The sequence below is a fragment of the Trematomus bernacchii genome, unplaced genomic scaffold (assembly GCF_902827165.1).
Source record: "Trematomus bernacchii unplaced genomic scaffold, fTreBer1.1, whole genome shotgun sequence".
Taxonomy (NCBI): Eukaryota; Metazoa; Chordata; class Actinopteri; order Perciformes; family Nototheniidae; genus Trematomus; species Trematomus bernacchii.
The window spans coordinates 2,034,150-2,178,328 of NW_022987605.1; the positions used below are offsets into that span (position 1 = coordinate 2,034,150).

Here is a 144,179-nt window from a genome sequence, read left to right on the forward strand (position 1 = left end):
ATAGAGCCCCTCCTCCAACACACACGAACGCACACATGACCAATGAGGGCACGAGATAAGTTTGTGCCCCGATGGAAGGCTGACAGGCAGGTAGGCCATCCAGTTATTTTAGCCGGGCCGGCTAAAATGATTGGTCGTACTTTTTACAGTATTACGGCTTCCACAGATGAAATTTTTTTATGGATTTGTTGTCAAAGCACTTAAGATATTCATTGCTATCGGGATGTTAAGAGCATTCCATGGAATATAACAAAAAGTGTATCTCGAGCCGGTTTCTCAAACTTACCTACCCTACCTTTAATATATGCTTTTAATTAATGTGACAAGTTGGTTAACGGTGGTTAAGTTTAAGAAAAAAATACTTCTTTGAAAAAAAGGTCCAACCTCTTTAACTTGGATGTTAATGTGTAGCCTTAAAACAATAATGTAATGGTGGAAAGGTCAGCTTAATATACTAGGGATCAGAATCTTTGTCAAGCAAATTACATTTTCTGTTGTCAAATTAGCCAAACTTGTATTAAATCTCTCACACACAAAAACAGTTATTCAAGGTCCACTTCTAGCTTTTCCAGGTCTTTGTTGCAGTGGGCAGTTTCCTCCGTTGTCATCAAGAGCTCTATATATAGGACTTAGGTCAGTGATAAGGTTGTATGTGGGGTAAATGACGATTGAACAAACTACATCCACTAAGGAAGACCATGTGATGCGGTTGAAAGAGAAATGTAAAGGGTTCTTTCAGTTAGGATACATTGTCAAACAAGAAGTTCCACATTAGGTCATGTAATACACACCCCAAGAAAAGCAGAACTGGAGTTCAATTTTGTTTGTCAAATGCAAACCCAATACGGCTCTCCAACATGGTAAAACTAATTCATCTCTTGTTGATATATTTGTCTTCAGAATAACAGAAGTTTGTTGCTCATGTGCTTCAAAATAGGGTCGAAAGGGTAGAAATTCCTCATAGGTGTACAAATGTATAAAAGTGGTGGTACTCCAAGTGTAGACTTTCTGGAGTTGAGAGGCAGTGGGCAACATGGACAATGCCTGGTTATGTAACACATTTGAATGAGGCAGCCAGCAGGGTGACAGCCTCTTGGCAAGCATTCTGACACAAAGGGTCTTACATCCATGAAAGGAAAAACCAGTCTGTGCTCAATGACAAAAAGGTGAAATGGATCAATTTAATGATAAACCAAGCAAGATTTCAACAGCTTTTCATTCAGGCTAGTGCCAGAAACACAAAAGACTGATTCCAGAAAAACAGAGTAAAACTAACATTTTTCTTCTCTAATAACTCGAGGGACAAAACTGATGTTTTTGTCCTTGCAGAAGCAACACAAACACTGCACACAGCTTCTTATCAGAGCAAGAGATGAAGAAAAACAAGGATATATCAGATTCTCAGCATTCAATGCTGAGAATAGTGCAGGGGTCAGAAGCTGCAGTATTTAGTCCCCCATTTCAAACTCAATGTCAAAACTGAGAAGCAGGCAAGTAAAGAAAAAACAATTAAAACCCTGGGAGTTTCTGGAAAAACAATCTGAGACAGTTACTACAAAAAGGTCATCTGACAGAACAAAGATACACTTCACATCTCGTTATTACAAAAATATTATTCTTATTCAACTCAAAGCCAACATGAGTAACATGACAGTATACATTTCAGAGTGATGTGTTTACAATGTGTCATGCAACTTCAATATATTAAATCCAATGATAGAGCAGGGTCTGAATTGAACATTTGAAGCGTTGTATTAACTTCCGTCTGGCTATTTGAGCAGTTTATTTGGTTATACAAGAGTTGTGACAAACTATGGGAGCAATGCAGAACGTGCTCGAGAGCAACAGTGTTTTTGTATGCACACAAGGGGCTTTATGTCAACACAAACTTTAAAAACGGGAAAAATAAGTCATTTACTAAAGTTACTCAACTTTACAAATGTAACGAACACAACCTTTCTTTGTTTCAGAGATGCCTTCACAATATCCAGGATCAATAAAAAATAAAGCACTGGTTATACTTTTTTCTGTGGGCGCACATCCACAATGTGCTGCAAGGAAATTCTTGTGGGAGGACGATTCTTCTGTGGCAGGGTTAATTCTGGGGGGGAGGAGGTGGGGGGGCAGGAGGCATGCCAAAGGGAGGCATGCCTGGTACCCCCATCCCCATCATGGTGACAAAGTTGGAAGGGTCCATTGGTGGCGGCGGTGGTGGGGGGGCGTACATCATTCCAGTTGAGCCTGGAGGCGGTGGGGGGGGAGGTGGAGGGGCGCCCGGGGGCAACGGGGGCTGGACGCCTGGGGGAGGCGGCACCATGGAGGGGGTTCCTATGGGTGGGGGGGGCTGGGCTCCGGAGGTTGCTGGCTGCTGGGGCTGCTGCCATGGAGGCAGGGTGCCGGTGCCAGGGCTGGACGTGGTGGTGGTATCTGCAGGGGGGGGGGGAGGGCAAGGGATGGTTAACTCTTTAAAGCCATCAAAATGTTCACTTTGTCATCTCACACTACAACACACACCTCATTAACACTGCATGGCTAAGCACGACTCACTTCTGATACCAGGTCCCATTTTGTTCCCCACTGCAAATAAGACCCTCTCAATGAGGGTGGGACTTCCAGTGAGTCGTACCATGCATTGGAAACTTGGCAACACACAACAAATGATACACTCATTGATCAATTAATATCGTGATATGTGGCTCCATTGTTTATAAGCTATCATGCTCATGTCTGCAGAAAACAGTGAACACTGCATTACTGGACACATGTGAATGCTGATGCCATCTAATTTGGGCAAAGAAGGTTTTTTCAGTCATGTGCAAAAAGATGAGCCAAATAGTATATATAATATCTGAATATTAGAACTGTGTTTGAAGTAGAGAAATATGGAATGGTTTCAATTTCAACGTGGTCTTACTCTGTTGCCAGGGTAGCTGCGTACTTGTTGCCATGCTGCTCGTTGGAGGGGGAGGTGGAGCCTGCTGTTGCCATGGTGGCAGAGGTCCAGAAGGAGGGGGAGGTGGCTGGTTGCTGGGGGGAGGAGGTGGGGGTGGCATCATGCCCATTGGAGGTGGCAGCAGACCTGCAATGAAACCAAAAGACAAACATTTATATCCTAGAATTTTTGTTTATTCTCATTTGAACACAACACACAGACTTTTGTTATCATTTATAAAGATGTTGATATTAAAAGCCAATAGACTTTATTAAAAAGCAGCTCTCCTTTGTGGAATTTCCAGACTGTCCAGGGCTGTGAGTTATGATGTTGTCTCAGGAACATAAGCTACTAAAGTAAAACCCATTTCCTGCCGCCCCTTAACATCATTTACCAACAGTCAGCTCTCTGGAGCTCCATTTTGACTGGATTTATTTCTCTAGAGGAGTCACCTGCGTTATTCAGTCATATAAATCCCATTTGAAGCATAGAGGTGGGTTATTTTTCTCCCAAACCTCAGTAATAGCCACAATAACCTGATATTTAGCTGATTCCTTGTTATCTAAATCTTCCCAGGAGTCATATCTATACTGATTGTGAAATGAGAAAAAAAAGGTAACGCCGTTAGGAGCCATGGAAGCATATCAAATGGTCTGATGTAATGTCAGCCAAAGGTGGTATTCTGTTTTTGAGCCTCTATGCTTTTACGATTTAACTTCCTGGCTGGTAGTGGCTCCTGATTGCAATGTACAAACAACTATCCCCTGATTACTGATTGCTCTTTAAGCATCTTTGATTTCCAAGTGAAGTTCTGATGGAGTAATGACTCTTTGAACCAAGAAGAATAATTCACTGTGACTCCCCTCAGGGAGGCTTGTGGCTTTACTTTGTGGTTCCTGTGGCTGTCCATGTTTTTATTCCCCACATTCCCCTATTGGGTTAATTTCATCCAACTAGAACTTGAGACAAGTTAAAAACTCCCCAACCTCATAAATGTCCACTCTTACCCATGGGATGTCCGTGACCCTGGCCCATGGGAGGCGGGGGAGGCTGCATCCAGGGGGGAGGCATGCCGTTGGGGTTTGGGGGCATTGGGGGGCCTCCCATGCTGGGCATTGGTGGAGGGTAGTGTTGGGGTCCTCCATGGCCACCATGGCCACCATGGCCACCATGGCCTACGTGACCTCCGTGACCTCCGTGACCTCCGTGCATGCCGTGGTAGTTCCTGTTTTCCGACGGACCGGAGTTCATCCAGGGAGGCCGGTTCTGCTGTAAACAAACACAGCAGGTTTAGACACTGTTCTGGAGAAACAGGACTTTGGAACCATGTGTGTTGCCAACTCACCGGTGGTGGCTGGTTGTTGTTTTGCCCTGAGGACCGAGGTCCTCCTCCATGGTTGTTGGAGTGTCCTCCACCTGATGAGGGGACCGGAGCCTCTCCTAGCTCAGCCATCAGGGACAGATACTCCTTGTCCATACGAGCCTTGTCCTGCGCTGACTGGGGAGGCTCTCCACCTGTCGCTCTGTGGGCAGCAAATGAGCTACACAAAGCAAACATTGTTACAAAAAAGTCCTAAAAAACACTTTTTTTTTTTTTGAACATTCCGTTTCCTTGAATTGCTGAACTGATCCTCACCTGGTGTACTTGCAGTCAGAGGAGATGTGGCCTGCTCCACCACACTTGGTACAGAGGGTGGTGTTGGTGATGCTGCGAGGCTCCGAGTTCTGCCAAGGACGGAGGATCCTATAGAAGAACACATTCTGTCTTCAGTGAGGCACTATAGCTAAATTCAGAATAATATACTTTTCACAAATGTTCCTTAACCAGGGCCCATAGTGTGCATAAAGCTCCACCACTGTCTGGCTTGTTGCACTGACCTGTTGTCGTCTTCCCTCAGTGTGCCGTTGAGTCTGGCCAGCTCCCTCAGCTGCATCTTCCGTAGGTCGTTCTGATCCTCAGGCGTCTCAATACCTTGCTTCAGAATGTTGCGTATCTGTGGACACACATTTATTATCATTCATATTTGTCCATATTGAATTCACAGAGCAATATAATGGTGCGGAAACATGGCTGTATAAATCGACCTGGGCCAGCGTTTGAGGCTAAAACGGCCTGACTCTCCAGTATGACAATACAAGAACCATCCAGTTTCTAAGGCCCATAAAGCAAGCACAACAACTTTTAGGAACGATTTAAAAAAAAGGGCTTCTCAAGTGTTTAAAAAAATAAAATAAAAATCATAATCGCTGATTTACAGCCCTATTGTTCTTAATGCTGGTCAATGGGAAAGGTTTTTTTTGGGCCTATTAACGTAAAGTGACAAAGGTTTTATTGTGTAACTGTTTGGCCACTAAGAAAATATACTTAAAGCCTGGATGACGTCCTGGGGGCTTGTGCAGGAATTAGTCCTTAACCAATGAAAGGAGTTAATCTCATTGGATTTTTGTCGAGGGGAACTACACTAACTTCCATCTTGGCCCAAAAAAGACCTTGTCCCTGCACAACACTATAAAGGTCACCCAAGAGCTGTCCATATATGAAACTTCCAATAGAGTATGACGCATCAATACAGTTTAAATCTGACCTGCTCCACAGCTTTCTTGACGTTCTCCATTGTGTTGGCGGTGACCAGGGCGTGCAGAGGCTCATCTTCTCCTGGCAGCATTTGCCCGTCCTTTCGGCCGACCTTCCCCTCCTTCACAGAGCCTTTTCCCCGGATCATGATCTTGGCGCAGCACTCCTTCTCAATGTTTTTCAGTGTATTACCACTGGAAACACAGACAAGGAAAAGGTCACTTCTAACTCTGCTGGCTGTTAACTTACTTGTTTATAGACAATGTCAAATAACTCAACATGATAATAATATTAAGAGTAACTTACCGTGGCCCGATAAGTAGACCAACAAAGTTGATTTCAGGGTATTCATCTTGGGGAATCATCACTTTGTCATTGACTCTAGTGGCTGGAGGTCTGCAGGAAGAAAATACGAAATAAACTATTTTTAAGAGAACAGTGGCAAAAAAAGGGAATAGTGCATACATGTTACATGCTGTTAAGATTACATTTCTTTTTAAGCACACTTGTCTACACAAGTGTGTAGACAAGAGTTGAATTTGAGGCTTCTGATTATTACAGTCATCATTTTAAAAAGATGCGTGGACTAATTGTTAGCCGAGTCAACTGCACCAGACACTCAAAACATGTGCCTTTTAATACGTTATTCATATTAACACAGACTGTGTGTATAGCTAAAAAAAAACCTACTTGTAATCTGCAGGAGGTTTGAAGTCTGGGTTGAGGCCAACCATCTCAGTGATGAGAGAGTGACGCTCCTCCTCAATCTTCTTCCGTGTGCGATACTCGCGTGTGTTTAACCGCTTGCCCTCGCTGTTGTAGATAGGCTCTGGAGAGGGAGACCTGAAAATGGCAGACAAAAGACAAGAAAGACATCATCAATACCTTTCTAGAAGTGGAGTTCTGCTATTAACAATCAAACAGGCTCGCTACAGCTAACTAAAACTCAAATCTTCATTAGGAACTTTGGATCAATGGGTACTGACAATTATAAAACTATGATGAATTCAAAAACATTGGAATTTTGGATCTACTGAGAGAATTCTCAGAAAGACTACGTGACTCATGGCCAGTGCAAGAGCAAACTCAAAAACGAAAAGAAAACTATGTAGGAACTCCGCACTGACATTTTTAAAGGCTAGAGTCCATTCTTTTATACAATTCAGGGTAAAAAGGGGCAACCAAAGATGTATAGTGGTATTTAACCCAGTATACCAGGGGAGCCTCAACCACAAAGAAAAAAAAACAATGACATGGCCATAACTAAACCTGTATACAGGAGTGTTGGCTTACAAGAAAGGAAAGTTGGGAGGTAAGAAAAAGAAACCAAAGCAAAATGTGCAATCCTAAACAGAAACGATGGCTTTGGGAGTTGCTCGGTGTTGGCGTGGCGGAAGAGGTCCGTACCTCCCCTTGGATGCTGAAAACCTGTGTTGCTGCGTTAAGGAGGCTCTGTGCTTGAAAAAGGGTTAGGTTGATGTGGGGTAATTTGGGTTAGAGAAAAGGAATTAAGATTAGATATCCCCCTTTTCCTATGCTCTCCCATCAGAGAGCCACATTTGTGTCCATGTGATGTGAAGAGTGAGAAAAAAAATATTGGTTTTCCTTTTAATGCTTCAAACTTCCAACAGTGACAACCTGAAACACCCCCAGTTGGTTCTGTCACATACGTTTGGGGAATGGTTTATAAGAGAGCGGCAGCTCTGCAATCAGCTTTTTGCTTGCTGTGGAAATGTCTGATTATGAAGAGAAACTCTACAAAGTGAACAGGCAGCAGGGACTCTAGCTAACAAAAAGTCAACTTCACACACTCTTCAGAGCCAAAGCCACATCCTGCGGGATCAGATCCTTATGGAAACTATGTTATAAGCTGGCCTCTGCTTTTGCAGTTTTCTTCCAGACCTAAAGAGTCCAGAGGGAAAACTGGAACATGTCCCTTTACCCCCTGGGTGGAAATGTTTAAAACCACGTTACGGGAAAACCACAGATGACCAGCTACATACAATTAGTTCAATTTAATCCAAACACTATTAATTAATGATATATTATCATGTACGCTACAGGCCATGAGTTCAATTACCACTTGCAAAAAGTTATATAATATCCAGTAAGTAAAAAAAACGGAAAAGGCAATATCAATTTGTGTGAGAGCCACAAAGCCAATTCATCTGAGCTGAATATCAGACTTTGAAGGTAAAAATGATGTAAACGGTATAATCAATAAAAAAAAAATACGTTTTTGTAAAGAGTAAGGTGTTTTGACCCAAACCTGTTTCAGAGGAAAATCTTTAAACATTATGAATTATTATTCATATATTCACACAGCATTCTACATCAGACACATAAAACAAGCAGAGGGTGAAAACATGTTGATTAAATACTAGAAGGCTAACTAGGAAGCAGACAAAACTGTCAAGTTAAATGAGAAATAATCCACTAAAAATGTGTAAATATTCACATTGTATTGGTTCTACTAAGAAATGCCGATTTAAGCTCAGTTAAAATAAATCTCAATTTATATTGACCTATATTCGGTGGGTTGCCAGAGCATTCATACCCCCTAGCTCCCTTATTCATTACAATACTATTTTTTTATTAAATCGATTGTGTTTAATCCAAGATTGAAACTGTGTTTTTTTATTACATCATAATGAAACACTTTATTCCTAAAAATTGGTTTGACTAAAAAATAAATGTAGAAAATGATGGTTCTTTTTACTTCAGTTCAAGAAAACAAGGTTCAATTGAAAAACTCAGAAAAAATTAAAAGTGGACGTTGGAATTTACTTTAGTTTCTGCAGTCGATTGAGCAAAAATATTAGTTCATATAAGTTTGCACTTTAGCCAATCATTAAAGGTGGGGTAGGTAAGTTTGAGAAACCAGCTCGAGATCGCTAGAATTTGAAAATACACAACCGGAGAAAATCTGCCACTTCTTTATAGAGCCCCTCTTCCAACACACACGAACATGACCAATGAGGGCAGAGATAAGTTTGTGCACAGATGGAAGGCTGACAGGCAGGTAGGCAATCCAGTTATTTTAGCCGGGCCGGCTAAAATGATTGGTCGTGCTTTTTACAGTACTACAGCTTCCACAGATGACTTTTTTTTATGGATTTTTTGTCAAAGCACTTAAGATATTCATTGCTATCGGGATGTTAAGAGCATTCCATGGAATATAACAAAAAGTGTATCTCGAGCCGGTTTCTCAAACTTACCTACCCCACCTTTAAGAGTTCATATTTCTTAATCAAAAGTTTAATTCAATTAAAGTGTTCACTGAATTTGATAAATTGAAGAAAAAAATGTAATAGATTGAGTTTCATTTTGATGTAATTGCGAACATGGTCTCATTATTTTTTTTGCAAAAAAATGCATACACCTATATTTATTAATTATCCTATATGTTTAGGCTCTGTGACTATACATCTGCAATCTAATGCTACAATGAGATCTGAGATTTAGGCTAGATAGATAGATAGATAGATATACTGAAAATCAACATCTGTCTTCCAAAAAGTCAAGAAGGTAGAGAAAATGTTACTGTTCATGGGTTTAAACTTTTTCCGACCTGTCCTCAGGGTTAACAGGGATTCCCAGGTCTCCTGTACGCAGTTTACGAGTCTGGTCTTCAATCTGCAGTTGGACTGGAAGAATTCAGGTTAGGAAAGAAAAACAAGGATGGAGAGAAATGTGGTTACCATAACAACATCAGAGAGACAATGCTCTGCACATTAGAGCAATGTCTCATACAATACTGAGGTTAAGACAAATGGTGAGTCTGTTAAATAAAAGGAGATCAAATGAACATCTTGTGAGACTCTCGCACACTTAAGTCCTATCTGAGAACAGCAAAGGAACACATTTGCGAATATGTTCTAGAGATAATTTATATTAGCATAAACCAAACATACTTTTGCTCAGAAAATGATAACGTGGTAACATATCAGTAAATGTCTAGACCATGGTTCCTTATGCCAAATATATGCCAAATATATCAATATCTTTAATATTTCAAACCTAAGCGCACAGGGGCTTCACATTCTGAAATGTCAACACAGGCTTTGGCATTTTAAGGACACGTCAGGTCTAGAATATCACTGATTGGTCTGTTTGTTTTGCATGTTCAACAATAAATAAAAAGGTGATCATAGTCACTCTTTGCACTCCACAGATCTTACAATGAGGGGCAGCAGTGACAGAGGAAATTATTACATTTAGTACGCAATGAAATAAATCAGTCATCCCATGCACATTATGAAGCTGCAATGAAACCCCCCCATACACAGAGATTCACTGGTCCCTGAAACAATTACTTTTGATTATAGAGATGAATACAGGGCCTGTGAATGGTGGATCACAGCAATGTCATCTTAAAACGCTTCCCTTGGATTGTTTAAGGGGGTCTACTGAATGAGCAAAGGAAACGATAAGTGTGACCAACAGAAGGCGGGCACAAATGAATGTCTACATACCAAGGAAGAACAACCATTACCAATGAGTGTACAGAATCAATAACAATGTCAGTTATTGACAAAAAAAGGATTCATCTGCTTCAGAACACCCCGCTGAGGGCATGTGAAGGCAGTATTTTGGTGCCACAGTGCTGCTGGAAGGCATTTGTGGTTAAAAACTTTTTTTTTTTTTTTAAATAATTAGTTTTTTGTTAAGGCCACAATCAGAACAACTGATCCCAATGTGCATGCCCACTAAATCAATTAGATTAAATTATAATTAAAACCGGTTTGATTAAATTGCCATTGAAGCAGCATTGCTCACACTTAGACCAATATAAACAGAAGCACATTTTGTCATGTTAGGACATTATGAGTTACGCCTCCATGCACAGGAACAATACTGATGATGTGTAGGGGATCAGGCAAGACAGTGAGTAGCAACCTGCAGCTCTGGACAGATATCAGCAAGCAGTGGTGTTCAATCATTTATCTCAAACTCTTCTTGCTAATGGGTGCCCAATGGTATGCAAACCATAAGACCACAGAAACATTTTCCACAGCGGAATCATTTTACTTCCAATAAAGAGAAATAACCATAATTAAAACCTTACATCATCAAGTTATAATCATTACTCATTGGAAATGATTGCATTGTCTCAACAGTTGGAGCAAAATTAGACATTTCCCATTTTGTGTAACATATTAATGTCACAGTCAAATGCATTGAAAAATATTACAAGCTTGTAGTTAGTAATGCATGTTGTGGGTGCCTTCAGAGAGCTCTAACTGTTGGGAATTCAGCAAACAGGACATAAATGTAACATTAATACTGGTATGCAGCATGTCAGAAACTTAAATCTCAAACAGATGTAATAGATGAGACATTATGAAACAAACTGCATTAATAGTTACAATATGATACAACCTTAATTATCAAGTTATTTCTGTCTTTATTTAAATAAAATATTTACCTATGTAGGCTCTCTCCTGATCGCGGGTCAGTCCAGGGGGAATAACAGTGGGCATGCCCGGAATGACTGTCTTCTGATCAGGTGTCTCGCTGCTCCAGCGACTCTTCTTCCTGGATTTCTTCAGATTGAAATCTACCAAGAGACACAGGAATTATACGTCTTGACAGTAGCTTCATGCATGAGGTACAGGTTGTAAATCGATCCAAGTGCCACCTTACTTATATATAGAAATAGACTCAGACGTAGCCATGAGAAGCTGGACTAAATAGCAAAGTTAACAATAAAGCCAACTCAGCCATTGACAACGGTTTACATGACTAACATTAGTGTTTTATAAGTTTGGCATGACATGTTTTCGATAAAGCAAGTTGGACAAAAACGTGTACTACTGAGACCTTGTTAATGGGGCAAAATTGTACGTCTTAACATGTCATCAAATGTCTTAAGATGTGTGTATGTATTAGTATTGTATGATTCTGATTAAGGTGTTTAAATTCGTGTTACCATTTAGGTTTCTGAGGGGAAACCGTGTTAAATGTTGATTAGCAAAAAACGTTTGAGATTATACAGCATAAGTAGGGCTGTGCAATTAATCGTATTTTAATCGCAATTACGATTTTGGCCTGCCACAATTACGAAAACAACATAATCGAAAAAAACAATTATTTTGCTTTGCTAGGTTGTGACAGTGCACTGCAACATATTTGATCTAATTTATTTTAGTCTCATTTATTTGTATTTATCATATTTATATATGTTTAGTAGCTTGGGCAAGTGCGCTCCAAAAATATTTGTTGATCTTGTTTATTGGTATTTATTATTTTGATATTATTTATTTAAAATGTATCATTTATTTTATTTATTGTTTTTTCAGTTGAATTATACGTTCAAGGTAATCAACAGTTAAAAATATACTGTTCAAATTATTATTTGTATTTGTTTTAAAGTTCAATAAATGGATTTTTTCAAAGTCAATGAATAATCGTATTTAATAATCGTGATATCAATTATTGACCCAAATAATCGTGATTATGATTTTTGCCATAATCGCACAGCCCTAAGCATAAGTATAACCAAAACATCTCCACAATAAATAAAAAAGGCCACATGATCACACTCAGCCCCGTTCCTAAACACCAATAGGGATGGGTATGGTCACGCCAACCAATAGCATGAAAGCTTGGTCCGATCAGCTTAAAACGTTCAAAACGTTTCCCTGGTCTAAGTTGTAAACATTTGACATATTAACGTGGATGCAAGGCTAATAGTTTAGTCCAATCAGTATTCTATATGCGTCAATAACAAAACAGCGTTAAAACACTGCGTAGCAAGGTAACGTCTCCCTTGCCGTAATGTTACACATGGCGTTACGTTTCTTTATTTACCTTGCGTGTATAATGGATGATCAACAAAAGCTGTTGAATGGGAACATGTTAACACTTGCAAGTGAGCTAAAGTGTTAGCAAATGCACGTAGACGTAAACTATTGTCTTTATTTAGTCATAGTTAGCAGTACTGTCGCGATTTTGCGCCGTGGCTTCATGTTGGGCCTTGTTAAATAGCCACATTAGCTAACAGGCTAGCGGTAACTCATGCCGCATTAAGGAGTTCTAATGCTAGCAGACGTTAGGTGAAGTTACCTGCTTTGGACATTCCGCCTCCCGCAGTTGGTTGCTGTTGGGCCTGGGGCGAAAAACTTGTCACCGGATTGAACTGATGTGGTTGCGGAAAAGCTGCAGTGGGCATGGGTGGTTGAAAAGCTTGTATAGAAGGAAAGGGTGCAGGAGGCCCCGGTGTTGGCATCAACCCGTTCCCCGCACCAGGCCCAGCCTCAAATCCTCGTTTAGCGCCAATACTGGGGTGCAACTTCCCTAAAGGAGTTGCGTTTGCGCCCGTAGCCATTTTCGGTGTCCTCAAATAGCGTAGTCTCCGTCCAACTCCAGTCGACTCAAGTATAAAGTCGTTTAAATTAAGAAAATAACTACCAGTATTGTCTTCAATCCACCTTCACATTACTTTAATCAAAATGGCGCCCAACGGAAAACCACAAAGGATGATCCTATGGACCAAGGAGGATGTGCTGTCGTAAAAATGCAATCCTATTGGCCAGAACAAGCCCCTCCTCTTCGGCCTTGTGAAAAGTCTTATTTGTTACTCTAGTTCTTAAAACGGATTGGTTCTTATGAGTATCGATCCCGTTATGACACTTAACATGAATTATAAATTATTACTACCAAGTATGCACTCGTATTAACTTGTTCTTGAAGGTATTCTCTGCCTTTACATTATTTCATGGCACTTTATTTACAAACACAAGAAATATTGTATATTACAATTGTTGATTAGAACCTGGTATCTTGTAGCAAAGCATGACTGACAGAATATTGGCTTTAGACCTCTAAATAAGCATGCACAGTTAACATCTGAAAGTATCGGGCAATATGAATTCAGTAATGGATATTCAGTCTAATGTTGCAAGACCTTACATCTGACTCTGAATGTGTTGTACATGCACAATAATACCTACTGTATGACATGTCATGTCACCCTAATATAGCATGTCGTTATGTCTTCAAACACGCATTGATAAGGTCAATATGCTGGGAAGGTCATGTGTGGCATTTATTTTCCTTAATTTGTTTCACTAAGCAGAGATCTGTACTAGTACAAAGCCTGTTCCACATACCGTGGGTATCTTGGAGTTATCTGGTTTAACTAACCCTAATCCCGAACATATCCTGCTCCGGAGCAGGTTAGGTGTTCAGCATAAATTACCATGGAGATTAACCCCGGTAAGAAGTGAACCAGCGTTGTTGGACCGAAAACCCAGAGTTAACCCTGAAGTTACCTCGCTAACCCCAAATCTTGCTTCGTAGTACAGGCCTTTGGTTTGACAGATGACTCGGCACAACAAACATACAGTTCAAAGTTTTCAGGCTTTAGAGAAACTGATTTTATTTGTATCCTCTTCATTAGAAATCGAAACAAACAGCATAGACATTTGAGGTCATAGTCATTATGAAACTCAACAACATGTGTTTTAAGTTGCGAAGCCTCATACTTATCACAGCAATTAAAATCTATTATCTATTATCTATAATGAAAGTAATGCACCTACCGATAAAAACATCACAATGCAGATGGATATAAAGTTCAACTTAATTTCACAAAATGTTTGATATAACCCAAATAAAAAAAGTCTAACCATTTTTTTGTGTGCAGGTCTATATTTGGTACAGGTGTGACATTTAAGCCCACAGGTTAAACAACGTAAGTGGGGAAGCATACAGTATTCAATTTTGTTTTCGCATTGCTTCACATATCTAATAACAATGAACTCGCACAAACAGTCAAAGTAAAATGGTAAAATACTAGATTTTGCTGAAAAAAAACAACAAACTCAATTAGTGAAACTAAGGTTCCCTTTAAAACATGCACCATGCACTCATTTCATTTGCTTCTATTAACAGAGTCTAAATAGTGTATAAACATATAGCTACTTTGAGAGGGGCAAAAATGCAGTTCTTCTAGTCTCTTGAATAGACGTCCAACACAAGTTAAATTAACCTAGTATCGGCACTTAGGCTAAGCCGGCACTTAGGCTAAGCCTGAGCTGCACCAAAACCAAAACAAGTAAAAAGGACAATGACAGGTGTCAACAGAGCATTATTTTTACTGCATTTCAAAGTACCTGGAATGAGATCATAGCATGTGAGGGCAGATAACCATCCACATTGGAATCTACTCGTTGACTATTATGGTTTGTAAACTGTATAGTCATCTTACTACTGAAACGCTTTACATACAAAGAGGGCGGATTTTTGCCTTTGATATTACAAATGACAAGTAATGTTTACTTTACATTTTCAGTGATTCCAATGGCACTTAGGCTATCCTACCCACTAAATGTCAGACAGCTCGCACCTGGCTGTATTGGACAAGGATTAGTATGCATATCGTGCCCGATCGGCACCGGGATCCCGCAGATGGTCATAGGTAGAACTTCTTGGTAGGGCGGGGACCGGAGAAAGGCGTGAACGCTCATATGCATATCCACCTGCCTCGACAGGGATTCTCCGAATCGGACTCCGGTCACGTGCGTAGTATGCGGAGACTGGGGCTGGTGGATGAGGGAGGGGAGGACACTCGTATGGGTCGAGGCTAGAGGGGGGCAGACGTTCCCGCATTAACGCTGTGGAAGGCGTGGATGGAGCTGGCAACGGGACAGTGCGACGTTCCTCGAAATAACTGCCGCCATAAGAATTGACCCTGTACCTCTCGTAGTAGTCCACAACCCCGTACGGATCCCTTTCGTCGTAAGGCGACCGCCGCATCGGGTAGGGTGGTACCGCGCCATAGACCGAGCCGTTGCTCCTGTATGTCGCCTCACTGCCATACATCCGAGCCATGCTATGTTCAGGAACAGCGCTTATGCCATAATCTGGATGCGGCCCGTATCTCATTGCACTCTCGTAGTCCGAACCCCTTCCGTACCCTGCCATGCTGCTGCTGTGACCAGAACCCCGGGAATAACCATGCACAGGAGCATAGCCGCCAGCATAATCTGGATCGCCACTGAAGTCCGGATAACCCCGATTGTGAGCACGCCCGCCAAATCTCGAAGTATCGTATCCATCAGACTTTGGCTCTGAGCCGTTTCTGTGGTATCCGTTTTGGTCTAGAGGGCATTCTTTGGACCAGTGGCCTTCCTGCCCGCAACGATAACAACCCGATCTGTCTCCCATTCCCGGCGCAGTACGCAGGCGGCTAGTCGAAAGCTTCACGCTCATCAGTTTGCCTTAAAAAGAAAAGACTCAATAAAGACTTATGCCAGCATTTATTTAAAATATATATATTAGACATTTCCTGCCTGGCAAACAAAGTCTCCTAATCCTAGTCAGTCATAAAGCTTGTAAAATATTGTAATTAAAGCTGAAATCCGTAACTTTTCACACATTCTTACCCCCTTGCAATGGCGAAAGGGAACTTTAAAAAAGCATCTTGTTATAATGGAAGGTTAAATGTTAGATTGCTATTTGAATCAGCTAGTGCTAAAACACAGCTCAAAGGATTCTTTCCATGTCTGGGTAGCTAAGAGTGTCCATGTGACAAAGATTTAATCATATGCATGTGCAACCGGAAATCAATGACACCGCGGTCAAACGTGACTTGTGTGCGGAAGCCAAATAAGGGAAAACAGGACCGCACGCTCATCTGTTCTAGTATTCACCCGGCCCTTAATGGGCCTATGCCATTGAGTTTGATTTGTAAAAATACAGATATGCTTTGTTATTCATTACTTGCATTAACATCCAGTAAAGAGGTGATTCTACAAGGCAATCGTAAATTCCAGTAGGTGCCCACGTGTTTTACAACAATCGAGCATTACGGATGCCAGCTTTAAAATAAAAAGCGTGACCATACTTTCTTCAACTTCTCTTCCTTTTTCACTCTTCACTTACCTGTGGGTATGTTCGTAACTTACCTATCAATTCACACATTGAAATATTCTTGATACTACATATATATGGTTAAATCCCCATTAATCCCATCCCAAGAGTTCACCTTTAAAAGCTGTGTTGTCTAAATGATTAATGACTTCCAAGGCATCCTCCATCCGGTCCATGTGAACAAAAGCATAGTTTTTTACTATGTCACACTCTAACACAGAGCCAAACTCTTCAAACTTGGCCCTCAACTCCTGGTTGGTACAGGCAATGTTGCCAACATGTAGTTTAGTGGATCCTCTTGACTTGCCACGGCTCATCTCTACATTCATGGGCTGGCCATTTAGCTCATAATGGTGGAGGTTGCTGATGGCTTCTTCCGCCTCCGCTTTGTCATCCATGTGCACAAAGCCGTAGTTCTTGACAATACTGCATTCTCCAATCTTGCCATATTGGGAGAAGAGAGAGCGAAGTTCTTCCGATGTTGTGTCTGGTGACAAGTTCCCGATGAATATTTTCACCATCGTGGAGCTCCCACGTCACTAAGGGTAAGGGAGAATAAGATATCAAGGTCACTGGTATCACAATTATATTTACTTTGACATTGACCAATTGATTTAACCTAAATCAAATGATAATTAATCATACTAACTAGACCATCACAAGATGAACTTTGACAACAATGAATGCTCAATGGATATATACAGATAATTTTTGTTCGTCAAGACATATTTTGTGGGTCAGTTTTGTTTAACCAATGTTAATGGCATATTATTATATCTATGCTATTAACATTGGTTGCAAAACAAAAGAATATTATGTTAGTAGTAAACGTGCACCGCCTCTATTACTGTACCCAGTGGTGTAAAGTAACTAAGTACATATACTCAAGTTCTTTACTTAAGTACAATTCCGTGTATATTCCATGTGTAACATCTGTGCATCTTCTTATTCCGTTGCTGCCCGGACACATGAATTTAATAAATGTCCATCTTATCTTAACTTATTTTATTTGAGGTACTTTACTCGAGTATCTCCATTTTCCGCTACTTTGTACTGCAACACCACTATACTTCAGAATGTTGTACTTTTACTCCACTACATTTATTTAATACCTTAAGTTACTTTACAGATTTTGATTAATGCTATAAAACATAATCAACACTTAAATAAGACTTTACTTAACACTGGACTAAATTCACAAACTACCCAGCAGTAAATAAAACAATAAAAAAAAGTTCCACCTTTACCAGCTATAATAAACGTATTAATGCATCCATAATTAAAATCAGAACATATTTGTTTATATATCTCGAAATTGGCCATCTGAATAATGAGTTATTTTACTTTTGGTAAATTAAGTATAATACTTTTACTTTAGTAACATTTTGAATACAGGACTTTCAATTGTAACAGAGTATTACTACACTCTGGTACTTTTGCTTTAGATCTTCCACCTCTGACTGTATCCAGTTCTCTTCATATATCCATGGTTCAGGGCCCCAGCTGTGAGTTCAATGCTTTATGAAAAAGTGCATATCCTCAAAAGAAGAATTATTAGTAAATATGTTCGTCTGCAGAACACAGAGTGTGGATTTGCATTGCTTATCTCTTGCTTGTATAGAAAGGCCTACCTTTCTAGCTCTGAAATTACTCCACAAAAGGGACACTACACATCTCTCCCATTCACAGCAAACCGTGTATCTGCAGCTTCTTTCGTTAGCTGCTAATGATGCTAGCCGATTTATAAACATTGTGGCATAAAATGTATTCCGTAGAACGCTAGCTAAATCATCGTATTTGATTTAAATCGTAAGCAAGGCTTTTTAACATGCAGTTTTAACCAAATGTCTTGTCTAAAAACGTGGTAGGTTAAACGTTAGTCCGTAAACTAGCTTAGCGTATCCATACATTTTACAAAACACGCATTTGATACCACTGTTTGGCCTAGCTAGCGTCAGTCCGTGCATTGGACAGTTTTGATTACAAAGAAGCCTTTAGATAACGTTCAATATGTGATGTTTACATTCTTACCGATTTAAAACTGCGATGAGCGTCTCTTCCCTCGGAGAATGAATGACGATTGAACCCTTTACGACTGACTGACGTTAGCAGTTCATGAGCAAGCAAACACCATAGCAGGAGCAGGCAGCTAACTCTGCTAGCACCTTAACCTTCTTAGGAGAGACTATCGTTACAGCGCCAAATGGTACGCCATCATGTTGATATGAGACAGAAACTTTTTTTGTTTTAAATATTGGAGTGAAAATAATAAAAACGCAAACAAGTAAATCACATATCACTAGTATTGTGATAACCCTATAATTCCCTTTATAAATGTAAATAAAAACGGTTTATCTTCTAATACTTGACAGAACAGCCCCTTGTTTAAGAAAAGCAGCCCATAATCAGTTTTATATTAACAATTTTTTTTTAGCCTACCCTCTGAGGGTCCTAAAACCCAGGCTGGTTAACATTCATGTAAATGTTGCATTGTTTTTACTCTGGTCCGACATTAATATACCCAATGGTTGCTACTTAATAACAAGCAATATTTGGACTTTTGAATCCATGCGAGTCAGTATGTGGATTATTAGTCTCTCAAATTGGTATTTCCACTACATACTCAACCTGACAACATTAATTCGGGTTTTAAAGAAAGAACTGAAAGAAATGTCACCAAAAACAGTTTTGGTTTATTCAAAATTATATTCATTTTAGATGTATGCTAGTACGTATACAGCTAGTATGAAAAATACAAACTCCAAAAACCACCAAAACCCACAAATGGCACCTTCCAGAAAACACAAGTGCCTCATCACTCATACAGCCCAAGCCCTGAGTCCTGCCTCACATTTCTCTATCTGGTTATACTAGTATGGACACAAAAAAACATCCATCCCGCATAAAAGTAAGGAGATAACAGACTATTTTGTGTTGGCAAAGTGTGCAACATTACATAGACAGAAAGCATAGACAAAATGTTATGTAGGTGCACATTGCATGACAGCTGACTTTTTTATGGTGTCCCTTGTTATGAAATGTTGACTTCAGATCAACAGACACTTCATTAAGTGTTATCAAATGTGTAAATTATATATTTTTTTGAAATGGATTAAAACTAGATGAAAAATGAAGCTGGAATGTTTGAGATTATCTGCTTACCATAGAAACTAACTCAGTGTCACACTTGGAGTTGTCAGTTGCATGGATATGGATGCTTTTCTCTATTGTGTTCAGTGTGAATCTCAGTAACACAGCACATTTAACAAACACCAATGATCATCATTTAGGTACAAACATTAATCTTTATCCACATCCATATAAGTGACGCAGATCAAGTCTATATATTCCCATTGGCAAGATTCTGTACAACAAGCAACTGATGAAGCATCAGTTAACCCTCATTCCATTCAAAAAAGGTAGGTACATTTTGATATATTAAAAGAAACAAACACTTCTTCTAAATAAGAAACAGGAGCCAAACGTGTACTGGATTTAACAATTCAATTAATGTGAGGAAGAAACACATGTAAGAAAAAAAAGTGGGCTAATTACTGTTAGATACATCATTAATGTCAAATGGTGCAGTCAGTCCTTATTGAAAACAGGTTATGTAAATGTGATTGAAAGGACGATTCATCTGCGGACAACTGGCATCTCAGGCGCCTGGAAGATGCAGACACAATTTCCAATATAATAACCGCAATTCTTATCTTCGAAGCACATCACGCAGACTGATGGAATCACGTAGCTTCGAGAAATGACGGCAGAGGAAAAGTCCTGGAGATCACAAACAGACCTGAAAGAGAGCAAATACCGTTTTTAGACACAGGGTTCAAACTAGGGCATAAAGATGAACCATACTCAAATACAAATTGCTGTGTAGTAAAGAGGTTAAGGCTTTAGTAACTTAAATATATTTAGAGCCGTAGTGTGCACTAGCTTCTGTATTTGTTCAAATAAAAAAATAAAAACAAGATTATTTTTCATTATCCTTATCGTTAAACCTTATTTGACTCCGCCATTATCAGCACCATAGCTTAAAAGGAATCAGTATCTTAAAAACTAAGTTACAAAGCTAATTGTGATCTCAGTGTCCACTGACTGGTAACGTTGTACAGTAAAGTGCGCCTCTGTTCAGAGAACAGAAGTACTGTCATACAATGTCACGTTGCTCACCTTGGCACCCAGGCTTCAGTAAGGCGCATAGCGTGGTGTGTAATGATCCCTGGGTCTGGGGTCAGAGTAGGAGCTTCTGGTGGCCGACACCGGGGACAGCCGTGTTCGCTCGTAGGCGTAACCTGATGGGGAGACCGGCACCCGTCTGATCGGGCTGCGGTCTCGTGCGTAGTATGCTGCAGCCGATGGCGGCAGTGCCCGACGTTCATACGCATCTATACTGGAGGAGAGCTTTGAGAAGGAGGAAGGAGGGGGTGGGGGAGGAGGAGGAATATAGGACATTCGGCGACCCTCAAAATAGCTTGAGCCGTATGGCCGATCTCTGTACTTCTCATAATAGTCGACACTGCTATAGAGGCGGTCGCGGTCATACACTGATGACCTCTCGGCGTAGGAGCTTGGCGCTCTGCTTGCGTACCGCTCCCCCAGCTCAGGGCTGTAGCCGCTGAGCCTACGAGGGGGAGGCGGCAACCCACCCATGTAACTAGAGCGACTATACGCAGAGCCACTCCTGTATTCAGCTGGAGGGGAGGGCATCTCATAGCTGCCCCTGCCATAACTCGGAGGACTGCGTGGGGGGGCCCGGCTGCTGTGACCTCTTGAGCCTTCACCGTGGCTACCGTTCCGACTGACTGGACAATCTTTCGACCAGTGACCATGTTTCCCGCAGACATAGCAGCCGGTATGTTCTCCCATTCCTGGGGCCGTGCGCAGCCGACTGGTGGACAGTTGTACGCTCATCAGCTTGCCTTGTAAGGAGAGAGAAGACACGCATGAGACCGAGGGGTTCTGACACGAAAAAGGCTCTTACCGACTATTAAACACGCTAAATGCATTTTACCGACAATCACTGAGCAAAGCGAAATAACCTTCCGCGCCAGGTGCAGGAGATTTTATGCCAGAGGCTATTCACCAGTAACACTGTCACTGGTTTCACAAAAGACACCGTCAAACTTACAAGGGATTACTTTCAGTCCACATGGTCAATGTTGGAAAAAAAGCCAGTGGATTTTACTTGTCATGAGAGCGGTACAGCGACAGATCAGAATCCAAATTTGTTTTTATAGACAGCAAAGACAACTAGCTCTCCCCTGCCAAAGAGTTCACCTTTGTAGGCCGTGTTGTCCAGCTTACTGATGGCATCCATGGCGTCCTCCATTCGCTCCATGTGAATAAACGCGTAGTCCTTCACTATGTCACACTCCACCACCGTACCAAACTCTTCAAACTTAGCCCGCAGTACAGGGTTGGAAACCCCCTCGCCGAGGTTGCTGACATGTAGTTTGGTGGTGGACTTGGGCCTCCCTTTGCTCATCTCCACATTCATGCGCCAGCCATTCAGTTGTTGCTGGTGGAGGTTTCGAATGGCCTCCTCTGCTTCAGAAACGTTGGACATGTGTACGAAGCCATAGTTTTTGACAACGTCACTTTCTGTGACTTTTCCATACTTCTCGAAGAGTTCTCGGAGCTCCTCGGGTGTAGTGTTGCAGGCAAGATTGCCAATAAACATTTTAACCATGGTGGTAGTTCTGTGTATCCTGGAAGAATTAGAAACATGTGTCAGTTACTTCCGTTTAACCACAATCAATGTAATGTCAACAGGGTTGTCAGCACTAACTCTCTGTCAACAGGAAAGTGATGCACTTAATCAATACACTTGGTTGCCAGTTTCTTAGGTAAATCTAGCAAAAACTAATGCACTAAAATACAACAGACCTGCAATAAATCCTTACTTTATGAAAGTAAATATTTTCATTTTATATTTTTCATTACGATCATTTATTGAATCTTGATCTGATGTTACTTAATCAATTGTTTTATGTTAAATTGCACTGTTGAGGAACCTGCGACCTACGTTTTTCATCATTACATAATTTCACCATAGTTGTGTATATGTTATGACAATAAACCTTTGAATCTTAAAACAAATACGAAATGGTGTGCTCAATTGTATCCAGTGTGCCATCAGATTCTAAAAATCTAAATACAACAATTACCCTTTTTTGTCTTTCTTTGATCTGTAGTTTAGTCTTTTTCAATTTGTACCTAAAACATGTATGATTTGAGGTAACGGGTCAATCGATTGGCATAGGGCTTATTTTAAATAGTCATCATGTAGGTAAATAAGGTTGAACTCTGTTAAAAAAAACTATTGCCGTTTGGTGGTTCAGATGTATATCATGTGACTGACAGGTCTGTGACATTATATGGACAATATTAACTTACATCCTTAATAAACCAAAAAAGGCGACAAACCTACAATATCGAAGAATGTGTGTCAAAGTATCCTATCAATGAGTTCCGTGCTCTTGTATGGCACTGGTGCAAACTATCCAAGCACAGTGGTGGAAAAATTATTCAGATTCTTTACTTGAGTAAATGAACAAATACTACACTGTATAAATACTACATTTCAAGTTCTGCATCGAGAATGGTACTTAAGTAAGTAAGTATGTAAGTATGATTAGGAAAATGTACTTAAAGAATAGGGAGTATCAAGTACTCATTACAATGAAAAAAATATATATGTTAATATTTTTTTAATAAATCTTCACATTTAAGAAGCTATAATTGTGAAATATTTTTTAATAAAAAACTTCTTAGCAAAATTGCTGGCAATTCATTTTCAGTTTACCAACTCATTGTCTTAGTTGCTTAAATATAATATTGGATGGTTTAATCTATACCAAATAATCACATTTTAAAGGTTTTGCATAAGTATTTAGTGTCAAAATCGGAATGTATAAAGTAACTAGTAAATTAATCCGTTAAATTAATGTAGTGGAGTAAAAAGTTCGGCGTTTGGCTTCCGAAATGTGGTAGAGTAGAAGTATAAAGTAGTATAAAATGAAAATACTTGGGTAAAGTACCATAAATGTGTACATACATACACACTGACATACAAACACTTCCGCCTATCTACATACACAACAAGCTCTGAAAGCTCGCGTGTACACTTGTTACACTTGATACAGTATTCGCCTTAAAGAAGGAGTTTTTAAACCTTGCATGCTGCTTTATTATATTTACCAACTGTGGGTAGTTTGATTAAAACGGTAATAAATAAGCCTAACGTCAGCAAACAAGTCGTGCTAACTGGCTAAGCTAGCTTGCTAAAAATAAAGTTATTAAGCTTTATTATTCTTCGCAGAGTATCTAGCATGACGCTACAGCCTGAACTACTCGCTCGGTTTTAACATACTACAGTAGTTATAATGTTCATTGCGCACGTCTTCCATGCTCGTTCATGTATCAGTGTAATGGCGTTCTAATGTTTTGGAAAGGAAGGCGTATGGATTCAGAAAGCTAACCTATTAGCTGAGCTAGCTAACAGCTTACTTGCTAAAGTATGCCTGTTAATTCAGCAGATATCCTTTCAGAACACATATAAAACAACGCTACGATGTCAGGGTTTCAATACCAACTAAAAAAATTAGTTAGTTTAACGTTTCAACCATATATTCTATAACTCACCAATTACACGATGTAACTTAGGCCTCGACCCTAATGAATGAATGAAAAGTGAAATGGCGGCTCGGCTTCTCCCGTCTCCGTCTGTATGCCTCCCTGTCCTGCTCATGGTCCTGCTTCATTACCGCCACCCACCGAGTGGAAGTATGTACTGTAACCGTACATATTATACATAGCCTACTACTACAGAATACAAAATATAATACTTGTTCTATATCTTTGAAAACTGAGTGTCAAATTGAAATTGGGCTTTCTTGTTTAGGATGCAGAGCTGCAACCGAACCAATTAGCATGGCAAGTAGTGGCTCCATTTGTGCCATTGTCCAATCATACAATGCAGTGTGTACAGAAGAAGTAAAGTAAGCCTACTGTAAATAAGTAGTAACGTACTGTACTTAAATACAATTTTGAGGTACTTGTACTCTACTTGAGTATTTCAAGAATGTTTTATATCGTGTTATTTTACTCTGCTACATGTAATACCTTTAGTTACTTTACAGATTTGGATTGATGTGAAATATAATCAACTCTTAAAGAGTGTTGGGTGTAACGCGTTACATACGTAACGGAGTTACAGTAATGTATTACTTTTTGCTGTAACGAAGTAATGTAACGCATTACTAATTAAATGGTGTTTTGTTTTTTAAGAATTTACCAACATCGCGAGACATTCCGACACCAGAGAAAAATTGTGCGGGTAGATTAGTAAGCGGATCTACCGGGGTGGAATGGGGTGGCAACTGCCACCCTAAAAATAGCCTTGCCACCCCAGTTGGCAGCTTTGTTTTGAAAGAAAAGTTGTGACTCATCGGACATTTATAAGAGAAAATCTCTAATGTCCAAGTGCAAGTGAATGCAGCACTCCCCCGGCCCTGATTGGCGGCGATATCATTTGAACGGACACACACACAGAAAAAGTCAATTAAATTAAATCATTGGTAAAATACAAAAAAAGACAAATGTAATATCAACAAAATAAGGTTTAGAAATGAAAGTATCATTAAAATAGAATTGCTTTAATAAAGAACAATAAATAAAAAAAGCAAAGTCATTAAGTAAAAAATAAGCAGGTGAATTATAAAAGTGAATCTAAAATAAAATGTGATAATTCAGACAGATTCATTAATGTATTTATTTTTAGAATAATTTGGTGAATTTATTTATTTATATATATTATTTATTTAATTTATTAAAAAAATTATTGATTTTTTGTATTGACTTTTTAATCATTATTTTTATTTTTGTATTTCTGTTTGTATTTATTTCTGTATTCTCCCCCATGCAGGCTGGTCCCCCTGTATCTAGGGTTGGGAACCGAAACTCGGTTCCAGATGAGAACCGGGGTACCCATAAAAAGTACACCATTTAGGTTCTGCTTAACGGTTCCTAAACGTGGTAGACTAACCCTTTAGTATTGCAAAGAAAGCAGGCGGCGGTAGTGTGTATTCGTCATTCAAAAGAGGCAACCAGAAGACAGACTGCGTGATATACAAACAACAAATAGCGTATGCTACAGTTCGAGCCAAGCAGCACAGGGATGAACTATGCCTATATGTTAACAGTATTGGTGCAGTGCCTTTTCAGTGGGGAAAGATATAGCAAATATGTGTGCCTATCCTGCTATTTGTGTTTATTATTTTAATCACACAGCGTTAAGATGAAATACAAATGTGCCTACATAACTGTCAGTTGCAGCCGTAGCATTATTATTGGTTAAACTAGCCTAACAGTATATTTTTAAAACATTTTAAAATGACCATCTTGAACAGCTACAACATTAAAATACTTCTAGGCAGATTGTGGACAGTAACAAAGTATATTTACTTAAAGAATGAGTATATTATGTATTACTGTATAGGGGTCTAAGTCGGCCCCAAAACAATTGGAATAGTTATGATAAACTTTTAAATCTGTTTTCCAGAACTGTACGCTGACGTGTCGCTCCAGAGAGCTGGAGGGGGAGAGAGAGGATGAGGAGGAGGAGGAAGAGGAGAGAGGGACCCCCCCCTGCTCTCTTATCTCTTTTGCAGAGTTCAACCACGGTGCAATCAAAAACAAGGTGTGTGTGTGTGTGTGTGTGTGTGTGTGTGTGTGTGTGTGTGTGTGTGTGTGTGTGTGTGTGTGTGTGTGTGTGTGTGTGTGTGTGTGTGTGTGTGTGTGTGTGTGTGTGTGTGTGTTGTGTGTGTGTGTGTGTGTGTGTGTGTGTGTGTGGTGTGTGTGTGTGTGTGTGTGTGTGTGTGTGTGTGTGTGTGTGTGTGTGTGTGTGTGTGTGTGTGTGTGTGTGTGTGTGTGTGTGTGTGTGTCAATTCTTTATGCAGAAGACAGTTGAGAACATTTCACCAGTTACAATGGAATATACTTGCAGTTACAGGGAGTAGTAGACATTAGCAATAAGGGAACAGTATCTGACAGAAGGGATGTTTCGTCACAGAGGCATACTTGACATAGTGAGGTGTCAAACAAACAAGAAATTACAATATTTTGCTAATTAGACCAAGCGACTTTTTTCTCTTGGTGATAGAACTGGTTATCAGCTCATCGGTTCATAATCTATTTTAATAAATAAATCCCTGTTTCCCTCTTCTCCCTCTCAGTGTCAGACGGTGAAAGAAGTGTTTGCCCGGCAGCTGATGCAGGTGGAGCGGACTGTCAGGAGACAAAGCAGCTGCTATACTGGAGCTCTACAGCACTCCACTCAGGTAACACACATTATTATTATACATTATGTTCACACATCTCACCTTTTCTCCAAGTATTCCTACCTTTCTTTCCCTGGCAATGTACTCAGGATTTCCTGCAGCAGCAACAAAGGTGTTTTTAGATAACGTATACAAAGAATGAGGCAGTTAGCACTAGCAGAGATGGATATCATGGATGCAAAACTTCACCTGCTGCCCGTCAAATACCATATCGATTTTGAGTTTCTGACTTTCCCTCCATTTTCAAATCACGTCTCTTCACACCCCTGATCACATGACGCATCTTCTGTCCTTATTTATTATATTGTCTTGTTGTTCTCCTGGTTTTTTGTTTTGTGTATCTTGTACGGTGACTTTGAGAGCCTTGAAAGACGTCTATATAAATAAAATGTATAAATATATTTATTCTTCACTGTCGGGTCGCTCATTACTGGATCAGTGAGCTGCAGGAGATACTGATGGGCTGTCAGGAGAGAGAGAGAGGGGGAAGAGAGGAAAAGAGAGCGATATCGGTATCGGCCGATACTGATTCCGGCGATCGGCTCCAAAATTGGCGATCGGAGCATCCCTCATAATTGTATATGATATGTTTTATAATGATTGATCATGAAAGTGTTATCAAAGCTGGTAAAGTTACAGCTAGTTTGAATGACTTTGTATACTACAGAGTAGCTTGTGAATTTACTCCAGGTGGAACTAAAGTCTGATTTAACACTTGATTATATTTCACATCATTCATCCACATCTGTAAAGTAACTAAAGGTATTAAATACATGTAGTGGAGTCAAAGTACACCATTTACCTCTGACTTGTGTTTACTGCCAACCTAAAAGTACCTCAAAAATAGTAATCAATAATATATTGAAAAGTTATTTGGCTGATTGTTTTATATTGGCTCAGCCAGGTTATATGGGATGCCCAGTCTACGTACAGATGGGTCACTCATTTTGAAATATTAAACTTAGTTTTCTTTTCTAACATTTTTAATTTTTCATCCTCATGTAGAATGCTATTATGAAACACACATTTGGTTGTTTATAGCATAAAGAACATCTGATTTAATGTGAGGTAGGGAAATAATCATTTGAGTATAAGTATGTGTATATAAATATGTAATTTACAACAGCTGTAAGATGCTTGAAAAGCTTGAAAATGCACCTTGAAAATGCTTGAAAAGTGCTTGAATTTGACTTTGGAAAAGGTGTAAGAACCCTGTGTAGTGGAAATGCGCCAATAGATGGTCTGCAGGAGGGCCCCCTGCACCCAGAAGACCTCAGTCTCCTCATCAGATACAGTCTGCTCTGTCCCTATACAGAGCAGCAGAGTTGTCTGACTAGTCCAGTTCATTGTTCAGATTAACAGTAAACTGGAGCCCCTCAGGGCCTCTCCTCTACTCCCTGTTCACACACGACTGTGTGGCCACACACAGCTCCAACACCATCGGGAAGTTTGCTGACGACACAACCGTCATCGGCCTGATCACCGACGGCGACGAGACGGTGAACAGAGAGGAGCTCAGAACCCTGACATCTTGCTGCCAGGATAATAACCTCCATCTCAACATCAGCAAAACCAAGGAGCTGATTGTGGATTACAGGAAGCAGCAGGGAGAGGGACACACCCCCATCGCCATCAATGGGACTACGGTGGAGAGAGTCAGCAGCTTCAGGTTCCTCGGGGTCCACATCACTGAGGACCTGACATGGACTCTTCACTGAGGACCTGACATGGACTCTTCACTGAGGACCTGACATGGACTCATCAAACTAACACCATCACCAAAAGAGCTCAACAGCGGCTCTTCTTCCTCCGCAGGTTGAGGAAGTTCAACATGGACTCCAGGATACTCTGCAACTTCTACAGGTGCACCATAGAGAGGATCCTGACCTTCTGGTGCACCATAGAGAGTATCCTGACCTTCTACATGTGCACCATAGAGAGCATCCTGACCTTCTACAGGTGCACCATAGAGAGCATCCTGACCTTCTACAGGTGCACCATAGAGAGGATCCTGACCTTCTACAGGTGCACCATAGAGAGCATCCTGACCTTCTACAGGTGCACCATAGAGAGGGTCCTGACCTTCTACAGGTGCACCATAGAGAGCATCCTGACCTTCTACAGGTGCACCATAGAGAGCATCCTGACCTTCTACAGGTGCACCATAGAGAGCATCCTGACCCTTTACAGGTGCACCATAGAGAGCATCCTGACCTTCTACAGGTGCACCATAGAGAGGGTCCTGACCTTCTACAGGTGCACCATAGAGAGCATCCTGACCTTCTACAGGTGCACCATAGAGAGCATCCTGACCTTCTACAGGTGCACCATAGAGAGCATCCTGACCTTCTACAGGTGCACCATAGAGAGGATCCTGACCTTCTACAGGTGCACCATAGAGAGGATCCTGACCTTCTACAGGTGCACCATAGAGAGGATCCTGACCTTCTACAGGTGCTCCATAGAGAGCATCCTGACCTTTTACAGGTGCACCATAGAGAGGACCCTGACCTTCTACAGGTGCACCATAGAGAGGATCCTGACCTTCTACAGGTGCACCATAGAGAGGATCCTGACCTTCTACAGGTGCTCCATAGAGAGCATCCTGACCTTTTACAGGTGCACCATAGAGAGGACCCTGACCTTCTACAGGTGCACCATAGAGAGGATCCTGACCTTCTACAGGTGCACCATAGAGAGGATCCTGACCTTCTACAGGTGCACCATAGAGAGCATCCTGACCTTCTACAGGTGCACCATAGAGAGCATCCTGACCCTTTACAGGTGCACCATAGAGAGCATCCTGACCTTCTACAGGTGCACCATAGAGAGGGTCCTGACCTTCTACAGGTGCACCATAGAGAGGATCCTGACCTTCTACAGGTGCACCATAGAGAGGATCCTGACCTTCTACAGGTGCTCCATAGAGAGCATCCTGACCTTTTACAGGTGCACCATAGAGAGGACCCTGACCTTCTACAGGTGCACCATAGAGAGGATCCTGACCTTCTACAGGTGCACCATAGAGAGGATCCTGACCTTCTACAGGTGCACCATAGAGAGGATCCTGACCTTCTACAGGTGCTCCATAGAGAGCATCCTGACCTTTTACAGGTGCACCATAGAGAGGACCCTGACCTTCTACAGGTAAAAGATCTCAACCGTAAGACTCTACAGAGGGTGGTGAAAACTGCACAGCACATCACCAGGACGGAGCTGCCATCCACCTCTACTCCCAGCGGATCAGCGGATCAGGAAGAAAGCCCTCAGGATTATCAAAGACCCCCATCACCCCAGCCACAAACTGTTCTGTCTGCTGCTGCCTGGCAGGCGGTACCGCAGCATCAGAACTAAAACCACCAGACTCAGAGACAGTTTCATCCCACAGGCCATAAGACTGCTTAATGCCTGAGCTTGCACTATTTTTATTGTTTTTTTATTTTGTTTTATGTCATGTATATATTTATGTTTTATTGTTGGAGGAACCTGTGACCTAAGATTTTCATTGCACAACTACAGTATACTACTGGGGTACTGCTGTTGACGGACGTGGCCTACCTCAGCTGCAGACATGTTTATTTAGATGTATTATTAGATTATAATCACATGCGCAACCAAAGGGACAAAACTAAAAAACTGACTCCAAAGGATATTAAAACGTTTATTGTGCACATTACAATCCCTCCATACAATATGAGCAAACGGTATTGTTATATACTTAAAATGTATACACAATTACAATAAAAACATCTTTAAAAAACAAATATCCATATGCATATTATGTCCTTCAAGTATCTCTCAGGGAAAGGTGAGTGTTACTTGTACAGTTCCCTTTCCATAAATAACAAATATCATTACACACACAACTCTGATGTAGTGGAATTTACATTTTAATCAAACACGCAGAAGTACACTTTAATTGCATTCAGTTTATATGGCACCTTGTGTGTACATTTAGCCGATGTTTAAGTTTAATTAATAATAAAACAGACGGATAAGGGACAGAGTCACATGTAAAGCAGTGTGTGGCCTCAACTGGCTGCAATGAAAGGACCCTTCATCGTTCTTGGGTAAGTACATGGTTACACACACTGTTTGTAATATTCAATCTGACAATGTAATTATGACTGAAATGTTGTTTCTATTTTTAAGCTAGCTTTAACCAGATCATGTATATTCTTAAAGAGAGCTTCTCTCATATTTTTATAGAAATAGGTAGCTACTTCTGTACTGGCTGATACAATTTGAACACCTCACATATGAATCAACACACCAAACAATGGAAGTGGTCCCTGTTTAAAGTGAGAACAATAATTTACTTCTTTGGCATGATGACATATGCTGCGTTCAGGGCAAATGGGATGGATGGTATAGGGGAGAAGGATTTCCATGTTGACAACCTGGGAGTATTTACGTCATTAAAGCTACTTCTGGTTCTATTAGCCACAAACTTATCATTAAGCATAAACTTAGTTATATTCAAAGTTTTCCAAAAATACAAGTCTCCCTTTCACAAGTATGATTGTGGTGGAGAAATCATGGTGAATAAACTGGAAAAAGGCAACCCACTTCAGCTTCAGTTCAACCAATGGAAATAAGTCTTAACTTCCTTTCCCTTGCATTTTCATGTCATTTATGCAAATCGATATTTCTTTCAGGGGTATTCAGTTTAGTTCATGTAATGGGTTGATATAAGTCTGCAGATGTGCTGTCACAGATGTTATGACCATGTTTTATTACAGTCTGTGGTGCATGATGACATCAGTAGACAGTAGCACACGTATTAGCAGGACTGGAACGCTTCCCTGCGGCAGTCACACTGAGATTAAAGCTGGTAGTATGAATTGTTTTCCAAATGAAAATCTTTTGCACACAAAAGTTATAAACTCACTTAGAAGGTCTCTTTTGTACATGTGTGGCGCAGCGACTTGAAGTCTGAACGGCTAACTGAATTACAAACTGAGATTTTCCCCTCGAGTTGTTGCTGGACACCATTTACACCACTGAGCTTTGAAACTCTCCTCTCCAGTGTCAGTTTGGGAGAAATAGCCTCCCTTTCCTCTCAGTAGCTGCTCTCATGTCCGGTGAGGATGTACAGGTTGCTCAGGGCTGAGGGCTCGTCTGTTGGTGTGCTCTGAAGGATGATGTCCCTGCACAAGGTTAAGAAAAAAAGGAGGACAAATCACAATGCTCATTTAGGAAGCACAAATCACTCACTATCAAAGATGTCCAGATTAGGCTTCTGATTAGCTTATGTTAACAGCATCTACATTTAAAGGCGTTATAAAAATGAATGAATACAAATCCTAAGATGAATGAAGAACACATTCCTTGTCTTACAAACTAAAATTTGAATATGTAAAATCTAGGGAACACAGGGATTTTAGCCTTTGCAGACCATTTACATGCACTAAAAACTATTTAACACAGGAGAAAACCCACAAAACATAATAGGGCCTCTTTTAGACAACAATCCCTAAAGTCAAAAGCACATACAAGCCATAAATATGTGTAAAATCACACAATATCAGACTTCATGTTTTACATTCACATTAAGACAATTACGAAATCAACCTACTGTCACTTCAAGAAAACCGTATTTAAAGAATTAAAAAACGATTTCTTGATCTTCGTGATTCATTGTATCTTAGTTTATATTTTCTTTAACTCGACTACTCCAAGTATTACTGCTGTTGTTTCATCAGTGAAGGATGTTGGTATTGTCACATTCGTGTATCGTCAGTACCTGTTGGTTCCTAGAACTCTGAAAACTCGACTCTCATCTGTAATCTCTTGTGTAACCTGCAGATAAAGATGGAAACACATTTTTATAGACACAAATGTGACAAACACAGCTTAGTCCCAGAAGGCCTTACATCTTAAAGCCAGTCACCTCATTTGAATGAAAACTCCTCCCTTTAAGACCATGCTTCCAGAAAGCCAGCACACTGTCCTGTAGGCAGACTGGGAGAAGATTTCAAGTCACTCATTGGTCAGCTGAAACAGGAAGTGTCACTGACTGTTTTACGCAGGATTGTTTTTACCTAGAGTCTCGATTGGGAAGTCAAAGAGCATCTCAGCTGCCAGCTCTTTGGACGGGAACCCTCGCAGGTTCACTATCTTTACAGTTTCTGCACCACGAGACCAAGAGACAGAACATTAAGAATCGGTATGATGGATTTTGAACGTGTTGAGAGGGAAAGACTTACTTTCTAGCGCGATGAGGACAGTGTCTCTGTCCATCTGGGTGACCTGCACGGCCCCCAGCGCTCCACTGTCTGCAGACACACAGACAAGAGTCAGACTGAGCTTTACAGGGACAGCAGGACAGACTGAGGGGGGTTCATCTCAGTTACTCCTCCATAGTACAAAAGTATTTGAATCAAAATGTACTTTTATTACAAGAAGTAAAAGTACTCATTCCGCACATTGGTCCATTGCAGAATAATATAAAGTATAGAAGAGTACAGAGGACAGAATCATTATAAGATAAATGTACTTCAAGTATCAATAGTAAAAGTACTCATGATGCAGAATGGGTCTTTTCACAGTATTATATTACTATGGTTATCATAGTATCCTTTTTTTCATACATGTAAGAGCATTTGAGTATTGTAGTTTATCAATGTGGACCACATCTAGATACTACATACTGTGTAAATCAGGAGTACTCGACTGCATTATACGTAACTGTGAGTGATAAATAAATGTAGTGGAGTAAAAAGTATGATATTCGTCTCTGAAATGTAGCGGTACAAGTATAAAGTAGCAGTAAATGTAAAGTAAAGTACAAATATTTCAAAAAAGTACACAAGTGCAATACTTGAGTAAATGTACTTAGTTACTTTCCACCACTGACAAGCAGCTGTGGACGGGGGGAGCATCAAAACGTATTTTAGCCATCTAAAATAAATCAGTTTATCTGTATCAAGTATATCTTGTTTAGTACATTTCTACAGTTTTACCTTGCTGTTCCTATGTGTGATTGATCATGTTTGAAATAAGAGTTTACACTATTGTTTTGATTTTATGTCCCCTATTTTCATAAATAAAGTCTATTAATCCACCTATTATTTTGTAACCACTGCTGAAGTCACAAAATGAGAAACAGAAGACACCTCAGATGAGCGTGAACAGCCTTCCTACCTGGAGCTGAAGTGGGCGTGCTGTTCAGCTCGATTATGTCGAACTGCAGCTGCTGGCTGTGCGGCCTCTTCCCGTTGCTACAGTCCCTCACCCCGACACACAGCTGGGGGAACTCATCGGACACCAACACCAGCAGCTCGAATATCTGCAGGGAGTCAGGCAGCTTCATCGCTATGTGCTGCACGGAACACAGAGGAAGAGGAAGGTTAGATGAAGATAGAGAGGAATGGGATTCATTCAAGGTTTTAAAGTGGGACATTTAAAGGTTTAAAGGCTTTATTGTAATAAGCACAGTAGCTACAGTTTAGCTATGGCAGTGGAAATCTTAAGTTCCAGGCTCCTTAAACAATGCAACATCAGCATATATAAGACATATTACCATTTTCTTTTTTAAATAACAATAAAATAGTGCAAGAAGAAACAAAGTAGAACAAAATAGTGTAAGATTATCCTTCAAGACCAATGTGCAATGTAACCCCCCTAACCCTAACACAATCAATTGCAGAGAATGTAGAATAAGATTTATAAAAAATGTTTTGCATTTAAATATTGACTACTAGACCCATTGCATTACATGACATGTTACTTGTTAGACGCTTTTATCCAAAGCGACTTACATACTCAATACTGTGGACAATCCCCACAGGAGCAATTTGGGGTGAAGTGTCTCAGGGACACAACGACATGCTGACTGCAGTGGGGTTTGAACCGGTGCTCCCCTGATCCGAACACCAACGCACAACCCACTGCACCACACGCCTCCCTTATATCAGGCAATCCCTGGAGAAACTATTGGAAAGTGACATTTATTTATAATTATTTGACTGTAAGTACTTAAATTGTCATTTTGAAGTACTTATGCTTTACTTGAGTATTTCCATTTAATTATACTTTGTATTTTTACTCAAAGTTGTACTTACATCTAAAAGGTAAATAACGTAATTTTACTCCACTACATTTATTATTTAATGTTTTATTTATTAAGCTTAAGTGACTTTTCAGATAAAAATGGTTTTGCTACTTTTATTTCAGTAAACGATCTAAATACTTCCTCCACCTCGCATCATAATCCAGTCATTATATATTCATGATTCTGAAATGGGCCTTGAGCATAATGAGTACTTTTACTTTTGGCAATCAAAGTATAATTCGATGTTGATACTTTTGCACTTTTATGTAGTATTGCTGCTTTTACTTAAGTACTTTTCCAACACTGCCTTAGTTGTTCTTTTCAACATATTGCACACAAACGAATGCATAAAGCACTTTCTTGGTCTGAAAGGAGTACAGACCTTGAGATGCATGAACTTCTGCAGCGGCTCGTACCAGAGCAGCAGCACCAGGCCGGAGGGCACCGCCCCGCAGAGGAACGTGCTGTCAGTGTACGGGTTCCTGGCTGAGACAAGGGGGGGGGGGGGGGTCTGTTGGTGTCACTGAATAATCACAGAGAGCATCTGAAGCGTGCGACACTTACCTACACTACACCTCTTGCAGCCTTTAGTGTCGGGGATCTTCACAGATATAGCAAACTTTCTGTAGATTCAGAGAGAAAACACAGTTTAGTACAAGAACAACTTAATACACTGTATCTGTTTATTCCAAATATCTACATATTCAAATACTATTACAGTATACAGAACATATTCTGCTGTGTTTAATTTTGCATTCGGTTTTATCTTGTTTTTTTATATGTATGTTTTTTGTCTTATTCCTGCATTCAATAGCACTGTTATATATTTTATTATTAAATGTTTAAAGCTACCCAGCAGTTTTTAGGGTATTTAAAAAAACTCACCTTTACCAATGTAACAAGTGATTAATGCATTACTGACTATAATCAAATAATTGAATATGATTCTGAGATGGGCCGTACTGCATACCGGGTACTTTGAAGTTTAGCAATGTAAGTATGTTTAATGATTCATATTTTACTTTAAAGGTGGGGTAGGTAAGTTTGAGAAACCGGCTCGAGATACACTTTTTGTTATATTCCATGGAATGCTCTTAACATCCCGATAGCAATGAATATCTGAAGTGCTGACAAAAAATCCATAAAAAAAGTCATCTGTGGAAGCTGTGGTACTGTAAAAAGCACGACCAATCATTTTAGCCGGCCCGGCTAAAATAACTGGATGGCCTACCTGCCTGTCAGCCTTCCATCTGTGCACAAACTTATCTCGTGCCCTCATTGGTCATGTGCGCGTTCGTGTGTGTTGGAGGAGGGGCTCTGTAAGGAAGTGGCAGATTTTCTCCGGTTGTGTATTTTCAAATTCTAGCGATCTCGAGCCGGTTTCTCAAACTTACCTACCCTACCTTTAACTGAGCTTTTTACGCTGTAGTTTTGTTATTTGTTATTTGATTTAACTTTTATTCAAACAGGAAAGTGTCATGAGATTAAAAATCTCTTTTGCAAGAGTCCTGTTCAGAAAATCAGAGTGCATTTTCTTCTGGCCTTTGAATTCAGGTGTAGTAAAAGTCAGCGGTGGTGTCAATAATGATTACTAATACTTCCCCTACAGCTCTATCATTACATCTTAACACAGTGTCACTAATATCCAGGGCTGGGAGGGTTACTTTAAAAATGTATTCCTTTACAATGACTAATTTCCTGTAAAAAAATATGTAATGTGTAATGTGACGATTTTCTGTTACTTTAGGATAATCAGAAATCTGCTCCCCCACACCACTGCCCCCCCACCCTGGACACAAACTGTACATTCAGTAGATGGCAACATTTTATGTTTTTTATTTTCTCTTTATTTATTTGCACTGCATTTTATATTAAGGGAACCCAAAAGGAACAGAAAGTAATCAGGCTACATTAATTTTATATTTTGATACTCAGATTAGGTTACTGATTCCTTTGTTCCCATGTAAATTGTAACAGATTGCATTTTTAAAGTAACCCCCCTAACCCAGCCTGGTCCATGTCCTCCTGCTGGTATACCTGGAGCTGATCCTCTCGGTGAAGCGGCTGGTGTTCAGGGACAGGCTGCTGGTCTTCTTCTGCAGAGTTCCTCTCTGCTCGAACAGGGCCGGCAGGCTGTGGGAGAACAGCTGGGAGGACTTCCCTGCAGGAGACAGACTTTCTTAGAGCGGGGACAACATGTTTCACTGTCCTCTGAGCACAGAGAGAGGAGTTACCTGAGACAGACATCAGCACGTTGTTCATCACGTACAGCCAGGTGCAGCGCTGAGGCAGCATCTGTGGGGGGGAAAACAGACATCGGACCTTTCCTGAGAAATGTCATTCCTGGTCATATCTCCAGTCTGGGTGGCTTGTTGTCTCGTAAGTAGGGCAAGGCAATAGGGGAAAAATCTAATAGCAATATATTTTCTTTAAAACACCTCTCAATATAGTAGGGCTGACTATAGCAGTGTTTTTGAAACTTTTTTGAGCCACGCTACACAGCACACCAACAACCAAAAAATGATATTTGGGGACATTTATAAATGTATGCTCAAGAACTCATCACTTTTTTTCAATTATCTTTCGGCCAATAACTGTTGTAACAATTGACGGTTTTCATGGTTCAAAAACTGACATCCATAGAAAGGTTAGGTCTCATTGTCAGCAGGGGCATCTGCAGATGAATTCCACACCAGATATGTTATGATACTCGCAAGTTAAGCACAATATGAGATGAATAAATCCCGGTTTTTGTAATCTGTTCCTCTATTTTCCTCTATAAGGGAGCTAGCAAGGACACTTGAGTAGATTGACAAGATTCAACTCTTCTAAAGTCCCTAGCTGAGGTCTTTGTGTTCTTTCCTTACCTTCTCTAGTGTATCTTCATGAAGTTCATTCAGGTTCAGTGTGTAGATGCCTTCCTCTGCCCCAAGAATGAGGTACTGATCTAAGAAGGAAAAGTGTTTAAAGGGGGAATTATTTCCATCATTTCATTGATCTTGGTGTTACTTTTACAGTTGCTTTATTGTGTTTGGAAGTACATCCGTTGGAGACACAGGACATGACTGTCTCACCTCTTGTCTTTGGTAAAATCCATGTGACAGCGCAGTGGATTTTAAGAGGACAGCCGTTGAAGACTTTGGAGAAGCAGGCTCCCATCTACAGAACCAGAGAGCAGCTGATCACTGAGGGTCCGACATGTTAATGCTGACACCTCCATTTACTAAATCCATTCTCACCAAAAAAGCATGCATGATTATGACAAGTATTATATCACCAGGCTTGGGGAGTAATGGATTACATGATCAACTGTTTCGCTTATTCCATGGCGAATAATCTAGGGCTGTCAAGTTAAGAGAATATTTGTCATTGTTCAAATGATAATAAACAAACATATAAAGCATATTTGTCCACTCATATGTTGATAAGAGTATTAAAAACTTGAAAAATATCGCTCTAAGGTACATTTAGAACAGATAAAAAATGTGCGATTAATTGGCGATTAATCGCGATTAAATATTTGAATCGACTGACAGCCCTAGAATAATCAAAACAAAAAAAACTTACTTAAGAGTTTTACTCAAGCAGCAGCACTTACAATGGTCTGGATTGTTCGAAGTAAATATGTCGGCACTCATCTTGTTGTCTTTAGTTTGATGGTTTATTGCACTTTTTGTAAATCGCTTTGGATTAAGGCACATGTGTCAAACTCAAGGCCCGGGGGCCAAATCAGGCCCTTGGTGGATTTAATTTCGGCCCGCAGGATAATTTGTAATTACTTTTAGATCTGGCTCGCCGGTATATTGCACGCACACCTTCACTCAATCCTGAGGGTCTCCTCAGCTCAGAGCCTGACCCCAAACATTGATGAACTAGCACCCAAGATGAGATGCCAAGTATCTGGCTTGAACTAGCATCACAGAGCAGCACACTGAGTTGAATGGATGTTTCCTTCTGCACTTTTTTTCTCACGTCAACAGGGCATGTTTGTTTTTCTCTTTGAGGGAAATAGTTTTTTTGAAGCTGTTGTCGGCCTGTGGAAAAATGTAATCATAAGAAATGACTCCGGAAAAGCTGCAGATAGAGCCATAAGAAATGAATGCAACTGATTATTTCATGTTTAATGTTGTTTTTATAGGCAATCATTTAAGCTTTGTTAGTTCCAGGTTTAATATGTGCAATAAGTTAATTTCAATAAGTTTTGCAATAAACATTGAACCAGTCCGGCCCTCGACTAGTACCCATTTTTTTTATTTTGGCCCACTGTGTATTTGAGTTTGACCCCCCTGGATTAAGGTGTCAGCTAAATGCTATGTAATGTAACAGGATTACGTAATCAGGATATGAAAAAAGGGTAACTGTATTCCCTTAGTTACATAAACAAATATGTAATCAGATTACTGTTACATTTCTTTTTTTAAATGGGGATTACTAGCAGGATTACAGTGTATGTTGCTTTCATTGAGACTACTTTCAGGCTTCTTTATTTTAAAAGTAGAAGGTGGATTTATCAAACCAAAAATCTGTAATAACACATGACACATTTCTGATCCTAAATATCTTGGTTTACATTGTTCTGTTGTCTTACATAATACACTTCAACAAAAAACATCTTATTGATATTTATCTTGGATTTGTTGGTATTGCATTTGATATTGAGGTAATCCAAATGTAATAGAAAGAAATCAGGTTACATTACTTTTATAATGAGATACTCAGATTAGGTTAGTGATTACATGTAACTACCAATTGTAAGGGAATACATTTGAAAAGAAACCCTCCCAACCCTGTATATCATGTATTATATATATTACATATCGTTTTTTATTTGAGTATCCTCGTGTGAATCTGTACTGTCCTGTTTTTCACTCTGACTCTGTTGCTGCTTTAAACTCTTGAATTTGTGATGCATAAAGGTCCATCTTATCTTATTAAAAGTTGCACTAGGATATACTACTCCAAATATACCACGCAGTATCTGGACGATGAAGTTTCCAAATATACAGAATACCTGCATTTAGTGGAAACAAAGACATCCAAACATATGTGACAAAACAGTGCAGCGATAAAAAGGTCTTTAAACAGAATGTGTTCCTAGTGCAGCTCGTTTATGCCATGCGAGGAAGCTGATCGTGTTAATCCATTGGTTTTATTTTTGGTCACATGCTGTTAGATTTCACACTTACATGGACTTGAGGGGTAGGAGGAAGTCCATGACAATCAGCCCTCTAGAAAGGTCAAAGGTTACACACACACAAAACATAGGGGATGATAAAAACTGTAAATCAGATGCATTAAAAAATCAAGATCTTGTTTGGTTGCGTGATTTGTCACCATTAGTCACACATGAGGAAGTTATTATGTTAGCAGATCACACAGCTTATTGAGGTGGTCCTACTGATATGGAGTCCACTCACAGCGTCCTCAGTGTTTTTCCGCAGCGTGCTCCACTCTGGGGACAGCTGCGTCTCTTTTCTCGGGGAGGAATCAGTGGAGACTTCCCGATTCTCCCCTTCAGTCGGAGCGCCCCCCCCAGGCAGACACGGGTCACTGCAGCGCTGCCTGATGTCCTGCGTGGCCGAGCACCTGGCCAACACTGGGAACACAGGAGAGGAACAGGAAGTGATGTCAGGGGCTTTGACCCGCCCTGGGAAGGGTCTCACTCGCAGTTAAGATCTCAGACTTTATGAAAACAATCTTGTTTTTCTTAGTTACTGAAAGGTCTATATTTCTTTAGTGGGTTTAAATTTGTAGCAATTTTGCTAAGTCTTTTTTCTGTAATGAGTACTTCTCCTACTCCTAATACTTCAAGTACATTTGCCTAAACTTTTACTACAGAGATTAATAATATTAAGTTTGAATTAAAAAAAATGAGGTTCAACTTAATATTATTGCTTTCAACTAATACAGTAATGTGGAACCTGTTAATATAGTACATTTAATTAAAGTCATGTTTAATTTTTTCTGTGTAGTTGGTTGATTATTTCGATGCAATTCATGCAACGCGCTTTGGGCTGTGTGTGCGTAAGGAGCTCTATGAATGAATAAAGCTGACGTACCTGTGGGGGAGGGGGCGTCAGCAGGGATGGCAGCCTCAGGTCCCAGGGTGCAGCTGGGTCTCAGCGTCAGGTCGCTCTCCTCTGCTCTGGGACTCAGAGAGCTGAAGGCCGGCAGCGAGGCTGTGGAGGGGCCGAACAGACCACTCCTCCTGCCCCCCTGAAACATAGCAGCACAACACATGAAACACTCTGGGGGGGGGGGTCTGTCTGTTTGTCTCACCTTGTGGGACAACTGCATACTGTACACTGATACTACAGTAGGACTGTCCTTTTTAAGAGTTTGTGTCTTTATGATTGAATGTACTTATTGTAAGTGGATTTGGAAGTAACTAAATCCACTTACAATTCAGGTGAATAAATGACATGTAATGTTCAGGTGACTTATTGTGCACTGTACACAGCTTTGTAGGTTTTCAAGTAAACTTATGAATATATATTAAAAGTAAATAATCAATTTCAATTCACCAACTCTGTGATTTAAATCATTTTAGTAAGTAATAGATTACAAATCTTTCCAGGAAATGTCTTAGGAAATGATTTGAAATATTAGAAATGAGTATTCTCATTCATAATAACATGCTAATGTTGCTCAGTCATGTCTCAAACGTCTGTTTCCTTGTTTTCTTCTCCATTGATGTAAACAGGATGTGCCACAAGGATTTATTTCGGGTTCTTTTTATCAGTGATTCTTCACAAACTGTGGATATGCTAATGACGCCGCTGTTTGTTTTATACACTGCTTCAAATTCAAAGCCTTTAGAACATTGATTTCTTTTTTGCTTTGCAGCTGATGGATTTACATTTTAATCAATTATCATATCACGCATCAATTATTAAAATACTGTATATAACTTCATCTCAAATCAGCATTTTGTTGTTGATTGTAATAACTAAGAAATTGCTGTTTTAACCAATATTTTGAATTTAAATTAATCTACTATCCCACGTAATAAAGATGCATTATTGTAATTGTGTGTGATAATGTGTTTCTTTTCTACAACATGATGTAAATTATAATGATTTCTGACAGACAGGACTTTATCAATATTATAGTATATACTGTATGTACTAGTGTGTATAATCTATAGTAGTGTAAGGTCATAATAGTAGTAACTCTAACTGTATGTGAAGTTTAACATTGAAATGAATAGATTCAGTGCCTTCGAGTGACAGAATGATGTTAGTAATGGTGCTCTGATAGTCTGATGGTTAGGGCACAGACCCGCACATATTGTCAGTTTGATTTCCACCAGGGAAAAGTCATTCGTTTTCTCATATGAGACACAAACATAATGGCAGACAGCCCAGGTGGTTTTTGTGTCGAGTCTTTGAGTGAAATGTTTGAGACAAGAAAGCTAGGACCACTTGTTGATGTTATTTTTATGATCTGATGCCCACCAAAAACACTTAGTTTTTATTTCACATTTCAGTTTACTACACTTCCTTCTATTATGTAGCCTAACATTGTAGAATGTTTATATGAAGTAAATCTATAAAATGATAAATATTTTATTTTTAAGTTTTTCTACTGATGTTTTTAGGAATAATACATGTGTTTTAGATGTGTCCATACTCAAACCTTGGATAGAATCAGTACATAGTATGGAATTGGACCACAGTGTAGAGTTAACACTCACATCAGTAGAGGGCGCCCTCCTGATGGTTAAACTCCTGAAAGAAAAGGGAGCAACAATGTTCTGATCAGCCTCCAGTAACCTCATCAAGTCTCTTAATGACATGGAAAAGGTGCATAATGGCAACAAGCCGGACAACAAAGGCATATGCTGAGGATGCTGAGGGGAGGGGAGTAGCAGCAACACAAATCTTAAAGAAAACACCAAAACAAAAGGAGACAAAAAGCCCAAAAAGCAGAGAACAATGGGTTTGTGCTGAATCATATCCACATCATGGAGAATTACAGCAGGACTTTGGGGAGGGGGTTAGCGGAGAGTGAACACAAACCCACTGATGATGCTGAAGAGGTTTGGCATTAGCTCATATTCACATTGAATTATAATCACAGGTTTATTTGAGGTGAATTGATGTGGGATGGGGGGGCGTTAGAGGCTGGAGTTGATGGGCGTGGCCTACCTCAGCTGCAGAGCTTGCTCCACACATTCCAGCAGGCTCCTGCAACAGGAAGACCTGGTGTTTATCTGCCTGAAGGGCCCTAACAATGGGGGGGAAGGAACCAGAGGCCCACTGCCCGCGCTTTCTGGAGCCCAAAAATACTGCCTATATTTGGGCTGAAACTGCTGACAATATTTGCTAAATGTTCTGGTTTATTACAAATCATGTCTGAATTGTGGCCATCACTACTATCAGAAATCCCAGGATGTGGCCAGGATATTAGAATTGAAATGTATTCTAAATGTAGTATTGTGTGGTTAAATCGGTTTTGTAAATGTTCCCCCAAAATGTATGCAAGTATGTCAAAACGGCCAGGCTCTGAAACAACGTTTTTAACAAGGTGTATTACCTACATTTTATTGTATTGTATTAATTAAATATGGCAGCTGTGATCATTTACCTTCAACAACACAACATTCATGGTTAAAATGTCATAAAAACAACAAGAAGTGGCTTAAATAAAAGTTGCTGCAGTCCCTTTGGTTTCTACCAAAAAAATTGTAATCAAGGCATTACAAAAATCTGGTCATCAGTGATTATTTGAGAAGTAACATGTTCATTTAACTGATAGAAAATGTTGCTGACAGCTACACAAATAAGACCCAAGGTATAATAAACCAGAACAATCCTTTTCATACTAAAATAGTCACACCAACAATAATATTGCAAATGAATGAATCCTGCTACTATGTTTGTTACTATTACTACTGCTTTCAATACCAACACATATTACATAACAATCAGCCCATTACATCAGTCTCTTTAATATCCAGATTTGTCAATCAGATTCTCTCTGATTGTGTTCTAGTGTCCAATAATGCCACCAAATCCCTTAAGGTTATTTGTATTTTTTATGCAGAATTGCAGACCATATTACAAACATTTTTTCCAACATTCCGTATAATTATTTGTTTCAGATTTGATACAGATTTTAGAAAATGTTTAGCTAATGACTTTACAGATCAAATGTTATGTTTTTGGCAAGTGCAACAAAGTAAGCTATTGAAATTGAAATGAATAAGGCTCCATACTACAACACAGTATCCAGTGCTCTTACAACAGTACTTTTCTGACTTATCATTGTACTTCTTTAACATTGTCGGACTCAAGATGGATGTTTTCTTTTAAGTATGATAGAGCAGAACTATAGATATCGTCCTTTTTATTCTATTGATTCTTCTTGTTTATTAAAACATGGCTCCTACATTATCCACAATGCAACTTCCCCATCAGCAGTTTGAATGAGATGAAGGTGTGTTATACTAGTACTAGCTAACGTAGCTAGGAGCGTTCAGCCCAGGGAAGTCAAACACATGTCCCGAGGATCTAACCCACAACATGGTCCAATACTGGATGACTTTGCAAAGTTAGAAAATTGCAAAAAATACATCAATCCATATTTTTCAACACATGCACTGCAATTCAAATGTGTTTAATGGGGCTCACACAGTTTGAAAAAACGAAATAAGAACTTGCGAGGACATTTGAGAAGAGCTATGATTAATTAATTGTTTGTTCGATAAGAGAGACATTCTCAGATTTTTTTATCAGATGTTTTGTAAATAATAATTGTGAACTTCTTCAGAAAGTACTAGTTCTTTACACTTAAAGAAAGGAAGTATTGTGGAAGGGTTATTTATAGGTTATTATGCAATGGTTTTACTGGTCTGTCCCACTTGAGATCAAATCGGGCTGTGTGTGAACCCTGAACTAAAATGAGTTCGACAACTCTGCTCTAGCCTGCAGCAGAGATGAAGAGCCACAGAGATCTGGTAAGCTTAACTCTTTCTAACTCAACACCTTCAGATTTATTTCCCTGAAAATCAGGGGAGTTTCCCTTGAACACATACATTTGACTTTTCATGTAGAAATTAAAACATTTCTCAAGCCAGGAAGAAGACTTTGGATTCGGAGGCACTATTGGACAGTGGTGAAAAACATTATCACTGTATTTTGTTGAGAAAGGAGTTCCATTGTTATCATCAGAATAATTCCTTAATGAACATAGAAGCGTGAAAAAGAAGAAGACTTACGGCGAGTTGTCTTCATCTCCAGACAGACTCCAGTCGTCATCATAAGAGCCATGCTGAGGGGGAACAGAGCCCGTTGGTACATGTCATTATGATACAGCACTGTCACAAAAATAGTCTGGAGAAAAAGAGACTTACCAAATCAGGATATGGTTCAGTGACTTTCCTCATCCGAGGCCCGAACTTCACTTGGTCAACTGGAAAGAAAACGTGATAGGAATGAGACGAGAGCCATGTAGTACTCACACAGAACTGTGGCTTATATTAGTGTAAGACAATTCAAAACAAGCCTTGGTGTTCACACAAAATCCAGACCTTTCCATGCGCTATTGATGAGCACTCACCTTTTAAGTGTATTGTTAGCGCTAGCATAGGAGCTACCGACAGGATGCCCTCTGTAACCACACATCACCTACTATAGCGTCCATCATAAGCTAATAAGTATATACTATAAACTACAATAGATGATCACATTGTGACACTCAGTGGTGGAAGAAGTACTTAGATCCTTTACTTAAGTAAAGTAGAAATACATTGGTATCAAAAGTCAAAGTACCCATTATGCACCATGGCTGTTTTTTATGTATTATATTATTATAGAATATTAAATCATTCCTTATTTTAATTATTGACAAATACATGTAGGAGCATTTAAACGTTGTAGTTTGTTTATATTAAGACCATTTCAGATTCTTTGTGCCATTGTCACCAGTGGTGTAAAGTCACTAAGTACATTTACTCAAGTACTGTACTTAAGTACTTTTTTTAAATGACATATTTCAAATTCAACTGCTACAACATTGGTCTGATATGACCATTAGCTTGTGATGGCTAATGTTAACTAATGTTACAACCCTGTACAAAAGTTATATTAACATCTACGGTACAATTTACAGATAACAAATCTAATATATCGTATATACATGTGACATAAACCTTCAAGACAAACCCAAATAAAAGCTAGATAAATAGCCAATCTTGCTTTCTTACACAAGCTAATGCTAGCTAACTGAAATACAGCAAAATGACACAGCAATTTTGTATCATCTCCAGCAGAGAATACATCAGGGCTTTAATGAGACATTAAATCAAAAATGACTTTTATGTCATCATTATTATTACACACACACACTTCTTCTTACAAATATTATAAAGGATTTGGATAAAGATTTTCATGGACATTCATGGTCCCTAGAGGCGGAGACAATGTTCTTTGGAACGTCTACCTCACCATTTTTAAAATGCCCCCTGAAGGTAAAATAAATCCACGTGTATCCAAACAATGTTAAAATGCGTTGTCTGCAAAGGATCGAACTCCCTGTGCACCTTTACTTTAACAACAGCATCAGGTCCAAATATGGTGTCGACAAGCCACTAACAGCCCTTTGAAATAACAGTCAAAACTCAACTTTGGATTTGAATAACCCAAAAGCAGAAAGTTTAGATTTAGGTCAGATTACAACACAGTAATTGTTCTCTTAATCTGCATTCCATGATTGTTTTGCATCACCATTGATTGCTTCCAGGTGTATACACTTCAAGATCCAATCTAATATTTTACCACATATTGGATGATTTAGGATTAAAAAAACATACATATAGACATGTCTACATTCTGTAAATGTTACAGCATAGTTACAGCCTTCTACAGTTGGTTATTCATGTCATTAATTCCATTGCATTTGTATCACCTCTGATGCCCTTACTGAGACGTGATTATCAGGAAGTATCTAGTTGTTGTTTACCACAGAGAAGCTGAGCTCTCAGTGGCAGTGTGACTCTGAAGCAGAGGATTGGAAACTAGAGAACCAGAGAGCGGAAGTTGATCTCTCGTCTCACTCAGCTCTCATTGTGTTTTGGTATGCCTGCCTCGATAAATAGAACTTCTGTCATCATTTAAAATTAGGAACTTGCCTTTAGAAGTCTTTCAAGGTTTTCACAATCAACACTAATGAAATGGTAAATGTTGCTTGTCATTACCAAAAACTAATATGTCTTACTCCATTTCCACCTTCTTAGCAGTCATTGGTTTCACTACAGTATGTTCATTTACTACATTCAGTACAATGTATTGAATGTATAAGACATTCATGGTTTCCAGAGAATGAATCCTATTGACTTTGGTGATCCGCTGTATTCATATAGGATGATGTTTGTGGTTTTGAGAGAAATGTCCGATAGATTGCCAAGTTTGACTACGAATTTTACTTCTTTAAGTATTGTAAAAATATTGAGGATGTCTTTACTTTTCTTCAAGATTTAAATATCCCCAATACCTTGATTTATGAGCAAAAACCTGCAAAACTCATGACATTATGAGCCAAGCTGTACCACATTCCCCTGGCTGTAGACTTTTCTTCATGATTTTAAATAATGCAGAACTGAAACTTTACTGTTTCAATACCTTATTTTGAGAATCATGTTTTTCTACGTAACCCTTCTAAAGTCATTTTACAAAACACACTTAACTTCCCTAAGATTAAATGTCAAAACATGAATGCTTAATCTACACAAAATACAGATTGATTTAATACGATTACATTTGGACACATTTTTTGATGCCAACCTTTTGAAGGCCCAATCCATCAGTAATCTCAGTTTAGTAGCAGTGGTAGCAGCACTAGCCATAACCGTAGCAACAATAGTAGCAGCTTGAGCTTTCAAAGAGCATATTGGTCAAACTGAGGTGCAGGTGATGGATGTGTCTGTGGCTTGTGTGACTATGAATAGCACACTGTATATAAGGGAAGTTGAGGTCAGGTTGATTTACGATCTGGTACTGGGCAGAGTGTGAAGCCAGACAATCACACCAGAAACCTTACGCCACAAGAAGCAGCATGAAGTCATTCAGCAGTGCATAGGAGCCCCACTGTCTGTCACACACACTGGCATGTTCTCAGTGCCATCCTCTGACGCTGCCACCGTCCCACACGTGTGGACGGGTTACAGGACGGGGGCTGCCATCAGCAGGCCCACTGAGGGGCTTTTGTCCTCATTCATATTATGGAGATTACAGCACTGAATACTGGGGGTCATAGCAGACAATGAGGCCACTCTTCAGCAAGCACAACCAACATACAGTATATTTAGACATGCATACAGTTACAAGCACTGCCATGAAGTGATGGTCAGGAACAAACGGTATTACTGTGCAGTTTTAAGACGGACAGTATATGGGTTATATGTCACATGTAAATTATAAAGAGCTGCATGAACGTTATGAATGTTGTGGTGTCTACACCAATCATTTAATTTTTCTCTAATGTGGATGTTCACATAAAATCATTTATATAAAATCAATACAATAAAATAAATTGAGTGACCAGGTTTTGCTTACCTCAGAATCTGTGTCACATGTATGTAAACAATTAGAATCTTGGTGTTTTAATTATTTATGTATCACCATACACGCTGTTTTATGTTTGCTTGTGTGCTGTTTTAGTGATAAAGTATTCATGAAACAGCACCTGATCGGAATGCAGCTCTTTGTGGAAGCTTTTTCAAAACCATACATTGTTTATATCTAATGTTATTTAGAGTTTCTAAGTTGTGTTGCCAATTCCAGAAATATTGCATGTGCTAGCTGGGAAGAACTTTATTATTATAATGTCTTCAGATATGTGTGTTAAATGAACTAACTTAATAAGTCTTCGGTTTCAATAGTTGAAAATGTAGATGTTGCACTGTGGAAATCTGTTTACAAATTTGTACCAAGGGGAAATTAACTTTTAAAAAGACGATTCCAGAATAAAACCAACATTCTGGTTAACGATGAGAATATCTAATATTTGAGTTACATCATTATCTATGAAACATTATTTTTAGATCTGATTAGATATGTAATTTAATTATGGTTTGATCACGGCCACCTTTTTTGTGAATAAATGACCTCCACCTGTCGGGCGAGGCTTTAAATGAACCAGACAATGTTGATTTTGGGACAGATGGCAGAAGGCGTACAGTTTTCCGACCACATTGCTTTGCATTTTGGTGCTTTATTTAGCACATTATGTTGACACTGTATCTTTGACAATTGCCTGATCACAATAGTGATATTTGGATTTATTTGTTATTTTCAGGTAAATCAAGTTTATTGTTTAGTACATTTTAGTCAAGTGGAATAGTGTGGAAAAGGTGTGTAGGAAAACGTCACCTAACCACATGTGGCTTCAGAAAGCTTAAAACCCAGGATTAGCTACTTCACAGGGGGTCCAGATCAGGTCCAGATCCAGGAAATATTTCGCTAACATCAACTCAGCAAATTCAAATTTCCTAGAACAGTGTTGTGTATGGGTGTGTTCTCACATTGTTCCTCAGACAGGGTCCTCTCTACAGGCAGGTGTTTCCCTGCTGACTGGATCTTGTCTGGAGCCACTTCCCCAACCTGTCAACAGATCATTAACATGACACACCAGCAAAAACACGGAGCGCCACTTTCTCTATCATTTCTCTATCATTTCTCTATTGTCTTTCTGTGCTTTCCGTTGTGAGAACAGAAATTGCATTTAGCAGTCACACTGTAATTGCACTATTTAAACTGGCAAATAAATATCAACAGCATCAGTTCTGCCATCTCCTTGTCGTACTGACCTCTAGCTCGTTGTCGTCCATGCTGTGTGTGTGTGTGTTGTGGAGCTCAGGGTTGTTGGCCATGTCCAGCAGCTCAATGACCAGGTTACGGGTCAGAAGCTGTGTCACAAATGGATGCTGGAGGAACAAGAATCAGATTATGGCGATGAACAATAATACAAGAAATGTTTTGATCGAAGAAAATCATGTCATCTTTCTCAAAACTCTTCAACAGACCAGAGAATCAAACGTCCCTGGATACATACGGGTTAAAAATAGGACTTATTGCATTCATTAATAGTGCATTTATGAAGACGGATTGCTAGTTAACTGCCATTGATAAATGACGAGCTATAAAGAGAAAGCTAACCTGCAGCAGTGTCTCGGCGGAGGGCCTTTTACGAGGGTTTTTAATGAGAGCCATCTTCACAAAGCTCTGAAAAGCTGCTGACCTGCGGAGAGCAGAAAAGTGGGAATTAATTGTACAGCGAACAGATATGGATAAGATTCAAGGAATTAAATAATTGCTGTGATTCTAAAAGGAACCCAGACTCACCATTTGGATTTATCCTTTAGTCTGGGAGGCTGGAAGTTGCTCTTGGACATCAACATCAGCGCTCTGAAACATTGTTTTAAATGTCACGGGGCTGGAAAATGTCTTAAGTGTTTACATGCATACTGACTGTCCAAGAATAAAATACACAGTTACATAACACAAGTCTCTTCTGTTAGTCTCTCTGCTTGGAGTCCATTAAATCTGTCTGATTCCATCGGTCTGACTGTCTATTCTTTTTGCTGACTCGCCTCATTGGGTGGAGGTCAAACATGGGCGGTTGGAGCTCAGCCAGCTCGATGGCGGTGATGCCAACAGCCCAGATATCACACAAGTGGTTGTAACCGCCCTTTTTCTCAACTGCTGCCACCTCTGGAGCCATCCTGCACAGAGGAGCAGGAGCAAAGTAGAAAAACATCTGATCTGACACTCATGCACTCAGTATGTATCAGATACTGGCCATTTGATTTGTTGATGCATTTGTCATTATTTTCTTATAAACAGCTGCCGACTATAGTCTATTAAGTGTAGCAAAACAGTGTTTGTGTTAATCGTAATAAGAAACATGTCACCCTGCCTAACTGTGTGGCTTAATTTATTTATTTTTAAATAGTTTTAGGCTTCAATAGAGATCTTTGACACTGAGGAAGAGGATATATAAGACGTTTCATTTACACAAAATACTTGTTCGTAGACTTTTTTTCTTAATTTGGCTATTACCAGTATATTTGTTGACAATATAAAAAAAGGACACCAGTTAAATATGAGAACTGATTTACAACTGATTAATTGATGGAGTTCCTCAGGGCAGCGTCATTGGGCCACTCTAATTGACCTTATACAGTATAGACTGTATCAACAATATTGCATTGCTAGGTGCTGTTACAAAGAGCAAAAATACCCTCTTTCTACCCTTAAATCAATTCATTTTCATTCTAGACCTTGGGAATAGTATGTGTAACAAAATATTGTAATATATATATATATATGTTTTAATAATAAAGAAAAAGTATATTGGCATAGTTGCAGCCCTTTCACTCTGTAAAACTTCTTACAGGTTGAATCTCAGTCTGCACAGTAATGTAAACAAACAGATGCCAAGTGAGTGCTCATCTTACCAGTAGGGCGTTCCTATAAAAGACTTCCTTTTGGCAACGGAAGCGCTGATTTCTGCTGCCACTCCAAAATCAGCTAAAACAGAAGAAACACAGGGTCACACTGGAGCTGAGAGGATATCATCTAATTAAACACACTTGATGAGTGTGACTAGCTTAATGGATATTGCAGATGTGCACAAGTGTGTTTCCAGTACTGACCCAGTTTCACATCTCCTCTCTCGGTCAAAAGGATGTTGGCTCCCTGCAGACAGAACAGACACACAATGAGCTTGTGTTCACATGATTACACTATAATCATGTATGATCACAACTATACGGCAGTGAAAAAGCCTGTACCTTTATGTCTCGATGCATTTTGCCAGTTTCGTGCAGGAAATACAAACCCTGAAAAAGCACAGGATGAAGATTAGCTGTTAGGCAGTTTCAGAAAATTAAGAATAGTTAAGAATAGGACTTTAAGTAATAGTTGCAAGCTTAATTGATTACACAAATCATATTTTAGGATTAGATTCAAGGGGTGGTTGATATAACTGTTAGCCACTTGTGTGATCCAAACATTGTCAAATGCTCAAAAGTGAAGTCACAATTTGTTTAAAAAATATAGATGTAATTATTTTTTACCAACACTGCTCTCACAGAACAGCGTGATGACATTAATGTAGTAGTACTTCTTTTTATTGTATGTATTGAATTTGATTAGTGTGTTCCATTCATGAATTTATTTGTAACTGCTTGTGGCTATAGTTTTACTATTTAGGTGCCTCTAAAGTCAGTGATCAGACATCATTTATTTATACTGATCGTTATATTTGAGCTTTAAAAAAACACAATTTCCTTTAAGTATAACTCAAATACCCTAATCTGACATAGAGAAAATAAAATATCAGAAAATAACATTTCAGACAGCAAGGAAAGCCGAAACAGAACAATGGCATAGAATTTCCAGGAAAGGGAAAATCAAAACCAAGAGTACTGACAATATGAATCCTAATGCAGTGACTGCTCTGTCTTCTCTTATACTCATCAGTCTGTTTAGATAAGGTGGATGAAGAGATATATTCTTGCTTAGTTTTTTAGGTAAGAACCAGAAGCCTCTAATTCAGTTGTTTGTATTGTCTACAACCTGATTATCCAATAAAACGGTGCATTGAGCTGAAGGTCACTCTGACAGACAGTGTGCTGCAGTCTGTTGTTGTGCAGCCAAATCTACCTCTACGGTATATTTAGCCGTCTGGCGAGGTTAAATACTAGTTAGCTCTTCAGTGGCTGGGAAAACACATGAGTCATCCGTCAGCAGAGCATCTTTAGAGTCTTCACAACACAAAAGCAACAAGCTGCCTTTCACACATAAGCCTTACCTGGAGGGTTTCTCTGCACACATAGGCTATCTGTTTGTCCTTTAATGGGCCCGTCACTGGGAAGAGAAGTTTGATTAATAGCTTGTAGACGGGGGAGAACACGAAAGAGCAAGCGGGTACATTTCTAAAAATAGATTCCATCTGGCTTTTCAGAGCTCATTGTGCTTCTTCCACATCTGTTTTACAGGAATTATACTTCTGTCTCCAGAAGATTGGCGGTGATTTGACATTTTGGAAATCCTGTCTGCGGTGTAACCCAGAGGGAAAAGAAACAGCTAAATGTAAGAACTGAATAACAATTGGATTTGGTTTTCATGTTCTTCCCACTGTGCCAACATGGTAGGAATTTGACATTTTCCCCATTCTGTTCATTTTCAGGTTCATATTTCTATGTAGTGTCTCTACTGTGACATGTCTCCATGCTTTATGTTCAAAAAGCGCTTTATTGTTATCATACTGCCTGTGCTGCAGCACCTATTTTCACCCTCTGTCTGAAACCAGAGCCCAGTCTGCTCTGATTGGTTAGCTGACTGGCTCTGTTGTGATTGGTCAACTGCTTAGATTTGTCCCGCCCCTTAATCTATCACCTACAATGTGTTGGAGCACTAGCCAATAGAAGCATGAGTGTTACAAAGGGATGTCACTATGTTCAGGAAGTCAACAAAGGAGTCCAATGGAGGCGTTTCAGGCAGGGGGGGGGGGGGGGGGGGGAGTGTGTGGGAGAGAAACTCCCTCTGGAGGGAACACAGGGATTTTAGCCTTTGCAGACCATTTACATGCACACAAACCGATAGAACACACTACAGGAAAGGCAGAATAAGGCCTGTATAAATAAAGTAGTACTTTAAAAATACATTTAAATTGTATGTAACACTAGAACTACACTCAGAATGCTTAACAATTATGTGTATTTATACCGTGGTACATATCCTGAAGTGACCCCCCTCCGCAGTACTCCATGCAGATCCACAGCTTGGTGTTTCTGGAGAGAGACACACAACTTTTATCTTGGTGTTGGACATGAGCTCTGCTTACTCTCCAGTCTATCAGGGGTTGTGAAAGCCAACATTAAAGCAGTCCGTATAAAATCAGTCACTCCCTAAAATTCCTAAACTAAACACATCGCCCACAAATACATACAGTATCATTCAGAACAATCACTGAGCACTAGAACGAGTGGGAGAGGAATCCAGCAGCAGTGTGGGGAAAATGAAAGTCAAATTCCACATATTCAAGTCCACCAACAATCCCGGGAATCCCTCAGTGGACAGGATGAAGCGAGGTACCTGTGGTAGCTGCCGAAGTAGGACACGATGTTTTTGTGCTTGCACTCCCTCATCATTGTGATCTCCTGCTGGATGGACGTGATGTCATCACCTGAGAGGACCCACAGAGTTTAGTGTCTTTTCTCACAAAACTGTATGGTGATAGGGAAGAATATAGACCTAGTTGTCCTACTAGCTTAGAGTTAAGCTAGTAGGACAACTGGAAGTTATAGCATTGTATTACAGATATGTCTCTCTCTTGTGCTGCAGAAAGCTTGGGGTGGTAACTTTCTACATAAAGTTTGTAACTGTATCCTGAGAATCTAGACAGATAAAACAAACCTCATATTTCATACACTGAACTTTTGTTCCCTCTTACAGTGAATTTGCTTAGTGAGCTGATCTCTTTGCAGACAGTATAGAAAATATTACCACTAACTTTTCAAATGTATGTACGAGCATTTCATCATTGCTTTATGATAGACTTAAAAAAAGGAACTATTCCTTGGTTAATAAATTCAAACTGCAAAGAAACAGAAGGATACTTTGGGAAATGTGAGTAAGATCAAATAAAATAAAATAAACTAATATATGAAATACTGTGTAAAATCAATACTGTTATATGTATAAAAACAAATAGACCTAGCAAAATAATCAATCATTCATCTTAAAGGTAGGGTAGGTAAGAATGGAGAAACCAGCTCGAGTGCGCTAGAATTTGAAAGTATGCAGCCGAAAAGAATCTGCCCCTTCCTTCAGACTTCCTTACAGAGCCCCTCCTCCAACACACACGAACACACAATCATCTGAGCCGGGCCGGCTCAGATGATTGGTCGTGCTTTTTACAGCGCCACGGCTTCCACAGATGACATGTTTTAATGTATTTATTGTCAAAGCATTTAATGTATTCATTGTTATCGGGATGTTAAGAGCATTCCATGGAATATAACAAAAAGTGTTTCTGAAGTGAATTACCTATACCTTTAACATATAATACAATACTGTTAATAATCAATGTTAAAAACATAGTCAAATATACATTTGGAGGTATATCAGAATAAAATAATACAGATACAATCAAAGACATGTCAGCAGCTTGCATTTTCTTTCCTTTTAATCTCTATGATATTATAGTTTACTTGTTCACATTTACATGTAGGCCTAGCTTAGCAAACAGACTGGAAACCAGAGGGAAACTGCTCACCCTGTGTGAGCCTAAGCCTTCTTATGAAAGCGATATTTATCTTCTTTCCTAACTGACATAATTCCAAAAATGGTACTCACAATTACATTCAAATGATACATGAATCAAACACTTATCGTGTGTGACATACCAGGGTCCAGCTTGACAATCTTGATAGCTGCCACTTCAGACGTCCTGATGTTACGAGCCTGAAAGGGAGGACAAATAGATGATTATCTATGCAATCAATAAAAAAGAGTTTATACAAATGTAGCCACCTTCTCCACACCCAAACTGATTTTTTAAATTTCATTTAGGCTACTTTCATTCTTCTTCTCTTTTTAAATATCTTCTTTTTTTAACGCAGTAGGTGGATAGCTGATTTATTAAGTTTTTTCTTATGAATAATGTACTAAACTAAAACAGAATTTGTAAAAGGTATGCTCATTGCATCTAATGTCAAGGTCATCCAAAAGTAGTGGAAAGTAATCAGGTAACATTACTTTTTTATAGTGATTCTACGATTACCTGACTACAATGACTGATTACATTATTTCATTTATTATTTTTACACGTTATTAGTAATTGCAATAGAATATATTTTTAAAGTAACCCTCCCAACCCTGGTTATGAGTAACTTCTTTGGCAAGTATGACTTTTTCCCATGCATAATGTCATTTCACTGAACATCTCTTCTCAAGTCAAATAAGGTAATACTTCAGCTCCTCTGCTCATATAAAGCGGAGTGTGTGTGCGTCACACGTGCACCCTGCAGTGGTTGTGGTTAGGCCTGACTGTATGTTGTGCCTCTCACAGCTGGTATCAAGCTGCTCTATGCCCCGACAAGACATATTGTGTTCTGCACAGAAATGCAAGATGGCTTTACATTTCATCACATACCTATAACTTCAGAGGACATGTCAGATAACACCAGAAAGAAACCGTTAAACCACTAAACCACCTACTAACTAACACCCTGACCATGACTGTGAGCGTACAAAGACACTCTTAGCCACGAACAAACCGTTACTTGCAGTCTTACTCATGTTCAAACTAAATGTGCTTTTATGAATTTACTCATAAATGTTCATTTTTTAACGCATACTTATAAATGTGCACATTTTTGCTAACAACATTTACTCAAGAACACACACTTATCAAGACCTCCGTTGGAATCCTTTGTTTTCTTCCGTAACATAGTAACATCACTATGTTACACTCGCGCTCCAACACATTGTACATGACATGCTAAGGGGCGGGACATCTTCAAGCGAGTCGGCGAGCTATCCAATCAGAGCAGACTGGGCTCTGGTTGTCACAGTAGAGGCGCAACATACTAATATACAGCTGAAATGAGCAGAACCTTGAAAAGAAGCTATAGCTATGATGGTTTGCCAATTAGATGGGGCGTACTTGTGCGAGCAAATCTCAAAAGAAAAGGAGATTTAGGATGAGAAAACTATTTATTTTGAATTACGTTTGACACTTTGGCAATATTGTCTGTGTCATCCATTATTCATGCCAATAAAGCACATTGAATTGAATTGAGTTCGATTACATTGTGCTGTGGCTGCAGCTGCGGCACCTGCCTACTCCATCAAAATAAGAAACCTTGGCATGGACCCAGCTGCTCAGTGTGCTATCTTGATGATGAAGACTTGTAATTAGTTCAGCCTGCTGTCTCACCTTGGCTTTGACCTTGCATTGATTCCAGAGGGAATCAGTACGAATAATACCATTGGCACAAAGACCTCTCTTACAGGCAATTCTAGGCAAGCCCCCTTGCGAGTGAGACTGACAGCAGTATCAATTACTAAGGAGTTATTCTTTGACTTACAATAAAACATGTTTATTGTAAGGGTAAAAGGGTCAAGGAGTCACCAAACACATTGTAATGTATGATCTGGGACCCCTAAAGATCCGTAGAAGAGTTACCGTCTTAATGTTGAGACGTGGTATTGGGCAGATGTTAAATGGATAGTCCAACTGAAGGACTGACTAATCAACCAACATCACCATCGTTAGAAAAGCAACACAAAAATGATCAGATGGCTTATTTTAAGGCCCCAACGTGTAGAGCTTTATTTGCAATCTTTTGATTATTCTGATGGCATTGTTTTTCTAAATAACATATATTTTTATTCGAGTGATAGTAAAGTATTATGGGTTTTTATATCAGTGTCCTTGGTTGGATGCTGTCGGCAGCAGTCTTTGATACTATCATTAAAAGAGGAAAGACAAAATGTTTTGAATCCAATGAAGAGGGGCTATGAGGTCATTCATTTCTCACATAAATCCCACTAAAAGCTCCATTCGATATGAACTATTCAACAAGCTAGCTAAAAATAAAGACAGGGAAATATATCGATATTATGCTCATATTGTGATATGAGACAACATATCGTATTAAATGATAGATATCATCATACAGCTGTATGTCTATCTTTCTGGTTTAAAAGGCTGCGTTACAGTAAAGTGTTGGAATTTCCAAATTTGTATTATACGTTTTTATCCAACAAGTCATTATATCCACACTACTGACAACTATTTAATAAAAAACTCATTGCGAAAATATTTTTTATGAAAGCACCGATAGTCAACCCTACAATATCGTTGAAATATTTATAGAAATATTTGGTTAACCTTCCTTTTGTCCTTTAGACCCGTTTCTAAATATTTTGATGTCACATTAAGAGGGTTATTTCATCTAATGTCCACAAAAATAACACGGATGGTTCCAAACTACATTCCTTGAAAAATGAAGGATTACTAACTCATTGAATTCTGGGAGTTGTATTTAATGTATAGCATCTGTGGTCAACAGGTATCAAAAATGGTTTACGTTCTTCTGATCAACACAGATTTGGGTTTAAGTTATTCTATATGATTTAAAAATATTTAATTCAGGAGGATAAGAATTGCGGTTGACGGGAAGACAACATAACAAAATAAGCCAAACAAAATATCACCCAGTCTCTATCATTTTTCATTGCAGCAACTTCAGATAAGTAAGTTCACTCCATTTTAATGTCATGGGTTTTAAATGTAATTTACCGTTGGACAGTTTCTGAGGAAATGCTCAGGTAGGGCCTCGGCACATTCCGTACAGAGTGCAGAACTTTGTCAAAAATATTCCACAATCCTAACCAGTTCAACCCGTCGGGGGAAATCTGTGACCCACATGTTCTCACAACGCTTCATCAGAGGTGATGGTGGATGTTGTTTAGAAACAGCTATACTGTTCTTTCAACTTCCTCTATTCTTCCAGGGAACATCACTCATCCCCATTCAGCTGAACTGACGTCAGATGGACTGATTCTCAATCTGGGCATCCAAAACAAAGAGGCAGCCACCAATGGGATAAGCAGGTCGCCTGAACACAACCTGTGGCTAGGCTGCTGTCACTTCCTGTTTTCTTTCCTGTTCTAACACGGGCTTCCTGTGACTACAGTAGATAGTTACGTCTCTCAGATGGTTTTTACATAGCCAGGCCTGAAATAACAGCAGTTTAGGGTTTCATGCTAATTTGCAGAGGAAGCTTCACTTCTACTTGTCTGCTGCCATGTTAGAAGCCTTGTGGTGTGACTAAGGCACAGCAGTGATTTGAGCTAAATGTGTAAAGATCCAAACGTGCTACCAATAGCAATGCTAACATGCTGTAATGTTAAGCATGTTAAACAGCAACTTAGCTTGTTAACATGCTAACGTGCTGACTGACGAGATATCAAGGGCTTAACATAACAATTCATCCTTTGGGGAACATACATGTGGGTAAGACATTTCAAAGTAATCCATCCCAAAAACAATTCAACATCATTTGTAGGGCTAGATCAAAAGTCAGAGAATCACGTTTCATGTCCTCCAGGGAACACAAATATATATATATTAGGGCTGTCAAGTTAACGCGTTAATAACGCGTTAACGCAAAAAAAAAATTAACGCCACTAATTATTTTAACGCGATTAACGCATGTGTATTTTTTGTCCTCGGCCGCCGTAGTTTCAGAGCGCATCGAGTGTAAAATACCATCGACAAGCTGATGCTGACAGCCCCGCTCCTGCCGCCCGCTTGTGGCAGACCACACTTCCACGCTCACTGGCAGGCCCGGACTGGCCATCGGGAGGACCGGGAGGGAGTGTGTATGTGTGGCGCGACTCGCGCGAGCGAGGCACACCTTACGTGTTGTTGTTGTTAGCATCTGGTGCTAGCTAGCTGCGCTAACGGATATAAGGAGCTGTTTCAATGACATTTCGCCGACAACTGCGCCGAGCACTTGACTTTATGCAGTGTGACATTGTACGAAAAGTCAGCACGGATAGTACGCGCAACATTATTGCAGCGTCCAGGCAGCTCCCATTCGAGCATATATGCCTTGAGCTGCACATAGCTCAACGATCCATCACAGTACACACACACACACACACACACACACACACACACACACACACACACACACACCACACACACACACACACACACACACACACACACACACACACACACACACACACACACACACACACACACACACACACACACACACACACACACACACACACACACACACACACACACTATGAGAGAGGTTCCAGGTTGAATTGAGGCGAATATTTGTAATGTTCAGAGGTTGTTGTGTTTAATATTCATGAGAATATTTGTCATTGTTCAAATGATAATAAACAAACATATAAAGCATATTTGTCCACTCATATGTTGATAAGAGTATTAAAAACTTGAAAGATATCCCTCTAAGGTACATTTAGAACAGATAAAAAATGTGCGATTAATTTGCGATTAATCGCGATTAACTATGGACAATCATGCGATTAATCGCGATTAAATATTTTAATCGACTGACAGCCCTAATATATATATATATATATATATAGATATATATATATATATAAAAGTTTTATTGAAATACATTCATAAGTTGTATTTGACTCTGGACCAAACCTGTTGCTCTACACAGTGAAACTATGAGATGCACACTTGCCTATGTACTTGTACTAGTACTTGTACTTATAGGAAGGGCACTATATCAACATTGAGAATACAAGAAATCAATATACTTTTCCATTTTCGTTGATGGACAAGAGGAGTCTTTAACCCTACAGACTGGGTGCTGATCTCTGCTAACATTGTCAAATTACAGTGTTTACTTATTTCTAACAACACATACTTTGAATTTGTTTAATATGCAATAGGACAGAGCACACATCTCAAAGTGTCTCACAGAAGCAGCCTGAATGCTTTCTGAACTCTGTACACTTGACTGTGTTGTGGCTTTTGTGGTGAAAAATCCCTCCAAACATGCTGTCAATTATGTGATCAAGTTCACACGTCTACAAAAATCACTTCCTGTAAATCAGACATGAAGACTCGTCAACTCTATGCGATGTGCATGATAATGCGTTTGGACATATAGAGACCATAACGCAGCGTCCACACGGCAACGTGCATTGAAGCTTGCCGGTGGGTGTGTCTGAAACTCGACCAACAACCAATCACATGAATCTCCCGCCCCGGACACACAAGCACGCGGTTTGATTGGCTAGAGCTTGTACTGGCATATGATTTGATTGGCTGACGCTTCCGTCGAAGCTTCAAAAGTTGAACTTTTCTCAACTTTTGAAGCGAGCAACGCGAGCAAAGCGAGCAACGCGAGCAAAGCGAAGCGACGGAACCACAATGCAGTTCGGCAAAGAGTCACCCCATTCAAAGTGAATGGGAAGAAGCGTTGAAGCTTCAGCGCACGCCGCCATGTGGACGGGCCGTAATAGAATACCATGGCTCTCTGAGAAATGTTCACTTGCTCAGCACAAAATCTGCAACCCTACTGCAGTTTGAAATGTTCAGGAGAAGTTTGACCTCAGTACACCGTTTAACCAAGAATTCAAAGATTAAAATGCCATATGGTATCATATCCCTACGGTGATATGTAATGAATGAAAAACTTGGGTCACAGGTTCCTCAACAATACAATTACAAGACATCAAATAATAAAGAAAGAACAATACAAATAGTTTGTGGAAAGTGCCATCATCTCTTCAATATCTCACATCATGAACCCAAATGAGTAACCTAAACAAGTAAACTCATGAACACAGGCTATTGTACATTGTACGTGATAGGCTAAGGGGCGGGCAATCTCTAAGCGATTGACCAATCACAACAGAGGCGGCTAGCTAACCAATCAGAGCAGCCTGGGCTCTGGTTTCAGACAGAGGGTGAAAAGAGGTACTGCAGCACAGGCAGTATGAGAAAAATAAAGAGCTTTTTGAACATTAAAGCATGGAGACATGTCCCAGTAGAGACACTACATACTGATATACATCTGAACATCAGCAGAATAGGGCCCTGTGTCAGGATCACAGTTTCCACCAACATGTAATGTCAATACATGCAGAGATAAACAACAGAAAGGGCAGAGATAGTAGCGTTAGAGACTAAATTCTTCCACTGATGACACATTTACAGTAAAACCCAAGGCTGAATGCACCACGTTCAGGCCAAACTAGGGAGGAATGCCCGGTATTCCAACCAACTTCACGCTAAATAACAGCTTTCAATGCTCTGCGGCAAAAACAGAAAATACTTCTGTCGGAATTGTCCCGTCAGCCTCAGACAGAGACCAGTTGAGGACAGAAACACTCTCCATCTGGACCGGCTGAGGCTGGACATGGATCAAGATTAATAACAGGGTCACACCAGCTGAATGCCTCTGAATAATAGCTGTGTAATGAGAGTGAATGGAAACCCACACAGTCACATGTCCAGAGGTTTCAGTGGGAGTGATAATGTGCTATTGTCTGTCACTGTGTGTAGTTCCCATTCACAGAGAGTGTTACAGTAATGCAGAGATGCTTCATCATACCACGGAGAGTCAGCTGAATACTGCTATACAGGAATGTATGACCGTTTGGATCGACGTTTTCATCTCTAGTTTGTCATCATTTTAGGTGATAAAGACCTGTCAATCAAACAATGATGGCACTTATGTACGTTTTGGAGTTATTAGTTGGAGTTCTTTGTGTGTACTGCTGCGCATGTACATTTAGAGCTGCACCATTCAATATAACCTATGGATGAATGAGATGGCAAAATGTGGGTACAAATACATTTATATTAATTCAGGGATAACACGGGTAATGAACTAAACACAGGCAGGCAATGGGTGAGAACAAAAATATTTTATGAGGAATCAGAATTGAAAATGATTGTGCTGGATTTTTAAACATCTAAATAAGCTAATATACAGTATATAGCTTTTCATCATGGTTTTGGATGCGGGACTTATATTAAAAGTTTGGGTTGGTTAGGGTAAGGGCGAGGATGTTTTTAGCATCTTTTGACTTTTTGTTTTGGTTTAATAGCACACATCTTTGCCGTTTTTGTAAAGTCTATCATTCTTCTCATCAACTTCATTTCCAAAAGCAGTTGTTTTATACTAAAATAACCATGATAAACCCACAGCGAGTCCCAGCAGCTTCTACTGAAGCCAGTCCCCAACTCCGGGGACTTCCGGCCGGGGACTCCGGGTGGCAGTATACACCGTGAAGTGGTTTGCGGCCTGCCAGTAAACCCAAAGCAGAAGAAGACGAAGTGACGTCACCGGCTCATTTGCGTAATCTTCCCTCAGGGAATTTATTCCGGTGTGAACGCGATCTGTACTAAATGCCCTGGGGTAATAAGTGCCGGGGCACTAAGTGCCGGCACTTGGTGTGAACGTGGCTACCACAGGGCACTAAGTACCAATCGCGTTCACACCGGAGTACTTTTCCCTGAGGGAAGATTACGCAAATGAGCCGCTGACGTCACTTCGTCTTCTTCTGCTTTGGGTTTACTGGCAGGCCGCAAACAACTTCGCGGCGTATACTGCCACCCGGAGTCCCCGGCCGGAAGTCCCCGGAGTTGGGGACTGGCTTCAGTAGAAGCTGCTGGGACTCCCTGCAGCTTCTACTGAAGCCTTCCGAGTAAATCGCCAGAACGCCGACACCTCCTCATCTCCACCGCTCCCATGTTTCATTTTGTGTTGCCATAAGTTAGTCTCTTTGCATTTGTGCGCTGGGCGAATGCTAATGCTAATAATACTAATGCGAGGATAATAAAATGGCGGCTCTACAAAACATTTCAGAGTTTTACGGGGTGTGGTTTGCAATCAGAACTGGGGCACTTTTTTCCCCCAGGAAAGTACCATTTCTCAGCAGGCACTAAAAATGGGGGTAAAAGTTCCCGGCACTATGTACTCTTTTTGGTGTGAACGCGACATAAGGGGTACTAACGGAACTAAACGCGAAAAGTACGGGGAAAAGTACTCCGGTGTGAACGCGGCTAATTGCCGGGGCACTAAGTACGGTAAAGTACTTGGTGTGAAAGCGGCTAAATTGGCTTCCAAAATGTATAGTATAAGACAAGTATAAAGTAGTGTAAAAGTAAAATACTCAGGCTCAAATAAAATAGTACAAATGTCTCAATGTGTACTTAAGTACAGTACTTGAGTAATAGTACTTAGTTACTTTCCACCACTGCCTGTCCTCCCTCTGTACGCAGAGGTGCTGCTGCACTGACTGATGTTCAGCCCAGAATATAATGTGCTAGCACACCTGTTAAATAAACCACTGAAAATAAAATAAAAGCAAATTGATTTTTCATTGGAAAGAAAAAGAAACAAAATAAATGTGTCGAGCAGATTTGTCTGCCACATGTTTCTGGTGCTGCGTGTATAAAAAGAAACAATACAAATTCTTGTGTTTCTTCTGCAGGATGCACAAGGCACCGGGGCGGGGGGCAGGATGTTTGCACCCCCAACCTCAAACTGTGACGTGAACACACACAACATGAGCTACTTTACAACTAAATACATACACAGGTTAAATGATAGTATACTTTTGACTGTAAAAGTATACAAAAATAGCTTTCATAACAGTTATGCCTTATATTCAGTATGCTTGATTTGTCCTAACAAGGTCAGATATGACAAATAAAAACAGCAAATCCTCACATTTGAGAATACTTGACATTTTGGTTCAACAGTCAATTACATTTTCAAAAAGTTTTAGATTAATTTAATGTCGATCAGGCAGGTAACTAATTTCAGGTATTTCATTTATAAAATAAGTTATAAACAGACTTCCATGTCTGATTATTTTATTCTTTATATTAATGTAGTACATTTTAAGAAACATACCAATATTGAAAAATTGTGATAAGATATAAATCAATTTTTAGTGTTGATTCCATCCTCTCTAAAAACCTATTTTACACTATAAAGTATGTTGTTTTCCTATAAAGTGAAAATAATGTTGACATTTTTGACATGGAACGATCTGTAGGAGAAACTGCGATTAAACCTTTTGAGAGAGAATAATAAGAATTTAGATCTTGATAAATCTCTTGATATCCTGCCTTGGGTTATGAAAAACCTCCCATATGCAGTGCTGAGATTTATGTATTAAAGTGTTCTCCTGAAACAGTTTCACCTTGATGAGCTCTAGCTGATGACAAAAGTAACTTATTATCTTATCATTTCATCTTCAATTTATCAATTTGTAGTAGGAGAAACACCAATGAAACCCTTTTAGTGAGAATAATAATAATTTAGATCTTGATAAATCTCTTGATGCTTTGGGTTGTGAAAACCCTCCCATACGCAGATATATGCGGGCTTGGTGAGTAACAGATTACATGTTACGTGATTACGTAATCAGGATACCAAAAGAGTTTTCACTTAGAAATTCATTAAAAAATAAGTGATCAGATTACTGATACATTTAAAAAAAAATTGAGATTACTAGCAAGATGACAGAGTTACAATACATTTTGAAACAAAGATAGATATATTATAGGCAGACATACTGAATGAATTTTCTTTATGGTTTATATTTAGGCTTCTTTAATTCTTCTTTATTTTACATACATTTATTTTTTAATGCATTTGATGGAAACCTGATTTATTTAACAAAAATACAGTTTGCTTTTGATTAATTTATTAAGCTTTAACAGCATTTGTAAACTGTAAATACTAAAACATTTTAAATGAAATATCTTGGTTTCTTCTTTTCTAATTGTTACATACACTTAAGTAAAAAGAAGTGAATAAATGTTTTGACTGTTATTTTATTTGCATTGCATGTGATTGAGGTAATCCAAAAGTAACGGAAAGTAATCAGGTAACAGCACTTTTATATTTTGATACTCAGATTCAGTTCCTGATTACATTTATTGACATGAAATTAGTTTGTGTAACGGATTACATTCTGAAGTAGCCCTCCCAGCCCTGGATATCTGACATATTGAGACTTCTGATGCAGTCACCTTGATGACAGGAAGTGTTAGAATCTCTGCTCTAACCTGATGGCAGTCTGTTTGTTCTGCGGTGAAAACACGCGGAACTGTTCTCCTCACTCACCTTGAACACATCTCCATAGGTGCCGCACCCAATCCTGTGAATTAACTCGTAGTCATCCAAAGGGTCCAGGAATGACACCCCTATCCGGTCCATGTTTGGAGGCACCTCTGGGTGCAGTGTGAGAGCCTGGCGGGCTTTCTACTCACACATCACCGCTGTGGTAGTCCGTGGAGAAAGCAGCAGCAGCGGAGGAATACAATGTGAGTGACTGGCTGGCTGGTTGATTGGGACTAATTGGAGGTGAATAATTGCTGGTGTATAGATCCCGCTGGAAGACAGTAGACACGCACTCCGCGGAGGCTGACAGCTACAGGCGTCTGTGTGCAAACAGTCCGTGCTGCTGCAGGAGCAGTATCACGCATGAGCAAAGACTCCACACTGTAAAAAATACAAATGGATGACATCAGTGAGCTAGTGTCAGTCTTTAAGCCTCTGGCAATGCTATTTTCTGCCAAAAATAAAAATAAAAATGTCGGAGTGATAAAACAAACATATTCTTGTTAATTGAAAACCATACCCTACTTTAACATTGTTTTCCATTTTTGAGTCATAGTTTTAACTTTTGTTGAGAATTTTGACTTAAAGGTCCCATGTCATGGCCATTTCTACTGATCATAATTCCATTGTTGAGGTCTACTAGAATAGATTTACATTGTGCAATTTTCCAAACTCACATTGGTTTCTCATACAGCATCTCTGTATAGTATGTGTATTCACTCTCTGTCCTAAACGGCTTGTTGGAGCCCACCCCTCCCTATGAGCCCAGTGTGCTCTGATTGGTCAGCTCGCCCACTCTGTTCTGATGAGTCCACCACCGTTACAGCGGAACATCAGTGATTATGTGTTACAATGGCGTTAGCAACCAGAAAATGACACCAGCAATGACAAACAGATGAGAATGCTGCGTGGGGTCTGGGTGCCGTGTTGGCGGGACGTTGCGGGGCTTGCTACTGGAGCGGACAGTGTGAGCTGGCTTGCTGCGGGGGATCTGCGAGACAGCGAGACACAGCAAAACCCAGCCTGAACCCAGCCCGAGCACACACACACACCTGCAGCCTGGCTGTGAGTCTGCGTTTGTGCTCAGAACGAGCCCAGGCCGAGCCCAGGCCGAGCCCCGCCGCGTCTCGCCGTCTCAGGCTGAGTTCAGGCTGAGTTCAGGCTGAGACGTTACGTCACTATAGCCTACCCAATACGTCACTGTACTTACTACACTATAAGAAGAAAACAATGGAAAAATAAAAATCTCCAAAGAGGCGTTCTGGGGGCAGCATAGACAGGTATTTTCTGTGTAAAGGCCCGGACACACCAATCTGACAACAAAGAACTGACACAGATGGACCCCCGACTGTTGCGTCGCCTCCTGTCTCTGCGTTTTGGCCATGTGTCGCACTGGAACACACCGCAAAGACTTCAGCCGACGGCCAAGAAGCACGTACGAACTGCGCATGCGTGAGTGGCAATAACTCTCCTTACCAGCAGGCGGCGGTAGTGTGTATTCGTCATTCAAAAGAGGCAACAACCGGAAGACAGACTGCGTGATAGCCGAGAGAAAAAGAACAGACTGCGTGATATAAACAAACAAAAAATAGCGTGTGCGTTCCATTTTCACTCTACAGCGAGAAGCTCATGGGGCTTTCCCGAACCTGTGTCGAGAGCTGGAGTTAAAGGAAATCTCAGATTTGCCTTAATAGTTTGTTTGGGTCCCTCACTTCCGTTTCGCTTCTCATGCACTGATTCGCTAGCTGAACAGCCAATCAGAGTGATTTATTTTGCCGACTGCCAATTCAACACGTTTGAATTGTGCCATGAATTACACATATGTTTGTCAATCTTAAAAAATTATTTCCATGTCAAAAAAGTCACAGTTTGTCGTAAAACTGTTGAAATATAAGACAACAAAATACAAAATACGCAACTAGAAAGACTACAAATCCCAGAGTCGCGTAAGTGAGCACGTTAGTTAGCATTACAGCCTTAGCCTTGTCATTTTTATGAGCCTTAACATGAAGTAACATTAAGTAACCCAAAATGTAAAACAGTAAGAGCAGTAGTCATATTTCGTGAACCCTTTGAAGAGTACTGTCACACCGGTGTGATCATTCTATAATACACCGTTTAAGCCCGGATGCACCCAGGGGAGACATGCTAACGCTAACGCTACATTAGCATCGGCGATCTTTTTCTACTTCATGCTATCTGCACAAATGGTTAACATTGAACATTAAAAAGATCAGGCAGTTCAGGGAGAATCGAAGGAAGGCAGGCAGGCAGCTTTGCATGACATTCTTCTGGAAGTGTTTCATTGTGGTGATAGTGATTTTTTGGCAAGACTGTAGTGACGGCCATCTTGGTGACGTGTGTTGTGCGAGACCAGAGATGTAGTTCATAGAGCGGTTTCACACAAAAAAAGTGTTACTTCGCAGTTTTACGGTAACACATTTTTTTTTTTACTTGCAAAATTATCTTTTAAATTGACAAACATCGTATGTGTAATTCGTGGCACAATTCAAACGGGATCGAAAGATAGCTTTTCTCTCGTCATTTGACTTCAATACATAATTTTTCCAAAATAAGGTCCCATGGAGGTCCACCGGAAAGGGAGGGACTTCGCCTCTCTATCGTGTGAGATCAAAAAAGTGTTGTTTTCTAAAAAATATTGACGCAGTATGGCATGATGTTGACATTAAAAGTCGACATTTTGATCTATTAATCAAAATATTTTGAAGTCAACATTTCAAATTAGCTCAATATGTGGATTTTTCACATACTTTGACTTGTTAGGTCAGAACAATTACTTTATTTATGATAATTGTGTTCTAGTAAATGGCTACTAGAGTAGCAAGGTCAAATGATTGACTTTGTATTTCAATTAAATATAGAATAACATCACACATTTTGACTTTGTAGTTATTTATTCAAAAAGTAACTTTTTATCTCGTAATTTTAACTTGGTAACATTTATTTATTTGTGTTGGAAATGTGCTCACTTTATACTTTTAGTTTTGAAACTTATCACATCCATTTTACACATTATAAATCTGTTCTGTGACTTGGATAATAAATAAACAAGTGTATTGTGTGCATATTGATTTTTGACCAAATGAAACTGTAATATTTGCAGGCCTATTGACCTGAGCCTGAACCAGGTTAATCCATGGATGTATTAAAATAACAATGTCAGGCAATCACTGCTAAACTATGACATGAATAGTTTTACTTTGAGTTTTCCCCCCCTTCTTGCATCCAATTTGTCCAATGAAAGCCCAATCCAATCATGTATACTCTTATTTTCTTAAGAATGGCAGGTAATAGATCATTTTTTGATTTCGTGAGACCAAATGAGCAAATATTCTCTGGAGAGATGAACCACTGCTTTTTGACTGAATGAAGCAAAGACATACTACCTCCCACTGCAGAAAAGGTTACAAAAAACCTGTTCGAGATTTTTTACAGTGTAGAGCCTCTTATAGCTCAGTCAACTGTGACCATGTGTTCTTCTTATATATCTAATACACCTCCTCAGATCGCATTACGTTTTATTTTAGTTCTTTATTACTTGCAGATACAAAAACAACAACAACCACAAGTCCTCAAGCATATAGGATGTAGCAGGGTCACCTAATGTGGCTCCTTCTGAACAGTGCATGGTCTTCCTGGTCTTCTCTAATCATTAGAAAAAGGCCTCGCTTAGCTATTCTCAAAACTAAAGGCCACCTACTTTAGAAAGAACAAAGGCAAAGTAAGGCAACAAAGAGCAAGAAAGAAGCTGTCGATAAAGCAGAAGTGGACAATGTTACACAGTAACTATCCTAAATAAATCAATCACTTCCAAGGCTTCAGTCATGGACAGGTTCCTAATGGTACAAGTTGATATTTACACGCCTGTGTGTTGTATTCTAGTCACCCTCCTTACTTTGGCTTCAAAACATCTGCATGTAAGTTAATGATCATTTCATAGTAAGTGCGCAATTGGCTGCCAATCAAAACACAAACTAAGGATGATTGTAAGGAGTGCTTACAATCTATCAAACAAGGCAGAATTTGTTTTTCTGGTCCTAGTAAAATAAAAACAGAATGAAATGTTCACGTCATCAGTTCAAACCTGATATGTGACGCTTAACTCGTGTGCAAGTCAAATATATTGCTGAAAGCGATTGACTGAACTGGACCTCTGGATGAAAACACTGGTAAAAAGTCTCACAAACAAAAGTGAGGTTTATCGGCTGTCTGTTCACAGTTTGTCCTACAGAGTCTCCTCCTCCAACAATCAGCATGTCTAGAGAGACTTGCGCTGGCGCTTCATGAAGGACATGGAGTAGTCCCCGGTGGGGGTGCTCTTCTGCCTCTTCATCTGGACCTGGGACTGGGCGGTGAGCTGCAGCTTGATGGCGCTGGAGTTCACCTTGGCCGCACACAGCAGCCCCTTCATCCCCTTCATCTTCTCACTCTGGAAGGTGACCACAGGCATGGGGGGAGAGGGGGAGGAGGGCGAAGAGTCCGGGCTGGGGGGTTTTCCTTCTGCGTCTACGCCCCGAAGGCCCTGGGAGGAGCGGCGGCGGCCCCCTCCGTCTCCTACCTTCTTGGGCTGGGCTGCTGGGGGTGTTTGTGTTATTAGCTGGCTGGAGGGGGAGGTGGGGGGGGCAGCAGAAGGGCTGGAGCCCTGCTCATCCAGCTTGGACTCCCTCCTGGGGCCCCGCCTGCGGCCCTCCCGGGGGTCGTCGCTGGACATGTCGTCGTCATCATTCTGGGGCTCAGGCTCCTTAGTGATGATCGTCACTCTCTGACGCACCTTTGGGATCAGAGCAAACATTTCAGATATAAGATATGGACACATGCTGTTCATAACCTACAGCATTCATCCGTTTGCATCATTATTTATTACTACAATAAACAGTATTTTATATTTGACTGTACAGTATTTAAATGTCACATTCTGTTCTTGCTTATCTTCTGTTCTATTTGACATGTATGTAATAAACTTAATTGATATAGCACCTTCAGTGCAAGATGCAGCCCAACGTGCTTATAGACAAGATTCATAGAAATAACAATGAGTAATAAAGAGTGAGGAACATAACAAAAAACAAGTTATAAAAAAAGAAAACTGAAAGTTAGATCACAAAACCATAAAACAATAAAAGATGAACAGGGATACCACTAAAAGTACCCCAAATTCAAAAGATAGGTCTTTAAATTGACTTTTGAAACTTCCAGTAGAGTTTGTTGTTCTAAGATCCAATGGGAGGCTGTTCCAGTTATGGGCCATGAAAACAGAGAAAGAAGCCTCACCAGATTTCTTGTGAAATACTTGAGGTACTTCTCCTGGACAGACTCCTGTGTATACTTGGTCAATTACAACATTCCCTGCAATATTTTGCTTATTGTATTTTATTTGACATGTATATAGTTCACCTCATCTGCATTACTCGCACATTGGTTTTGCAACATAATCTTGCACTATTTTATTTCTACTCTGTTTTATGTCATATATATATTATGTTGCATTGTTGGAGGAGCCTGGGATCTACACTGTAGCTACTCTGCGTATATGAAAATAAAGCCTTTGAATCTTTGAATATTGAACTTCAAAGCGATGAGCAGGGTTCCTCACCTGAGATTCAAAGCGGCTCAGAGACTGGACCAGGTAGGTGGCCCAGCCCACATGGAGGACCGGCGTGGGGCTGCCCTCCTCCCATTTGCAGATGCCATCGTAGAAACACAGCAGGTGGGCAAAGCATTCTGGGTCCTGAAGTGCAGAGAAAGCGGCTGCCTGCTTTGGCTGATCCTGAAATCAGAGTAATAACTGTTAGTTATACAGAACACGTTATACAGGATGTGTCACTCAGCACCCATCTTCTCCTGGTGTCAACATGTGATCTTAATGAAACGGAAAAATGTATTGCATTTGAATTTTGACATCAGCCATAACAAATGTTTTGTGTTGCGGACATGTTGACTATGTTTTATATCAAGGACTCTCAAATTGGGGTCCACAGCAATCTGCCATGGGGGACTGTAAAAGGTTGTAAGACTTACTGGTTTAAATTATAGATAGATAGAATTACAACATTTCTTAAACATTTAATAAAATAAACATTAAAAGCTAATATATATATTCTCAGTAGAACGTACATATGATCAGGAGAGTATCTAAGAATACACACTACAAAATATACAGAATAAATTAGAATACTCTCTAATAGACCAAGGACAGAAACATAAACACAGTGTACTAAATACATAAATAAAATGGTGCATAGTAGCTTTAAATTAAAAGTAAAATATATCCTGTGAGGTAGTGTAAATAGGCTACATTATGTATGTACAGTATGTGCACATTTTCCCTTATAATTATGATATTTTTGTTCAGAAAAACATTTCAGTTATCAAAAAATATTTTTAAATGGTTGTATTTTAAATGTGAATGACTTTCTATTCTAGTTCTGTCATTTGACATACCGTAACCAGAGTCAAGATTGTATTTAGCCTTAGTGATGCAGAAATCTCCATTATGCAAACACTACCTATGCTAGGCTGCAAATATCATTATCCAGATCATATGCTAATCTGAGATGGAGGGGTCTTAATCTCAGTTTTTCTCAAGTGAAAACAGACCAGATCAGACATTTTGATCTTCTAGATTGCAGCTTTTGTCTGTGGGGGAATACTTGCCTTGTCAGCTCCGTCTCCCCCCTCTCCCCCTTCCCCGGTGCTCTCTGCAGCAGAAGATGTCTCCTTCAGCAGGGTGGGGATAACGTCATTGGCGATGTCAAAGAACTCCTTGTAGATCTCCTCGTCTTCACGGAAATAGTTATACCTGCGAGAGTGGGTGAGAGGAAATGGATTTTTAAAATAACAACAGGAAGTCAGAATATATCCTGTGAGATCAGACTGAGAATCAGACCATGTGATGTGATTGACCTGTAACAGGGCACACTTCAAAAAAGGAAAAACAGTTAAAACTAAATACGTGAAATTGGTCAACTATACTTGGTCAATATATATATATATATATATATATATATATACCAAGACAATGGTAGGGGAAACACTGTATACGCTTTACAGCATACATTATGAATGTACAGTGCTTATATTCCTTCACAGAACTAAAGAATGCTTTTAAAAAAAGGTTTAATGAGATGATGATCAAAGCTGAATTATATAACATAAAAAGGCCCACAAGCTGAAAACTCAACCCCGGCAGGGGGGTCTGGGGGAATTCTCCCCCAGGAGATTCTTAAAAATACTAAAATATAAACTACGCATTCTGGTACACTCTGAGAAGAAAATAAATAAATCTATTACTACCCGACATATTAATAATATTTGATGCCATTGTTTGTTTTTCACTTTGTTCTGACAGCTTGCTGCTCCTCACAGAGAGAAGAGTAAAGAGGAGAGAGTCTGTGTGAATGACTTTACAAATTGTGGGTAAGGGTAGATAGCTCCCATTGTTCTGTGACCTGTCAATCATCAAACCGGGGGTCATATTTCATTATGTGTTCATTTGTATCTGAAGTTGTACCCATGGATGCATAAAGAATAGTTCTACCGCAAAGTTATTCTCCGTGGGGACTTCCGGCAACAATCTTGATTCTGATCTGAAGTTTTCAAAACCGTTTATGGTCTCCGGTACTTCCAGTCCAACGCCGACTGCATGCACAGCGTTAGAAAATCAGGCCTTCAAAATAAAAGTTAGACTTTTTCCCCCAAAAAACAAACAAACCTCGAACCTCGAAACGGGACCCACCAGTTGAGAACCACTGATTTAGAGGATATAGTTAACAGAGGAAAAATACATCTTTCATTTTCTTTCTCTTCTATTTAGTCATCAATAATGATGTGTTAATGTTCTATATCTCACCCATTTTTCCCATCTATCATCAAAGATAAAAACATGATTTCTAATTCATAGATATTTATTTTACAAAATCGTTAATCTTTTACTCAACTTCTTGCTTTTTGTTTTAGCTACTATTATTACTAGAAATAAGTAATAATCTTTATTATGATTTGATCTGGTGTTTTCTTTACAAAAGGGTTTTTATTAAGAGACAGTTCTTTTATAGATATTTCCCCCGATGCAACTAAACGCTTTACATGACCAAAATATTAAATGATAGTTCGCCTTCGCTCATTTTTAAGTTACATTTTCTTTTTACTTATCTAAAATATTGATTTATAATAGTCAACGTTTATTAAACAGGTTGATTATTTAACGCATTTCAACAGTGCAGACAAGTGAACTTTGAGCATATTTGACCTACAAAGAATCCACTGTTTTTGACACACTGTGTCCCAAGTGAAGAACAATGGGGAGCAGGAAGAAGGAAGCTGAAGTATGGGGGGGGAATGTGTGATGGGTCACTGGAGTTATTTTTAGCCGCGGCTCATGAACAGTGTGTCAAAAGGGAGGAGAGGTTGGATGCTTCCTGTCTCACCACACCCTCTCTGGGATTCTGCCTGCTGGGAGTGACAGAGTGAGAACCACAAGAGTGCTCAATCTGAACCAGAGTGAGAACCACAAGAGTGCTCAATCTGAACCAGTGAGAACCACAAGAGTGCACAATCTGAACCACAAGAGTGCACAATCTGAACCAGAGTGAGAACCACGAGAGTGCTCAATCTGAACCAGTGAGAACCACAAGAGTGCACAATCTGAACCACAAGAGTGCACAATCTGAACCAGAGTGAGAACCACAAGAGTGCACAATCTGAACCAGAGTGAGAACCACAAGAGTGCACAATCTGAACCAGAGTGAGAACCACAAGAGTGCACAATCTGAACCAGAGTGAGAACCACAAGAGTGCTCAATCTGAACCAGAGTGAGAACCACAAGAGTGCTTAATCTGAACCAGTGAGAACCACAAGAGTGCTCAATCTGAACCAGAGTGAGAACCACAAGAGTGCACAATCTGAACCAGAGTGAGAACCACAAGAGTGCTCAATCTGAACCAGAGTGAGAACCACAAGAGTGCTTAATCTGAACCAGTGAGAACCACAAGAGTGCTCAATCTGAACCAGTGAGAAGAACAAGAGTGCTTAATCTGAACCAGTGAGAACCACAAGAGTGCTCAATCTGAACCAGTGAGAACCACAAGAGTGCTTAATCTGAACCAGTGAGAACCACAAGAGTGCTTAATCTGAACCAGAGTGAGAACCACAAGAGGGCACAATCTGAACCAGAGTGAGAACCACAAGAGTGCACAATCTGAACCAGAGTGAGAACCACAAGAGTGCTCAATCTGAACCAGTGAGAACCACAAGAGTGCACAATCTGAACCACAAGAGTGCACAATCTGAACCAGAGTGAGAACCACGAGAGTGCTCAATCTGAACCAGTGAGAACCACAAGAGTGCTCAATCTGAACCAGAGTGAGAACCACAAGAGTGCACAATCTGAACCAGAGTGAGAACCACAAGAGTGCACAATCTGAACCAGAGTGAGAACCACGAGAGTGCTCAATCTGAACCAGTGAGAACCACAAGAGTGCTCAATCTGAACCAGTGAGAACCACAAGAGTGCTCAATCTGAACCAGAGTGAGAACCACAAGAGTGCACAATCTGAACCAGAGTGAGAACCACAAGAGTGCACAATCTGAACCAGAGTGAGAACCACAAGAGTGCACAATCTGAACCAGAGTGAGAACCACGAGAGTGCTCAATTTGAACCAGTGAGAACCACAAGAGTGCTCAATCTGAACCAGAGTGAGAACCACAAGAGTGCTCAATCTGAACCAGAGTGAGAACCACAAGAGTGCTTAATCTGAACCAGTGAGAACCACAAGAGTGCTCAATCTGAACCAGTGAGAACCACAAGAGTGCTTAATCTGAACCAGTAAGAACCACAAGAGTGCTCAATCTGAACCAGTGAGAACCACAAGAGTGCTCAATCTGAACCAGTGAGAACCACAAGAGTGCTTAATCTGAACCAGTGAGAACCACAAGAGTGCTTAATCTGAACCAGTGAGAACCACAAGAGTGCACAATCTGAACCAGTGAGAACCACAAGAGTGCTTAATCTGAACCAGAGTGAGAACCACAAGAGTGCTCAATCTGAACCAGAGTGAGAACCACAAGAGTGCTCAATCTGAACCAGTGAGAACCACAAGAGTGCTCAATCTGAACCAGTGAGAACCACAAGAGTGCTCAATCTGAACCAGAGTGAGAACCACAAGAGTGCACAATCTGAACCAGAGTGAGAACCACAAGAGTGCACAATCTGAACCAGAGTGAGAACCACAAGAGTGCACAATCTGAACCAGAGTGAGAACCACGAGAGTGCTCAATTTGAACCAGTGAGAACCACAAGAGTGCTCAATCTGAACCAGAGTGAGAACCACAAGAGTGCTCAATCTGAACCAGAGTGAGAACCACAAGAGTGCACAATCTGAACCAGAGTGAGAACCACAAGAGTGCACAATCTGAACCAGAGTGAGAACCACAAGAGTGCACAATCTGAACCAGAGTGAGAACCACAAGAGTGCACAATCTGAACCAGAGTGAGAACCACGAGAGTGCTCAATCTGAACCAGTGAGAACCACAAGAGTGCTCAATCTGAACCAGTGAGAACCACAAGAGTGCTTAATCTGAACCAGTGAGAACCACAAGAGTGCTTAATCTGAACCAGTGAGAACCACAAGAGTGCACAATCTGAACCAGTGAGAACCACAAGAGTGCTTAATCTGAACCAGAGTGAGAACCACAAGAGTGCACAATCTGAACCAGAGTGAGAACCACGAGAGTGCTCAATCTGAACCAGTGAGAACCACAAGAGTGCTCAATCTGAACCAGTGAGAACCACAAGAGTGCTCAATCTGAACCAGAGTGAGAACCACAAGAGTGCACAATCTGAACCAGAGTGAGAACCACAAGAGTGCACAATCTGAACCAGAGTGAGAACCACAAGAGTGCACAATCTGAACCAGAGTGAGAACCACGAGAGTGCTCAATTTGAACCAGTGAGAACCACAAGAGTGCTCAATCTGAACCAGAGTGAGAACCACAAGAGTGCTCAATCTGAACCAGAGTGAGAACCACAAGAGTGCACAATCTGAACCAGAGTGAGAACCACAAGAGTGCACAATCTGAACCAGAGTGAGAACCACAAGAGTGCACAATCTGAACCAGAGTGAGAACCACGAGAGTGCTCAATTTGAACCAGTGAGAACCACAAGAGTGCTCAATCTGAACCAGAGTGAGAACCACAAGAGTGCTCAATCTGAACCAGAGTGAGAACCACAAGAGTGCTTAATCTGAACCAGTGAGAACCACAAGAGTGCTCAATCTGAACCAGTGAGAACCACAAGAGTGCTTAATCTGAACCAGTAAGAACCACAAGAGTGCTCAATCTGAACCAGTGAGAACCACAAGAGTGCTCAATCTGAACCAGTGAGAACCACAAGAGTGCTTAATCTGAACCAGTGAGAACCACAAGAGTGCTTAATCTGAACCAGTGAGAACCACAAGAGTGCACCATCTGAACCAGTGAGAACCACAAGAGTGCTTAATCTGAACCAGTGAGAACCACAAGAGTGCTTAATCTGAACCAGTGAGAACCACAAGAGTGCTTAATCTGAACCAGTGAGAACCACAAGAGTGCACAATCTGAACCAGTGAGAACCACAAGAGTGCACAATCTAAACCAGTGAGAACCACAAGAGTGCACAATCTGAACCAGTGAGAACCACAAGAGTGCTTAATCTGAACCAGTGAGAACCACAAGAGTGCACAATCTGAACCAGTGAGAACCACAAGAGTGCACAATCTGAACCAGTGAGAACCACAAGAGTGCACAATCTGAACCAGTGAGAACCACAAGAGTGCACAATCTGAACCAGTGAGAACCACAAGAGTGCACAATCTGAACCAGTGAGAACCACAAGAGTGCACAATCTGAACCAGAGCTCAAACTCATCCCTCACATCACCTAGTTTTGGGAGGAGATGGCTGATAAATGCATTTTTTCCTTTATTTATTTAGTTTCAAGAAGTAATATCCCATCAAGAGGCAAAAAGCTATGCATTGAATGCCACCTTGTGTTCAACTGATGAAACTACAACTAAAGAGGCAGTGCTGATGGATGGCGACCTTATTATCATTTGCAACAATATAGCCCTGCTGTAAACATCAGCATTTCAAACAGATTGCTTAATTCCCCTTTCACAATAAAAGTAGGATAACAACTACATTCAAATTCACCAAATTTTAAAACAAACAATGCCATAAATCTCTCCTCTTTGAAAGTATATTTAGGTGCCCGACCAGATGCACATAAACAGCATCTTGTATTCAGTATGCAATGTTCAAAACAACAGATAGAGCCAGAAATCTAGGTGTAGTCATGGACTCTGACCTGAGTTTCAACAGTCACATTAAAACAGTTACTAAATCAGCCTACTATCACCTAAAGAACATTTCTAGGATTAAAAGACTAATGTCACAGCAGGATTTGGAAAAACTTGTCCATGCTTTTATCTTCTAAATAAAACACTAAGAAAGTGGATCACATCACTCCTGTTCTGAAGTCTTTACACTGGCTTCCTGTTTGTCAAAGAATAGATTTCAAAATATTGTTGCTGGTTTATAAAGCTTTGAATGGTTTAGGCCCAAAATACATGTCTGACCTACTGCTAAATGATGAACCATCCAGAACTCTCAGGTCTTCTGGGACTGGTCAGCTTTCTGTCCTCAGAGTCAGAACTAAACATGGAGAAGCAGCGTTCAGTTATTATGCTCCAAATATCTGGAACAAACTCCCAGAAACCTGCAGGTCCGCTGCAACTCTTACTACTTTTAAATCCAGGCTGAAGACTTTTCTTTTTGCCGCTGCTTTTTAATTGAACTATTCAGTGTTTCCCCCAGGATGGAGTCATAGCAGCGGTGCTAAGGCACGTGGGCCCAGCATGTGAGCGCGTGGAATTTTTTAGTGTGTGCACGTGCGAAGTGCGCCCCGCCAATTTGTTTCTATGTGTCTGCCAGCACAAGAAAGGCTCTTGAGGCCTAGCACCAGGGCCGGTTCTAGCCGATTTGCTGCCCTAGGCGAGATTTTATATATAAAGAATAAATGAAAAATTTCTACAAAAGACAAATGCACTACAAAAACAGAAACTTATTGACATAGGTAATATACGTCAAAATGGCTTCAAATGTATTCAGTATTGTATGAACATGTTTGAATTGGGGGGTGGACGTCACATCCTCTAGGGGGGTCCGGGGGTCTGCCCCCCCGGGAAGATTTTTTTGAACATTTTAAAGTAAAATGCTTCAATCTGGTGCACTTTGAGCACACATTACTAGAGACCTGATCTAGTGGGTACAACTCTAAAACACCGATCTGAAAAAGATCGGTTTACATTTTAATAATCAAATAAGTATATGAACATAACCAATAACCTACCATAGCCAATAACAAATAAATGTAACTTATTTTATTTTTGTTGTTCATTCATATCTTATTTTTAAGACTTTAAAGGATATTTTTGGTTTACTGTCCTATAGTATACATTGGAATGATTTCAAACCTGTTTTTATTTATCCTAATAATTATAAAGGAGTGCCTTGGAAATATGTGTTTACATAATTTGTAAACACATATTTGTTTGAGACCCACTGAGATAACTTAGACTAAAATGAACTATCTAAACACTCAGAGAGTCCTTTACCTCACTGAGCCTCTCAGTCTGACAGGAGAGCTCTCCTCCACCCTGGTTGTAGAAACATCTACTTCTTATATCCGTTAGCGCAGCTAGCACCAGATTCTAATAACAACAGCGCCGGTGCTCTCTCTCTCTCTCTCACGCTCGCACTTTGGCTGTGAGCTGCGGGCGCCTGATAAGCCAACATCCCCCACTTTCATCACTTACAGCGCCCATCATACAGGGCAAATGAAAAGTGTAACCGGGGTGAAAAGGGTGTTACATTTACTTAATTATGAATGTTGTTACATCAAGGCCGAAAATTAGGATGAGCGCCAACGGTCAAAAAGGTTTTTTCCCCTCCCAGAGCTACCAGCGCAGCGCCCCCCAGATCTGGCGCCCTATGCCAAAAATCGGCCCTGCCTAGTACATACAGTGGCAATGTCTCAAGATTTAGCAAACATACACCTTTATTGAACATACAGTAACACAAATACAAATCCACATAACAAACAATCAAAAATGAAAAATGGTCGACACTTATTATTTTTTTTAAAGTTAACATTTTTTATTTTTTTTGGGTACCTGGCTGGCGCCCCCTAGCAGCGGCGCGCATATTTCAGCAGCGGCGCTGCGCCGCCACTATTTGTATATAGGGGAAACACTGCTATTCATATCTTAAACTGCACTGTAACTTGTATTATCTTTGCTTTTATATGAGTGTTTTTAGATATCATTTTATGATATGTTTCTTAATGTCTTTCATTTTTGTAAAGCACTTTGAATTGCCTTGTGTTGAAATGTGCTATATAAATAAACTTGTCTTGCCTTGCCTTACAGGAGGAATATTGTGTTATTATCTGTTTTGTTGTCTTAGGAAACTGCTATTTTAACATTGATAGAATCATGATGATCATGTTTTATCATGCTTTCATTAAGAATTCTGCCTTTTTCGTTATTCCGGTTTGTACTAGTTGTTTTTAGATGTGACGGAGCATAGAGATTGTTCGGTTGTCCATGTTGTTTTGGAACGTGTCACAACATATCCCTCGTCTTTTATCTGCAAACCAGATCTACCTACTATCAGGGTTCATACACTTTTTCACCAATGATTTTCAATGACTTTTCCATGACCTTTACCTCATTTTCCATGACCAAAACAAATGACTCTTTCTCAGCGGTACCACTGAAAATGGTTTATTTTAACATGGAACAGGAAAATAAGGTCTGCATATGAAACATGTTGTGCCTATCTAAAACAAATCAAGTAGTAGGCTTACCAGCTTCTACACGCTAAAGCAACTGTAGTCAGGGATGCAAACTCATCAGGTATGAAAAAGGTCACAAGGATCCGAGCCCCCCGACCCCACCCCACGGAATATCGGCTTTAAAATTAGGAATAACAGAGGATTGTAGCAGTCAGAACAACTAAAGCAGCAGTGTTCATAATAACAGAAACGCTAAAGAGTCACATCTAATAGAAATGTATAAAAGCATTTATTTTAATTGCTTAGTCTTTCTATCTTTATAGCCAGCGGTGTAAAGTAACCAAGTTCATAAACTCAAGTACTATACTTGGGTACAATTTTGAGATACTTGTACTTTACTTAAGTATTTCAATGTTTTGCTACTTTGTACTTTGACTCCACTACAGTTCAGAGGTAAATGGTGTACTTTTACTCCACTACATGTATTTAATACCTTTAGTTACTTTACAGATGTGGATGAATGATGTGAAATCTAATCAAGTGTTAAATCAGACTTTAGTTCCACCTGGAGTAAATCCACAAGCTACCCTGCAGTATACAAAGTCATTCAAACTAGCTGCACCTTTACCAGCTTTGAGAACACTTTCATGATCAATCATTATAAAACACATCATATGTATTATTCTGAAATGGACCAATCTGCACAATGACTACTTTTACTGTCGCTACTTTAAGTACATTTTTTGATGATAATACTTTTGTACTTTTACTTGGGTAACAATTTGATTGCAGGACTTTTACTGTAACAGAGTATTCCTACACTCTGGTACTTCTACTTTAACTCGTACAAGATCTGTGTACATCTACTTTTACTCTAGTACAAGATCTGAGTACTTCTACTTTTACTCTAGTACAATATCTATAGGCTACTTATACGACCTCTGTTTATAGCCTATGAAAAAAACTATTAGAAAACGAAGGCTAAAGCTAACGTTAGCAGATAGTGACAATGTATGCTAGCTAGCTAGCTCAACGATTCCTTAAATAATATTGCGACAGAAAAACTTTTCAGTGCACATCACGCTCTGCCGCTCCGACAGGGAGCTCTGCTCTGAATACCTGAACCGTTCTAACAGCTGTTCACCAGCGGTCCAGTCTGTGCCACAGTGACTCCGCACAGTTACTGTTAACGAACGCACCGTAGGTAATGTAGCTGCTGAAGTTAGACCCTCATCCCGGAGCAGCAGAGTTCAGCCGACAGGCAGGAAGACTCGAGCACACAGCTCGCGCTTCATATATAAAAAAAATAACACCATGCGCGTCATGATGGCAGATTATTTTGGCGATTAGATCAAATGTAAATTATATTTGACGCAACTTTAGTTACATTTCCATGACTTTTCCAAAACTTTGGGAAAAATATTGTTTTCCATAACTTTTCCAGGGCCTGGAATTTGCATTTTGAATTTCCATGACTCTTCCAGGTTTTTAATGACCGTACGAACCCTGTACCATACAAAGAAATTACCTGAATCTTCACAGATTGTAAATTTGACCTCACATCATCATTTGAGCAAGACGCCTATTCATTCTCAGAATTAACCTGGAGTGTATAAGCAGTGGTGACTCACTCTTGCATAACCTGCGCTGCCTCGGACCAGCACTTCAGAGCCTCCCGCACATCCCGGTGTCTGTAGTGGAAGCCAGCCAGGTACATGTAGGGGTAGATGTGCTCGTTGTTGTAGAACTTCTGAGCCGAGCCGACAGCCTGAGAGAGGGAGAGCCCACAAACACAGGAGGAATCACACATCCTGATCTCTGAAGATGGACAATACTCTCTCAATTCTTAGTCATATTTGTGTCAAGTAAAAGCGGAAAAGTATGATGATATTTTTGCATTTATCTTTGAAGGAAACCATTTGAAACCCCATAGTAGTTGGTGATCAGATTTAGTTACTGAGAAGTGGAGCCGACTATCACATGTAGATGTTTTCTAAATGTATAGCTCAACATTTTGGGATGCATTGGAGCCTAAAAAACATTTCCTCACATCCTACAAGGCGTCCTTGTTTTTCTTATTTACCTTGAGGTGGATTTGCAGGGGGCTCTCCTTGTCTGGGATTGGCTCCTGATCTTCAAGGTCTGCCAGAGTGCCCATGGCCATAGGATACCTGGACCACCGACAGGAAAAGGAGGGGGGTGTGGAATTTAGCAAGTTTACACATCGACTCTTCACAGTGTGTAGAAACTGTTAGACTTCAGAGACATTTTGTTCCTGACTAACTTCCCAAACTCTCACCTGTCCAGGTCGCCTCGATCGTACAGCAACCATAAGAGTTTCTGTGTTCAGGGAGAAAGAAAAATAAAGAAATCAGTAAGAGCAACAGAAGTGGTTCATGAAAAAAAGATCTAACAAGTTAGTGAAGGGCAAATAGTGGCCCCTCTATTTACCTGTCCCAGGCCTTCATTAGAAACAGGCTTTACACGACTTGTTTTTATAGAATATGTTAGCATAGTCTAGCTTTTTGTTTTTTATGTTGTTTGTCTAAATAGGGAATATTTATTAGGGGTGAAATATATATCCTTTTTTTTTTGTATGTAATGTTATTAAAGGAAACCTATCATGCTATATTTAAATGATATATTGTAGGGCCATACCTATATAAGGTATATTTATACATTTCTGTTTTCGAAATACCAAACAGATCATGCATTTTAGCCATGCCTCATTTCGCTCTATGTGCTGTTTGCTGTCTACCTGTCTGATTCTGCTGACCACGCCCCCCTGCAGGAGAGGGGAAGACGTGCTCTGATCAGCTGCTGGGCTGTCAGAAGAGGGGGAGAAAAAGAGATCTCCGTCCTCCGTGTTTTATTATATAGAGTCGTTATTCATTTGTTTTAAAGCTCAATAAATAACAAATTGAAGACCTTTGACCGGCACTTTTCTAATTTTGTCCGGAAGATTTAAACTTTAACGGACATCTTGACCGGCGAAAGAAACTGAAACTGAAACTCTGCCGCACGGTCCCCTCGTTCCTTGGAAGAGGCAGAGAGGTGGGTGTTTGTCATCTGCTGGTGGACTAACCGGAGAGAATTACAGTGCTTGCCTCGACGGGGAGGGATTGCATTGAATTAAAGCAGCGGGAGCAAACGCTTGCCTCGGGGAGGGAGAAAGAAAGCCACAGCGGAGAATAAACAGAAGGGTAACCATGGTAACTATGGGCGGGAAGTCTTCTTCGCTGCTTTTGTGGCAGACTACAGCGCCACTTACAGGCCTGGCATATGTACTACAGCGTCTCCAGCGCTTTCGAGCGGCAATGGCCGGCCGTGGCCCAACCCCACATTCCCCTGATAGGTGGAGAGTTGGCCCAATAGCCGTAGCGCCACTTCTGTGACGTCAGTGAAGTGTTCAAATCTGGATCAGTTTTTATCAGATCCGTTGCAGCCCCTTTTTTAGAGATTTGGGTATGGAGGAAAATAGAGAGGGTTGTGTTTTCTGACACTTGGTGAGTTCCCTGGAACACCGGGGACACATATTCATGTATAAAAGACGTACAAAAGTGCATTTTGCATGATAGGTCCCCTTTAAACCCCTACCCATTAAGTATAAATACAATTATACAACAACATTTGACGTGATACGAGTATGATGGAATTAGTGCTATGGAAATGTGCCCTATCCTGAATTCTCTAGGACAAATATTCAGAGTTTATGTCTAAATCCAGGTGTTACAGCTGCATGTTTTTATTATTTCTGAAAAAGCCTTAATTCTGATTAGGGATAACATTTTCCAAACTATACATAATTGAAATTGAGGAATACATAAACATTGAAAATGTAAGATGGCCTGCCGAGATACATTTTATATTGGAATCACTTCACATAAAAAGGTTTAAGAAGAATATGGAAAAGGACAGCCAAACTAAGTTGTTCAAAAGAATTACTACTCAAATGGTCTAATTCAGTATTCTCAAAGAGAAAATAATGGAAATTTCAATTCCTTCATTCCAAGAAGCCAATTCTACAATTTTGGTTGGCTCTCTGATATTAAGGTCACCGCTTCCTCCAGCATCTACTGTGAAAGTGAGAATTGCGGTGTGTTCAGGGAGATTAAAAGAGCAGATATGCATCACCCCACTGCACAGTGCGAGGTGTGTTTCACCTGTTGGAGCTGCAGGAGCTCGGAGCTGTCCGTGTGGAGGTCCAGGGACGGGTTGATGGCACAGACCATGAAGGCCACCTCCATGTTCCTGTCACATTTCATGTAGGAGCCCTTCAGATACAGCCAGCTCTGAGGGGACACACACAGAAGGTTACAGAAAGTTAGTCAGAAATACATTTGTATTACTCGTCTTAATGTTTAAATTTTACCTTTCTTGTATAAATCTATGGGGGGCTACATTCCTCTTTATTTTGATAGCTTAAAGTGGACCCATCATGCTATATTTGAACAATATATTGTAGGGCCATACCTATATAAATATAGTTTTTTTTTCAAAATACCAAACAGATCCTGCATTTTAGCCATGCCTCATTTCGCTCCATTTGCTCTTTCCAGCCCTGTTTTTGCAGGGGGCTGATTCTGTGAGCTGCAGCGGACCACGCCCCCCTGCAGGAGAGGGCTCTGATCAGCTGCTGGGCTGTCAGAAGAGGGGGAGAAAAAGAGATCTCCGTCCTCCGTGTTTTATTATATTATTATATAGAGTCGTTATTCATTTGTTTTACAGCTCAATAAATAACAAAGAAGACCTTTGACCGGCTCTTTTCTAATTTTGTCCGGAAGATTTCAACTTTAACGGACATCTTGACCGGCGAAAAAAAACCTAACTGAAACTCTGCCGCACGGTCCCCTCGTTCCTTGGAAGAGGCGGGTGTTTGTCATCTGCTGGTGGACTAACCGGAGAGAATTACAGTGCTTGCCTCGACGGGGAGGGATTGCATTGAATTACAGCAGCAGGAGCAAACGCTTGCCTCGGGGAGGGAGGAAAAAAAGCCACAGCGGAGAATAAACAGAAGGGCAACCATGGCAACCATGCGTGGGAAGTCTTCTTCGCTGCTTTTGTGGCAGACTACAGCGCCACTTATGGCGCGTTTCCACTACAGCGCGGAGCATGGTTTAAGAGGGCTGTGACGTCAGCGGCCCGTCTTTGGTTGCGTTTCCACTTGGCCTAGTACCGGCCGGCGGGTCCTAATTCACAGTTTTTCTGGCCTCATAAAATCGTGGTTCTAGGGCCAGAGACAACGAGGTTGAGTCGGGCTGAGTATGCTAAACTAGAGAGAGCATCGCTGGCAAGGGGGCTACAACTACAACAAGATGGACATATTTGACCGTGATTTAATTGTAATACACGTTTCAAAATGATGCCGAAGTAACAACATACTGAAACCGGTTAGTAAAAACCATGAATTAATGCTTTGTCAAGTCTGCAGACAGACGGCAGGCGAAAAACCTTTTAAAATGCGTGTTTTCTAAATGGAGATTGGCTAAGCTAACGCAGTATATGCTCCGACCGTCCACACTCACAACAACGGCCTATACAGACATAAATAAAGCAGCGACTGTATTCACCATGACACAGGCAGTCTGTGGTTTGTACTTGTTTAACTTTTGTCTAGTTTCTGAACATATATGAGGAGCTGTGAGCTCTGAGTGCTAACAGCTAACGGCTGTGTTGTTTTTCTGGGGTCCTCTGAAGATCACGTCACGGCTCCGCCTACACTGCGTTACTATAGATACTGCCCCAGTTCCTAAACTGTAATGGAAATGCGCCATAAAGTGAGCCAGTCCTAACGAGGCCCAGCCATACCGAGCGGGGCCGAGCGAGGCCGTGTAGTGGAAACGCGCCATTACAGGCCTGGCATATGTACTACAGCGTCTCCAGCGCTTTCGAGCGGCAATGGCCGGCCGTGGCCCAACCCCACATTCCCCTGATAAGTGGAGAGTTGGCCCAATAGCCGTAGCGCCACCGTCCTGACGTCAGTGAAATGTTCAAATCTGGATCAGTTTTTATCAGATCCGTTGCAGCCCCGTTTTTAGAGATTTGGGTATGGAGGAAAATAGAGAGGGTTGTGTTTTCTGACACTTGGTGAGTTCCCTGGAACACCGGGGACACATATTCATGTATAAAAGACGTACAAAAGTGCATTTTGCATGATAGGTCCCCTTTAAATAAAAAGGAGCAAAAATAATTCCGATGGGACATTAAATTATCAACTTCTCATTCACTTCCTGTTAAAAAAAAAAAACTGATCTGCTACACTGACTGATTACATTACCAAGCGGTTCAAAAATGAGTCACATTGCCTGGGCTTAGACATTAGATAGTTTTGGTGACATAAAACTGAGTCATCAGTGCTAAATACAGCCACTGGGGGAAATTCAAATCAAGTTACTGTAAGCACATACACATACACATTTTACTGAAAATGATGTCATAAACGATCATTTCTTGTTTCATAAGGAATATATATAATAATTACTAGGTGAATTCTGGAATTGAACTTGCTTTGGGATTTTCTTTAACACTTGTGTCGTCTTCCTATCAACTTTTGTCCTTCGGGTTTGAGTATTCATAAAGCATATAGTATAAATAATGACCTGTGTTTCTGAGTTAAAAAAGGAAATAATGTTGAATGATCTTACAAAATTGCCCCCAAAAGAATGAACATGCTATACATTTGAATAAAACCAAAAACCAAATGAAAGTGATAATTATTATTATTAATTTTTTTAAACATAGAATACAAGTGAACATGTATTTTTTCTGGCACTCGCATAAAATAAACCTTTATCCTGAGATGAAAATATTTGGGTCAAATTTGACTCGAAGGAAGGTTAAATGTTTCATCATTATCAGGTAAGAGACAATGATAGACCTCACCTTCTCACTGACTCCTGCTGTGACTGTTTGTCCTCGTCGGTCCTCGTTACCCTTCCCGTGCCAGGTCACCTCGGCCGTTTCTTCCCCGTTTTTGCTAAAAATGACCCAGGCGTGGTCCTCAGACAGCGCCAGGTGGACGTCCTTTAGACCCAGAACCTGGCAGGCTGCCACCACTGCGAAGGCCACACCGGAGCTGTCCAGTTTGGTACCTGTTTCAATAAAAAAAAAAATTATTTTAAGCCTTTAAAAACATCTTCATAAAACAAATGTTTAAGTAATACTTAAGAAGTCATGTCACCAATGTGCAATAATGTAAAAAACTAAAACAAAGACTACAACACCACTGTTGTGCAATAACACTTATGTGCAATATGTACCTAGTTAAAATTATAATAATTACTCTTAGCTTTACAATCTTAATATATAACAATAATCTGTAAGTAACTCAATATATAATTTTACCTCTGTTATCTAGCTTCTACCAGATAACAATTCTACATGTTACATTTTAATTTCAAAAATACTGCTACTACTTTTTTACCGAATGTGTATATTTTGAATTGGAATAATTTGAAACATTATGTGCATGCCTTTTACCTAATAATGTTTTATTTTTGACTCCATCTTCACTTTGGCTGTAACAATGTACATTTCCCTCATGTGTGAATTCTGATTCTGATTCCCACCTGTGATGAGACTGAAGAGAGACTGGATGTGGGCCCGGTCTTTGAAGTAAGAACGACTTAGACTGTTCCAGATCACATCCGACACTTTCTTTACCAGTTCCCTGCTGGACCCTGAACCCGTCCTCCGGTACTGGGAGAGGTCCACCGCTCCACGGATCTGGGCCGTGAAGCGCTCGTACAGTGCAGAGATCATGCCCAGCTCCACAGTGGGGAAGCAGGAGTTGGGACAGTCCGCCTCCAGTGGTTCAAACCGGACCCCTGGCACGTTGATGGGGACGACCCGGTTCACAGCTAGGAAATGCTCGACAAATCCCAGGACCAGGGAAAGAAGGGCGAGGTCTGGCTCTGGCTTGTGGAGCTCAGACTCAAACAGCTGAACCACGCCATCGATGCCCCGCAGGGGGAAGTGCTTCTTCTGGGTTGAGTGCAAACCCATGATGTTCCAAAGTCAGTCCACTCGGATGCTCTCCTCACCTGCAGAACTGAATATGACACAGCTGTTAGTTCAACTCCAGCTCAGCACTGGTCATGGTAGTTTTTAAGCAAACATTAGTCAAATAGTGCATTTATTGGGGACTATTTTCAGTTGTGGCTTAAACCACATTGAGTTTGTATTTGCTGTGTATGTGGGATTGAGTCCAAATAATTAATAGTATGTGCTTTCATGGTAATAAAGGGCCATGTCACACAGTTTAACAGTGTGGCTTATTGATGTGTTAAAAACAGGGCCGGTTTTTGGCATAGGCGACATAGGCGGTCGTCTAGGGTGCCAGATCTGGGCGCTGCGCTGGTAGCTCTGGGAGGGAAAAAAACGTTTTGGACCGTTGGTGCTCATCCTAATTTTTGGCCTTGATGCAACAACATTCATAATTAAGTAAATGTAACACCCGTTTCACCCCGATTACACTTTTCATTTGCCCTGTACGATGGGCGCTGTAAGTGATGAAAATGGGGGATGTTGGCTTATCAGGCGCCCGCAGCTCACAGCCAAAGTGCAGTGAGCGTGGGAGCGAGCGAGGGAGAGAGGGTGCACCAGTACCGGAGCTGTTGTTATTAGCTGGTGAGAGGCTCAGTGAGGTAGATAGTTCACTTTAGTCTAAGTTATCTCAGTGGGTCTCAAACGTTTTGATCACAATTATGTAAACACATATTTCCAAGGCACTCCTTTATAAATATTGGGATAAACAGGTTTGAAATCATTCCAATGTATACTATCGGACAGTAAACCAAAAATATCATTTAAAACTGGAGAGATAAAAAAATATGCATAAATAAATAAATGTTAACTGGTAAAATAAGATATGAATAAACAACAAAAATAAAATAACTTAAATGTATTTGTTATTGGCTATGGTAGATTATTGGTTATGTTCACATACTTATTTGATTATTAAAATGTAAACCGATCTTTTTCATATGGGTGTTTTAGAGTTGTACCCCCTAGATCAGAGGCCTGTACTACGAAGCTGGTTCAACCTAACCTGGATATGTTTGAGTTAGCCGGTTGGCCCAATCCAAAACATACGCGCTCTCGCTAAACTGTACTACGACGCTGGTTATCAAGTGGATCGCTCAAGCCAGCCGTGTCCTATCTAGTTAGGTGCGCGTTCACATGAAAGGGGTGGTATTTGGAGCATTCGACCAATCACAAACATGGACAAGCGTACTGACAGCGCAGCGTCATACTTCCTGAATGAAAAGTGAACTTTAATATTAGACATATGAAGAAGTTAAACTTTAAACATCCATGACTTAAACACTTTATCCAGGATAAAAGCCACATAGCTGCACCTGCAAGGTGAATACAGCTGGTAAAAGAAAAAGCGTTTGAATGCGTACATTAACAGGTTTATGATATCACTGCCCCGTCCAAGACACGAGTGGATCTGACTTTAATTACATTTGACTCAAGTGTTTCGTCAACTTAATGTGTTGCTTAAAACAATACTTCTGCATACAGTATGTGACACTGTGAGTGTTGCACGGCCAGATACGGCTCAAGAAGCTGACTCAGATAAGGAAATATATGATACATTATGATGTGATATGATATGAATGATAATGGGACACATCGACGTCTGCACTCACAGTGCCGCGGACTGTACTTAATGTTACTCTGATCCGGTTACTTATGTTGTGGCAGATATTTAAGTAAGCTTTCTTAACGCTAATGTTATAATAGTCAGATTGCTCTGAAGATGGGAGGGGATATTCTATTAATTTTCACATTCACAGTCAGTTGATTTTTGCCGGCCGTCTTTCCTGCAACGGCAGTTTTTCTGTATTTCCTCTATCCTGTAATATGACTTGATAGCTTTAAACTATGCACACGGAGCTCTGATTGGTCAGCAGGCGGTGCTTTCACTGAGTTGATCTCTTAGCCTGCAACCTAACCTGCCCCGGAGGAGGTTAGCCGCTCAGCATAAGTTACCATGGAGATCTAGCCCGTTTAAAAGAGAACCAGCGTCGTAGGACCGGAAAGCCCGAGTTTTCCCTGAAGTTAGCCGGCTAAGCGAAAATCCAGCTTCTGGTCTCTAGTAATTGTGCGCTCAAAGTTTACCAGGTTGAAGCATTTCACTTTAACATTTTCAAAAAATTCTTCCCGGGGGGGCATACCCCCGGACCCCCCTAGAGGATGTGATGTCCATCCCCCAATTCAAACATGTTCATACAATACTGAATACATTTGAAGCCTTTTTGATGTATATTACCTATGTCAATACGTTTCTGTTTGTAGTGTATTTGTCTTTTGTAGAAATGTTTCATTTATATAGCCTATTCTATTGTGTATTCCTTGGATACTCTAATGATTTGTATCTTTTCTACTGTAAAATCTCGCCTAGGGCAGCAAATTGGCTAGAACCGGCCCGGGTTAAAAATAATAGTTTTTTGACAACAATGGTGTTCTATGGTACAGAGGAACAGGCTAAATACAGGTAATTCAATACTTACATTTCAGACTTTCTATGCAACTGTTGCTTTGCCAGTTATTACTTATAATACTATAACATGTATTCTTAGGAATACGTTAAAAATGCACAAAAGGCTGAAAATACACTACCACAGATCTATAAAAAGGCAATATTGCTGTACAAAATGTAAAAGCCTATTAGTATTTATCAATTATGTTGTCATATCTTATATGAATCTACTATGAACCCTTATCTGCATTTATACACATGCTGTTAATAATGCGAGCAATAATTATGATAATAACAATGTGTTTCTACCTGCTGCAGACACAGAGCTAGACACTGACCCGGGGATGAGCAGCTTTGGTTGCATAATGCTGGTTACATCAACGCAGCTAACATGGGCTATATGGCGCTTTGGTGGGCGGGGCACTCCTACTGCTACAGATGTAGCCACATTCAATTCAAAGCTACAAAAGGATGCTCTTCTACGTTCTTTCTTCCGATTAATGCTTCGAAAGGTCCACGCATGACCAGAAACGCAGTAGTACTGCAGTATTTACTACCGACCAGGAATACTCTGTTACCGATAGATTCATTCATTTGCAAGCCGGGTGTACTGATCCAGGCTAACTAGCTAACTAACTAAGTTAAGTAAACGTTAGCTAACCATTTATGCTTGCTACTACTGTTAGTTTGCTGAATGAATTTCTTGTAAGATAAAGTACACAAATGTACCAAACCAGAAAGCGGGCCACACACTGTGACAAACAGCTCAGGAGCAGCTGGATGAATGACGGCTGTTGTCAGAAGCTGCTAACAAGCTAACGAGCTGCTAGTTAGCTAAACTCACCACTTTTGGATAACGCGTATCGCCTAGGACTCTAGCGAAATACATCATCACAACCTGCCGCAATACTGACTTGCTCTAAACTCTCAGTAACTGATAAATAAACCATGTGTAGGAGATAACATACCCGTATTCTCACCGCCTCATCCACATGTTTTTGTTTGTGTCCCCCTTCTTTTGCCGCGCAGTTCAGTCTGCCTGAAATTCACTTGCAGTGTGTTGCCAGTCTCTACGTTTGCGTAACGGAGTAGATCTTATAACAATATGGCGGACGCTGCCAATCGCGGTCGAACGCTGATAGACCCATCCCTATGGTTGTAGATCTTAAGCACTGCGCACACAGTTTCCCAGCGTGTAGGCTGGGAAATGTAGTTCATAATGTGTTGTTCGTAGACTGCCAGCAGAAGGCGGCATGGAGCCGTCATGTCATATATTGCTACAAAATGGAACAAAGGTAACCATTACATAATGGAAAACAAGCTACAGTAAAATCCACACAATTTGGACTCTTATAAAAGTGTACCCATAGCCGTTAAATCGTTACATCTTCATAATTTAAAAGCAATATAATCAACGTGGTCGTGGACATAGCTGGCTTTGTTACAAATAGCTCATACAAACTAGTTAATGTATTCAACCCATAATTATCCACCTTTATCCCACATTTATTATACACTCATATTTTGGTAGTATTTATTCAAATTCTAATAATGTAGCATCCCAAATCTAAAATAGCTATTGGTCAAAATGTAAAATCCCACATTTGTTCAGAGCAGGTATAACATGGTGTCTGTGTTCAGGAATATTCCTCGTGCTGCCTTCAAGTGCTGTGGGGTATTTATTTATCGTGCGTGAACTTCACAACAAAATTAGATATTTTGTCTAGAACCATGGCAGTTCACTGATACAAAGTTCCTTGAATGTAGGGCGGATGTAGTACAAGTAAATTGGTGGTAATAAAATAATTTGATGGTGTTATGTTATCGTACATTAACGCAGTTGCAACTCATATGTAGGCCTAGCAGGTGACAGTTGACATATAGGAGCCTCAACGGAGACTTTGAACGCGTCTCACCCCGACATGTTTTTTCCCCTCCTCCATAGTCCTCCTTGTTTCCCTCCATCTCTGCTGATCTGTCAGTGCTCGGACGTTGCGTTAAGGTGCAGACCCGAGTCCCGCTCTTGGGGAAATTTAAGGAAAGTCAGACGAAATATACGTCTTTAAAGGACAGTGTACGACAATTAATATCGAGACGACAGACATTTTACCTCCTTTGTGCAGTTGCTTTGAAACTACAGTAAAATGGATCCAATGACTCAGTCCACCCAGATATCATCGTCGCAAGGGATTGCCGATGGACAAAATTCTGCTGCCAAAGAATCAAAACCATCCGGTAAGAAACAGTCTAACGTTAAGTTAGCTAGACTAGTGTCAATTTAAACTTACCCTTAATTATTTTTTAACCATGTGTGTCGTTTAAACGTAAGGCATTAATAATTTCATAGGTCTAACGTAACGTCAATACCATAACGCAATACCTCAATTTAGAACTGAAGGCATTGTATTGTAAACACATTTTATGATATTGGGTCTGTTGTTGGCATGATTGTTTAAGCTTATTTAGCTTTAATGCGAAACACCTGTGGTAGTGAACTTATCCCAACACACGGCTGTCAATCATGCCCCGTAGCTTTGGCCCGCCCCTGGTACACGCGCTTTCTTCTATAGAGGTTATAACGCCGCGCGCAATGTCTATTATAAAAATGTCAGTTTTAAGTCGCTTTGCTAATAAGTGGTGCTTCAGTCCCGTCTATAGCTAGTGTATATAGAGCATGTAGAGCATGAGGCAAGACATTCAACTCAACTGTGTATTCGGCCAGCTAAGCAGCGAAACACATTTCTGGGTCGACACTGGTCCCCACTGAGCAGCTATTTAATCCGACGGAGACTGCGTAACTAGCAGTGCTAATTTAGAAAAACAAAAAAAAGAAATGTTGTTGTGTGTTTTTGCTGTTAGCCGAATTTAAATGTAAATCATACGACGGCGAATATAGTCTTGCGTCATGTTCTACGAGATGGGTATGTTTGTTAATAAGTAAATATACATTACATGACATATTATTTAAGAACAAGGTTTGGGGTGACAAAGCGTTATCGGTGCGTTATGTTGCGATGCTCTGCACTGCAGATGCATTGTTACTGGGCAACTGCCAGTGAAGGGAGCACCTCTTAAAGGCGCATTGCCCTTTTGTGTCTTCATAATAACAGTCCCAGACAATAACAGCATGCCTGAAGAGCGTTGGTACTGTCATCCATATTTGTCTAATTATTATCACTACCTCCAGTTTTTAAGTATTTTTCGATTTTCAGGTTTCACTGCCTAGAAAAGTCTAATTTAAACAAAGTAATAGTTTTGTCGCCCAGGGCCTTATTGACAGGTTATTGTGTTTTAAGGGAGTGGCTGCTTTCCAATCAGTTACTGTGTTTGTGTTGTGTTAAGCTTTCTGATTTAAACACCATGGCTCAATCAGTCACTACCACCAGAGCCATTTGAAAATCCTTCAAAGCCATGTTCTGTTAATCAAAAGGATTGTAGGCTTTGAAGAATTAAAGCACATGGTCATGGGCGTCAACTGGATATGGCAGGGTGTGGCCCACGATGCCTCAATGAGATTCAAGTTTATCACCAAGGACAGGAGAGACAATGTTAAATAAAAGATAACTACAAATCCACTGGGACACATACGGAAGCAAACAATGTCACATCATAAATCATTTAGGACCATCATTTCTTGCCATGCCTACAATCATATGATGTACCGTATGATTATTAGCTTATGACAACAATGACCAAATTATAATTTATTTTATTTAATCTCTCTCAAAAATATTTAAGGATTGTTAACCTTATATATCTATATTATGTTTAAAACATATATGTATAGGTTGTTCTCAAAACGGTGGCATGAACTTCATAAGAGCTAGTTATTTTCTGACAAATTGTAAAGTAGCAAAGATGGCTGTTTCTATATAAATAGTTTGCTGGCAGCCCTGAACTAACTCAGAATGATTAGGGTTGCTTTTTTTGTAACATTCCATGACAGATAACAGAGATTGACTTATGCGAACCTTAGTCATTACAGCCCTGCTGAGTCATCTACAAATGTAGGCTTTGGGCCTAATCTGTCAATGATTTGATAAATGTGCTTAGGCAGACAGACAGTTAAAAGGTACACTGTGTTGCTTTGAGCAGTCACTCCCTCTGATGTCATTGCAGTAATGTACTAGTCACAGGAACAGTTACATTATTTATAGTCAATTCGTTTTGTTGCAATATTACCCAAACAAGGCTAGACACAGGCACAAATCCAGGCCAATGGTTAAGCTTTATTCACCTGTTTATCATATTTTATAAAAAGATCCCTGTTTTCTGATCTGCTCCCGTTTTACTTTGCTGTCCATTTAAAAACAATATTTTTGTCTGTAAATCTAGCACAATGTAAACTACTGCAGCAGTCATTCCCTCAGTACAACATCAGAAATACATGTTCTATCCACTTATTCATAGGGTTTTCTAAACCATAGTTAAGCCCTTCTTTAACCACATGTTTACCAATAAAACCTGGCTTTTAATTTAAAACATCCACAGAAAGGATTGATTTGTAGTTTTTGCTGGTCACATGTGCATGTGTATCCTGAAATGTTGCCTCATAACTTATATGGAAGTATTCTTTCTAGTTTATCATGACATGTTCTTTTGTTCATTGCCCATGCATTATTGCAGTAGTTTCCATAATAATCTACACAGGTCTATCTTTGCCTCAGTGGATGTAACTTCTACAGATGGCCTGGCCCTCCTCTCCAGCTCCTGTCTGTAGCTGAGACTATTCACTTGACTTGCACACTGATGAGTGACAATAGTCACAAAGGAAGTGGCACACTTCAAAATGAGGACCTAATTTCTGAAACCACATTGCATCACATTTTCAGTGGAAGTTAGCCATGGAATCAATCTAGGTATTGCTGCATTATGTGTAATCTCATCTCAAACAGTGAGAAACCATATTACACAAATTGCTGGCCTTTTACAGTAATTCTTAGCACACAGTTTGATAACTGTCGTTACAGGTTCAGCTGCCTCTTTGCTCATATTTTTTTATAGGAATGTTGTAATATGAGCAGACTAACATTTAAATTACTTGAGGCACCAACCCCACCTCTATTTTGATCTACAACCTTTTAAATAATGTTCACTGAAGAGAGAATTTGGTTATTTCCTGTGCTTTGATACTGTTTATAGAAAACTCCCAATTTTTTATCAGAAATCCTTAATTTTTCCATCAACGGAGAAATGTACATTTGATGAGTTACCAGAACTGTAATTGCTGTGGTTCATAGTGTACCAAACCTAGTGGTTTTAATCATTCATCATATCAATGTTGTTTGAAAAACTCATATTTCAGTAAATTGGAAACTATAGGTATTCAATTTAAACTACCTAAAAATGAAGCTCACAAGCAAAGCTTCAAGGAACACAGAGTTCTTTCAGCCTCCTTTCCCTCTCTCTCCATTTGTCTTGCCAGCACGCCCCCACCCCTGCAGGAGCGGACTATATCACTGCAGCCACAGAGGCATCAGAGAGCCCTCAGGGTGGACAGTACAGGGTAGCTAGGGCAGGGAGGAGACCAGCCCTGCACCATCATTTCCACTAGGTTATGAGCTTAAGAAGCCCTAAAGGCACAGTGGCAAAGCTTCCAACTCATGTCTGCCAATGATAGATTTAACACAGGTGAACCGTAGTATTTGGATTGCACACTGTGACTTAATAGGCGCTTTCACACCGGAGTACTTTTCCCAGTATAGTTCCGATAGTTCTTGAAATTTTGCGTTCACACCAAAAACACACCATGAGAACCTTTTCACCCCCTTTTTAGTCCCTGCTAGAGAGCAGGTACTTTCATGGGAGAAAAAGGTTCCCATTTCTGATTGGCTGGGCGGATTGCAAACCACGCCCCGTAAAACTCGGAAAAGTTTTGTGAAGCCGCCATTGTATTTGCTGGCATTAGCATTATCAGCATTAGCATTAGCCCAGCGCACCAACGGAGAGAGACTAACTTATGGCAACACAAAAAAAAACACATGGGAGTGGTGGAGTGATGAGGAGGTGTCGGCGTTCTGGCGATTTACTCGGATTTACTTGGGGACTGGCTTCAGTAGAAGCTGCTGGAACTGCTACCCAGCAGCTTCTACTGAAGCCAGTCCCCAACTCCCGGGACTTCCGGCCGGGGACTTCGGGTAGCAGTATACGCCGTGAAGTTGTTTGCGGCCTGCCAGTAAACCCAAAGCAGAAGAAGAAGAAGTGACGTCAGCGGCTTAATTTGCCTAATCCTCCCTCAGGGGGTGCGTTTCACTTCTCTTATTTTTCATTTCCTCGCTCCTCGGTCTCGGTATCACCGGAAGTTGATTTGTCTGCGCCATCTTGAGTAGCGTCCCAGTGGCCTTATTTGTGCCGGAGGATCGAGGATCGAGGAGTGATAACGGAGGAGCGATAATCGAGGAACTACCAGACCATCCTCCGGTGAAATCCTCAGACACTCGCCCCGCCCCCTTACTGTGTATCGCTCACTGATTGGACGATGCAGCGCATGCACTGATCTGGCTGCTGTCAGACGATCAGCTGTGCGGCGTCATCACAAACGGACGTCGCTTCACGTGACGCTCCGGAGGAAACGGCGTCCCATTGCTCTTAAAACTCATTTCCCTGCTTCTCATGGTTTCCTTGCGTCTCTCCATGCTTCCCTGGTGGGAGGGACTAGTCACAGGGAAACGACCGAAGTGAGATGCACCCAGGGACTTATTCCGGTGTGAACACGATCTGCTCTTTAGTTCATCAGAACTAAGTACTGGGAACTAAGTACTTAGTACTAATGAAGGCAGTCGAACCCTTATCCCAGAGACAAACATTTAACATTTCTACATAGCTTTATTTTTGATGTAACCAATGAATTAGTATATGAAAGGATGATTTTGACAAACTCACAGTAAATGATCAGCAATCCTGCAGTTCCCCTCAGCTCTACAGAGGTTTTTAGCCTCTTTTAGCTCAATGTTTTGGCTGTATGACCCATACTCTCTGATCTCTTTAGCCTCTTTTTCAGCAGCTGCAATCAGCTGTTAGAAATGTGAGAATGACTGTTGTCTATCAACACTAAGTAGACAGACAAGTTGTGGAGCATCTGGCAGCTAAAGAGCCATATGTTTTTTTCTCAATAGTTGGTAGAAACCTATCCTTTAAAGAAGGATTAGTATTTGGATTCATAGAGTGGCAAGAAGTGCAACAAAACAAGAATTCTAGCATTGTACTATATCTTCTAGGATAATAGAGATCTATCTGAAAAGCTTTATAAGGTTATGACATGTCAGATGTTGTGTTTTCATTTTGTTCACTGCCCCCTAAAACATGACTTAAAGGTAGGGTAGGTAAGTTTGAGAAACCGGCTCGAGATACACTTTTTGTTATATTCCATGGAATGCTCTTAACATCCCGATAGCAATGAATATCTGAAGTGCTTTGACAAAAAATCCATAAAAAAATGTCATCTGTGGAAGCCGTAGTACTGTAAAAAGCACGACCAATCATTTTAGCCGGCCCGGCTAAAATAACTGGATGGCCTACCTGCCTGTCAGCCTTCCATCTGTGCACAAACTTATCTCGTGCCCTCATTGGTCATGTGCGCGTTCGTGTGTGTTGGAAGAGGGGCTCTATAAGGAAGTGGCAGATTTTCTCCGGTTGTGTATTTTCAAATTCTAGCAATCTCGAGCCGGTTTCTCAAACTTACCTACCCTACCTTTAATGCAGCTTTAAGTAAAGCAAATGTTTAGTTAAGCAGCCTGAGCTAACACTTTTTATCTGCTCTGGTTATATAGTTGGACATTATTCAGCTTTGATTTTTCTCTCTGCTGTGTTTAAAACACCATCACATGCATTCTTGTTCATTCCTCTTTAGATATATATGTTGTGTTTTTATAACATTTCCACAGCTTAACAGCAGTCATCAGCGTTTTACAAAGATGCCATAAAGTATGTCTTTCCATAATGACATACTTGTGATTTTTGTTAATGTGTGGAACCATGATATTTATGCATGCTTTTAATTTCGAAGGATCTGAACTATCTTATTAGTTTTCATGTTTATGTCTACAGGTATATATAGTTTTCGACCAGTATCTTCTTAATTCAATTCTCACCAATTTGTCCCTAAAAAGAAATGGGGAAGCACAAGAAAGATGTAGACATAGCCCTCATTGTGGTTAAAAGGTGAAGGTGTGGTGTGTTCAGAGAGTATGAATCGGAGAGAAGGAATGCTGCACATCGAGGACACACCAACCCAACCTCCCCAGCCTGTATAAACTCAGATTCAGCGTTACTGAAACAAGACGCTGCACCTCTCTTGGTAAACCTGAAATTCTTACACATCTTCAGTCCTTTCCCATGACAAGACATTTCTCTCCTGGCATCCCCAACCAGTCTGATGGAATGGAGGTTGAGGTGTGAACACTCTTTTTAACCTTGAGGAACTGTTTGCAGGTATTTGGCCCCTTACATTCCAGCCGCCACTTTTTTGGTTTCAGGCTTCCCATAAGGCTTCCCATTGGATTCACGGATTGTCTATCATCAGAGAATGAAAGAGTTTCAACATTAACGTTGGGTAATCCGGTCTGGCTTGCAGTTGGCATTCCAGTTCATCCCAAGGGTGTTGAATGGGGTGTAGGTTAGGGCTCTGTGTAGGCCAGGCCAAACTGGGAACACTATTTCTTTATGGAGCTGACTTTATGCAGGAGGACAGTGTAAGGTAGAAACAGAAGTGGCCAAACGCAAACTGCTGATCCAAAGTTGGTAGAACACTACATCATTGTATGCTGTAGCGTAAAGATTTCCCTCAAGTAAAGGGCCTCTACCAACCATGTAAAAAAGGAACCAAAAAGACGGCGTTCTTGAACAGGGCTGCCCAGTTACTATTTGCTGTATAGTGTACATTAAATCTTGGACCTGTTGGTTTCTGTAGCAACATAAATCCTTGGAGAAGTTCTAAAGACGAAATAGTGTTGTGTGTAGTTAAGTTGCAGGAAGCACTTCTGTTTGCTCATAGCCACACTAAAGCAAAGTGAGAAGGGCTTTTGTCTGCTGCTAAATTCAACTGTCTTGCCTGCATAGCAAATATAAGTGCATGTGTTAAAGTTATTGAAGGTTTACTGTAGTATATAATAAGAGCATATGCATGGGGCTACTTTGTTACCATTAGTATTGTCTGGTCTTTATTTGTAGCTTTTTGTATAGTATGTAGAGTTGATAAGACTGGATAAGTTCACTCTTGTTTTCTCCTAATTGTACTGCCTTTATTTGAATTTGAATGGGTCTGATGGATAGGACTTATTTTCTTCCTCTTCTAGGATGATCATACTTCTGTACTTTTTATTTCCTTTTTCAGATTCCTTTCTTTCCTCTTCGCCTGTATCTCTCATTCAGTCTCCTCAAGGCAAGTGTATGGTTCTCTTACGCTGCTCGCCTGCTCTCTCCCTCCGTCCTGTTCTCTCTCGCTGGCCTGCTGCTGTACTGCGCTACCTCATCCCTCTTTCTAGTGCCCCTCTCCTGCTCGTAATCTTCTATTAAAATAGAACCAACCTAAAAAGAACCTAATAACATGGCGAACTACTGTCCTAACCCCAGCTCCTTTCCTAGCTCAGCCGGTATTTACCCACCCCTCCTCCAACAAAACCTTGTCATGCTACTCCATCTGTTTCCAACACTGCTGACCCTCAATTGCTGGACTAATTGTAAGTTATCAACGCAGCACAGCTCATGTTCTCAAAGACATATGGTATTGGTAATTCTCTTCACCACCCCCAACCCCTGCTGCAACTTGAGATGAAACCTCTCTAGCTCATGCCGCAAATAGAAATCTTGACCTATTGACAGTTTACATTGTTAGTTAATGTTAAAGCTGCAGGCATAGCGATAGTCTGAGCAGCTTCACCTTCAGAGCTTTTACTCATATGAACACGTGGTGCATTTTAAATAATGTGCCTCAGTTTATACATTTGGCATAAATAACTAGCACGCACTAACCCTAATCTAAACGAGTCTTTGTCCGTTTTAGGGTTCAATGCTGCTTGTTCTCGCCCAAACAGAATCTTGACAGGACACAAAAAATTAGACATGGAAGACCATACCTCTGCAGCTGCTAGCAATCTGATCCATTTCCGTCTTTACCGCCTGCTAGTGAGCATTATTTAGGTCAGCAGCACTCACTATAGGTACAAGATAATCCCAAGATTGCCACCTTATTTTAAGAAAGCAGAGAAGTTCAAGTTCACATTGTGCGCACAAGAGCAGAAATCTAAAAATGGATCAGGTTGGTGTCTCCGGAGGTACCAGCTTCCTGCTGCCCTAGTATCCAAGCCCGAGCTCCCCTCAGTCCCAGTAGCAGCCAGGCCCCAGAGGATGAGTGGCACTGGAGGTATCATCCACCGCCCGATGACCTGGGCCTGCCACAGGCGTTGGCAGGCCCAGGTTTCACTTGCCCTCCACCCCTATATCAGCTTATGGCTCTGTGCATGTCTCACATCCTTGCTTAAGCATTAAAAAGTAGGTTTTCTTTGAGCGTTATTTTATTTTTTATTTTCGATTCTTTTTATGCTGTCATTTTCATCAGTTTTAGTAGTCTATACTAGTGTAAACAAACAGTAACCAATAGCTGTGAAAGTAGTGTTTTTTGTTTAGTGATATAGTATAATAGATTGATTAGGGAAGATAACACGAGCCACAAAGTATCCTTAGTCACAGGGTACCATTACAACACTTATGTCTCATGCATCCAAACTATTCACTGAGTGAGGAATGACGGGACGTAACTGCACCCAGTGGAATTTGAACTACTGACTCATCTGTTTCTCAGCAAAAATATCGGACTGAGCTTAAGCATTACATTTTGTTATCAGTAAAGCAATGCTTGGGGTTTCAATGTAAATTCCTTTATTGGTTTGGTGTATACCCCTTTGTTAAGTCTGAGTGATAAGGAGATATATGATTGAAAACCACTTAATTTCAGATAATTTCATCACATATACTGATCCCAAGAATAACATTTCATGTTCAGGGTAAGAGAAGCTTTTTGCTAATTGTAGCAAATGATTTTGGAGCCACATTCACATTACCTCAACTCCAGCTACTGCAGAGAGCAGATTACATAAATCAGACATGGAAGTCCACTGAGGCCTAATTTGGCAGATGGCTCATCACTAGTGGCCCATTACAAATTAAACTTGTTGACAGCTTTTTTTTATAACCATGTTCATAAAGCTACTCCTGAATTATAGTCTCTCTGGAAGTTGATTTTCAAATCAAGTAGCCCTGGCTCTCTCTAGAATCTGTGGATGTGTTCTCAGAGCACGAGCTGTTATGGAATTTGTTTACTAGTACAGAGCCAGAGGACTACAATGCTGCTGGCTAGATGGAAAGTCCATTCATGTGGCCTAGTTTGAACAAGGCATTGTATTGTGGAAAAGGGGAGGTAGCAGTCCAAGACAAAGTGGACCAGTCAGTTGGCCATCAGTGGAAAAGTCTCTGTCTATGCAGTGGCAGGGGAGGGGTTGGGTCATGGGACCATGCTGTCAACACTAATAACATTGCAGGGTTCAATTGAAATAGGAAAAAAAAATACAAAAAATATGTGGATCTGAAAATACTTTATTGAAGTGTGTTTGATAGGTAAAAGTTAAATCAGTTGGAGGTTAATATAGACAATACCCTGTCCTAATGGCGTCATGGCAGGTGACATGAGAGATCATTGGTGTTTGAACAACCATTTGACTGTTGGAAAAGTTGCTTAGAACATCTTTGAATGTCTTTGGAAACATCCAGGTTAGTGGCCACATGGCTGGGGAGGGGGGCCCTGCCATCACAGTGACTGTAAACGTCTCTTCAGCTGTTTGGCTGAGGAAATGATGGTGTTTAGATGACCTGACTAACTGCACTGTGACGGCAATATTGCCTAGCTTTTGGAATTTTATAATTTCGGTATCCGATCCTTACATCATTTTGAGGATGTTATAATACATAGTTTACAATTACTGATTAGGTAGCTTGTCACTGAGCACAGTGAATGCATCTCTGTTTGTGATTGAGACATTTTTGAGATTAGTCCTTTGCCTAATGGCCTGCTTTTTCCACATTAAACTGTATTAAAGTTTTCCATCATTAGTAATATGGTTGTTTACTAGGTCAATCCTTTTTCGCTAATATTTGGACAGCATGGAGATCTGTAGGCAGGTTTGGAAGAAGGAGAATTTCTTAGTAAGTTAACTGTGGTAGTCGGCACATTTTTCAAACTGAAACTTGAACACAAACTATATCCACGGTTTTAAGACCCCACCTGACTTAACCTTTAAAATGTACTACGCTTGGTCTCCTTCCCTCTTCCCACTGCTTATTTTCTATCTAATAGGCATATTTACACACAGAATTGGCACAGAAATAAACTAACTTGAAGCAAGCCTAAAGCTTTATGAAACAAAAAAAACATTAAATATGAATTTCCAATCTGTCAGATGAGGTATTTAACATTGCAGCAGTGCTGCCCACCCTTGTTTTAAGTGGAAAGATACATAGTTTAAAAGCGCATTATAAGTCACATGGTTTTGCATTATAAAAGGAACATGTTGATTATGCAGAAACATTCACCTTTTACGAAGATGATTCTAAAGGAATTCTAATGCATCCTAAAGTAATAAAAGGCCTTGGGGTGTAGGTGCATCTTTCATCCTTCTGATCTTTCGCCTGTTTTTTTTAGATGCCTTTTTTATATCTCAATCACGTTTGTTACTTGTGTAACAGTCCATGGTGTTCTGTGGTGAAGGTGAAAATGATGTCGGCTGTTAAGACTTTTTCAGTTTTGCACTTGCACTTTCTTCTTTGTAACGTTAGCAGTAGTAGCCTAAGTGAGTTTACCTTGAAAAAAGAAATAGCATTTCAAATGACCAATATGTAATCCCACAAATGTGTGGTTTAAATCCCAGCTCAGATTATAGGAGTCTAGAGTTGAGTAGTTAATACCAATTCTATGTTTTAGTCAAATCTATTTTTGAAAACAAATATTAATAAAATGTTTTTAATTTAATCATATAAAACATTACAAAATGTATTTAATGACTGCAATTGTTAAGGAATTCATATACATCAATCACCATATCCACACATGAAGAGATAAGTGTTTTTTTTCTTTTTCTTTTGCTGTTTATCTGATCATTCAGATAATTTAAGTTGCCATACGGACCGGATTGCTTTATTGCAACTTTGAAGTACAAAAGCAGCATGCAAAACATAAAAATCCCATCCATTATATGAATTTCCATGATGCAATGCATGAATGCTTGGGCTGCAACATCAAGACCTCGCTGAATAATATTAGAAGTGCATGAAAGTTTAGTGTGGTGTGATATATGACCCCCCCCCTCCTTTTCTTCTTCGCTGTTCGCTTTTTGCACGCCGATGCAGACAAAAGAGTGGTCCTGGGCTCCGACAAGCCCTGCGAAGGTGTCGCGACATCCCTTCGTTTTCCTTCTCAGCATGGCTCATTCACCCCTAGTAATTACGGGAGTGAACCAGGGCCGCCAGATGGACAACCAGACTCACCAATAAAGACCTCTCCCGTTTCGGAGCGAATAAAGGCACTTGAAGCTCTGGCTGCCAAAAAGAAGGAACCAGATTTTAGAAGTGATGGTGGTTTTTCTCACTTCAGAGACCGCAACTATGAGAAATCTCCCACTGAGACACCCAAATCTCCCACTGAGACACCCAAATCTCCCACTGAGACACCCAAATCTCCCACTGAGACACCCAAATCTCCCACTGAGACCAAAAAATCTCCCTCAGAGGTACACAAATTCTCCACTGAGACCTCTAAATTCTTTACTGAAAATCCAAACTTCTCAACTGAGACACCCAGATCTCCCACTGAGACCCAAAAAGCTCCAACTGAGGTGCACAAATTCTCCACTAAGACCTCCACATTTTTCACTGAAACACCAACATTCTCCAGTGAGACCCCCAAATCTCCCAATGAGACCAACAAATCTTCTACTGGGACCCCAAAATCACCATTTGAGACTCCTCAATTTCCCAATGAGACCAACAAATCTCCCACTGGGACCCCAAAATCACCATTTGAGACCCCCAAATCTCCCAATGAGACCAACAAATCTCCCACTGGGACCCCAAAATCACCATTTGAGACCCCCAAATCTCCCACTGAGACCAACAAATCTCCCACTGGGATCCCAAAATCACCATTTGAGACCCCTCAATTTCCCACTGAGACCCCAAAGTCTCCCACTGAGACTTCAAAGTCTCTCACTGAGAGAACTACGCCAACTGTCCAGAAAAGAGGAGGATCTACTGATCAAGAGTCACCGGAATCTCCCTTTGAAGTGCTTGGAGATTTAAGACAAGTGAATGAATTTGAAGAAACAGAAGAGTGGATGAAGGCTCATTTACCTCCTGTGCCAGACTATGCTGCTGTAGATCTAACTAAAACCACCCTGACTTCAGACATTGTGACGTTGAAGGCAAAGAAAGAAACTGACATAGTTATAGCCAATGCTCCTGCTCCCTTTGCTGGAGTCCCTGATGCTTTCATGGATTCTCCTGCTGAAGCTTCAAAGCTGAAGAATGATTCTAGTGATGCACAGAAGCAGTCATGTGTTGAGGAGTCTGAATTTGATCTAAGCTATTTGCCAACAGCCTACATGTGGGATCAACAGGAAAAATCAGGTGCCCAGGCTTCATCAAAACTTGATTCAGGCCCAGTTCCACCTGCACCTCCTGCAGGCTTTGACTCCCAGTCTCCTCATGTCTCTCCACCAGTTGGCATGGATGCTAAAAATAATGTTTTGGATGACAAGAAGAACATGTGGACCGGAGATCTTGAGCCCCCAGAGGCAAGTGAAGCCGACAGCTCAGGAGATTCAGACGACACAGTCATTGAAGATGGTGTCTCTGTTCCTGCTACTGTTCCTCCTCCATCTTCTCCTCAAGCAGTTTCAAATGATCCTAGCCCTGCTGCAGCAGCCCCGAATCTTCCCACTGATGAAAAGGAGATTCCACCAAAGTCAGAGAGGAAGCTAATGCAGGTGCCAACAATAAATGTCATAGAGACTGACGAGCCAAATTACAGTGATGAGGAGATGGAAATGGAAATGGAGCTTGAAGTGGAGGAAGATGAGGACTATGAGGCTGTAAGAGAACAAGCTAGAGAGGCTCCAAAGACCCCAGAGCCAGAGGATAGTACACATGAACCACCCAAAACACGGCCCTTAGAAACCGAATTCATGGAAGGCTACTCTCCCCCGTCCTCACCTGTGGACTCTGATGCTGAATACTCTCCTAAACACAACATAATCAAACCTCTTCCTGAAACAGTACATCATGAGTCTGCATCAAAACCTGAGGCCCAAACCAATCAAGCTCAAACTGAAAAATCACAGGCCACTTCCAATAAAGAAAATGATGAAGACCCTTTCAAAGTCACAAAAGAAGAAGTGGACTTCCCAGACAACAATGACGAGTGGTCAGATGAAGCACAAGATATCATGGTCAAACCTTGCAAGGCTGATGTTGCTTTCATAGAAACATCCTACAACCAATCCAAGATGGATGAAAAGAGCAACACTGCTGAAAAAGAGGCTCATATGGAAATGGCTTCACTATCTAAAACCAGCTTCATGCAAGATGATATATATGACCGACAATCATTTGATTACGATTATGATGCATCCTCTACCTTGGATGATATTGATGAAAAAGGGTTGAGTGCTAAAGAACGCTTTCTTTCGGATCCTTCTCAAATCAACAATGAACCACTGAATGCAAGCAGTCCAATTCTGGATAATTTCACTTCAGTGAATGATGATGAAGCCTTCCCCAAGCTAGTCGATCAGCAATGTCAAAGAGAATATCCCCAAGATCCATATTCCTCTTTCCAAAGTGAGACACTTGGCAGGATGAATGAGCAGGATTTCAATAAAAAAATGACCACTGACATTGTTACAGATAACATAGAAAATAGCAACTGCCTCCCAGCACAGAAGATTGGATCAAAGCTCCAGCAGGACACTAAAGCAGGTCAACAGGCTCCTGAAACGACAAGCAATCCAGAAAGCAATGACTCAGACAGCTCAGTTTCTGAGCCTACAGATAGCTTTGTTGAGTTCATGCGAGAGTGCCTGAAATCAAGACAGGATGAAGCACAACAGGACGACACGCCCAAAAATGTACCTTCTGAGGACAAGTTCTGCAAAGCTGGTTTGCGTCCTAATCGGTCCCCTCCGACCATGGTGATGGATCTTGAACAAGAACAGCTTACTATCACTGCTCTTAAGGAGCTGGGCAGCAGTCAAGAAGAGGATGTGGCGTCTCTACAGTCAAAGGTTCCGGACCATGGCAAAGCTAACCCCAATGCTGCATCTATTCAGCAGTCTTCCTTTTCCGCCGTTCCTAATCCTTCATGTTCCCAAAGCAACAGTGTGTTTGACAGCACATATTCCAAAGAGGTAGAAGCCATCGACGAATGGGTGGCTGAAGCCTATCATCTTGCTGAGCATGTCGTGACAGCAATACTAACCCACTTATCAGGTAACACCTCTTCTTATGGGCGATAGGCCTGCTGACCTCACACAGTCCCCTCAACAAGACCCCTTTCCTCACTTGCACCTTGAACTGCCTGCTCATTCTAAAAAGAATTGTTGTTTTTATATTTTGTATACATGTAGGAACATGCTTTATACAACAAAAACACTCAAATTGCCAACACAACTCTTTCGTTCCTTCTGTATTGAAAATGTAAGGCACTTTAACAGTTCAAAGTCAAATTTAGCCTGCACAGTAATGCTTAGTTGTAACTACTCGTCTCCTGTCAGCGTTCCTGTCACTAAATACCACCCCTCAATACGACATTGAATATCCACTAGAGGTTCAGGTTAGAAGATTCTAAGATGAGCAGCACACAGTCTTCTCCTCGTAGTACTGGACTGTATTTCTAATTCATTTTACTTATCGGCAAACATACTATGTGCACTAATATCTGTATTTCTGTTAACATCTTCTGACTATATTTGCCAACCAATGTTCGAAGAAATGTAGTTGCTTAGATTGTAAAAGAATAGAGATTGAATTTGTATAACATCTATTTTTCTTTTTTGGGGGGTAAGAGGAAAGGGGAACAAAATTAAAACCTCCAGCAGTTTATTGGTTATTTGTCACTTGTTGCCTATTTTTTTTTATCGAAAACCCTTTAAAGTTTAACAAAGTTTAGCTTCGATAGCATTTTATTTAGTTCAGTTAATCGTGATCACATTCAATCATCAAGTGCCGTGCTTTTAATGACAGCTTGTAAACCTAATGGAGTAAGGTAATTGAAGAAGGTGTTCTCGTGTCAGAATGTCTTATTGCATCATACGAAATAGAATACAGACACAACTCTCTTTGAGGGACACTTTTCAATGTTTAGAGAAGACATCTCTAGTTATGAAATGTATTAAATCATTAGATATCATATTACTGTAAGGTCGCATATTCAAGAATATTTTTTCAAGTTATATATATATATATATGCATCTATAGAACTACAGTACAGAAAACCCTTTGTCTTAAAGGTCATTCAGGGTTATTTTACTTTAATCTAAAACTGTAGAGACTGCAGTTGTCACGGAGATTATAGTATCCAAGCCACAATATAGTGGACACTAAGGCTGCACATGGTCTGGTGATCCCCTCTCCATCTGATCTTTTGACCCTCTCGTCCCCTTTGTCCTTTACAGCTTGGCAGTGGTCCATTGACAGAGAGTCGGTGAGGTTTAAATATGGTGCCCTGGTGTTGGCTTGCAAGAACCTTGAACGTCACGGGGTACAGTCAATTCCCAGTGTCGGGTTTCTGTCCTAATGCGACTTACCAAAGCACACTTGGTGAACACTATGACAGGATGAAAAAGACATGGTACAAAAAAACCAGTTATGAAAAATGATCTCAAATAAAAGTGGTGCATAATTCTTACTTGGTTGTTAAGCATAATGCCATCTTGGGTTAAAAGGTCCATGTAAGGCATTTTTGTCCTCTCGTGTCCAATCCTCCTCTCTTCAATCCAGCCACCCTTTTTCTCAAAAACGATGTCTGAGATTTAACCAACCTATCACCATGTATCACAGATTACTGTGATGGTTCTTACTTTGTTAAAAGTTGACCAGTCACCAAACCAAGGTCAAAGCATTGGTGGGTTATTTTCGAGAGCAACAGCAGCCACTTATGCAGTAACCCCCTTCTCTGCAAACATGATCTTAATTCCACACACATATGCTCAGAGGCTGGTATGCAGACAGTAATCCTAACACATTCAGTAGGGTGTCTACATGTGTTGAATATCTTAACCTAGAGTTGGCACACTAGAGAACAAAGTGCTGGTGCTCTAGCAACCAGAAACTAAGAGGACACTGTGCAGAAGGGCCATAACAGTTCAGCTCATTTTAAGTCTGTGCATTGCTTTTTGTAGATTTTCAGCAGTGCACATAATGTACAGATTCTCTAATTGTGGTATTAATGACTTGGTGTTGAAAAAGACGCACTGTTCTGTATCATGTTCTGTAGAGAAGCCTGTGTTGGTGAATCCTCCCCCTCCAGCCATGAGCTATTTTAGTGTTTCTCTGCAGTGCTGCTCCACAACTTGTCTTATTAGGCAGGGTGAGTTTGTTTAGGTAGGTGTGCCTGTTGTCATGAAGATATGCTAGACATTTTCTGCATTGCCATACAAGCTTTGTGGCAAAATAACAACATTTTTACAAAGTGTCTCAGCCATCTTTCGGTGAACTCCCCACAGTGGTAGCAAAAGGCAATTCTCTTCATTTGTTTTTGGGCTACTTTTAATACCAGACTTGTTGTCAGGGCCTCCAAGATTAGTTTAAAGCAAGCATTCCATTGGTGGTCACATTTGTGTTAATCCTCAGTGTGAAGATTTGTAGAATGGAGGAAAGGCACATGTAAATACTTGACTCAAACTTTGTTATTTGATTCCACACTAAGCTCTCTGACATGATCATGTAGGGTTATTATCTTGTTTTTAGTCAGAAGTGATAACGTCAGTCGGGAAATGAATTGGGGTCACATTTAGAAATGGAGCAAGTTTTGAACAGGCTTAATTGCCTGTTACTTAAAATAATCGTATTGCCGCAGAAGCCATTAGAACAGTTATGTTCTAGCATGGCTTGCCATCACTTGTTTTGGTTTTACCAGCCCAAAACTTTCATTCTCATTCATTTATTCTCAGTAAAAAATCTAAGATGACTTGACTGTACTGTGGCAGACGCAGTTAGCAACTAGCTTCTAGAGAGTTTGGCAGTTTAAGAGACTGGTATTATCTCAGGAGGCGGTGGAGACCAAACCGTAATAAAAAATTGAATGAATTGTGATCCCCTGCTTTCATCAACTTAATTTTACTAGGCAGGTACTTAGAGAATATTTGGTCAACGTGACATGTCTACAGGTTTATAGGGTATATTAGTTCTGAATGTCCACTGATAGGATTAGGTATATACAATATCATTTGCCCAGTTATCTACTACTGCACCCACAGAATAGAAGATGGTTTAGATTTAGATGGCTGTGTTGTTTTATCCAGTCACATAAAACCTTAGCTGTGTACACAATGGATTACAATATTTTTTGCAGAACATCCAGTGTCCTTTAGGTAAAAGTGTGCCAATGGTCTCAAGAGATGCAGTGTGATTACCTGCGTAAGCAAAGCATACTGCAGTTCTTTTAAAATGACAACCAGTATGGTTTGCATACCCATACAAATAATTCCTAAATGTGTTTGTAAGTAAGTCAAACTTTATTCATATAGCACCCTTCTCAACACGGATGTACAAAGTGCTTTACAGTACAGTACAGGACACAATTCAAAGTACAACTATAACATGTAGAATAAAAGGCATAAAACAGCAGGTAACACATAGGATAAAACATAGGATAAAACACCAATGAAAGACAGCTACTATCTCACCTCCTCCGGCGCCCCAAAGGCCTGTCGGAAAAGGTGGGTCTTTAACTGCCCTTTAAGAATCTCTATTGAGACAGAGGGTCTTAGTTTCAGGGGGAGTTTGTTCCAAAGCTTTGGGGCCACCGCCTGAAAGGCACGGTCCCCCTTAGTCTTTAGCCTGGTTCGGGGCACCCTTAGGAGGCCTTGCTCAGAGGACCTCAGGGCCCGGGTTGTGCTGTGAGGGTGGATCAGGTCATTGATGTAGGCGGGGGCTTGGCCATGGACAGCTCTATATGTGAAGACCAATACTTTGAATTGGGTTCTGAGATGGACAGGGAGCCAGGGCAGGGCAGAAAGAATCGGAGTGATGTGGCATTTTTTTTTGGACCGAGTGAGTAATCTGGCTGCAGCATTTTGGACCTGTTGTAACCGGTTTATTGATGTTTTGTTGAGGCAGGAAAAAAGAGCATTGCAGTAATCAAGCCGGGATGAAATAGAGGCATGGATAGCCATCTCCAGTTCTGCGTTGGATAGAACCCCCCTGAGCTTGGCAATGTTCCTGAGATGGAAAAAACAAGTACGGGTCAGGAGTTTTATGTGTTTGTCTAGGAGAGACTGATCGAAAGTTACACCAAGGTTTTTTATGTTTGCCCTAACATTACCACTAAATGAACCCAGGTGGCTTGCTACCTTAGAGGCGATGCTATCAGCCGCTAAGATCAAGACTTTGTAGAGACCTTTTGATACTTTTATATGTTTTAACCGTCACCTGTAATGCCAGTAAACGTTTTTTGGGTTGGTCCAGCCTGTTTCCACTCAGGTTAGTGGTAAGGTGTGTGTGCAGCTTTAAGAGCAGCACAGTGAAAGCAGGCCACTGCACCTCGGCAGCCACTGGGACTCAGCAAAGTAGAGCCAGGGCGACAGACGTGGAGACAGGGAGAGAGGGAGATAATGAGGGCCATCGAGCTCCGGCTGCCTCCCTGTGGGTGCCAGCAGCAAAGCATGCTGGGAGAACACGCAACCCCCTGCAGTGCAGGGTGAGAAAGCCCCACTCATTGTTGCTGTTCGATCAAATCTTCAGGGAAGTCAGCATTGTTTCCCACTTGATCAACGTGCAGTTACATTTCTTTTACAATCTGTTTCCCCGAATGTTGTCAACCTGCAGACTTGATAGAGCACATTTCTGTTGTAATGGAGTAGGTTTAAACGCAGTCTCATTGCAGGCTCAACAGACACAATGAGGAACAATAGAGCTGTCTCTGTTCCTGTGTGAGCCGCACAGCAGTGCTGCTGCTTTCCCTCAGATCCTTGTAAACGGGTTTAACTCTTCATATGCTGAGCATTGTTGCCTTTTTTCATTTTATAAGAGTCCAACATGCCATGTGGTTGTTTTAAATGTCATGCAAAAGAAACATCTGATTCAGACATCTTTATATACAATACCTGAAATGTATTGGTTTAAAACCCCTTCAGATGAACCATTTAGTTTAAGGGGGAACTTTATATGATCAGTTGAACATTTATTAATACAAAAAAAAGAAGACATAAGTGGTATCACAGCCCATTTAACTGTGTCATCATTCTGTTTTGGGTTGGTTGTCGTCATATATAGTAGTGTGTCAAAAGAGTGGGCTCAGCTGGATTAATGATCAAACAAAGAATCTATCTATCACGGTCACACTACAAAAAGTGAAGAAACAAAATTAATTTGGTCATAATCACAAAATTGGTGGTGTTGAAAGAAGATGTAGTGACTACTCGCAGTACTAGTTAGATTATAGTATCTGATCATTACACAGGAGCCGGCAACTTGCTAACTCCGGCCAGTCTTGATATAGCACTCCAAGCTAGATCTGTCATTAAATAGACAATGAGTTACCAGTTTTTTCAAGACTAGTATTTGTATTATCGACTGACTGCAAACCATGTCTCTCTTCTGGAGTCGTTTATTTTATTTCATAGCTTTTCTATTTTGGGCTGTCCAGGCCTCTACCATTTAAGGTCAGATTAGGCAAGTCTGCACTTGTTCAGCATTGACATGCATCAGAGCAACATTTAAGCAGCCCACAATCTTTTTTTTAGACTTAACTTTTTCTGGGAATATGATTTGCAGACAGCTGCAGCACCATTATACCGACATTAGAATGGTATTTTTGAAACATGTATTTTCTGTGAGACAGTACCAACTTTAACTTCTACCTGCTTTAAAATCCCAGCCCAAAGTCGGGATCATGGACATCTGAAGGAATTAGAATTCCCTCTGGTCACTCAGCCTGTTGAGGCCTAACCTACAAATATGTGATCTAAGCTCTCCAAAAACACTTTTTTGGATAACAATAAAAACCCCAACATTTACATTTAATACATTTCTGACTGTACTTGGATTTGGTGTCCTGACAGTGAGATGTGGCCGTGTCAGTTGTCTGTAATGTGTGTGTGAAGGTTCTGCTTAACGTGTGTTCCCATTAAACTAGCTGGAGCACTGGAGCCTGAACTGTCCCTGAGGCATCAGCCACGTGGTTTCTCCCCCCACTTACAAAAGGCTTTTTTAAATGCACTCTTCTTTTTTTTTCTCTCCTTTTTTTTCCACACGCAGAGGGAAGGCGTGGCTGAGAGTGCCAACCCATTCCAGCATTATGTAACCACCTTGTGTAGAGGCTACCCCTTCTGCATGCACGACTTCTCACAGGAAATGCATACAAACATGAAGGGAGCACTTACTCAGTTACCCTCCACTGCCAAATAAGTTTTACGGTGCATATTCATGTTTTATTGGGCCAGAGTTTTTCTTGAGGCCTGGCTACGATACATACATTTCTCCTAATAAAGCAAACCGTTTTAGATAGTTTACTCCCCTTCAATGCCTTAAACAAAAACAAATTCCCACCTACAGGCCAGGGCCTTTTTTTACCTCATCTACAAGACAACAGGATTTCATTTTGTACTGTTTCTTTTATTGTAGGCCATTTCTGAGCATACCAATATCAGACTAACCCCTCCCTCTGACCTCCTCTCTGCAGTGAAGGATCTGATCCACTGGCGAGACCCCAAGAAGTCGGGCGTGGTGTTCGGGCTGTCCCTGCTGATGCTGCTGTCGCTGGCAGCCTTCAGCGTCATCAGCGTGGCTTCCTACCTGCTCCTGGCCCTGCTCTGCGTCACCATCACCTTCCGCATCTACAAGTCTGTGGTGCAGGCCGTGCAGAAGTCCAGCGACGGACACCCCTTCAAGTGAGACTCAAACCTCTTAATTCAATTATACTTTACTTTGACGTTTCTTCTTTGTTACCTGGGAGTCATACTGCCAGAGATGGAGTACTCGAGTCCTGGACTCGGACTCGAGTCGGACTCGAGTGCCGATTTTCGGGACTCGTGACTCGACTCGGACTCCCGCACTGATTGACGCGACTCGGACTTGGACTCGTGAATTCTCGCGCACGATGACTTGGACTCGGACTCGGACTCGTGAATTATCGCGTACGCTGACTTGGACTCGGACTCGGACTCGTGAATTTTTCCCCCCATGATGACTCGGACTCGACTTGTACATTGACGCTCCGACTTGGACTCGGACTCGGACTCGAGCAAGTTTTCTATGGAGTCTGATGTCCTCTATCCTGGCGTGTGCACCGGCTGCGAGGCGAGTTCACGTACTGGGCCCCGCTATTCCAGTCTAAAGATGTCTAGAGACACACCCCGCATCGTGCTGTATGCTTTCACACATTCTGCTTCCACATTGGAAAAGAGCAGCGCAAAATGCTCTATGTGGAAACAATATTGAAGAGAAGGCTCCGTAACACATTACTCTAAACATCGAGTTCAGACATATAGGCTGTCTTGAACACTATCATCAGAGTAACGTGATCTAATCAATACATAAAGATTCAGCCGATAACACGAAAGCATATGGCTACTTAACATGCAGAATGACGTCATTTTGCATGCTAAGTAGCCATGTGCTTTCTGGGGCTAAATCTTTATCAGTAAACCGATTTAACCGGTAAAAGTTCCTTCAAAATAAGAGTCCCGATCTTATTACTATCAAAATAAAAGTGCAAAACGAAAACTTTACCATAGGAAAATATTGGCATACAAATATAATCACTTCTCTAAAAGGTAACTCATTTTAAACATAGTTTATATATAATAATAATAATAATATTAGTAATAAGCTTTATATTTGTATAGCACCTATTACAAGAATTGTAGCCAAACTGGCTTCACAGCAGTTCAATAGACAGATTAGTATAACATGACAGGATAAAAGCAATGTAGAGGAGCAGCTACATTTCAACACATATATCCATGAAGATTAATACATGAAGACTTGTGACTCGGACTTGACTTGGACTCTTCTTAGGTGACTCGGACTTGGACTCGGACTCGAACACAGGTAATGATGACTCGGACTCGGACTTGACTCGGACACTCCTTGGGTGACTCGGACTTGGACTCGGACTCGAACACAGGTAATGATGACTCGGACTCGGACTCGACTCGGACATTCCTTGGGTGACTCGGACTTGGACTCGGACTCGACTACGACTCTCCCTTGGTGACTCGGACTTGGACTCGGACTCGAAGAGTGGTGACTCGAGAGTGACTTGGACTCGTAAATTGGTGACTTGACTACAACACTGCATACTGCCAACATTAAATTAGCACATTGTTAAATGATCAAAGTATAGAGGGTTTCTTTAATGCAGCTCCTGATTCGGAGCATGGGTGACCCCAATCACCTGATGATTACAAAACCTGTCAAGTACTGTTCTATCGATAATTAGGTCTATTATTAGAGTTTTTCTTTTTTTGTATTGGAAAACTTTGTTAGAAAAGCTAGTTCATATGGCATCACCATAGAAACTGTGATTTAAATTTACATTGATTTATTTTGAAATAGTTGTATTCCTTCTTAATGTAACAACACAAGAAAACAGTCAAACTTAACATTTACGGTATAATGAAAGAATCCAACGTCTCATCAGAAGGAATATACCACACACTTCTCTTTACATTACCAAGTGTCAGAATGTGAGAGGTTAGGCATGGCAGCGCCTGATGTAACCTCGGCTTATTTATAGAAACACTTTTATGATGGAGCCATAGCCCAGGCATCATAATGTTCAGAGCGCAACTCCTCTTTAATGTCACGACACTATACGTAGAACTCATTTTAGATTTGAAACCAAATCATTCAGTAAAGGAGAACTTGTTAATGTTGTACTAGTGTGAAAATAGATCAGTTCTGCCATGGAGCAGCTGGAACACGGCTATTTCCCTCTGTAGTAATGAGACGTGGCTGATGGCTGTGACTATTGGTCTTGGTTCACCCACTGCTGCTCGCATTCTCCAAGTCATTCAGCACTCTCTTACTCTGTAGTGTAAACCGTTGTATTAACCATAGATTCTCTGGAACTCAGGTAAAGCATTCCCAATAAAAGCTGTGGCCAAAACAAACTAATAATATATATTTTTGTTTCAAATGCTGGAAGTGTTTTTATCTGGACTATAATGGCTCGCATGGTAAATGTAACTGTTTACAATCTTGTTTACACATAGTTATTTATACCTTGCTTTTTTCAAAATGTATGATTGAAAAGTCTCCCAGAAATGTTTGTGCCCTATGAGTTGTTCTCAGTTCAAATCGTCTGCGCAGAGTTTTATTGACGCTAACTTAAAAGCGCCTGCAAAGGGTGGAAGAAGATCAATTTTATTTTTTAAATGAATTTACAATATCCACTGCGGTTTACTTGAGCAGGACAGAAAACGGGTCTTTTACTAAATATGTGTTTATAATATGCTCTACTTGTACAACAGGGTGTATTAAATTCTTCTGTAAAAGAAGCAGATTTGAAATAAAGACCAACACATCTGCAGATCAGCTGATACGTACCCAACAGTGAAACATGTGTGTAATTCTCATGTTTTGAAACATGTCTTCAGCCTCTCCAGTTTCAAAATGTAATGCCTGACTTCTAAACAGTATGGACTGGAAAATGAGTTGAGGGAGTAAGAAATGTCTCGATTTAACCAAGTAATCATTAAGCCATTGGTCTTGATCAAAAGCCCTATAAGGCTTTTGTTTATGCCACTTAAAAAACAGAAATCCCTATTAGTTTCCTCCTCAAAGCTTTCCACCACGGGCTAGTTATGTTTCCCTGCAGCACTTTCCGCCCGGATACTTAGCCTCATTTCGGCTCACCGTCCCCTCCTCTTCCCTCTCTGCAGAACACTGATAGATAAGGATGTCAGCATCCCCCCTGAGACCTTCCGCAAGCACGTGGACGCCAGTCTGTCCTACATCAACCGAGCCCTGAAGCAGATGAGCCGCCTCTTCCTGGTCGAGGACCTAGTGGACTCCCTAAAGGTGAGCAGCTCTGACCCTCAGCTTTTATCCACTGTCATCATTTTGTTTTCATCATTAGGTCTTTAATGGGATCAAACCCCACTCTGTCCCATGAAGACTCCTCTCCAGGGAACAGCCTTTTTATAGCTCCAATTGGTACTGTCATCAGTCCACTCATAGGCATAATCTGATCTATATCTTTCAAATAAACCCAGTTAGCTATGCTTATTTAGATTGATACATCTGTAGAGAAAACAGATGGCTTGCAACACTACAACTTAAAAGGGTCACATCGTTTATCCAGCCGCCATGAGAGGCATCTGTTTCACTGTGATCTATAAATATGCCTCTAAAAGTGGGAAAACATTTGTTATCAGAGATGTTATGTCATTGCAATTAGAATCCTCAGTTTGATAGACAAAAAGGTCATGCTGCTAAATTATTAAAGGGGCCCTATTATGCTTTTTGGGGTTTTCCTGTAGGCTGTCATGTAGGTTTTTGTGCATTTAAATGGTCTTCAAAGTGTTCCCTCTATTGGACTACTTGTTTACTTCTGTGATATAATGACATCACCATGTAACACTCACGCTTCTATTGGCTAGCGCTCCAACACATTGTACTTGATAGGCTAAGGGGCGGGACATCTATAAGAAGTTAACCAATCACAACAGAGGCGGCCAGCTAACCAATCAGAGCAGACTGGGCTCTGGTTTCAGACAGAGGGTGAAAAGAGGTGCACAGGCAGTATGAGAAAAATAAAGAGCTTTTTGAACATTAAAGCATGGAGACATGTAGAGACACTACACACTGATATGAAGCTGGAAATGATCAGACTAGGGCTCTATTAAAACATTTTAGTCTTCATTTAAGTTGGTTAACATGTTCAGTATGTTGAAAAAAACCTGCCATAGGTTGACTTGAGAAATGATAAACTTGTCCTTTCCTGGCCAGGAGTTTTGTCTTCTCCTGGATGATTAAGGGTGCAGGGTGTCACTCAAATATGTACTACCAAGTTGCCCCTCCCGATAGGTGCAACAAATCTAACAGGAGAAACAGGCAGCTGCCAGTCGAGCTCAGTCGGTCCACACCCTCACAGTCCTGTTCATCAGGCTGCTGAAAGGCTGCTTTTGTAGTGATGCATGAGCTCTTTGGCAAGGTTTAATCCTCGGTGCTTTTCATTGTGTGAGAAAAAAAGGTCTCACTTGTGCTGTACTTGGACAGAGGAAGCTTTATTGTTGGATTATAGCAACAGGTCATCAGAGCAGAGCTGCTGTCAATGTCCCCATCAGCAGAGCAGCAATAACATTTAGCCCACATCCTACTGTGATATGTTCCTGAGCTTCACAACAGTATTACATCAGAAGCCTGGAGCAATTTGATCAGTCTGGAAAACCCTGAACCCCAATGTCATGATCATTAATAACACACAAATTCTATATTCATATATTAAACTTTAGTACTTCCACCATCACCACCAATGTTTTTTCTTCCCTTTATTAGTTTGTGTTTGCCACAATTCATTAATGATTTTACAGTGAACAATATAATGTCCTCAGGTATCCCATAAACTCTGATGACCGAGGTGCGTGTGAAGTGCTGGACTTTGTCAAATAAATGCTTCACATGTGTTAATCCTGTGCGCCTCTCTTCCCCCCCCCCCCCAGCTGGCTGTGGTCATGTGGCTGTTCACCTATGTTGGAGCCGTCTTCAACGGAATCACCATCCTCATCCTCGGTAAGCACTTAGAGGCATGCCCCGTTCACATGTGTGATATTTACTGTTTTGAATGATACCACACGTCTTAGATATTGCCCAAATAAGATCTATAAATACTAATTGAACAACTGTTGACATTTCTCTATAGACGACCATTTCCACACATTTAAGTTTAACGCCGGTTTCGAGATTTATTGAATTTCAATTTCAATATATAGCTAAGTTGATCATTTCTCAGCTTGTTTCCCACCTTTGTTCCACTTTTTGACCTTCGTGTGGTTCACTTTATTCATGGAGTCATGAAATGTTGCATTGGGGTCAAGGTAGGAACTATAACTACCCATTGTTCAGACTTGCATACAGACATACAGGCTTTCCTAGTGACTACAGATTCAAGTGAGCCAACAGATGCATACATAACAACACATCAAAGAAGAGCAATATATATGTATTTTGGCAGACGGAGGTCTCCATGTGAGCATAATGGCCCTCGGGGGTCTGTGAGACCATAATGGCCTCCGGTGTTTTACTGAGGCCTCCATGCTCATGGTGTGGTGGTCCAAGGGATGCTCAGAGGCTGTGGTATAAGGCTCGCCTCACTCTACTGGCCCATGATGAAGGCCTCACTAATGGTTGCTCTGCTGCGGTGCGACAGGAGCTCACGCTCTGCTGTGACTCTTTAAGTGGAGCTAATCATAACGGAGATTTTTACTTTACCGTTTTTAAAGACTTTCTTTATTAGTCCTTCAAAACAAGTCATTGAGATTTACAGAAAGGATTATGATTAGATTAGACTTTAATGTCATTACAGTACAGGTACTAAGACAACAAAATGAAGTATACTGCATACTATGTTAAAAATGGATATGTCAATACTAATATAAGGTGTGTCTTTATTATTATTTAACAAAGGCTGAGGTTTTGTTTCAGACGCGTGACAGTAAATCTTTTGTTCTTCAAACATAAAAAGGGTATGGGTTAACATATATTTATTTGAACCTATCCAATGACAAATGATAGTAAATGCCTACTTTATGTAAAACAAGGGATTATAAATGTGGCTTTAATTTTTGTATGCACTAATACTGTTACTATACATACTGTTACATACTATTATGTTTTAGTGTCCCTAATAACAGAACAACTGAAAACAACATTTGTGTTGTTTTCACAAACCACAATGAAACCAAGTGTTGACTTCCAGAGCTGTGAGTGACGCCAGCTGGGTTAACCCTCCACAGGCTGAATGTCAGCTGGGTAAATAGGGTGCTGCATCACTCCAAGCACCCTGATGTGTGGGACATGTGTTTCAGTGTGTGGTTGTCCCTAACATGTCTCTCTCTGTGTGTTCTCCAGCTGACATCCTCCTCTTCGCTGTGCCTCCCGTCTACGAGAAGAACAAGGTGAGAGTGCGACCCTCTGCCCCCCCGCTCAGTGAGGATGACAGAGAGAATGAGTTCGGCTGTCAGCCAGCAGTGAGCTCACTGGATGACTGCAGTCTGCATCACACACTGCTCACACACTGTTCAGAGTCCAACTGCTGACAATATGAAGTCATTCCACTGCTGGCTCAGATAGGGGGGGGGGGGCCGTCAGCATCGTGTCAAAAAACATCATGCCAAATGGGAACTGTTGTTGTTGTTTGCCTCTTTCTGGCAACAATCTCTCGTAGCGGCAGTGAATGTTGGCACTGAGTCCGTGCTGAGACTGATGTACTTATGATTGTTTCTAGCTTAACGTACTCGGTTGTTATCAGTGGTGTAAAGTAACTAAGTACATTTACTCAAGTACTCTACTTAAGTACAATTTTGAGAGACTTGTACTTTACTTGAGTGTTTCCATTCTTTGCTCCTTTGTACTTCTACTCCACTACAGTTCAGAGGTACATGGTGTACTTTTACTCCACTAATAGCTTCAGTTACTTCACAGATGTGGATGAATGATGTGAAATATAATCAAGTGTTAAATCAGACTTTAGTTTCACCTGGAATAAATTCACAAGCTACCCTGCAGTATACAAAGTCATTCAAACTAGCTGCACCTTTACCAGCTTTGAGAACACTTTCATGATCAATCATTATAAAACATATCATATATATTATTCTGAAATGGACCAATCTGCACAATGACTACTTTTACTTGAGTAACATTTGGATTGCAGGACTTGTAGTTGTAACAGAGTATTCCCACACTCTGGTACTTATACTTTTACTCAAGTACAAGATCTGAGTACTTCTCCCACCTCTCAGATTGTTATCCAAGTATTAACCTCAAAAGAAGCTGGAGTGCACATGTTTGGATTTCATGTACATTAAAGGGGGCAATGACCCCAGAAATCTGATGATAGCATTAGCTGTGGCTCCTGAGCGCACCGCCTCACTCAGGCTCAGCTGATTCAGAGCTGGTCAGTAGGTTTCACATTCAGCCACTCTATTGCCTTTGCTTGGGGATCCCAATGTATTCACAGGACCGATGGATGCAATGGAAATGATGATTATTTCCCCAGAATGATGCTCACCTTCCCTCTCATGTGTTCTGCCCTCAGACCCAGATTGATCAGTACATCGACCTGGTCCGCACTCAAGTCAACACCACGATGGCCAAGTAAGTGAATTTAAGCATCAGTAATGAGTGTGTGTTTTAGATCAGTGGTTCCCAACACTTTAACCTTCCTCCATTGAGTAAACTCCAGACCTCCGACTACATTGAATGACGTGTTGTGGATATTTCAGTGCATAACAAGAATTAAAACAGGTGTATAATCAACCCAAATCTAGAACACAGTAAGTTCAGGATGTTTAGAGAAGATTTGGAAGTGATTATAGCCTGTGATTATTGAATCAGAGATAGGTTTACCTGTACACTTGAAATACAATTGACTCTGTATTGTTTGTTTCTTTGTTTTAAAAGTCATACATACTTAAGAGGATTATTTTTTCTACCTCATCAAATCCAAACTAAAAATGACACTTGTTTAGTTTTCTGGACAGAAATGAATAAAATCCTGACATATAGGAAAAGTATTTATTAAAATATGTTCCTTTTAAGCTGTGTAACAGACCTTATTATGAAGAATGCCTTTCCATCCTGAGGTTGGGAATCACCGTTCTAGATAATCGGTTTCCTGTTCCCACATGTTTTACCCGCTCTTTTTCTTTCCCCCTCAGGTTGCAAGAGAAGCTTCCGGGAGCGGTGAAGCGCAGCAAAACTGAATGATCAACCCACCAATTAGAAACCTCCATGTCACCATCATCCTCATTACCAACATCATCTTAGACCCCCCCCCCCTCCCTGTACCTCCCCCCCAGTCTAACTCCTCCTCCATCAACCATCCCCCCCTACTACACTGAACCTTGCTAGGTAGAAAATATCTCTGAGCTACTCGATATTAAATGTAAAAACTACTGCGCAGCTTAATTTGCAAGCATTAAAAAGAACTGTGCCTGTGCAGACAGGAAGCGAGGAAGTGATGTAGCGCCCGGCGGACCCCCCCGTCTGGGCAATGTGGGCAGGGTCGAGTGAACTAGACTGAATCTATGACCTGGTTTTGTCGTGTACAGCGAGCAGGGGGAGGATGATGGCTGGACGTCACAAAAAAGCAAATGTCTGTACTTTGAACCCCACACATTTCTCTAAAGGTTAATGGATCATTCAAGAAAGAAAAGTTAAGAAAATTAAAAAACATATGAAATAAACCAATATTTTGGGTGTAATGGTGGCTAGTCGTATCCTGCTCTCTTGCTCTACAGATGTTATGTGGATAGATATGAGTTCATTTAGAGGCTGGTAATGGGTTAGCTGGTCGGCCTGTTGTAGAGTTATTCACCTTACAGGCTCTTGTGTTCGTACGTTTCTGCAATGCACTGAATTTTTTTTTTTTAACCCATGAGCAGGTTGAAATAAAAGGATTGGAACACTGAGCCAGCTGTGATAATTTGGTCTAGTTCACCCTCTTGATCAGATGCATTTCCTGAACAGTTTTCTGTACATACACCTGAAGACAGGCTCTGCTGTATGGAACACGTTAGCCTCGCTTTTTATATCAAATAAAGTTCCCTCACTTACAGCAGTCCTAACTTCTTTTCTCGCACCGGTTAAAGCCACAGTGTCGAGGTCTCACATTCGCTTCTAAATTTGTATTAATCTTATTACTATTATTAATATTGATTATAGGACGGCTGCTTTTGACTCTCTTGTAGCTTGACAACAGCATTGTAGAGTTATGTTAAGTGTCATTGAGCTTCATAATTTTTAACTGGAGGTTTTTGTGAGGCCTCCAGAGAAATTATTCCTGATTGTTGGATAAGTTAAGAGACACCTCCGATGTGTTGGCACACCCTTACATCTCAAAAAAGCTTCTCAGATAGCTGTTGGGGTTTTAAAATCTATGGAGTACAAAGTGTGCCATCAAAATATATATTAACTTTTACAGTGTTTCATCAAAAGATCCAATATATATCACTTCCTCCTGAGGTTTAATGACTGGGAGATAAGTTTAAAACATGTTTTGGTGAAGAATAAGAACTTTCACGCCTAATTAAATTTAAAATGAATTGAACAAATTGATACCTTTTTCAAGTATGAAATTTACATTTAAAACTGGATTTGTAAAAGCTTTTGGAAATGTGTCAATTTATTAAAGTTTTATAATTGAACTACTGCAATTTTTTTTGGCACAATTTACCCTCCATACGAAATCTTAGCAGTGACCTGAGCGGACACTGAGAGCAGGGGTTTGTGAAACTAAATGATGGGGTGCAGTGTTGAAATAAGAGTGTAGCTGGGATTTAAGGACGCGGTTTGGGTTTGGCGTGATTATTATAGAGCTGTTTGTCACTGTTTTTGTTTCTTTTGACTGCCATGAAGCGCATGTCGTAGTGTAAGCTGGAAACAGATTCTCACCCTTATATAGGCTGTATCATATTCTTGACCCTGACTTTTGTTTAATATGATTATTACTTGTGACTGTTTCAATGGTGTTTTTGAACTCAGTAAAAACCATAGTCATGTTAGCACTACTGCTCTTCATATTGTTTTAAGGGATGAATATATAGAAGGAAAGGACCAGTATGTTCGTGTTGCTGTCCATTTCATTACTCCCTAAAATAGGTTTGCACGGAGTAAATGTCCCCTGAATACTGAATAGCCAACAGCCTCTCAATGCAGTGACATCTACTGTGTCTGCCTGTGTACTGAATGTTTTCTCTGGAACATTCCCCCCCCAGCATGCCCTCCACTCTGCGTCTTCTCACTGTGATCGCCTCACAGATGTCTCCGTTGACCTCTTGTGCATGCCTTCTCATTTAGACTCTGGGCGCTGGAGCCAAAATATGCAATGTTTCTGTTGGAGATGCTAGCTGTTAGCCCCCCCCTTGGGCTTGGGCAGGTTACGGCCCTGGTGCTGTAAACTAGCCCAAAGCTAAGCTAAGCAGCATCTGTAAAGGTGCTGAAGAAGCAGACAGAAAGAGATCAGGCCTGAGGACTGACACTAATGATGTTAATATGCATCCTGTTAATTTATTTGATCGTGTAGAAGTTGCATATTGTAGCTTTAAGTTGTTGTTTTCATCCAAGAGCTAAAAGCTGCTGAATTTGTATTAGATTTACTTTGATTCAGTTTATTTAAAGGAGCAGTATAACCAAATTACGAAAGAATAAATCACTGCAGGTCACCCAGAATTCAGAGAACCAAGGTTACTCTTGTATTCGCTAGTTTTTGTGTGATAGTAAAGTATGAGTCAGCACTTTCTTTGTGGACTATTTCTTCTGAAAGTTCCAAGAAAACTGTTCACAGTGAGCAGCAAATTCTATTAACGTACTGTGGTGGCAAAAATCTCAAGGATACTGAATAAATCTGAACTATTTTGGTTAAGCTGTTCCTTTAAATGTTGAAGCAGCTTCCTGTCAGTGTGACCCCAGAAGTGCGGCGCTATGAGAGGTCAAGCTTTCCGTATGCACCTTTAACTGTAGAGCAGGAGACGCCATGTTCCCTGTGTTAGCGCGCTACCAAGGCTAACAGATCACTACTTTAAGACACATAGTTGGCTTATTTCTTTAGAGTGTAATATATAACATGAATAAAAGTTGTTCCCTAACAGCATGTTGCTTTTCTCCTCTTCCTGTTTGTCCCCGTGTTTTCATCAGGTATGGGCGAGTGTGGCAGGAGTGTGTTTGACTTTTTTTGTCTCTGGAGAGTCTTGTTTTGCTTCTGACTCTATACTGGTTTCTAGACGTTGTTCACTAACATCAGCTTTGTTTTGTATTAGCTATGACTTTGGTTCCGATTTTTTGAAGCTTTGGGAAAGATGTTGCAGGAATAAAAAGAAGAAAATTGTTTAAAAAAAAGTTTGTGGTCTCTGTACTGATGTCAAAGTGAAATGAATAAAAACACGTCAAAGGACCGAGGCTCGGTGGATCTGTTCTCTGTGTGAATGGAACTTGGTGGGCCTTGACATACAGGACATGTTTTCCAATGCATGCCCATTTAAGGGCCTAGTAGGCAAGGGCCTCAAGGGTCAGCCCCCCCACCCCATGGCCTTTACCTACAGATGTCACTCAAATGGATGATCACAAAAATCTACAAGAGGAAAAACCACTTCAAAGAGACTCAACGACCATTCAAGGGTCACAACATGACTACAAAGAGGCACAAAGCACATACAAAGACACACACAAAAACTACAAAGATACTAACAAAGACACAAAACAACATCAAAAAGACAAAGCAATTCCAAAAATAAACCAATACAATTGAAAAAGACACAAAATGACTACTAAGAGACTCAAAACAAACACATAGAGAATCAAAATGACAACAGAGACATCAAATAAATACTAGGGGACTAAAAATGACTGCAAAGAGACTCAAAATGACTACAAAAAGACACAAAATAAATACAAAGAGGCACAAAAAGACTACATATAAATACTAAGGGACTTAAAATGGAAGAATTTGACCCAAATAGATGCAAAAGAAAATAAGATTTGACTTCAGGCCGATGACTGTAATGGTGTTTGGGTGGAAAGAAGGATTATTTTTCTAATTTTAGACGGGGCCGCGCACTGAAAACATTACTGCTAACAGTCACATGACGTCTGACATTTAAAGCCTTACGTAACATTATCAAATGTTAAACAAGGAATATGTTTAAAGTTTTACAATGTTAGCATGTTATGTTGCAGATGAACAGCACACTCAGGATGAGGGGGGGGGGGTGCAGAGGAGAGCAGTCAGCTTTTGGCTGTCTTAAAATGAACATAGAGCTGTTTTTCCTAGATCTGTTGTCAAGGCAAACTTTGTTCCAGAAGTATAGTTTAGGTGAAGAGTTATCAGGATCATTTTAGTTGACGTAAATCATGGTCACTCATAGAAAGCCATTGTTTGGAGGGCGGTCATAAATCTGATTTAATTTGCCTCTAACTGGGATTAGTTTTGTTCTTGTTTGTAAATCCCAATATTTAGCTAGTATAGTTGCTAAGTGTCTAAAATCAGTTCTGATCTGTGGGTAATCGGCTTTATTATATTGCATGGTGTACTTTATTTCACAGGTATTGAACCTTTTCTTAATAAACAGTATATTGTGACAGTAGTTTTTGTGGGGGAAACTTCTGAAGCAATTGGAGTCAGGACTCAACACAGAGCACAGCAGCCAAGGTTTCAGGTGCGTGTGCTCAGTCAGGACAGTATGAACTGATCAACTGGGTCAAAGTTATGGGCCTTGGAAAATATTTCCCCAACAGTTTTTATATGTCAGCGTTTATCTGCCGATTTCAGTGATGATAGCAGTATTTGAAAATGTCTTCATTTCCTGTTCCAGTAACCTCTGACAGGAAGTGAATGGACCCAAGCTCTAGCAGAGGAATGCCATTCCCTCTATATGGACACTAAAGCTACTCTATGGACCATTTCAACTGAATTGCATTGCTAGGCAACAGCTTGAGTTTATGTACACTTCCTTTCAGCAGTTGTCATTGAGATGCACTGCAACAGGAAATGAACCCTGACATGTTCTAGAAGACGTCCAGAATTCAGATCAGGGATACGATTTAAGAAGCCAGAAACAGAATGAAAAGAGAAACGAGGTCACAGCAGTGTCGTGGTGTTGAGTATTTATTCAAAGATCACGGAGGAGAGAATGCTTTCTCACACGTTGGCCATGTACAAATGAAAGGTGAGTGGACGAGTAAAGAAAAGTGAGGAGCCAAAGAGGACCTCTCTCACTCACACACACACAGTATAAACACACACACATGCATCACATGTTCTATCATTCATTTCACTGTTACTTCATTTTTTAAATAATTAAGTGCTATATCAGAACTCTTCCAGAGTGACGGGGGGGGGGGGGGGGGGGGGGGGGGGGGGGGGGGGGGGGGGGCTATTCTTAGCCAAAGTGGAACATTGGACTGAGATCTGACAGTGTCTCTCTGTCAGAGTCCTTCATTATCACGTCATGATCAAAAGCTTCAACTGAGCAAATTCTGTCAATGTACACCAGAGTATTAGGGGCACTGCTAAGAGAAGACTTTGAAGAAAAAAAGGAACTGTACAAATATGTAGTCTTTTCCCTCAAAATATGACTTGTTTAGCTTGATATAAGTCTTTTGTTTAATTGTAACAGGACTTTTACCTCAAAATTCAGATTCTCTTCTGAAATTACACACATTACATTAATTATATTATTTGTCTTTTAATATTATATTTTTCTCAAAATACAACAAATGTCTTATATTATATAATTTCTTTTCTAAATTCAGACTTTCTCAAATATATTAGAATTCCACTTCCTGGTTTGCTTTAACAGTAGCCCTACTACTCTGCTGTCTTCATAGCATCACCTAGACAACCAAAGCTGACACGTATCACGCCTCTAAAAGATAACGGATGAAATGGTTGTTGATGAAAACAGAATCCCTGAGTTACATTTTCCAGGTGAAGACGTGACATTTTATGACTTTTCTTTCTTTGACAGCTGAAATGATTCCTCCACATCGTCTGTTGCATACATGTTGTACAGTGAAAGGTAAAATAAAGCAGTACCAAAGTTAAAGTCCAAGAAACCCTCTCCAGCCGTCAGAGGACAAAGTCTTTGTTGAATTATGATTGAAGTAGAAAAACTGGACATAATAACCAACACGCTTTGTAGAAACCAGGGTGCATAAAAGTGCTTGTATAAAGGAAAAATAATTCAATTTTTTCATATATTTACATATCCTTTTTGTGTGCAGTTTTAGCTAGATGATGGTAAGATGCAGGCCGGTGACTGACGGAGAGATAACATATCTCATTATAACGATGAGAGACAGGGTCTCCTCCACTGTAAACAAGGAATTAAATAGAGCGACTGCACGCTGGCATTCATTGTCTTCAGCAATAACATCAGAGTCTCATTCAGCTGGACAGGACAGCTGGGGTTAAGTACATTTTTGGGGACAAAGTGCTGTGTTGTCTTCAGACACATCATCATAAAACCAACTCACCTCGGCCTCACCGAAGACTTTTCAACTTCCTGAGACTCAGGCCCTGACCAGAAACAAGCCCTGGAACATTATATTAGGTAGTAAGCATGTACCATGACTTCAAATAAGCCAATTTGTAGGAAGAAAATATGAACTATTAATATTAAATACTAACAGGAGTTTGAATTCCTTAAGCCCCTTTTTCCTATTAGTGGGAAATGAAAAGGAACTTGGCTGTTGGTGTTGAAACTCACCACAGTTCATTTAGCACTAAATCACCCAGCAGATAATGGATTGGTTGAAAAGTGACTTATTGCGGGGCGAGTGGGCGATAAACTGTGGTGAGTTAGCTGCTAGCATGATGGCTAATCATGAACATGCTAACGCTAGCCGGCCACAATAGCGCCAAAAATTGGCACGTCACAAAGGCTGGGCCGCGGTTAAATCCTTTTTGCTTAGGAAGGTTCCAAATTGAATTTCCCCAGATGTATCTGAGTGGAAGCCATGATAAGAGCGGTTTGAATCCTCTAAATGCTAACCAACATGCCGCTGTCACATTAGCACCTAGGCTAATGTCAGTGCCTTGTGCCTCTGAACACCGCTCTGTCTTTGCCTCATGTATTAAGTTCTTATGAATTCTCTTTCACATTTCTTCTTGAGCTTGATGGTAAATGCCATCAGGCCAAGAAAAAAACATTTATTTTGGTCTATTTGACCGCAGCCCTTCAGATTTCATGTGATTTGTACTAGTAGCGGAGGTCAACGGTTGTCTTAATCAGATGCCATGTGTAATCTGTCAGGTTATTTGAGTACAAATGATTGACCTTATTTGACTCTGGGCTCTCCTACATCACTAGGCAGGTGAGTGAGGGTCATGTTCAATCTTGGTTTCCCCTCGCTGTTCTTTCCTCTGCTGGGATAATTATCCAGCTCCTTTTGAAAGGGTTACCATCACTTTGGGCACACATTTAGAGGGTTCATCTAGCTTCTGGCGTGAGAAAGGGTTTTTGTTACCATAAATATTACATCATTTGTATTATAATGTATTACTAAATCTAAAAAGGTTCACACAGAGCTGAACCGGACTTTCTTTTTTTAGGCCATGACATTAAGGTTGTGATATTTTAAGGTTGTGACATTTCCTACCTGCCCCTTTAGTCAAAGCTTACCAACATTTTGAAAGAAGGGGGGAAAAGGGAAAATTGCAGTATTTGTCAACCTTAGTGTTATTCTCAGATTTAGTCCATTTTCCAAAACGCTTTACTCGACAAAAAATACATTTCCCTTTAACCCCCCTGTGTGTTTGGGTCAAATCTGACCATTCTACTACGTTCATCAATCAATTCTGATCACCACTTTCATTGAGTTTTGAGTGGTTTAGTCAACGTTGATGTTCCTGTTCAAAAGTGAGCCCCATAGGAAATGAATGGATAACCCTAGATGATGTTCATCCATCAGAGAGTACACTCCACAAATCAACAACCACGTTGATTTTGGAATACATTTTCACTCTCTATTCTTTGTATACTCACTGCAGTTATTCATGTAAACCTGTCTGAGACATTGTTTAAAGATTAATAGGGTGCTAAATTACATTTGGTGGTAAGTTTTTGTGTTAATTAAGTGCAGTTAAAGCAGACAGGTCCCATTTGACCAGGAACACCAAAGTAAGGGAACGAACAAGACAGCAGGGTTAAAAGGAAGAGGGAGGGCTGTTTCTGACCAGGGGCCACGCGAGTAGCGACGGACGGAGGCCCTTTCTAAGTGCCAGAGTGTGCTGTGGCGGGGGCTGTGGCGGGGGCCGGCTGGGTGGGGGCCGGCTGGGTGGGGCCGTGGTCCTGGGGGGAGCAGCAGTCCTCTGAGTGTGTGAAGCTGGGGGCCGTCTGGCTGTAGCTGAGCAGGGCCTGCTGCCTCTCCTGGGCGCTGTAGCACAGGGAGTGGGGGTGCACCTGCTGCACGTGCCTCTTGATGGTGCTGACCTTCAGCGTGGCCAGCGTGGCGCCGCACACCATGCAGGTGAGGCCGTGTCTCCGGCAGTCGTAGTCCATCAGAAAGTCCCGCCTCCAGCGCACCTGGTAGTTCCTGCGCTGGTCCTTGCCGGGGTAGTGGCTGTGACGGGGGGGGGGGCCCGCGGCGCCCTCCTCCCTGGGTTTACTCTTGGCTGCGCTCACGCCCTCCTCCTTCTTTATCACTTTGCCGTGCGTCCTGACATCGGGGGGGCTGTCCTCGTCCGTCTCTCCCGGGGGGTTCAGGACCTCAGCTTCACTCGGGGGGGTTTCTGATGAAACAGAGAGAGGTAACACTGTAGCCAGTGGTGTAAAGTAACTAAGTACATTTACTCAAGTACTGTACTCAAGTACAATTTTGAGGTACTTGTACTTTACTTGAGTATTTCCATTCTTTGCTACTTTGTACTTCTACTCCACTACAGTTCAGAGGTACATGGTGTACTTCTACCCCACTACATGTATGTAATACCTTTAGTTACTTTACAGATGTGGATGAATGATGTGAAATATAATCAAGTGTTAAATCAGACTTTAGTTCCACCTGGAGTAAATTCACAAGCTACCCTGCAGTATACAAAGTCATTCAAACTAGCTGCACCTTTACCAGCTTTGAGAACACTTTCATGTACTTCTACTTTTACTCAAGTACAAGATCTGAGTACTTCTCCCACCTCTGGCTCAGAATAAGAAACAGGTTTATTACCAGGTAGGTTTACATGTACGAGGAATTTGTAGGTAAACAAAAAAATGAAACCACCATACTTTAGTCTGCCAACTCACACGGTGAATTCAGCATCATGAACATCTCTAGCTCTAATTGTATCATTATAGTATCATATTTGTTGGAGCTATATATTCATTTGTATCATTTAATAGTTTAACATTTAATTTCTTGCTGCTATTGTTTATAGTAAATAATAATAATTATTATATATTTTGTATTGTTTGTTATAATAATAATAATAATAATAATAATAATAATTCATTTATTTGATATAGGCGCCTTCCAAGGCTCTAAAGGTTATACTGCTCTCCTTGGTCTATTAAGAGAATAAGAATGTATTCTGCATATTTTACAGTGTGTAGATTCTCTTCTGAATATATGTCTTTTCAATGTGAATATGTATATATTGCTTTTGATGTTTATTTTATTTCTATTTTTAAGAAATGTTGCAATTCTTGTACATTGACTGTCCAAATGCTGCTGTGACAAAACCATTTCCCAACTTGGATAACTAAAGTATCGATGTACCCAACTTAAACACATTCTGAATCTCAAGGGGAATATTCATGATCAAATAAATACATACTACACACCGTTCTGAATGTGCGAGCCCTCGCTGGGGTAGTCTTTGGTCCAGGCGGCGGCCATGGCCTCCCTGTCCCCCCGGCTCAGGGTGGTGGTCTCGGGGTGACACTCCTGGATGTGTCTGCGAAAGCTGCTCACCTTGATCTCCTGCAGCACCTGAGAGCACACCATGCAGTAGGTGCCCCGGCCCGGGGGCCCGTAGGCCACCAGGTAGTCCAGGCGGAGCCGCCACGGGTCCCCCATGCGCAGCCGCCTCTTCCTGGGCTGCCGGGGGGGCGGGGGTCCCTGCTGTGGAGCTCCAACCCCCCCGTCCTCACCGATGAGACAAGTGTCCTGAGTTAAAGTGCCGTCGCCTTCGGGGTACAGGTCCGTGTGGAGCTGCAGGGCCCCCACCTCCTGAGCAAACAGCTCCACCCCCCCCTCTTTGGTGTCCGGCTCTGATTTGATTGAGGTTTCTGACTCTTCTGTGATGGGACAGAGAATCACACAACACATGAACATTAGAAGACATACAAAGATGAGTTACTTTTCACAGTAACTACTGTTGGTAGGACAATATATCCCAACATGTGTGCAATACATTGTTTCTTAAATGTTCATTTTTAAATGGAAAATAAATCCTTATTAATGTTCATGTTTATTAATGTGCACTGTCAGGGTTAAATAAACTAATAATACAATTAAAAGAATAGGACATTCTTATGCTACTTATATAATGATAATATATTATAATAACAAATATTAAGACATTTGGATTGTGAGATATATTCAAATATTTGAAATTAAAATCAATTTAAACCACACAACTAAAAATATAAATCAAATTGACTCTTGCGCTTTATTCACAAAAAATGCTCTTAAAGAAATAAATGGAACATGTGTCACATGGGTATAGACATATAGTGCCTGTCCAGTTCCTCCATGGTGAGGATGAACACTGCTTTGTTACTCTGATAAAAGCCCAAATGTGCCGGGGGGGTCTGAGGGAACTGTTGCTGAAATAGTCTTTATGGTTAAATTGTTGCTAATGCAGCACAATGAGTAACTCCTCAAATCAACAGACATGGACTTTGGTCGGGTGGGGGCCGTGTTGGAAGATTCAAGAGGGTGACGGGGCTCACCCTGTTACCAGGGCAACACTGATCCCAATACGTAGTGATAAAAAGGGTTGATGGACTCTTTGATTGTGTGTGTGACGTCAGCACATTTCAGATAAGACTGAATGACAGGATGGACAATCCAGAGGTTGTGATAGGTCAGAGACTGTGGTCTTACCGTGAGCCTGGGCCCAGGCCTGCAGGATGCAGTGCTTCTCCTCGGAGCTGAACACCAGGGAGTGTGGGTGTGTGTCCAGCACGTGGCTCTTGATGTGGTCCAGGTGTAGCGAGGGCAGCTCCCCCCCACACACCATGCAGAGCAGCCGGCCTGCCTCCGCCTCGTACTCCATCAGGAACTCCTGGCGGAACCAGGCGTGCAGCGAGTCGTTCAGGTAGCGCTCCAGAGTCTGGGCCGAGGGCCCGGGGCCGTCCTGCTCCTCCCCCTCCTCCTCTTCCTCCTCCTGCTCCTCCTCCTGGGGCGGGGGGGCTTCACCCTCATCAGAGCCAGGAGACAGACTGGGGGGTTGTTGAGGCTGCTCCTGGGGGGTCAAAGGCTCCAGGGGTTCTGCTGGATTTAGAAAATATAAAACACAACTAAGTTATAAAGCTTGTTTGGGGAGTAGCAATGGTGTCTTTGATATTTCTACATTCAAATGACAGAGTTAGTTTCCTTCTTAATACTCTGATGGCCTGTTTCACCGTTTGAACACAGAGATAACAAAGTGATCATATTGATTACATGACGTCCGAGATGAGCATTTACATGACACATGTTGAAATAAGCAAAAGATGTGGGAACAAGGGAAGGCATCAACTACATTTACTTTGATGAATAAACAGATAAGGAGGGATTTATTTTCAATCAAACAGGAACATGTTATTTTAAATAAAGTCCTTATAACTACACTGGAATCAAACAATACATGTTTTTTCCCCGAAATAAACCCTTTTTTCTTAGACCTAAATGTGCACTTGTTGGGGGTGACTCTTTAACTGTAAAAGAAGAGATACTTATTCACTTAGAAATGATCAGTTAAAACATTTAAATTGACCTGTTTGACCTATTTTCACTTTGTATGTAACTGCTACATTCAAACGATGGGGTTAGAGGACGCCAATGCAAATCCACAGTGATCATGAAAACATGAAAAGGGAAGTACTTGTTACTGAAAGCAGAAAACCAAGGCCTTTACAGGAAGGAAGCCCCTGTGGGCTGGCCTCCAACGCTACGTGGCTCAAATGAAGGCAGTGTATGTTGGGCACACTGCTCCAGTGTCTGAACCCTGTAGCTCTGACCTGCTGTAGCTACCTGACCGTCGTGCTTTAAGATCACAGAAAGTCCGGTTAAAGACCGAGGTGGGAAGAAGTGAAGGACAAATACTTTGTTCCTATACTTGAGTACATTTGTCTGGTATCCCTACTTTACTCCACTATTTTCAAAACAGGCTCTTCTTTAGTTTTGATCTGCATTTGGTGGCGTGGTTATTATTATTAGAATCATTGCGCGCCTTTTTCAACCTAATGTCATACAGAAAACACGACCGGTGTATGTATGATGATGACAATGACAGTATTACCGTTTGAAATATAAGTTCTTTAATGTTCTAATAATATAAAGTGTGGTCCAGTTACCAGCTTGACTCTATAAAACAGGTGGGAGATATGGCTACTTTTTAGTTACATTTCAAAGCCCATATTTCTTAATATTTTACTTGAGTAAAGAAGTTAGGTCAGTACTTCAATCTTTGAGTATTCTTAAACACGAGTATCTGTACTTCTACTGTAGTAAAGGGTGTGTGTACTTTTGCCATCTCTGGTCAAAGGTGGAATCTTTAGAGCCTGCAAGCCTGTAGCATTTCCTTTACCATACACTTTAAAAGCCGATTATTAGTGTAAGCTAGCTAGCAGTGTTCTTCTCTCCTTCCTTTGCATACACATTCTTTTGTTTCTTAGTGATACCTACTGCCAATTACAAAAATAAATCCTGAAACCATTGGCAGTGATGGTATTTCATTTACATTTTGAGAGATACACTTATTTGAATTCAGTCTAGCTTAGAATAAAGACTGAAATCGGAGCTAGCCTGGCTCTATTCCAAAAGAACCATACCAAACCCTCTCAAGCTAACTGATATTTGGGGGATATGGCTTTATAGGGGGGGCTAATATTCTGTATTTGTTCAGAGGCTGGCCACAGCCCTGCTTCACCAATACCATCGTTTTGGTTTTAATGACAGGTAACTGAGTTCAGTCAAAACTCTTCTTACATATTTATCTACTTTTGTTTTACAAGTGTTTCCTCGGTTTTAATGTAGAACAAATAGCTTATTTAAGCAGTGCTGCTTGACTATTTGGAAATATCAGATTAGACCAGAAGCACATGAACACAGTATAAGAACTACTTTGGGCCTTTTTTTTGTAAGAACCATAGTATTGGCTTTTTTTGCCTTGTATGTGAAAAGGCTGGATTAGATTGCTTTTTTAAACATTATCCAATTGTGTGATTCTAGTTTGACTTCATCTGAAATATATACCACAGGCTTCCTCAGAAGAGTCTCGTCCAGGCACCTTCCCCCCTCTGCAGGCCCAACTATACATCAGGACTGAGTCATGACATCATCCTCTCCTCTCACACCACCATGCCAAGACATAAAGCCACACTGCCACCAAGTGTGAGATGTAGAAAGCTCCTACCCACCGGCACTGTGTTGGTCTGAGTCCAGCTGCTCCTCCTCTTCCTCAGGCGAGGGTCCCGCAGCAGAACTGAATACCCTTTGACCCCCGCCCAGACTCAAGTGGCTCTCCCAGCCCGAGCGGATGACCTCCTTGTCTGCGGAGCTCCACAGCAGAGAGTCCGGGTGCTTCTGTCGGATGTGCCTCTTGATGGTGCTGAGCTTCAGGGTGGCAAGCGAGCTGCCGCACACCATGCAGATCATCCCGTGCCGCTGGGGGTCGAAGTCCATCAGGTACTCGCTGCGCCAGTATTCGTGGTAGTAGCGGCGGTGGTCTCGGCCGGGGATGCGGCTCAGGCCCGGGCGCGACGCTCTCTGGACCCTGGGTTTGCGTCCGGAGGGCCCGGGGGCCGGGGAGAGCAGGGGGGGCTGGTCCGGGCCCTCTGTGATGCTCCAGTAGCTGGTGCCTGGGGACCCGACAGGCGTGACCATGCCGGCCTCTGACTCCTCCTCATGGCCGTTGGCAAGACTGTCCTCATCTGACAGAAACAAGAGAGATGTGATGTACATGTTGTTATGGTGGCTACACATCTCAAAAGGCACCCTCATGAGTTTGGATCACCAGTTCTACTTTTCATCTGTTACCGGTTCCTAATATGGGCTATTTTACCACTTTTTATGCATTAAAGAATGTATAAATTACATCAACAATTAATATTCTTCTTTTATTGTACCACTGTTACACTAGGAACAACATCTACTGTTTCTATAAGTGTGAGAATTGCACACAAGAATGCCAAAGTTGTTCATTTAAACATTTTACAGTTTAAATTGTGCATTGTAAATGTACATCTTAATGAATAGCATCTGGTTCACAATAATTAAAAATAGAAATATTATGTGCTTCTATAAAGAAAAATATCAGACCCATAAACACTCACACAACTTTGGTATCAGCCACAAAAAAAGATGTTTGGATCAGGCTTTATTCTCTGTGTCCCGGGCCATTGCGTAGTTTACCTTAATGTTAGACTACTCTTTCATACACAGATTGTGGTTGTTCACAGGCCTCCCTTGATTTCAATTGCAAATTTAAAGAAAGAAAGAATCAATTAGAGATGTTATTCAAATGTGATATTCTCAGAGGTCATTGTTTGGCTTCTGATGATTGACAGCTGGACATTTTCCAATTGGATTTCTAGCACTATCACTCTTTATAAAACAACTTTGAAACACAGTTTGCACACTGTTCAAGTCAATTGAGAGTGTTAAGTTCTACATAAAGGAATCTCATAGAATAGAAGAATTGGGAGGGATGAAACCCTCTTTAATGATCACACATGCAGAGCACACAGCACACACAGTGACATTTGGCCTCTGCTCTTAACCCATTTTAGTACTAGGAGCAGTGGGCAGCTATTGTACAGCGCCCGGGGAGCAATGGGAGTGAGGGGGAAGGGGGATGTTCGGTGCCTTGCTCAAGGGCACCACGGCAGGGCAGGAGGTGAACTGGGACCTCTCCAAGTAGCAGTCCACACTCCATATTTCGGTCTGTTCGGGGACTTGAACCGGCGACCCTACGGCTCACAGTCCAAGCCCCTACTGACTGAGCCACTGCCGGTGTAACATATATCTAATATGGATTATGTATTCCAATAACCCATATTATTATTGTGTATCCATTGGTATGAGTCTGCCGGTACCGGTGCTCTCCACTAGGTGGCGCCTGAGTGCCTTGGTGCGCCTGCCTGCGTGCTGTTGAGCCTTTGTTTATAGGAGCCACAGAGACGGAGGGGCCATGCTGCTCCATGGCATTGTCCCTACACGGATTAACTGGCTGTCTGACAATGGCCGTGGCTCTGACAGCCACGCAGTCCCACTTTGCGGTGAGAAACACCAAGAATAATAACCCCAGGTTTTTTCTTTACCTCCCAAGTCACTCTCCTCTCGCGTCGCTTCCTCCTCCCCGCTTATTATTAATGAGAGCAGCTCAGCCTGCTCGGCACACCGGAGGTCCACAGGCTCGCTCTCCCCCGTCTCTTTCTCTTCCATCCCTGGCCTGGCCGCTGTTTAATAGTGGCTGCTGTTCCTCCTTCTTCACTGTGTGGCAGCGCAGAAGCGGGACATGTCACACTGAAACAACATGTTACAACAGTGACATGTTCACACCGCTCGGCTCCGCTCGACACGCATCTGGCAGCAGGCGCTCGCGGAGGAGCCCGTGCTCTACGATGTCCCCCACGCGCCCCGCACGGGAGCCAAGTTAACTTTTCATAAAATCACACAGTCATGTATTCCGCTGGAAATCCACTTCCTCCGCGCTGCGCTGTGTGGTGGCGCCTCGGTGAAGGCCTCCAGTAATGTATTTTAAGGCTCTTGCTTGTCTTCAGGGTGGGGAGCCGGACTAGGGGCCCCTGGGGCTCCTTAAGGGGCTCCTGGGTAAATTTAAAGAGACAGTAGCAGCGTCGACAATGCACACCCACCCCGGGGGGGGGGAGCAAATGTAGCAGCAGGCGCTAATACTGATAAGCTGCTAATACTAATGCGGTTGTTCTCACAAAATCAAGCGATGACAGAAGCGCATTGGTTCGGCAGAGCATCGGTTAAAACGCGAGGCGGGTCCATGGGGAATCAGGGCCCCATGAGCTCCAGCTCATATGTTGTGCTGCATGGTGATCCCCTGAAGGATACTGTTTTTAAATGAAATCCTGTGTTTAGTGTTGTTATAAAATGAGCTATATTGTGGGTATGCTAGATAATAGCTTGCTTGATTATAAATAGCGCTGCAGCTAACTGTTTAAAGAAAAATACCCAGTATTTGCTAAAGTCATTAATTTGTGCTTTAATCAAGGGCCAATTGACATACTCAGACATATTCAAATGGCGTGTTTTGTCTGAACAGTAGACCAATCCCATTCATTTTGCTGTGTCAGAGGACAAAGAAAACCAGCAAATGTGCTAGAAGCTGAACAGTGAACATTTGTAACATGTTTTCTTACTAATCAACTGCAGTTCGTCTAAATAGATAATGGATAATGTTATCAGCCCTATTTTTTATGTTATTTGTAGTTATTCAATTCATACTGGAATTAAATCATTATAATTTAGATGGATATGGAGCCCATCTCCCTTGAAAATAGATTTGGATTCATGACGAGATGATTTACAAATGTGTGTAGGCCTACTGCTAAGCCCATCAATGATGCACATTTGGTATGATAGCCTATATTATTATAATATTCCAACCATAAATCGCACTGTGGCCCTATCCCTGATGGTTCTGCTCACGAATCGAGGTCATCTGTAGAAAAAGCCAATAAATCAATGGACCTTTGTCCAGCAGCTGCTCCAAGTTGGTAAAGACTATATGTTACTGCCTGTTTATGTAATCACTGTGCATTTTCTGGATGCTGTTTAGATTGGTTATGTATGTAGGCTACTGTTCCACATTTCACTAAATATTGAAGTAAAACAAGCTTAGGCCTAACAAGCAAGCCAGGCTGGTTGTAATTAATGCATGCAAGATAAAAGTCACAATTTTTTATATTTATATCATTTTTCTGCTCGGATTTGAAAAGAAGGGGGCGTTTCACTGTGCTGTGTCTGTGTGTCCAAAACGTATAGTACACGCACACACAAGCGCGCGCATCCAGGTCCTACATCCTGGTACTTTTCAGCGTTGTCAAGGCAGCCTCAGAGCACGGTTGGCTGGCGGAAAGTAGCTGCAGTGTCCTGGCAATATATCTGTCCAAAAACGTTCACAAAAACTGTCCCGGAAAGTTAGGTGTAACTAAAAGGTATCGGGTATGCATGTTTTTCTTACACATGTTTCCAAACGGCCTGCTTTACGACAGTAATGCGCGGGTTTTCTTCTTTTAGACAGGCAGCACACTCAGACAGTCCGTGTGGACAGAACAGGAAGATCCTGTCCATTGTGCCTGAGAGAGACACAGCGTTCAGGCTCGATTTACGCCCGGAAGCTGCTTCTTATTCACCGTATTTCTGTGTGTATCGTTAGTTAGGCATCAGCTGGGTCGTTTCGCTGCGTTTATTATCAAATAGACACAGAAAAAAGAATTAAAATGGCTCTCGACAGATATAATTTGTGATAGAGAGGGACAGGTTTAAAGGGACAGTGTCGCTCTGCTTCCTTCCTGGTTCCTGTAGCTTTACATATGCTACATGCACGCGACGTGTTTGTATCAGCAGATATGCTGTGGTTTGCAGATATTTTGTATTCATAGTTGTAAATAGTACATTTGAATATTCAGCCACTAAAAACATTTAGCCTGTCTCACGTGGGAATCGTGTTGTGAGATAGGAGATGGGCGTCTTAGCTTACACATGCATTGTCTTGATCTACATGTAATCCATTTAAACAAGCGTCACTGGAAAGAGAAACACTTGCACGAGCCCAAATGTAATTTATCTCTTTAGTAATAAATCAAGAGTTACTTCGTAAGCATGTTAAATTCATGTTTTCACAATTATCCTAACTATATGTGAATCCATTGCATATTAACTGTTTCAAATGTGATAAACCACATGAAAAATTAACTGGGAGTCATATCTAATCTAAACTCACATATTAGTGTATTCCTTTGTTTTACAAGTGAGAAATATCTGAAAATCCTTTCGCTTTCGGACCTGTTCACGTGTGCTTTTTGTAGGAAACAATATAAATGGTTTGATAATGTGCTTCAATACAGCTTACTAATCAAATTCATGTCGTACATTTTATCGTTACACAACTTTAAGTCATTTTTATCAGAATGCTTCACTTATTTTTAAAGACTATTAAATACAATGACTTTGTTAGAACATGTGTAGTTGCCTAAGATCACACTGTCTTTGATATCAGGATTAGGACAAAGTAACATGCAACTAAGACTTGTTTTTTTTCTTCTCAGGTCATATGCATACCGATGTGATGTTTGAGAGATTTGGCAGCTGCTCAGCAGAGCATCACACCTACTGCGGCTTCATATAGGAGGACACCATGTATGTTAATGGAGGGACGACTAAGGGGATGAATTGAATCAGTGTGACAAGGGAATAGCCAACCAGTACTTTTGGACGAGAACTGATGGGCTGTCCAAGCTTGCGATGCCAACTGCAAAAGACAAAGCTGGTTCAGCGTCCCACCGCTACCGTCCGGCCTCGGAATATGATGATGCCACCCTCACCCAAAAGAGACAATACTGGAGAACAAAGAAACGAGAACAGAGGGCCCGACTGACAGAGCGCAGAGGAAAGTCCTCACACAACAGTCAAGGGGGAAAGTTCGTACATCTACACGCCCCTGCAGCGGGGAATTCCACTTTATCCGGCTCTTTTGCTGCTTTCTCCTCTCCTTTGCAGAGTAACGATGGCTCGTACAAAGCAGTCAACGTATCTCCTGCACCACAGACTGGGAAAAGAGTGGGGGACAGCTCAGTTGAAGCCCCTGACAGAAAGGAGAAATGGCTCAGTACGATGGAACTCAACAAGGTCTTGCCTCAGTTCACTGCATCAAGTTCCATCCCTGCCATAGCTGCTAGGCGCAACGTAGCTACAGTAAGGGGTGCTGTGAGCAGAGCTGTCACCTCTCACAGTGGAACCCAGCTGAACTCAGTGCCTCTAGTCAGAGTGACCAGAACTACCAACGGCAGCTCCGCTAAAACACACCCTCAGCCATGCGTGTCTATGCAGGGTGCGTCAGTCCCAAAAATGCAGAATAAGGCACAAGTTGTATTACGCATTCAGCCCAAACTCTCACCCCCCAATGTGACCACAGGTATGATTATTGTGTCTTCTCCATGTGTCCCAGTTTCTATTAAAACAGAGGGCCAAACAGCGACACCTCAGAGTGGAACAAAGAGTGCCTTGGTCACCATGCAGAGGGCTAAAGGTGTTAGCAACTCGCACTCTGTCATGGAGCCAGAGGACCAGAGAGCAGCCAGGCGCAGAGAGCAATGGCGGATCAAAAAGCGAGAGCAGAGGGCGAAGCAGGCAGCTCAGGTGGCTAAAGCGAGAGAAAGGACACAGAGCGGTGAGATGACGATGGCAAGGCAAACAGCACAGAAAGCAGGACTTGTAGGGGGCGCCATTCTTCAGCATCTTCCATCTCAGTCGTTGTTGAGAGGGGCCGTCCAGAAGCAGTGTCCTACCCGGGTCAAAACTTCCTTTACATCTGCCAAAAGGGAAACGTATAAAGTGCAAAGTTGGGCAGCAAGGTTAGCTACAGTTAACCTGCAAACAAATCGGATAATACCACAAAACCCACATGGGAATAGGACACCACAGACAGCCATCACATGTAATGTTATATCCGCGAGAAAGCGAGGGGAGACCCAGAGAAAGCTTCCAAGTTATGTCAATATTTCTAATGTTTCCAAAGGGATCGCTCGTTGTAAAACACCTAGGCAAAGGATTATCGACGCCCAGAGGAATTTCATGAATCAAAGAAACATAAGATGTAAATCCCCGTTTCTTTCTTCAGTCTATGGTAGCAGAAATATGCCCCAAATCGACCCCAACGACACACCTGAGCAGATCATAGCCAAACGGCGAGAGTATTGGCGGATAAAGAAGCGCGAGCAGCGAGCTAAGCTGTCAATGGAAGTGAGGGGTCGTTTGATGGAGAAGGACTCTCTGATGCGAAGAGTGAAGCGTTACCAGGACATCCTAGAGGAGATAAGGAGGGCCAGAGCCATGGCCCAATCGGGAGGGAGCACCCTGACCAACGCCTCTGAGACCATTGGAGGGTTCATCAAAGAGGACGGGACACTGACCATTAACATTCCCCAGGTTTCTACGGATCACAACACTGCAGCACGTAGAGGTGAAGAAGAGTGTCACGTAGAAGCTAATAATACATCCATCTCAAAACCTCAGCATCCACCTAATACTCAACAGAAAGGCACCACACCCATTCGTGTAAACCAGCCCCCCCCTCCACCTCTCCCTACTCAGGTAAGAGTCACTTTTCCTCCTGCTGGACAGTCGGTCAACAAGCCTCCGAGACTACTGCCAATCAGACCAAGGACTCAACTTGAAAGCACAACTGTTAGTAATCCACACAAGTCAGCAATCCAAACTGTTAGTCAGATCAGACTCACTCGTCCTCAAATCTCTCAAAACACCGTTACTGGAGGGCCGACAGCAGGGTCTAACCTCGGTGGCTGTGTCATGAAAATGACCGTCTCGAGTAGTGCGGTGTCTCTGTCAGCGCTCTCTCTGGATCCAGCGTTAACAGAGGAGGAGAGGATGGCTAAAAAGAGGGAGTACTGGAGGATAAAGAAACGAGAGCAGAGGGCAGCCCGCTCTGCTCGACTGAAGCAGGGGGTCTTACATGCCAGGGCCACTGCAGCCTTACAGAGGAGGAGGGCCCAGAAGCAAGCAGCAGAAACCACTGCCACACAAGGTGGGAGTCTCACAGGATACGCACAATCTCTCCCCAACAACAGTGTGCCTATTACGCCAAATGCAAATGAGATCAAACAAGAGTCTGAGCCTGTGCCAGCAGTTGACCTAAATTCTCAACCAGAACATGCCATCTGTCCAGAAATCAGCCCCCCCACCTCCCCACCACCACCACCTCCAGCGCCTCAGCCGGAGCCTGACCCAGCTCTGAGTTCAGACAGCCAGGCTACCACTCTGCTAGCCGTGGCCTCCATGAAGAAACTCCTGGAAGAATCCCTGAGCACAGTGACCCACATCAAAATAGAGTCGAAGGAGGAGGCCTCACAGCAAGAGATGGAGCCCACCTTACCCCAGAATGAGGGGGCTCCCATTGCTGCTGATTTGACATTGGAGATAAAAAGCGATGGCGATGCTTTGGTACCAGCGGGGTCACAAAGCCCTCATCTCAAAGACGCACCCCAAAGTAGCGACACGCATCCTCCCAACTCCAACGAGGTAGTCCTGAATCCCACCTGTGAGCACTCATCCCAAACCCATTCAAATTTCATATTGGACCCCTCAGTGGAAGCCTCTGACATCCCATCTTCACCACACAGAACCCTGAGTCTTCCCACCAAAACAGAAAGCCATGAAAGCAGCTGTTCCCCAGAGCCACCAAAGCTACACCACCTACCCATGGTTCAACTGCAACCACAGCAACAACACTGTGAACAAGACATTCAAGAAGAAGGCCAAAACTCCCCGTCAGCTGAAGGATACTGCAGCGTGGGGCCCGAGCACAGTGGGATGATGAGCCTGCAGAGGAAGAGGGAGTACTGGAAGCTGATGAAGAGGCAGCAGAGGGCCAGGCTAAGAGCCAGGCAGAGAGAGAGACAGGCAGAAAGCAGCAGTCGACCCAAACACACTCAGGTAATGAGACACATGCAAATAATGATCATTGTGTACCCTTTGCAACATGTAGCTGACATTCCATTGCGGAAAAAGTATTTCGATTTTTACCACACTGTAAAAATACTTAACTTCAAGTAAAAGTACTGCATCAGGAATGGTTTTAATTAAAGGTATTTAAGTACGATAAGGAAAATATACCTAAAGTATTAGGTGTAAAAGTACTCATTACAGAAAAAACTCATAAAACTCATAAAATATTTGTTATATTTTAAAGCAAAAGCAGCAAATCTTCACATTTAAGAAGCTGGAACTGTGAAATATTTTAGAAAAAAGAAACGTTTTAGCAGAATTGCTGTCTGTTAACCCACACATTGTTTTAGTTATGAATTATTTAGCTAAATATAATGTTGGATGGTTTAATCTATAACAAATAATCACCTTGTTAAAGTTTTTCATAGGTGTTGTGTGTCAAAATCTGAATTTATAAAGTAACTAGTATAACATCTGTAAAATAAATGTAGTGAGTAAAAACTACAATATTTGCTTCCAAAA

The 144,179-nt window shown here is 41.0% G+C and overlaps 8 protein-coding genes across 17 annotated transcripts in view; 2 read left to right on the forward strand and 6 right to left on the reverse strand.

Annotated features, from left to right (window-relative positions):
• Positions 1-1,156: 1,156 nt before the first annotated feature.
• On the reverse strand, positions 1,157-12,981 carry sf1 (splicing factor 1). Of its 2 annotated transcripts, none has more exons than XM_034130848.1 (12): positions 12,576-12,981; positions 10,936-11,067; positions 9,079-9,154; positions 6,198-6,350; positions 5,814-5,903; positions 5,518-5,701; positions 4,811-4,926; positions 4,569-4,676; positions 4,278-4,473; positions 3,940-4,198; positions 2,915-3,079; positions 1,157-2,427 (listed from the first exon to the last, which is right to left on the reverse strand). In XM_034130848.1, the coding sequence occupies exons 1-12, from the start codon at positions 12,835-12,837 to the stop codon at positions 2,096-2,098; spliced, it is 2,073 nt and encodes a 690-aa protein (XP_033986739.1). In that variant the 5' UTR covers positions 12,838-12,981; the 3' UTR covers positions 1,157-2,095. The 2 variants fall into 2 exon arrangements, with proteins under 2 accessions (XP_033986739.1, XP_033986738.1); XM_034130847.1 differs by having other exon boundaries at positions 3,940-4,201.
• Positions 12,982-13,872: 891 nt separating this feature from the next.
• rbm4.1 (RNA binding motif protein 4.1) lies at positions 13,873-18,583 on the reverse strand. The gene is made up of 3 exons (XM_034130859.1): positions 18,417-18,583; positions 16,501-16,924; positions 13,873-15,733 (listed from the first exon to the last, which is right to left on the reverse strand). Exons 2-3 carry the CDS (start codon positions 16,904-16,906, stop codon positions 14,880-14,882), a joined length of 1,260 nt encoding a protein of 419 aa, XP_033986750.1. The 5' UTR covers positions 16,907-16,924; positions 18,417-18,583; the 3' UTR covers positions 13,873-14,879.
• Positions 18,584-19,058: 475 nt separating this feature from the next.
• LOC117482673 (RNA-binding protein 4.1-like) lies at positions 19,059-24,173 on the reverse strand. Its single transcript, XM_034130860.1, has 4 exons — positions 24,039-24,173; positions 21,672-22,102; positions 20,565-21,313; positions 19,059-20,184 (listed from the first exon to the last, which is right to left on the reverse strand). Exons 2-3 carry the CDS (start codon positions 22,081-22,083, stop codon positions 20,580-20,582), a joined length of 1,146 nt encoding a protein of 381 aa, XP_033986751.1. The 5' UTR covers positions 22,084-22,102; positions 24,039-24,173; the 3' UTR covers positions 19,059-20,184; positions 20,565-20,579.
• Positions 24,174-30,381: 6,208 nt separating this feature from the next.
• Positions 30,382-65,821, reverse strand: map4k2 (mitogen-activated protein kinase kinase kinase kinase 2). Of its 3 annotated transcripts, XM_034130864.1 has the most exons (32): positions 65,467-65,819; positions 55,207-55,264; positions 53,894-53,984; positions 53,525-53,589; positions 52,608-52,663; positions 51,586-51,633; positions 51,448-51,490; positions 51,250-51,322; positions 50,383-50,514; positions 50,135-50,197; positions 49,949-50,030; positions 49,600-49,716; positions 49,315-49,393; positions 45,148-45,206; positions 45,013-45,065; positions 42,941-42,979; positions 42,487-42,520; positions 40,850-41,006; positions 40,208-40,386; positions 39,977-40,018; positions 37,865-37,949; positions 37,658-37,737; positions 37,025-37,085; positions 36,828-36,951; positions 35,355-35,413; positions 35,173-35,276; positions 33,881-34,058; positions 32,944-33,012; positions 32,779-32,865; positions 32,628-32,698; positions 32,481-32,536; positions 30,382-31,884 (listed from the first exon to the last, which is right to left on the reverse strand). In XM_034130864.1, exons 1-32 carry the CDS (start codon positions 65,557-65,559, stop codon positions 31,797-31,799), a joined length of 2,625 nt encoding a protein of 874 aa, XP_033986755.1. In that variant the 5' UTR covers positions 65,560-65,819; the 3' UTR covers positions 30,382-31,796. The 3 variants fall into 3 exon arrangements, 2 of the variants coding, with proteins under 2 accessions (XP_033986755.1, XP_033986756.1); XM_034130865.1 differs by lacking the exon at positions 42,941-42,979; XR_004555912.1 differs by lacking the exon at positions 30,382-31,884 and having other exon boundaries at positions 32,477-32,536; positions 32,940-33,012; positions 65,467-65,821.
• A 3,174-nt stretch (positions 65,822-68,995) lies between these two features.
• On the reverse strand, positions 68,996-91,934 carry men1 (multiple endocrine neoplasia I). 2 transcript variants are annotated; one of them, XM_034130918.1, is made up of 10 exons: positions 91,775-91,934; positions 87,886-88,367; positions 87,200-87,408; positions 84,481-84,609; positions 82,617-82,657; positions 82,401-82,488; positions 81,949-82,085; positions 72,139-72,283; positions 71,078-71,251; positions 68,996-70,255 (listed from the first exon to the last, which is right to left on the reverse strand). In XM_034130918.1, exons 2-10 carry the CDS (start codon positions 88,319-88,321, stop codon positions 69,743-69,745), a joined length of 1,872 nt encoding a protein of 623 aa, XP_033986809.1. In that variant the 5' UTR covers positions 88,322-88,367; positions 91,775-91,934; the 3' UTR covers positions 68,996-69,742. The 2 variants fall into 2 exon arrangements, with proteins under 2 accessions (XP_033986809.1, XP_033986810.1); XM_034130919.1 differs by having other exon boundaries at positions 69,743-70,255; positions 91,787-91,903.
• Positions 91,935-92,732: 798 nt separating this feature from the next.
• On the forward strand, positions 92,733-125,187 carry rtn3 (reticulon 3). 3 transcript variants are annotated; one of them, XM_034130824.1, is made up of 9 exons: positions 92,733-93,041; positions 100,138-100,185; positions 104,202-107,336; positions 113,749-113,956; positions 116,954-117,092; positions 118,736-118,805; positions 120,144-120,190; positions 121,333-121,391; positions 121,955-125,187. In XM_034130824.1, the coding sequence occupies exons 1-9, from the start codon at positions 92,951-92,953 to the stop codon at positions 122,001-122,003; spliced, it is 3,846 nt and encodes a 1,281-aa protein (XP_033986715.1). In that variant the 5' UTR covers positions 92,733-92,950; the 3' UTR covers positions 122,004-125,187. The 3 variants fall into 3 exon arrangements, with proteins under 3 accessions (XP_033986715.1, XP_033986713.1, XP_033986714.1); XM_034130822.1 differs by lacking the exon at positions 104,202-107,336 and having other exon boundaries at positions 92,756-93,041; XM_034130823.1 differs by lacking the exons at positions 100,138-100,185; positions 104,202-107,336 and having other exon boundaries at positions 92,758-93,041.
• Positions 125,188-127,134: 1,947 nt separating this feature from the next.
• On the reverse strand, positions 127,135-137,791 carry si:dkey-106g10.7 (uncharacterized protein C11orf95). 2 transcript variants are annotated; one of them, XM_034130881.1, is made up of 5 exons: positions 137,261-137,791; positions 135,359-135,871; positions 132,840-133,226; positions 131,573-132,028; positions 127,135-130,524 (listed from the first exon to the last, which is right to left on the reverse strand). In XM_034130881.1, exons 1-5 carry the CDS (start codon positions 137,382-137,384, stop codon positions 130,007-130,009), a joined length of 1,998 nt encoding a protein of 665 aa, XP_033986772.1. In that variant the 5' UTR covers positions 137,385-137,791; the 3' UTR covers positions 127,135-130,006. The 2 variants fall into 2 exon arrangements, with proteins under 2 accessions (XP_033986772.1, XP_033986771.1); XM_034130880.1 differs by having other exon boundaries at positions 132,840-133,229.
• Positions 137,099-144,179, forward strand: part of si:dkey-28a3.2 — a 15,987-nt gene continuing 8,906 nt past the window's right edge. The window contains exons 1-2 of one of the 3 annotated variants that reach the window (XM_034130878.1): positions 137,099-137,218; positions 140,243-143,645. In XM_034130878.1, coding sequence (XP_033986769.1) covers positions 140,439-143,645 — 3,207 coding nt within the window. In that variant the 5' untranslated portion in view covers positions 137,099-137,218; positions 140,243-140,438. Of the gene's footprint in view, positions 137,219-139,024; positions 139,130-139,264; positions 139,337-140,242; positions 143,646-144,179 lie in introns of those variants that run through there. The other 2 variants (XM_034130877.1, XM_034130879.1) reach the window with 2 other exon arrangements.

Excerpts from the sequence above, each read along its gene's own strand:
- sf1 (XM_034130847.1), bottom strand. The coding sequence starts at position 12,837 with ATGGCTACGGGCGCAAACGCAACTCCTTTAGGGAAGTTGCACCCCAGT. Across the intron at positions 6,351-9,078 it reads CCTGTTAACCCTGAGGACAG|GTCTCCCTCTCCAGAGCCTA; the intron begins GTCGGAAAAAGT and ends TGCCATTTTCAG. Across the intron at positions 4,677-4,810 it reads CTGAGGGAAGACGACAACAG|GATCCTCCGTCCTTGGCAGA; the intron begins GTCAGTGCAACA and ends GTTCTTCTATAG.
- rbm4.1 (XM_034130859.1), bottom strand. The coding sequence starts at position 16,906 with ATGGTGAAAATATTCATCGGGAACTTGTCACCAGACACAACATCGGAA. Across the intron at positions 15,734-16,500 it reads AGACAACACAGCTTTTAAAG|GCAAACTGATGAGCGTGAAG; the intron begins GTGAACTCTTGG and ends TTTCTTTTTAAG.
- LOC117482673 (XM_034130860.1), bottom strand. The coding sequence starts at position 22,083 with ATGGTTAAAATGTTTATTGGCAATCTTGCCTGCAACACTACACCCGAG. Across the intron at positions 21,314-21,671 it reads GGACAACACGGCCTACAAAG|GCAAGCTGATGAGCGTACAA; the intron begins GTGAACTCTTTG and ends TCTCCTTACAAG.
- map4k2 (XM_034130864.1), bottom strand. The coding sequence starts at position 65,559 with ATGGACCGGATAGGGGTGTCATTCCTGGACCCTTTGGATGACTACGAG. Across the intron at positions 51,323-51,447 it reads GAGAGGAGATGTGAAACTGG|CTGATTTTGGAGTGGCAGCA; the intron begins GTCAGTACTGGA and ends CTTCTGTTTTAG. Across the intron at positions 45,066-45,147 it reads CTGAACCATATCCTGATTTG|CATGGCTCTTATGATGACGA; the intron begins GTAAGTCTCTTT and ends GTTCCCCCTCAG.
- men1 (XM_034130918.1), bottom strand. The coding sequence starts at position 88,321 with ATGGGTTTGCACTCAACCCAGAAGAAGCACTTCCCCCTGCGGGGCATC. Across the intron at positions 82,658-84,480 it reads AGCTCCTGCAGCTCCAACAG|AAACTCTTATGGTTGCTGTA; the intron begins GTGAAACACACC and ends CCCTGAACACAG. Across the intron at positions 70,256-71,077 it reads TGAGCCGCTTTGAATCTCAG|GTGCGTCAGAGAGTGACGAT; the intron begins GTGAGGAACCCT and ends CTGATCCCAAAG.
- rtn3 (XM_034130824.1), top strand. The coding sequence starts at position 92,951 with ATGGATCCAATGACTCAGTCCACCCAGATATCATCGTCGCAAGGGATT. Across the intron at positions 113,957-116,953 it reads AGCGACGGACACCCCTTCAA|AACACTGATAGATAAGGATG; the intron begins GTGAGACTCAAA and ends CCCTCTCTGCAG. Across the intron at positions 120,191-121,332 it reads CCGTCTACGAGAAGAACAAG|ACCCAGATTGATCAGTACAT; the intron begins GTGAGAGTGCGA and ends TTCTGCCCTCAG.
- si:dkey-106g10.7 (XM_034130880.1), bottom strand. The coding sequence starts at position 137,384 with ATGGAAGAGAAAGAGACGGGGGAGAGCGAGCCTGTGGACCTCCGGTGT. Across the intron at positions 133,230-135,358 it reads CTCAGACCAACACAGTGCCG|CAGAACCCCTGGAGCCTTTG; the intron begins GTGGGTAGGAGC and ends TTCTAAATCCAG. Across the intron at positions 130,525-131,572 it reads GGGCTCGCACATTCAGAACG|AAACCCCCCCGAGTGAAGCT; the intron begins GTGTGTAGTATG and ends CTGTTTCATCAG.